Source organism: Bubalus bubalis, chromosome 6 (assembly GCF_019923935.1).
Source record: "Bubalus bubalis isolate 160015118507 breed Murrah chromosome 6, NDDB_SH_1, whole genome shotgun sequence".
Taxonomy (NCBI): domain Eukaryota; kingdom Metazoa; phylum Chordata; class Mammalia; order Artiodactyla; family Bovidae; genus Bubalus; species Bubalus bubalis.
In genome coordinates, this window is record NC_059162.1 from 22673107 (window position 1) to 22817285 (window position 144179).

Sequence of the window (144179 nt, forward strand, 5' to 3'; positions counted from 1 at the left end):
CCAGCGATTTTCGGCAACATTGTCGAGTTCAGTTTACAGTATTAATAAATTGGTTTGGGCCCTGAAATCCTTACTTGCTCCCTGTAGTCTGTAGGCAGAACCTCTGAATGGTAGTAAATTAAACATACAAAGAATGTCATGGCCACAATGGATTTCTCAAGTGAATTACAGAGAGCAAATTGAAGCTATGTGTTAGCGAGTCACCATGACTCACCATCAGCTTTGATTGAATACACTGGTTAAGGAAATGGCAACCCACTCCAGTATTCTTGCCTGGAGAATCCCAGGGACGGAGGAGCCTGGTGGGCTGCCCTCTATGGGGTCGCACAGAGTTGGACACGACTGATGCGACTTAGCAGCAGCAGCAGCAAGGTGTAGTAATTTGATTCACTTCAGTTCAGTTTAGTCGCTCAGTCGTGTCCGACTCTTTGCGACCGCATGAATCGCAGCACACCAGGCCTCCCTGTCCATCACCAACTCCTGGAGTTCACTCAGACTCACGTCCATTGAGTCAGTGATGCCATCCAGCCATCTCATCCTCTGTCGTCCCCTTCTCCTCCTGCCCCCAATCCCTGCCAGCATCAGAGTCTTTTCCAATCAGTCAACTCTTCGCATGAGGTGGCCAAAGTACTGGAGTTTCAGCTTTAGCATCATTCCTTCCAAAGAACATCCAGGACTGATCTCCTTTACAATGGACTGGTTGGATCTCCTTGCAGTCCAAGGGACTCTCAAGAGTCTTCTCCAACACCACAGTTCAAAAGCATCAATTCTTCGGCGCTCAGCCTTCTTCACAGTCTAACTCTTACATCCAAAAACTATAGCCTTGACTAGACCGACCTTTGTTGGCAAAGTAATGTCTCTGCTTTTGAATATGCTATCTAGGTTGGTCATAACTTTCCTTCCAAGGAGTAAGTGCCTTTTAATTTCATGGCTGCAGTCACCATCTGCAGTGATTTTGGAGCCCCCAAAAATAAAGTCTGACACTGTTTCCACTGTTTCCCCATCTATTTCCCATGAACTGATGATTAGTAGTGTACAAATTGCTGCATTTATTGATGCAGTTAGTTACTCCCCTAAGAGCTTTCTGTGATTTTCTCTTGTAACCCACCTAATAACCCTATAAATAGGTACCATAATTGTCCCTACATGACAGCTGAGGAAACTGAGTTGGAATGGTAATTGAACAAAGCTGAGCAGGACCCATAGGAGAAGGCAATGGCAATCCACTCCATTGTTCTTGCCTGGAGAATCCCAGGGATGGGGGAGCCTGGTGGGCTTCTGTCTGTGGGGTTGCACAGAGTCAGACACGACTGAAGTGACTTAGCAGCAACAGCAGAGCTGGACCCATATACTATTCTCTGGGTAATATAAAAATACTAAATTCCTGTTTAGGTTAATCTTGGTGCTTCCACCTTCAGTAAACACGGATTAAAGTTGCACTCCCCACATCTCCATCCCCTTTAAGGGTGAAAATTGCTACAAAAGACATGCCTTCCAGTTGATTTATTCATAAAAATACTCAAAGCATTGCAAAGTTAATGTTGAGTCTTGAGTCATTCTGTCTCAAAGATGTCTGACTGAACATCTTTGTGCCAAGAACTCTTTTGGCCCTGGAGACAAAGGCCACTAATTTTATCTATAGAACATTCAAGTAAATTATATTGTTTGTATTTTAAATTAGGGTTATGTTTTAAAAGGAGGAGATAGTGAAAGTGAAAGTGAATGGGCTTCCCTGGTGGCTCAGAGGTTAAAGCCTCTGCCTGCAATGAGGGAGACCTGGGTTCAATCCCTGGGTCAGGAAGATCCCCTGGAGAAGGAAATGGCATCCCACTCCAGTATTCTTGCCTGGAGAATCCCATGGACGGAGGAGCCTGGTGGGCTACAGTCCACGGGGTCACAAAGAGTCGGACATGACTGGGGGTTATGTTTTAAAAGGAGGAGATAAAAAATAAATAAATAAATAAAATAAAAGGAGGAGATAAGTGATAAGTAAATAAAATCAGGTAGAGATAACTGTTAAGTTGAAAGAGAAACAGAGTTGAAGGAGTCTTTGGGCCTAGAAAAGAAAACAATGGTCTCAAAGGCCCTTGCTGAATCATCTAACTTCGGAGAAAACAAAACCAAACTTTAAGTCCCATCCTGATGCTCCCGGCCTGTTGCATCTACCTGGGACTTATCACCCCCTGCCCAAAACCTCCCACCCCCTGTTCAATTACAAATGCCATCTCAACCAAAGATTACCCAAAATGTTTCGCGGACTAACATTTCCCTTATTGCTTCCACAAACCTCCCTTTAAATATGAAGCCTCCCTGATCCATCTCGTGCTCAGCCTGGTCGTTTGGCCGACTGTCACCCCTCCTTGCCTGAATAAAGGTAACCTGGCTCCGTCGAGGTCATCTCTTCTTTTCTGCCTTGTCCGAACTATACCTTACATTCTTGGTGCTGAAACCCGGAGAGGGCGAGGCACTCGTCTCTCCCACTCTCTCTCTCTCCCTCCTGTTGTAGCCACGCGTTCCGGGAAACAAACTCACTCAGAAGGACAATGCAGACAGTGGAGTGCAGTTTATTACACCAGTGGGCCCAAGGCAGAGTCTCCTCTTAGCCAAGGACCCTGACCAGCATTTGTGAACACATGTGGGTTCAGACACATGTGTTCGTGTCTGAACCCACCACTCCAAATTCCTTGAGACTTACATAAACCAAGGAAAATACAATCCCAATAACCCCATCATTCACATGCTATGTGCTCATGTGCTCAAACAGTCAAACAATTAGCCAATAATCAATAAACCCGAGGTTACACTCTGATAGATACAGAAAAATTTATGGCCTGTCTGGAGGAAGGGGTGACTAGTGTATGTTTTCTCTTAGGCAATGAGTAACCTAGATACGCTCTTCAAGGTTCCCCTGTCTGGAGGGGGTCTTATCCTTCCTTTGTTGTTTTCATAGGCACTAAACACAGAGTTCAGAGTCCATTGGAAAGGTGGCCAAGCATGATCAGCATGAACAGGCCTGAGATTGAGTCCAGGCCCTATGAATTCCTTCTTCACTCCCTCTCATTGTTTTCCCTTTTCTTGGAGTCTGGGAACAGGAACACCCATTGAGCTCACTTTCTGCCAGGGCTCATAAGTTCCCCTCAAGGATACCTAGTGCCTTCGTGAGCGGTGCAAGCCTTGTCCTAAGGTTTAACTGGTGCTTTGCATACCCCCAGGCCTCCGGCACTGTCCTCTCTCTCTCTCTCTCTCTCTCTCTGACAACCTCTGGAACAGGGAACTCTTGCCATTCGACCGCTCTACATGCAATACTCCACTCAAACCAGCCCCTAGATTAAGGTAAGATCCGGACGGTGTTCTAGAGGCGCTCTAGAACCCAGTCCTCTCCGGGTCCTGGGGACCCCCAGCCTAAGGCCACTCTGTAGGTGACGATGGGGGATGCTCCACCTCGACACAGAGCTCTCTTCTCATAACTCCTATTGCGACTACGGGTGACGACTCGAGCTCCAAATAGGAGCCTCTGCTTGCCTTTCAATTATGGGGTCTGGCCAATGTGTCCCAAAAGATTCCCCTCTGACTTGTGTTCTCGAAATTTTCAAATCGCTCTTACTCACTGAACTCAAAGGTAACCGCTTAAAACAGCTATGTATACAGATCTGGCCTCAATACCAATTAGACAATCAAGACCGCTGGCCTGAATTCAGCGCATTTGACTTTAACGTTCTTCAAAATCTCACCGACTTCCTTAAACGGAATGGCAAGTGGTGTCGGAGGTCCCCTATGCCCAAGCGTTTTGGGCCCTTCGGAACAGGCCCCCACTATGCAAAGCCTGCTCCATCCACGAGATCCTTCTATGCACCTTGCCTCCCAAGCAAAAGGGTTCTTCTTCAACTAACCGCCCATCTCGACCTTCCGCATCCCCAGAGTTCGACTCCCTACCCACCACCCTGCCAACCCTCTCCTCCCCCCTCATGCAACTCACCTACTGACTCCGAAACCTCTCCTGACTCCCCCTCGACCACTACCCCATCTCCCCGACTCCCCCTCCCCCCTTCCCCCGCCCGCCTCCGCCACACGGTCACATACTCAACACATATTTCCCCTGAGAGAGGTGGCAGGACCAGAGGGCCCCACCTGAGTCCATGTGCCATTTTCATTCTCAGACATGAGCCAGATAGGAGAAAAGTTAGGATCATTTTCTGAAAATCCTACCAGATACAGAAAAGAATTCCTGAGACTATCCCAGGCCTATAAGCTCACATGGAGTGACTTATATTATATCCTACATGCCATCTCTCACCCCAGATGAAAAAGACCATATCTGGCAAGCGGCGAAAGCCCATGCCCATCACTTGCATAACCAAGACTGGGATAACCCAGTTGTTGATAAGGCGGTGCCTCCATTAGGTCCCCACTGGATGTACCAGCCCGGTGACCCAAGTATCAGGAGACTCAATCACATGATTACCTGCCTTCTAGAAGGAATGCAGAAAAATACTCATATCCATGTCAATTATGATAAAGTCAGGGAAATCACCCAAGGGGCAGACAAAAATCCAGCCTTATTCTTGGCACTCCTCACGGAGGCAGTCCAAAAGTATATCAACCTAGATATCACCACCCCTGCTGGGTTACTCTACCTTTGTGTTCATCAGCCAGTCCGCCCCTGATATTAGATGCAAGCTTCAACAACTAGAGAAGGGCCCTGAGACCCCTCAAAGAGACCTTCTAGAAGTGGCCTTCAGGGTGTTCAATAATAGAGAGAAGGAGGCTAAGAGAGAAAAAGACTGTGACAGAAAAGTGAAATATGCCTTTTTGGCAGCAGCAACTAAGGGAAGAGATCAGCCCCCGCCCAAGTCCCAGATCAGGGCTTAAGACCCTTCCCCGCCAGACCCTGCTTCCGATGCAACCAGTCAGGACACGGCAAAACTTGCCCAAACCCACGGCCCCCCACAAAAGCATGCCCGACCTGTGGCCAGAGGGGACACTGGAAGATGGACTGTCTCCAGGGACGCCCTGGCACCCCTGGGGAGTTCCCCATCTCCCAGACCTGGAGAGTGGAGTGTCCACAGGGACACCCTGGCACACCGGGGGAGATCTCCACTTCTCCCCAGAACCCCAGTCCAGCCCTACAAGAGTTGTTCCAATGACGGGGCCCAGGTTCCAGCCGCCCGGCCCGTGTCCCAGACATGAGCTCAGAACTTAGGGTGGACAGGATAGTGGCCAGGAAAAAGACCTCCTTTATAGTAGACACTGGAGCCGCTTTCTGTCTCTTAACTTCCTACTCTGGCCCAACTCAAGACTCAGAACTCACAATCAAGGGGATCTCTGGAGTTCCCCAAAGGCCAAAAATCAGCCCTCCATTACTCTGTCAATTTGGAAAATCAACCCTCATACACTCATTCCTCATAATGCCTCAGTGCCCGATGGCACTCTTAGGGAGAGATTTGTTATCCAAACTGGGGGTCTTTATTACCATATTCCCCCTCAATATAGTCTCTATATTCTGCATGCAGATGGCACCTGGACTGTCCCTATCCCTCACCCCTGACCTTCCCTTGGATCTACCCACCTTAGACTTCCAAGTCTGGGACACTGATCACCCATCCATAGCCAAACATCATCCCCCAGTCCACATTACCTTAAAAGACCCCTAGACTATAATCACCCAACAACAGTACTCTCTCACCCCGGAGGCTCACAAGGGACTTAAGCCTATCATAGACTGTCTTCTTCAAGACTCTATCTTAATTCCTACCCATTCACCACACAACACCCCTATTCTGGCAGTAAGGAAGGCACCAAACTCTTGGAGACTGGTCCAGGATCTTTGAAAAAATCAATGAGGTCGTCACGCCGACCTTCCCAGTAGTCCCTAACCCTTACACCCTTCTGTCTGCCATACCCCTGACTGCAACCCACTTCATGGTATTAGATCTCAAAGATGCCTTTTTCAGCATCCCCCTCCACCCCCTCCCCCAACCCCTTTTCACTTTCACCTGGCAAGACTCCGGGACTCACGTTTCCCAACAACTAACATGGACAGTTGTCCCCCAGGGGTTCAGAGACAGCCCCCACTTTTTTGGAAAGGCTTTACAAAAGGACCTACAAACCCTCGACCTAGCCCTGAATCATCTCCTCCAATACGTAGATGACCTCCTCCTTTGGTGCCCAGCCTAAAAACTCTGCCTCCAACATACTGCCAAACTCCTTGGGGCCCTGGAATCCTGGGATTATCGGGTGTCCCGATCCAAGGCCCAAGAAGTATGGACAAACATCACCTACCGGGGGCTCTCCATATCCCACCAACAGAGAACTATTCCCCCAGATAGAATCCAGGCCTTGATTAACTGTCCACTTCCAAAAATGAAAAGGGAACTCCTGTCTATCCTCAGCCTCCTAAACTTTTCCCGTATCTGGATCCTTAACTTCTCCCTCGTTGCAAAGCCGCTCTATGAGGCAACTAAAGGATGTCTGGATGAACCCCTCTTTAACCCCTCCTCGTTGGCCAATCCTATTCACCAGCTCACCCAGAGCCTCCTCCGAGTGCCAACTCTCCACCTGCCAGATCACACCAGACCATTCTTTGTCTTTGCCCATTCCAACCAAGGACACGCCCTGGGATTTCTATGTCAGCAGGCCAGAGACACCTGGGCTCCCATAGCCTATCTGTCAAAACAGCTTGACATGGTGACCAAGGGGTGGCCTCCCTGCATGCAGGCCATGGCTGCTATCGCAGCCCTCGTACCCGAAGCAAATAAACTGTCTAGGCATGCCCCTTTAACAGTCTGTTCTCCACACACCTTCCAAGACTTACTATCACTTCGGGCTTTCCTCTCTCTTCCCCCTTCCAGGGTACAGGTTCTACATGCTTTTCTCCTTGACCCTCAGCTCTCATTCTCCCCCTGCTCTCCCCTTAACCTCTCCAGCTTATTACCCACGTCCCCTACAACAGACCCTCTCCTAAATAGCCACAGTCTAACAGTAGATCTTACCCAAAACCCCTTCCAACATTTAACACATCAGCCCATCCTAGGCCCAGACAACCCACACTGGTTCATTGACGGCAGCTCTCAAGAATCCCCACCCTTCGAGGCAGGATATGCCATCATCCAGGGGGACCTTTGTCACAATCACGGGACCCAGACAATAGAAGCTTGACCTCTGCCACCTCACACCACCTCCCAACAGGTGAACTGATAGCTCTCTCCAGAGCTTTGACTCTGGCTAAAAATCTAAGGGTTAACATCCACACAGACTCCAAGTATGCCTATAACATACTTCACTCAAACATCCTAATATGGAGAGAAAGAGGTTTCCTAACCCAAAAGGGATCCCCCATTATTAATTCAGACCTGATCCACAAACTTCTAGAGGCAGCACTCTTACCAAACAAAGCCACCATCCTCCACTGTAGGGGACATCAAAAGAGAAGTCTCATGTCAGCGTACAACAATGCTGCAGACCAGAAGGCAAAGGAGAGAGCCCTGACCCATCCCTCCCTCCAGTCCCCTGTCATCTTAGCTCTGACTCCACCCGACCCTCCCACCACCAGAGAAATCCACTCTTATCTACACTCACTCTTTCATCCCTCATCCAAGACACTCCAACAGTTCCTCGGCAACCACTTCCCCATATCCACTGCTGACCAACAATATTTAGATAACCTTACCCGCTCCTATCAGACACGTCAATGTACTAACCCCAATTCCAACCTTAAACCTACAACCTTTCCAACCCATCAAATGCGAGGCAGCCTCCCAGCACAGGATTGGCAGATAGACCAGGTCAGATACCTCCTGGTCCTTGTGGACACCTTTTCAGGATGGGTAGAAGCATTTCCCACTACAAACAAAACAGCCCACATCGTGGCCCACATCCTCCTCACAGAAATTATCTCCAGGTTTGGCCTACCTTCATACCTAAAGTCTGATAATGCCCTGGAATTTACTTCCAAGGTCACCCAACAACTTGTCCAATTCTTACAGATACCCTGGAAATTTCACATTCCATATCATCCCCAGTCCTCAGGAAAGGTAGAAAGGATGAATAGAACAATCAAACAAACTCTTACCAAACTATCCCTCGAGGTACATCTGGATTGGACTAAACTTTTGCTGATTGTTCTCCTCAGAGTACAGACTTTGCCCAGAAAGCCCATGGAGCTGAGACCCTTTGAGGTGTTGTACAGAAGGCCCGCACTCTCTCCTGGACTCCCCCCGAACCTCCTCCCATACCAAGCTTCCTACACTCCCCTCTGCTGGTGGAACTCCGCAATTTCCTCTGGAAACATGTCAACCACAACTAGCCTGCCTCTGACCCTCAAGTCCCCCTTGGCCCATTTACAAATTAGGGACATGCTCTATCTGTCTGATAATCCCCAGGCTGACCTAACCCAAAAGTGGCAGGGACCATTCAAAATCATCCTTCTTACCCCGACTACAGCTAAACCTGAGAAGGTCACCTCCTGGGTACACCTCTCTCGCCTAAAACGGGTCACCTCCGATCCTGCGCTGCCCTCCTTAACTGACACCTATCAGATCTCCCTCACAGGACCTACCTCCTTAAAAGTCACCCAGTGACAACCTCTGTCAACCATCCGAGAGGACACTGAATGACCTGGACTCTCTTCAACCTACAACTGCTCCTGACCCAACTACTATAAGACCTCTGGACCAGCGCCATGACAGGAACCTCCTTCGAAGAACTGACCACACTGGTGTCTCAACTATGGCTTCAGGGAACCTTCTACAACCTGACTCCAGATGAAATTGATTTCTTTATTTTCATTCTCTATGTCATTCTTCATCCTAATGAACACTGTTCCTCCTCATATTCAAGCAACCACCAACTTGGGGCCTTCTGCCCCTCGCCCTGATTGGGCTCTCCCCATCTCTCTAACTATAACTACACTCTTAATCTTAGTCCTTGCTATAGGCCTAGTAACTGTCTCCCCTCAGGACTGGTCACCTATCCTTCATCTCTTTGTTGGTATCACCTACATTGTTAGCTGTGTTCTACTCCTATGGTGCTATTTCCTCGGCACTGCCCAACTAACAGACCCATAACTCCCCTGTTCCTTATCCTTGTTGCACTCCCCTGCATTCTGGCTAGTCCCTGCCCCTGCCCTGACATTTATTCCTGTGTTCATTCCTCATTTTATAATACGGCTCCAAGACCATGCATCATGAACCTTGGGGCAGGCGGCGGGCAGGGGGAATCCAAATCCCTACTCACTGTTAAAGTGCAAAAGAGAGGGAGTTTCGTGAGCACCTGCCATAAGCCAAATGAAAGAAACATATGTTTCTATCCCATTACCCACTGAGGGTGCTCAGACTGGGGCGGGGTACTATAAAATCGGGAAAAGAAACAAGTCATAAAGAACATAATTTCCTGGTTACAGGTAAGCCCTGAGCCTTATAAATGCCTAGACCTCCTTTCCCAATTATGGCCTCTCCTAAAACCTCCCTTTGGCAACCAACACCTTATCCGCCTTCTCAACTCTTCTCTTCAATTCTTCTTTCCAATTCAGTACACACAACATACATCCCAGTGTTGGATATGCATATCAGTCTCCCTCACCACACATGGCAATTCCCTTACCCTCAACCTGGCTGTCCCAGGGCAACTATACCTCCCCTTCCCAACAAAAAACTACACAACTCATTGGGCCAGTCTCTGACAATGTCCTACTCTCAGCCTCCTCCAACCTAACCTGTATCAACTACTCTAATCCCAACTACACTGGTCTTACAAACTCTGCTCCTTCCTTCTGTTCCATTTGGGTTCTCTGGAACAACACAAATAATTGCACCAACTCGGGAATCTTCATTCTCTGCGGGACCTATGCATAATCATGTCTCCCCCTTGACCCCTCTGGACCTTGCATTTTGGTTTTCCTGACCCCGGGTCTAACATTCCTCAAAGAAGAAGAGACAGAACAAGTAGTCTACCCCTGAGAGAGTCATTTCCTAGGCAGGTTGATAAGGAGTCTAGGGATCCCCAAGGAGAGAGGGGTCTGGAATTCTCAAGAAGGAAGAAAGGACAAACTTTTTCCTTCTCTACATTCCTTGGGATTATATAAGAATAATGTGTCCTGCCTGAGGACAGTCTCTGGATTAAACCTTCTGGCTAATTCTGTTATCTTAAAATGTAAATTATGAGAGTAGACCTGGTCTTTGCAAGGATTATATAAGAATAATGTGTCCTGCCTGAGGACAGTCTCTGGATTAAACCTTCTGGCTAATTCTGTTATCTTAAAATGTAAATTATGGGAGTAGGTCTGGTGAGGTCTTTACAACCTCCAGACATTCTTTGGATTCACTGGAGAGTATATAACTTCATTGCTAACACTAGCAAGGGGGTACTCTTTCTGCCCTCTTCTGATGCCTATGTCAGAAGCTTTCTCTATCTCCTTTATATCTTAATAAAACTTTATTACACAAAAGCTCTGAGCGATCAAGCCTCATCTCTGGCCCCGGAATGAATTCTTCTCCTCTGGGGGCCAAGAATCCCGGTGTCCTCGTGTGATTCAACAACAACCTTTTACCCCCAAGGGGAACTTTCTCACAGAAGAAAGACAAGCTGTCATAGCCCCCCTCCTGATTGGGACCGGCATAGCAGCAGCCCTAGGCACCGGAATTGGGGGCATCTCGACCTTGGCTCATTTCTACTACAAGCTGTCCCAAGAACTTAATGAGGATATGGAGCAAGTAGTTGAGTCCTTCGTTTTGGTCCAAAGACAAATTAGCTCATTAGCTTCTGTGGCCCTACAAAATAGGCAAGCCCTAGACCTTCTCACCACGGAAAAGAGAGGGGCCTGCCTTTTCCCAAGAGAGGACTGCTGCTATTTCATTAATGAAACGGGCATAGTCCAGGGCAGAGTCAAAGAACTTACAGACAGATCGAATGCCACAGGAATGAGTTACAAAACCTTTACACTCCCCAAAACCTGTTCCAACAGGCCCTCCCTTGGTTGCTCCCTTTCTTGGGACCATTGGTACTTATCATTTTATTCCTCTTATTTGGACCCTGTCTCTTCAATCTCTTTAAAAGGTTTCTCCAAGAACGGATTCAGGCCATCTCTGGAGACCAGGTCAAGACCATTCTTCTTGAGAGCCTCACCCTCAACCTCAGGAAAAGGAGACCCTGGGCCCTAGGACGATCCTCCGTTCCAGACTCAAAACCATCGCCCCTATCCAGCAGGAAGTAGCCAGAGAGATACGGTGCCCTTTTCCCCATTATTTTGTGATTTCAGAATGAAGGAGTCTTTGGGCCCAGAAAAGAAAACAACGGTCTCAAAGGCCCTTGCTGAATCATCTAACTTTGGAGAAAACAAAACCGAACTTTAAGTCCCACCCTGATGCTCTGGACCTGTTGCATCTACCTGAGACTTATCACCCCCTGCCCAGAAACCTCCCACCCTCTACATCTGCCTGGGACCTATCACCCCCTATCCAGGGGACTTATCACCCCTTGCCCAAAACCTCCCACCCCCTGTTCAATTACAAATGCCATCTTACCCAAACCACCTAACATTTCCCTTATTGCTTCCACAAACCTCCCTTTAACTATGAAGCCTCCCTGATCGCCCTCATCCTCAGCCTGGTCGTTAGGCTGACTGTCAGCCCTCTTTCCCTGAATAAAGATAACCTGCCTCCGTTGAGGCCATCTCTCCTACTTTTCTGCCTTGGCCCAAACTATACCTTCCTTACAAGAGTCACTTGATGGGGTTACATTGATTTCCTACCTGGGTGTTTTCTCAAAACCTTAACACAGACATGTCTCCTTTGCCAGCTTCCCTGGAAGCTGGTCCTATGTGGTTACTCCTGAGTGGTTTTTGCAAACTGGTCTCTGTGTTTGACTTATTTTTTCCCCTTCAGGTTCTGTGGATAGACTTATCCACTAAAGCTGCAATAACAACCACCTGCAGCTCAAACAAAAGGGTGTTGTTATTTTTAACTTAAGGTACATTTGTTTTCTTATAATACCAGAGATAGGATACTAGCTATAAGTATATTGAGTCTGGCATCTAAAATACAGCTCAGTTCAGTTCAGTCTCTCAGTCGTGTCTGACTCTTTGTGACCTCATGAATCGCAGCACGCCAGGCCTCCCTGTCCATCACCAACTCCCGGAGTTCACTCAGACTCACGTCCCTCGAGTCAGTGATGCCATCCAGCCATCTCATCCTCTGTCGTCCCCTTCTCCTCCTGCCCCCAATCCCTCCCAGCATCAGAGTCTTTTCCAATCAGTCAACTCTTCGCATGAGGTGGCCAAAGTACTGGAGTTTCAGCTTTAGCATCATTCCTTCCAAAGAAATCCCAGGGCTGATCTCCTTCTCAATGGGCTGGTTGGATCTCCTTGCAGTCCAAGGGACTCTCAAGAGTCTTCTCCAACACCACAGTTCAAAAGCATCAATTCTTCGGCGCTCAGCCTTCTTCACAGTCCAACTCTCACATCCATACATGACCATTGGAAAAACCATAGCCTTGACTAGACAGACCTTTGTTGGGAAAGTAATGTCTCTGCTTTTCAATATGCTATCTAGGTTGGACATAACTGTCCTTCCAAGGAGTAAGCGTCTTCTAATTTCATGGCTGCAGTCACCATCTGCAGTGATTTTGGAGCCCAGAAAAATAAAGTCTGACACTGTTTCCGCTGTTTCCCCATCTATTTCCCATGAAGTGATGGGACCGGATGCCATGATCTTCGTTTTCTGAATGTTGAGCTTTAAGCCAACTTTTTCACTCTCCACTTTCACCTTCATCAAGAGGCTTTTGAGTTCCTCCTCACTTTCTGCCCTAAGGGTGGTGTCATCTGCATATCTGAGGTTATTGATATTTCTCCCGGCAATCTTGATTCCAGCTTGTGTTTCTTCCAGTCCAGCGTTTCTCATGATGTACTCTGCATAGAAGTTAAATAAGCAGGGTGACAATATACAGCCTTGACGAACTCCTTTTCCTATTTGGAGCCAGTCTGTTGTTCCATAAAGGTAGCTGAGAGACTCTAAGTCATTTAGTGATATGACACCTATAAAGTTCTAGTCTGAATGCTGTATGAAAAGTCTATAGAAGAGGGCAGAGTGGATGCAGAGAGACTAGTCAGGAAACTATTTCAGGAGACTGGGCAAGAGATGATAGTTGTTGGGTCATGGTGGTGATGGCAGTGGAGTAATGAGGAGTGGTGACATCCTAGATATATTGAAAAGGTAGAGCCTACAAAATATGTTGAGTATCTAAGAGAAGATGAATAAAGGGCGATTTCAGGGATTAGGTGAAAGAAAATGGTAGAATGGATTTTCCATTTATGGAGGAAAGAAGACTGCTAATGAGGAGATTTGAGGAACATGAAGAATTCGTTTTTGGACATAGTAGCATGAAATGGTTATTAGATATTCAAGTGTAGGGTTTGACTAGATGATTGGATTAGTCTGGAATTCAAGGGAGAGAGTGGAACTGAATATATAATATAAATATGGAAGTCCTCATTTAGGATAGACCTTAAGCCTTGATACTAGATAAGTCCGCCTAAGAGATGACCGAAGCTATAAAAGAGACTAAGCCTTGGACAACTAATGTTTAGAAGTTGAAAGATGAGGCAGAACCAGCAAAAGAGACTAAGAAGAACAGTCTGTGACATAGTATAGGAACTAAGAATGTGGTGTCCCTGAGCCAAATGCAGAGAAGTTTCAAGAAGAAGTAAGTGATTGTGTCACATGCAGCTAAGAGCTGGAGTAAAGATAGGAGAGAGAAATAAGCATTGGACTGGGCAATATAGTGGACATTGATGACCTTGACAAGAATGATTTCTGTACATTGAAGTGGACTTTTAAAAAGGGAGTAGGAGAAAAAGTGGAGACAAAATGTCTCACGCCTCTTTGGTTTGTTTTACTTCAGTGGTTCTTTTAAAGAATTCAAGATGTAGTCTACAGGTTGGTAGCTAATGCCAATTTATCAGGTACAGGGAGGCCTGGTGTGCTGCGATTCATGGGGTTGCAAAGAGTCGGACACGACTGAGCAACTGAACTGAACTAGCCTAGTACAAATCAAGGATCAAAGTTAAAGGAAAGAAGTGAATTTGCAATAGCACTTAGTAAATGAATCTCACCAGTCCCCGGGAAAGCACCTTCATCTGGCTCTCAGCAGCTGGGCAGTGCACCAGAGTCCCAGTGGGAGCACCATCCGCTACATGCATCCATGCGTGGAGGGGACCTCGCCATGAGTCTGGGGGCCCGCCATTTTATACCTTACAATGTTCTTTGTTCTCAAAGGAGTTCAAAGAGTTTATGCATGAGGGTAGTGGAAAATAACCTGGTCCCCGCTTTGATTAGCCAGATCAAAGAAGGAAAACGGTATTCCCCAAATGTCAATTTATCTACTTGACACCTTTTCCCCCTTTTTGGGCAGATGTTTCCATGATGTTCTCATTCTTTATTGTGTTTAAATACATAGTTGCTTAAGTATAAGTTATGTTTAAGTATATAAGTTGGGTACAAGCAATGAACACAATACATCAGGTCACCATCTGGTGCATGCTTCATCAAAATGGTGACCAAATGGTGCAGTAACATTAAGTTATTAACCATACCATTACACTCTTCCAAAGAGTTTTGCTATAAAGGGGAACAGAAAACAGGGAGCAATAACCGAAAGAGGACATTGTACAGAAGGCGGTGATCAAGACCATCCCCAAGAAAAAGAAATGCGAAAAGGCAAAATGGTTGTCTGAGGAGGCCTTAAAAATAGCTGGGAAAAGAAGAGAAGCAAAAGGCAAAGGAGAAAAGGAAAGATACACCCAACTGAATGGAAATTCTAAAGAATAGCGAGGAGAGATAGGAAAGCCTTCCCAAGTGAACAATGCAAAGAAATAGAGGAAAACAATAGAATGGGAAAGACTAGAGATCTTTTCAAGAAAATCAGAGATGCCAAGGGAATATTTTGTGCAAAGATGGGTACAATAAAGCACAAAAATTGTATGGGCATAACACAAGCAGACGATATTAAGAAGTGGCAAGAATACACAGAAGAATTATACAAAAAATATCTTAATGCCCAATAACCACGATGGTGTGATCACTCACCAAGAGCCAGACATCCTGGATTCAGAAGTCAAGTGGGCCTTAGGAAGCATCACTATGAACAAAACCAGTGGAGGTGATGTAATTCTAGCTAAGCTATTTCAAATCCTTAAAGATGATGCTGTGAAAGTGCTGCACTCAATATGCCAGCAAATTTGGAAAACTCAGTAACGGCCACAGGACTGGAAAAAGTCAGTTTACATTCCAATCCCAAACAAGGTCAATGCCAAAGAATGTTAACACTATGACAAAGTTGCACTCATTTCACATGCTAACAAGATATTGCTCAAAATTCTTCAAGTTATGCTTCAACAGTATGTGAACTGAGAAATTCCAGATGTACAAGCTACATTTAGAAGAGGGAGAGGAACCAGAGATCAAATTGCCAACATCCTTTGGATCATAGAAAAAGTAAGAGAATTCCAAGAAAACATCTACTTCTGCTTCATTGACTATGCTAAAGCCTTCGACTGTGTGGATCACAACAAACAATGGAAAATTTCTTCAAGAGATGGAAATACCAGAATACCTGACCTGCCTCCTGAGAAACCTGTATGCAGGTCAAGAAGCAGTTAGAACTGGACATGGAACAAAGGACGGTTCAAAATTGGGAAAGGAGTATGCCAAGGTGCATATTGTCACCCTGTTTATTTAACTTATATGCAGAGTACATCTTGCAAAATGCTAGAGCGGATGAAGCTCAGCTGGAATCAAGATTACTGGGCACTGGGACGACCCAGGGGGATGGTACGGGAGGGGGGAAGGAGGAGGGTTCAGGATGGGGAACATGTGTATATTTTTTTTAATTAAAAAAAAAAGATTACTGGGAAATAATCTTAATTACTGGGAAAATATTATTGAGAAATATCAATAACCACAGATATGCAGATAATACCACCTTTATGGCAGAAGGCGAAGAGGAAATAAAGAGCTTCTTGATGAAGGTGAAAGAGGAGAGTGAAAAAGCTGGCTTAAAACTCAACATTCAAAAAACTAAGCTCACAGCATCTTAGTTTTCTTGGGCTCCAAAATCACTGCAGATGGTGACTGCCGCCATGAAATTGAAAAACGCTTGCCCTTTGGAAAGAAAAGATATGAAAAAACTAGACAGCGTATTAAAAAGCAGAGACATTACTTTGCCAACAAAGATCCATATAGTCAAACCTATGATTTTTCCAGTAGTCATGTACGGATGTGCAAGTTGGACTGTAAAGATGGCTGAGCACCAAAGAATTCATGTTTTTGAACTCTGGTGTTGGAGAAGACTCTTGAGAGTTCCTTGGACAGCAAGGAGATCAAACTAGTTGATCCTAAACCGAATCAAACCTGAATATTCATTGGAATGACTTATACTGAAGCTGAAGCTTCAATACTTTGGCCCCATGATGGGAAGAGCCATCTCATTGGAAACGACCATGATGCTGGGAAAGACTGATGGCAGGAGTAGGGGATGAGAGGACAAGATGGTTGGATGGCATCATTGACTCAATGGACATGAGTTTGAGCAAATTCTGGGAAATTGTGAAGGATAGGGAATATTAACAGGCTGCAATCCATGGGGTCACAAAGAGTTGGACATGACTGAGCGACTGAACAACGACAACAGCAAAGGCAGAAAATGTACCTGCACTTAGAAAGCTTAGATTCTGCGATCAGATCGGATCAGATCAGTTGCTCATTCATGTCCCACTCTTTGCAACCCCATGAATCACAGCACGCCAGGCCTCCCTGTCTATCACCAACTCCCGGAGTTCACTCAGACTCACGTCCATCAAGTCAGTGATGCCATCCAGCCATCTCATCTTCTGTCGTCCCCTTCTCCTCCTGCCCCCAATCCCTCCCAGCATCAGAGTCTTTTCCAATCAGTCAACTCTTCGCATGAGGTGGCCAAAGTACTGGAGTTTCAGCTTTAGCATCATTCCTTCCAAAGAAATCCCAGGGCTGATCTCCTTCACAATGGACTGGTTGGATCTCCTTGCAGTCCAAGGGACTCTCAAGAGTCTTCTCCAACACCACAGTTCAAAAGCATCAATTCTTTGGCACTCAGCCTTCTTCACAGTCCAACTCTCTCATCCATACATGACCACTGGAAAAACCATAGCCTTGACTAGACGAACCTTTGTTGGCAAAGAAATGTCTCTGCTTTTGAATATGCTATCTAGGTTGGTCATAACTTTCCTTCCAAGGAGTAAGCGTCTTGTAATTTCATGGCTGCAGTCACCATCTGCAGTGATTTTGGAACCCAAAAAAATAAAGTCTGACACTGTTTCCACTGTTACCCCATCTATTTCCCATGAAGTGTTGGGACAGGATGCCATGATCTTCGTTTTCTGAATGTTGAGCTTTAAGCCAACTTTTTCACTCTCCACTTTCACTTTCATCAAGAGGCTTTGAGTTCCTCTTCACTTTCTGCCCTAAGGGTGGTGTCATCTGCATATCTGAGGTTATTGATATTTCTCCTGGCAATCTTGATTCCAGCTTGTGTTTCTTCCAGCCCAGTGTTTCTCATGATGTACTCTGCATATAAGTTAAATAAGCAGGGTGACAATATACAGCCTTGACGTACTCCTTTTCCTATTTGGGAATGTGGTCCACTGGAGAAGGGAATGGCAAACCACTTCAGTATTCTTGCCTTGAAAACCCCAGGAACAGTATGAAAAGGCAAAATGATAGGATACTGAAAGAGAAACTCCCCAGGTCAGTAGGTGCCCAATACGCTACTGGAGATCAGTGGAGAAATAACTTCAGAAAGAATGAAGGGATGGAGCCAAAGCAAAAAGAATACCCAGTTGTGGATGTGACTGGTGATAGAAGCAAGGTCCGATGCTCTAAAGAGCAATATTGCATAGGAACCTGGAATGTCAGGTCCATGAATCAAGGCAAATTGGAAGTGGTCAAACAAGAGATGGCAAGAGTGAATGTCGACATTCTAGGAATGAGCAAACTGAAATGGACTGGAATGGGTGAATTTAACTCAGATGACCATTATATCTACTACTGCGGGCAGGAATCCCTCAGAAGAAATGGAGTGGCCATCATGGTCAACAAAAGAGTCTGAAATGCAGTACTTGGATGCAATCTCAAAAACGACAGAATGATCTCTGTTTGTTTCCAAGGCAAACCATTCAATATCACAGTAATCCAAGTCTATGCCCCAACCAGTAATGCTGAAGAAGCTGAAGTTGAACGGTTCTATGAAGACCTACAAGACCTTTTAGAACTAACACCCAAAAAAGATGTCCTTTTCATGATAGGGGACTGGAATGCAAAAGTAGGAAGTCAAGAAACACCTGGAGTAACAGGCAAATTTGGCCTTGGAATACGGAATGAAGCAGGGCAAAGACTAATAGAGTTTTGCCAAGAAAATGCACTGGTCATAACAAACACCCTCTTCCAACAACACAAGAGAAGACTCTATACATGGACATCACCAGATGGTCAACACCGAAATCAGATTGATTATATTCTTTGCGGCCAAAGATGGAGAAGCTCTATACAGTCAGCAAAAACAAGACCAGGAGCTGACTGTGGCTCAGACCATGAACTCCTTATTGCCAAATTCAGACTGAAATTGAACAAAGTAGGGAAAACCACTAGACCATTCAGGTATGACCTAAATCAAATCCCTTATGATTATACAGTGGAAGTAAGAGATAGATTTAAGGGCCTAGATCTGATAGAGTGCCTGATGAGCTATGGAATGAGGTTCGTGACATTGTACAGGAGACAGGGATCAAGACCATCCCCATGGAAAAGAAATGCAAAAAAGCAAAATGGCTGTCTGGGGAGGGCTTACAAATAGCTGGGAAAAGAAGAGAAGCGAAAAGCAAAGGAGAAAGGGAAAGATATAAACATCTGAATGCAGAGTTCCAAAGAATAGCAAGAAGAGATAAGAAAGCCTTCTTCAGCGATCAATGCAAAGAAATAGAGGAAAACAACAGAATGGGAAAGACTAGGGATCTCGTCAAGAAAATCAGAGATACCAAAGGAACATTTCATGCAAAGATGGGCTTGATAAAGGACAGAAATAGTATGGACCTAACAGAAGCAGAAGATATTAAGAAGAGATGGCAAGAATACACAGAAGAACTGTACAAAAAAGATCTTCACGACCCAGATAATCACGATGGTGTGATCACTGACCTAGAGCCAGACATCCTGGAGTGTGAAGTCAAGTGGGCCTTAGTAAGCATCACTATGAACAAAGCTAGTGGAGGTGATGGAATTCCAGTTGAGCTATTCCAAATCCTGAAAGATTCTGTGATGGAGACATACAAAATGGGGGCTACAAATGAGTTAACAGGTGGTATTAGTGCTAATAAGATGGTTAAGAAAACAGGTAAAGAAATTAAGAGCAGGGCTGAGGAGCAGCTCTGTATAGAAAGGATTGAAGAACATGTCACTGACAAGATGACATTTAGGCTAAGATCTGAATGATGAGAAGCCAGCTCTGTGAAATCAGGAAGGGCCATGTTCATGGCAGAGAGACCACAAGGGCTAAGACATTGAGGTGGGGTTAGCAAGGGAGTAAAAGATTTTTTTTAATTGGTGAGGGTACACTTGAGAGGACTGTCATTGACTGGATAGAGGACAGAGGGAAAGAGAAACACTGAGACTGACTCCCAGGCATCTGTCTCAGGAAACTGGATGGCTGTCAGTGCCACCACTGAGATAGAAAATAGATGAGATAAAAGCTAGTTTGAGGAAGAGAAGATAATGATATCACTTTTGGATATGTTAAAAATGTGACTGTACCCAGAAGAGTGTCTAGCACATAAGAAGTATTATTGAATGTTTGAATGAGGTGCCTGTTCTAAAAGCCAGGACCTAGGATTGTCATCCCCTGGAAAAGAGCATGGCAACCCACTGAAGTATTCATGCCTGGAGAATCCCTGGCATGAGCCTGGTGGGCTACAGTCCATGGGATTGTTACAACTGTGAGGTATAGAAAGGATCTTTCACAATGAGCAAACTAAGGCACACAGAGTTTGGGCAACTTGTGCAATGTTTCCCAGTGAGTCAGTGTTGACTTCCAGAATAAATATAACCCCAGTTTCTGTTTCATTCAAGTTACGTAAGTTCAGGTTCTATAAACATGGTATTCTTATTAATGCTTTGTTTGTTTAAACCATGGAGGCACAACTTCTGGTAACAGCTAACCAATAAAGATGAATGATATTTAAACTATGCCAGTGATGGATTTTCGCATATGCCAACCCTACCAAAACACGTTTGATCAAATACAGGTTATGAAAAAGTTGTGTCTGCTGTCTGATATTTCCCTGCTCTGTTGGATCACAGTAGTACACCAGCTAGCAGCCTCTAATGAGTCAGATATGGAGCTTGAGCGCAAGTTGTGATCCTGGGTCAATATCTGGATAGATCTCTTCCTGAGCACATGGACTTAGACCTTTGGGTCCAGATTAGGATTAGGTCAGTGAGTAACTAAAAAATTAATAAAAATCACTGCACTAGGATGATAGAGACTGGGTTTCCTTTCTCCCTTGAAAGGAAATACCGTATTTTGCCTTTCAATGTAATTATACAACTTTGGGATCGAATGTGTGTGTGTTAGTGGCTCAGTCATGTCTGACTCTTTGCAGTTCTACAGACTGTGCCCACCAGGCTCCTCTGTCCATGAAATTCTCCAGGCAAGAATCCTGGAACAGGTTGCCAATTCCTTCTCCAGGGGATCTTCTCAACCCAGAGATTGAACCCAGGTCTCCCGCATTGTAGGCAGATTCTTTACCATCTGAGCTACTAGGGACGCAAATAACACACAGTAAACAAAAAAATCCAGAATATTACTCAGCCATTAAAAAGAATGAAGTAATGCCATTTGCAGCAACATGGATGGACCTAGAGAGTGTCATACTAAGTGAGGTAAGTCAGAAAAGGAGAAACATCCTATGACATCCCTTTTATGTGGAATCTAAAAAGAAATGATATCAATGAACTTACAAAACAGAAAGAGACTGACAGCCTTACAGAATGAAGGAGGGAGGAGGATGGAGGGAAGGGATAGTTAGAGAGTTTGTGATGGATATGTATGCACTGCTATATTTAAAATGGATAACCAACAAGGACCTACTGTATAGCACACAGAACTCTGCTCACTATTCTGTGGAAGCCTGGAGGGAGGGGAATTTGGGGGAGGGTGGGTATATGTAAAAGTATGAGTCCCTTCCCTGTTCACCTGAAACTATCACAACATTGTTAATTGGCTATACCCCAATACAAAATAAAAAGTTAGAAGAGTAAATAAATAAAATTTAAAAAATAAAATCCAGAATTCCAGGGGGAGAAATAAATTAAAGACACTTCACATTTTAGCATATCAACAAAGTAAGTCTACTTTACAAGACTCTTGCCCAGTCACTTCAGAAAATTGTTGGCAGCCTTTACAATCAAGGGTAAGGGCATAATAACACTGAAATATTATTAAGGAAATCTTTGAGGACAAAATCTAAAGGTCGTGAACTTGACCCATGCACTAAAATTTGCCCACAGATCTTTTGTTGACAGGACTGTGTTTATTTTCCTTTTTAGTTATTGATAAATCTCCTTTGGCTATCATACCTTGCCCTCAAATTAGTCACATGTGATTTCACTCTTCCTGTTCTTCACCCAGCAGTATAATGTTTATGCATAGCTAATCCCCAAAGTCTTTCAAGTTTTCCAACCCTGGAATTTAACTTTTGTCACATTTCCACAGAAGGATCAAGAAATCTCAGTAATAAAGTCATGATGTCAAATGTTTCTCATGACTCAGCCTACATTGAGTAACTTTAGACAAGGTGGACTTGGTACCTGAAGCTACAGTCCTAAGAACCATCTTCTGCTGTGGTTGACAAGAACCCAAAGCCATCTCATGCCCTCGCCCCACAAAGCTGGGTCTTGTGTTTGAAAAATAAGCACACCTGTTGCACATATATCTGTATTCTGAGACACTGTTATAACCCTGATGCAAGGGAGCTCTCCCACCCCTCAAAACTGCATGTGAACTCTTAGTTATGACAGGTAAAATCTCGTTCCTCAACCAGGGATCAAACTGGGCCCCCTGTATTGGGAATGCAGAGTCTTAGCCACTGGGCCACTAGGAAGTCCCTGAATTCCTTATTTAGCATGACTGAGCGACTGAACTGAATTGAACTGATATACTGAAGTTTTGAATTTGAAGGAAAAGTGTAAGACTTTTCCTTCACTGTTCTTAGATTTTTGTGTCTTATTTATGAATGCCTTTCTTTTCTCCCAGGTTATACAAATATTTTCCTATATTTTCTCCTATTTTTCTATAGTTTTGTATTTTATGTCTATCTCTGGAATTTGATACAGTGCAAAACCAGGACCTAACTTTAACTTTTTCCCCAAATAGATAATAAACATTATTTATTGATAATTTATTTTTTCTTACAATGATTAGAAATAGCATTTTTATTGAAACTAAATTCCTTTTTATACATGAGGCTATCTTTTTATACAACTAATACCACACTCCTTCAATCACTATAATGTTAGTTTGTTTTTAAATATTTTTTTTCAGTTTTTGTCTTTCTTTTAATTTTTTCAAATATTTTCTTTTCCAGTATTTAATATAAATTTGAGAATCAACTCATCATGGCCCATGAAAAATCCCACCGAAATTTTGACTGGGTTGCCTTGACATTACCAATTAATGCTGACAAGCAAACAATAATTTTTACAATACTAAGACTCCCTCTCTGGGAACATGATATTTATTCAAGTCATATTTTATGTCTTTTAGTCAGGTTTACTGTTTTCTTCAAATAGATCTTGCATATTACTTTTTGGTTTATTCTTAGGAGATGTTTAGTTTTTCTTGCTATTGTTAATGGGATCTTTTATTCTCTTACTTTTCCTAATTGATGTATAGGAAAAATACCAATTTGTATATGTTGATCTTATATTTTGCCCCTTTATTGAACTCTTTTTAGTACAAATAGTTATTCAGTTGGTTCTTCTAGATTTTTAAAATTACCACTTCCATCCATCAACAAATGAATGCATAAAGCAGCTGTGCTGTGGTATGAATCTACAATGGAATATTACTCAGCTATAAAGAGAATACATTTGAGTCAGTCCTAATGAGGTGGATGAACCTAGAGCCTGTTATACAGAGTGAAGTAAGTCAGAAAGAGGAAAACAAATATCATATATTAATGCATATATAAGGAACCTAGAAGATGGTGCTGATGAACCTATTTGCAGGACAGGACAGAGGAGCCGGGTAGGCTACAGTCCGTCGGATTGCAAAGAGTTTCACATGACTGAGCAACTTCACTTCTTGAATGGAGACACAGATGTGGAGAACAGACTTGTGGACACAGTAGAGGAAGAAGTTGGGACAAATTGAGAGTAGCATGGAAACATACACACTCCCATATGTGAAACAGATAGCCAATGGGAATTTTCTGTATGACCCAAGGAACTCACACCAGGGCTCTGTGACAACCTAAAGGGGTAGGATGGGGTAGGAGGTGTGAGGGAGGTTTGAGAGAGAGGGGACATATGTATACCTAGGCTGATTCATGTTGCTGTATGGCAAAAACCAACACAATATTGAAAAGCAATTATCCTTCAATTAAAAATGAATTTTTTAAAATTCCACTTATAAAAATATTATGACATGTTAGTGTGACCTTTAGTATATGGTTTAAAAGGTAAAATAAGTTTGTTTTCAGAGTGAGAATGCATCAGCTATGAATAACAGAACTATAGATAACAAATAAAAGATATGGGCACAATATCTGGATAAATAGCAACTATCCTATTTTATTGCACTACCACCCATTAAACTCTAGGTTATGTAGACTTTCAGTTTGACCCAAGATGAGTCCAACCTCTAGTATATTTCAACTTACTTATCTATTAATTGTTTTAAAGTTTACATGTAGCAAGTTCACTCTTTTTATTTGTATATGTTTGTATATGTTTATCTTATATTTTGCCCCTTTATTGAACTCATTTTAGTACAAATAGTTATTCAGTTGGTTCTTCTAGATTTTTAAATTACCGCTTATGTCCACCAACAGATGAATGGATAAAGATTTTTGTTTCGTTAACTGTTTTTTGAGTTTTAATAATACATAGATTCTTATAACTATCACCACCGCAAGCAGGATAAAGAACAATTCTAACACTCCTTAATCAGTTTCTTAACCCAACCCTAATCCCTAGAAACTATTGATCTGTTTGTTATTACTATAGATTTATCTTTTCCAAAATATCATGCAAATGGAAATATACATTAAGTTACTTTTAGAGACTGGCTTTTTTCACTTAGCATAATGCATTTCAGATTCATCCATGGTGTTTGTGTATTAATGGCTTATTTCTTTTTACTGATGAGTAGCACTCCATTGTATGACAATTCCACAGTTAATCTTTTCATCTGTTGAGGGACATTTTGAGTTGTCTTCAGTTTTTGGCAGTTATGAATAGTACTGCTATGAACCTGTGTACAAGTTTTTGTGCTGATATGTGTTTTCATTTCTCTAGAATAAATACTTATTAATAGAAGTAGGATTCCTGGGTAACATTGCAGGTATTTGTTTAATTTTTTAGAAACTATCAACCAGATTCTATTTTCCAGAACCATTATTCTATTTTGCATTCTCACAAGCTAGGTAGAAGAGTTCAAGTTGCTATAGATCCTCACCAGCACTGGATATTGTCTTTTAAAAAAATTTTAGCCATTATAATAGGTGTGCAAGAGTTTCCCATTTGGTTTCAATTTTCATTTATGTAATGACTAATAGGTTCATTATGTGTTTTTTGCCATCCGTGTATCTCCTCTGGTGAAAGTGAATGAGTTAAAGTCACTCAGTCATGTCCGACTCTTTGCGACCCCATGGGCTATACAGTCTATGGAATTCTCTGGGCCAGAATACTGGAGTGGGTAGCCTATCCCTTCTCCAGCGGATCTTCCCGACCCAGGAATTGAAACAGAGTCTCCTGCATTGCAGGCAGACTTAACCAACTGAGCTATCAGGTAAGCCCTCTCAGGAAGTGTCCGTTCAAATCTTTTGCCCTCTTTTTTTCAATTGTATTTTTTTCAAGTTTTAAGAGTTCTTTATATACTCCACGTAAAAGTTCTTTGTCAAATGGATGATCAGTACATTTTCTCCCAGTCCATGGCTTTTCATTCGCTTAATGTCAATGGCACCCCACTCCAGTACTCTTGCCTGAAAGATCCCATGGATGGAGGAGCCTGGAAGGCTGCAGTCCGTGGGGTCGCCGAGGGTCGGACATGTCTGAGCGACTTCACTTTCACTTTTCACTTTCACACATTGGAGAAGGAAATGGCAACCCACTCCAGTGTTATTGCCTGGAGAATCCTAGGGACGGGGGAGCCTGGTGGGCTACCGTCTATGGGCTCACACAGAGTCGGACACGACTGAAGCGACTTAGCAGCAGCAGCAGCAGCAGCAGCAATGTCTTTTAAGGAGAAAAAGTTTTAACAAAGTCAAATGTTTGCCCTATCCAAGGTCATGAAGAATTTCTTCGATATTTTCTCTAAGAGTTTTATATCTTATATCTGGTCTACTATCCATTTTGAATTCATTTTCTATATAAGTTATGAGACATAGGTCAAGGGTCACTTTTTTTTTTTTTGCATATGGATGTCTCATTTTTCCAGGATCATTTGTGCAAAAGACTGTCTTTTCTCCATTGAATTGCCCCATGCCTTCACTAAAAATCAATAGACTGAATTTACAAAGGTTGTTGCCCTAAAGGTCCAGGAGTGAGCAATGAGAATGAAAACAGAACACGAAATCTGGTGCATTGGGTGGCGGACTGGCAGCCTCTATTGGGCTGAGGTTCAGAGTCCACTCTGAGTCCAGCTTTTATTCCTAATGGCAGACTACAAAACTTTTTTTGATCCATCTTTCCCAAGACGCTACACTGACATAGTCCAGATCTCCTTGTTTTTACCCCAGGCTGTTTTCTTCTGGGATGGTCTCGGGAACAATCAGCAAGTGCGTAGGCAGTGTTCATACCTAACGCCAACATGTTGGCGTTAGGTATGAACAAAGCTCCACGCCTTCATGATCCCCGTCATACTCCCTCTGGGTCTGGCCTTGGGGTCTGTAACAAGGCTATTATTCTAAGAAAAACATGAAAAATAATAATAATCAATACAGTTGCTTGATATATGCTGTTTTTCCAGGTGCTATTTCTATGAAATTTCTCAAGGCTGTGAAAGTACATTATTAGAAATTCCCACTATAAAAGGTCAAATTCTGGAATCTATTCTGTTCCACTCATCTATGTGTCTATCCTTTTACCAATACCACTGTCTTCTCTATTTAGATTCATGATATGTCTTAATGTGAGTCTTCCAACTGTGTTCTTGCTTTTCAAAATTGTTTTGACTACTTTAGTTTCTTCACATTTCCATGAACTTTAGAATTATCTTTTGTAAAGATTTGCAAAGAATTCTGCTGGGATTTTAATCAGGATTGCATTAAATCATTATATCAACTTAGGGAAAATTGACATTTTAACTATACTGAATGTTTCAATCATTGAAAATGGTATGCCTCAATGTCTCACCATTCATTAAGGTCTTCTGATTTATTTCATCAATTTTTTTTTTATTTTCAAAATAAAGATCCTACATATTCTATTATAATTATACCTGTTTCACTTATGAAGAGCTATTGGTGCTGTTTTTGACTTTGGGATTCCAATCATTATAAACAAAAATCAACCTGCATTTCTATATATTCATATGTTGACCTTTTTAATATTGTGACCTTGCTAATCACTTGTAAATTCTAGTAGCTTTTTGTGTAGATTCCTTGGAATCCTCTACATGGACAAATGTATTCTGTGCAAGTAGGGACATTTCCTCCTTCCAGTTTAAATACTTCTCATTTCTTTTTCTTATTTTGTTGCACCATCTAGGATTTCTAATACATTTATGTCTATAAATTGGAATCAATATTTTGTAGAATATGAAATAAGAATCAAGTTTTGTGAGTATTTTCCACACAGCACCATTTATTGATAGCTACTTTTCCAATTGCTTTCTAGTGATAATTTCATCATAAATCAAATGTCTTTATGTGCATGAACCAGTTTCTGGATTCTCTTTGGTGTCCTATTCAACTATTTGACTATTCTTACACCAACACAACGTAATTGTAGTTTAGTACAGCATGTCTTGTTTTTTTAAAACAAAGAGAACTACTGAAAAAAAATTTTTAAGATTCCATTTTTTTCAGACTTTACTTTTTTAGAGAAGTTTTAGCTTCATAGCTAAATTGATAAGAGGTATAGAGATTTCCCTTATACTCCCAGCTCCCACACAAGCATAGACTACTTCATCATCACCATCCCCAGAGTGGTACGTTTGTTACAATCAAAGAATCTACATTGACACATCATTATCACCCAAAGTCCATAGTTTACATTAGGGCTCACTCTCGGTGTTGTATATTATATATGCTTGAAGAAATATATAATGACATGGACCATTATAGTATCACACAGATTATTTTCACTACCCTAAAACTCCTCTGTGCTTCACCCATTCATCCCTCTTTCCCTCAAACCCCTGACAACCACAGGTCATTTAAGTATCTTCATACTTATGCATTTCCCAGAATGTTATATAGTCAGAATCATATAGAATGTAGCTGTTTTAGCCAGGGTTCTCCAGAGAAACAGAACTAATCATATGTATATAATATACATATATATGTATGTATGTATGTGTGCATATATATATATATATATATATATATAGAGAGAGAGAGAGAGAGAGAGAGAGATAGTAAGAGACTTATAATGAGGGATTGGTTCACTGACTATGGAATCTGAGAAATCCCAATGTCTGCCATATGCAAGTTGGAGCATAGGAAAGCCAGTGGTGTAGTTCTAAATTTGAAAGCCTGAGAACCAGGGAAGCCCCAGTGATTTAAGTCATAGTGCAGTCCAAGAGCCCAAGAACAAGAAGCACCTATGTGTGAGGGCAAGAAAAGATGGATATTTCAGCTCAAGGAGAGAGCAAATTTGCCCTTCCTTCACCTTTATGTTTTATTCAGGACCTCAATGAATTGGATAATGCCCACCCACATGGGTAAGGGGTGATCTTCTTTACTCAATCTGCCAATTCAAATGCTAATCCCATCTAGAAACACCCTCACAGACACACTCAGAAATAATGTTTTACCAGCTATCTGGGTATACTTTATTTAGCCCAGTCAAGTTGACATAAAGTTAACCATCACAGTAGTGTTTTCACTTTAGTTTCACTTAGTAAGATGCATTTCAGTTTCCTCCATGTCTTTTTTTTGGCTTGGTATTTAATTTCCTCTTAATATTAAACAATATTCTGCTGTCCAGATGCACTACAATTTATCCGTTTGCCTACTGAAAGACATCCAAGTTGCTTCCAAGTTTCAGCAACTACAAATAAAGCTGCTATAAACACTTGTATTCACAAAAGACTCCAAATAGCCAAAACAACCTTGAGGAAAAAGAACAAAGCTGGAGGAATGACACATCCTGATTTCAAACTATATTAAAAAACCTACAGTAATCAAAACACAATGGTAGTGGCATAAAAACAGACACAGAGACCAGTGGAAGAGCATAGAAAGCTCAGAAATAAACTCACATATACACAGTTAACTAATCTTTGACACGGGTGCCCAGTACGTAAAATGGGAAATGGATACTCTCTTCAGTAAATGGTGCTGGGAAAGCTAGATATCCACATTGCAAAAGAATGAAATTGGACTCCTCTCTTTTATCACTCACAAAACTAACCTGAAATGGATTCAAGACTGAAACGTAAGACCTGAAATCATAAAACTCTTAGAAAAAAATATAGGGAGAATCTCCTTGACATTGGTCTTGGCAGTGATTTTTTAGATAATCCAAAAGTGCAAGCAACAAAAGCAAAAATAAACAACTGGGACTACATCACACCAAAAAGCTATACAGCAAGAAATAAACAAGAAATGAGAAGACAATCTACAGAATGGGTGAAAACATTTGCAAACCATGTATCTGATAAGGGGTTGATATCTAAAATATATAAGAAACTCATGCAACTCAATAGCAAGGAAACAAACAATCTGATTTTTAAAATAGGCAAAGAGCCTGAGTAGACATTTTTCCAAAGAAAATATACAAATGGTCAGCTCAGTTCAGTTCAGTTCAGTCACTTAGTCATGTCTGACTCTTTGTGACCCCATGAATCGCAGCACACCAGGCCTCCCTGTCCATCACCAACTCCCGGAGTTCACTCAGACTCACATCCATCAAGTCAGTGATGCCATCCAGCCATCTCATTCTCTGTCATCCCCTTCTCTTCCTGCCCCCAATCCCTCCCAGCATCAGAGTCTTTCCCAATGAGTCAACTCTTCACAAGAGGTGGCCAAAGTACTGGAGTTTCAGCTTTAGCATCATTCCTTCCAAAGAAATCCCAGGGCTGATCTCCTTCACAATGGACTGGTTGGATCTCCTTGCAGTCCAAGGGACTCTCAAGAGTCTTCTCCAATACCACACAGATACATAAAAAGGTGCTCATTACCAATAACCATCAGGGAAATGCAAATCAAAACCATAATGAGATATCACCTCATGCCTGTTATAATGGCTATTATCAAAAGAAATATATGTAAGAAATAACAAGTGTTGGCAAGGTTGTGGAAAAAGGGAATTCTTGCACATTGTTGGTGGGAATGTAAATTCATACTGCTATTATGGAAAACAGTATGGAAGCTCCTCAAGAAATTAAAAATAGAACTATGATAAGATCCAGAAATTCCACTTCTACATATGTATACAAAGGAAGTAAAACCAGTATCTGGAAGAGACATGCACGCTCATATTCATTATAGCATTATTCACCATAGGCCAGGTATGAAAACAACCTAAGTGTCCATCAACATATAAATGGAGAAACTATGTTATATACACATAACAATAGGGTATTATTTAACCATAAAAAGGGAATCCTGTCATTTGTGACAACACAGATGAACCTAGAAAGCATTATGCTAGGTGAAATACACCAGAAGGGAAAGATAAATATTGTATGGTATCACATACAATGTGATGTGGAATTATTATATATGGAATCTAAAAAAAAATGCTGAGCTCATACAAATAGAATAGAATGGTGGTTACCAGGGGCTAGAACATAGAGGAAATGAGAAGATGTTGGTCAAAGGGTATAAATGTTCAGTTATAAGATGAATACGTCCTGAGGATCTAACCTACAGTATGGTGTGTGTGTGTGTATATATATATATATGTATAATATGTAATCATTAATAATTCTGTATTGGATACTTGAAATTTTCTAAGGAAGTAAATGTAAAGCATTCTTCACCACACACACACACACACACACACACACACATAAAGTAACTATGTTAGGTGATGGAAGTGTTAATTAACTTGATTGTGGTAATCACCTCACAATGTATAAATACAGAAAATCATCATGGTATATACTTTAAATATATATAATTTTGGATTTGTCAATTATACCTCAATTGCTTGGTGATTCAGACAGTAAAGAACCCACCCACAATGCAGGAGACCTGGGTACAATTCCTGGGTTGGGAAGTTCCCAAGGTGGAGGGCATGGCAACCCACTCCAGTAGTCTTGCCTGGAGAATCCCCAGGGACAGAGGAGCCTGGTGGGCTACAGTCCATTGGGTGGCAAAGAGTCCAAAATGACTGAGCAACTAAGCACACACACAAACATCAATTATGCTGGGGGCACAGCATGGAAATCTGAGTGCAATTTTATGTATGGATGAAAGTTTTCACCTCCTTCAAGTAAATACTGAGACTCATAATTGCCAGACACATGGTAAGAATATGCATAGTTTGTAGGAAACCTGCAGTGTGGTTGTACCATATCACATTCCCATCAGCAATGAAAACTTATCTGTAGCACTGTAGCCTTGCCAGCATTTGGTGTCATCAATGTTCTTGGTTTTTGGCCATTCTTACAGATTCGTAGTATTATCTTATTGTGATTTTAATTTGCATTTGCTTGATGACCTATGGAATTCCAGTTGAGCTCTTTCAAATCTTGAAAGATGATGCTGTGCAGATGAATGGATAAGAAAGCTATGGTACATATACACAATGGAGTATTACTCAGCCATTAAAAAGAATACATTTGAATCAGTTCTAATGAGGTGGATGAAACTGGAGCCTATTATACCGAGTGAAGTAAGCCAGAAAGAAAAACACCAATACAGTATACTAATGCATATATATGGAATTTAAAAAGATGGTAACAATAACCCTGTATACGAGACAGCAAAAGAGACACTGATGTATAGAACAGTCTTATGGACTCTGTGGGAGAGGGAGAGGGTGGGAAGATTTGGGAGAATGGCATTGAAACATGTAAAATATCATATATGAAACAAGTTGCCAGTCCAGGTTCGATGCACGTTACTGGATGCTTGGGGCTGGTGCACTGGGATGACCCAGAGGGATGGTATGGGGAGGGAGGAGGGAGGAGGGTTCAGGGTGGGGAACACATGTATACCTGTGGCGGATTCATTTTGATATTTGGCAAAACTAATACAATTATGTAAAGTTTAAAAATAAAATAAAATTAAAAAAAAAAAAGAAGAAAGATGATGCTGTGAAAGTGCTGCACTCAATATGCCAGCACATTTGGAAAACTCAGCAGTGGCCACAGGACTGGAAAAGGTCAGTTTTCATTCCAATCCCAAAGAAAGGCAATGCCAAAGAATGTTCAAACTACCACACAATTGCACCGATCTCACATGCTAGTAAAGTAATGCTCAAAATTCTCCAAGCCAGGCTTCAGCGATACGTGAACCGTGAACTTCCAGATGTTCAAGATGGTTTTAGAAAAGGCAGAAGAACCAGAGATCAAATTGCCAACATCTGCTGGATCATGGAAAAAGCAGGAGAGTTCCAGAAAAACATCTATTTCTGCTTTATTGACTATGCCAAAGCCTTTGACTGTGTGGATCACAAGAAACTGTGGAAAATTCTGAAAGAGATGGGAATACCAGACCACCTGACCTGCCTCTTGAGAAACCTATATGCAGATCAGGAAGCAACAGTTAGAACTGGACATGGAACAACAGACTGGTTCCAAATAGGAAAAGGAGTACATCAAGGCTGTATACTGTCACCCTGCTTATTTAACCTATATGCAGACTACATTATGAGAAACGAGGGGCTGGAAGAAGCACAAGCTGGAATCAAGATTGCTGGGAGAAATATCAATAACCTCAGATATGTAGATGACACCACCCTTATGGCAGAAAGTGAAGAGGAACTCAAAAGCCTCTTGATGAAAGTGAAAGTGGAGAGTGAAAAAGTTGGCTTAAAGCTCAACATTCAGAAAACGAAGATCATGGCATCTGGTCCCATCACTTCGTGGGAAATAGATGGGGAAACAGCGGAAACAGTGTCAGACTTTATTTTTCTGGGCTCCAAAATCACTGCAGATGGTGACTGCAGCCATGAAATTAAAAGACGCTTACTCCTTGGAAGGAAAGCTATGACCGACCTAGATAGCATATTCAAAAGCAGAGACATTACTTTGCCAACAAAGGTTCGTCTAGTCAAGGCTATGGTTTTTCCAGTGGTCATGTATGGATGTGAGAGTTGGACTGTGAAGAAAGCTGAGTGCCGAAGAATTGATGCTTTTGAACTGTGGTGTTGGAGAAGACTCTTGAGAGTCCCTTGGACTGTAAGGAGATCCAACCAGTCCATTCTGAAGGGGATCAGCCCTGGGATTTCTTTGGAAGGAATGATGCTAAAGCTGAAACTCCAGTACTTTGGCCACCTCATGCGAAGAGTTGACTGATTGGAAAAGACTCTGATGCTGGGAGGAATTGGGGGCAGGAGGAGAAGGGGACGACAGAAGACGAGATACCTGGATGGCATCACTGACTCGATGGACGTGAGTCTGAGTGAACTCCGGGAGTTGGTGATGGCCAGGGAGGCCTGGCATGCTGCGATTCATGGGGTCGCAAAGAGTCGGACACGACTGAGCGACTGAACTGAACTGACCTGAACTGATGACATATGATGTGCAACATCTTTTCATATGCTTATTTGATATCTGAGTTTGATCCCTGGGTCACGAAGCTCCCCTGGAGAAGGAAATGGCAACTCACTTCAGTATTCTTGCCTGGGAAATCCCGTGAACAGAGGAGACTTGTGGGCTACAGTCCTTGGGTCACTAAGAGTTGGACACGACTAAGCAACTGAGCACTCAACTCACACCATGACTTCTTTGGTGAGCCTTGCTCTTTTTGAGGTGCCTAGGCTAAGTTTTTAAAATCAGCGACAGACACACACACACATTCCTACACCTTGAGATTCTGATTGGAACTGCATTAAATCTGAAGACTGAATTGCGGTAACCTGACATCCTTGCAATATTGACTCGTAACATGGTATCTCACGTCACTAATTTAGGTCTCTGTAATTTCTTCCAATATTTTTTCCACTTTCTGCATAGAGGATTTGCATGTCTTTTGTTAGGTTTATTCCCAGGAATTTGATATTTTCATATGGTATAAATGGTAACATTTCAAAATCTTCACTTCATACTCTTTTTAAAAGACTATTTGCTGTTTAAAACAATACTTTCAATATATTATGGGGTTCATAACATGTTGATATAACATATATGACATTGATAACACAATATTCAGGAAAGATCAATAAAATTATAATTATACTATTGTAAGACTTTAATACACTGTCAAATGATTAAGTACCATTTCAAGATAGAAAGTAATAAAGGATGCATGTTGTAATCATTAGAGTAATACTAAGTATATATTATATGTAAAAAGACAATAAAAGAGGGAAAATGGAGAACTAAAACACACTTGACTAACATGAAAGCAAGCTGAAAAGGAGAAACAACAACAACAACAAGTAACCGATGGAAAAAATTAAAAGGCAAATATGGTATACTTTAAGCTAACCATATCAGTAATTGTGAATTTAAATGGACTAATTGTTCTTTAGGATGGAGAAGGCAATGGCACCCCACTCAAGTACTCTTGCCTGGAAAATCCCATGGACGGAGGAGCCTGGTAGGCTGCAGTCCATGGGGTCGCTAAGAGTCGGACACGACTGAGCGACTTCACTTTCACTTTTCACTTTCATGCATTGGAGAATGCCGAGGTCCAGCCCTGGCTGATTCAGGGTATTCGAAGGAGAGACGGTGTAGGCGACCTATTCAAATGTCAATTAGAGATATAAAGAGTAATAGAATGAGGATAGCTCAGTAGGAAAATTCGGTGGAGAAAAGAAGCTGAGTAGCTTGGTTTACGCGGAAAATCAATATAACCCGTGACACCAGGTTAGCTCTGACCACGGAGGCCGCAGGCGCCCTCTCGAATAGCGGAAGGTGCCCCACCTTAGACACCTTCTCGAGTGGGTCTTAGAAGCCCAGGCAAATAAATGGTCGCAGAGGATATCCGTGCTCCAGATGGAGACTCAGCTGAAAATTGAGGGGGAGAATGACATGGGAAGACCAAACGTTGGTGAGCAAGGCCCATAGCTTTATTTTCAACAGGGGCTTATATACCCTAAGTTACACATAGAGGATAATAGGGGATGCAAAGTCAGCAGTCTTTGATCCTTATCAAAAACCAGGGTTTGTTTCCTGCAAATTTATCATATACAAATGGTTTAGGTGATTTACCTCATCTTCTGACCAGAAGACTTATTAACATTTTATGACTCTTGACAAAGACTTATCAGCAAAGCCTTATTTTCTCTAAGAGTAATTATTTTAAGGTTGGTGCCATCTTCTGAAGATAAAATTGCATTCCTATAGGGCGGATGTGTAATGGGTTTACAACAAAGGAAAAAATTTATTACCTTAAGGGTCTAAAGTTACTAACACCAAGGCCACTACTTATTTTTTCTACATACAAACTATATTAATTAATACACATTCAAGGATACAATTCAGGGGATGTGGAAACTTGGCAACAAACATTGGCTCATTAATGAAATCTTTTACTAGTTTTATTCTGACAGTTTCTAACTCTCTGAGAGGCTCTAAGCTATTTTAATATCTTAAGCTTCCCATGCCTCTCGAGGCTGGGAGACTGTAAACAATCGTATGCATAGCTGTAGGAGTCCGGGTAAACTTGTCAGGCGAGTTAGAGAGCCATCTGAGGGGTTTGGATTTAAACACTTCTAATTGCCCAGGAACTTTATTAATTGGAGCTGTAAGTTAACTCTTTGACAGAGAGAGCGAGATGGTGGTGGGGGACAGCCCCCAGTAAAGTCAGAGGTGAGAGCACAAAGCAATAAAGTAGGCAGACTCTGGTTTTTGGGGGTAGATGCTCGAGAATATCCAGGGGGACTCCCGAGGCTCGATCCCGCCTTTGCATATGCCAGGCTTCCTTCCTCATGACCTTTGTCATGAGTGGAATGTCTCTCGCCGGCTCCCGGCAGGAGAAGGCAATGGCAACCCACTCCAGTGTTCTTGCCTGGAGAATCCCAGGGATGGGGGAGCCTGGTGGGCTGCCGTCTGTGGGGTTGCACAGAGTTGGACACAACTGAAGCGACTTAGCAGCAGCAACTCTTTAGGACATCCCAAGTGGCTCAGTGGTAAAAGAATCTGCCTGCCAGTGCAGGAGACACGGGTTTCATCCCTGGGTCGGGAGACCCCCTGGAGAAGGAAATGCCAACCCACTCCAGTATTCTTGCCTAGGAAATCCTATGGACAGAGAAGTCTGGCGGAATACAGTCCATGGGGTCACAAAAGAAGCAGACACGACTTAGTGACTAAACAACAATAATAACTCTTTAAAAGAAAAAGATTGTCAGACTATTTTTTTAAAGGACCCAGAAATATCCTGAGTACAAGAGACTTTAAATATAATTGGTTTAAATATAAGTAATGGAAATAAAACATGGGTAAAGATACTCTGTGAAAAGAGCAACCATATGAAAACTAATGCAGTTATATTATTAATGGTCAAAGAAGATGTTAAGGAAGAAGTAACAGAGGGAAAAAAAGAAATTCATAATAATTAGAACATAAATCCATAGAAGAAATACATAATCCTAAATGTGTATGCACCTAATAATATAACTTCAAATTTTATTAAGCAAACAATTGACAGAATTGTATGGGAAAGACAAGCCTAGAATTAGAGTTGGAGATTTTAACATACCTCCCCAGTAATCAATAGAACAAACAGACAAAATATTAGTAAGGATATAGAACATTTGAGTAACAATACCAAGCAACTTAACTGATACTTGTAGGAAACTACACTCAACAGTTGTAGATTGCATCATCTTTCCAAGTGCATATGGAACAATGAACAAAATATATCATATACTGAGCCATAAAACTAGAAGTCAATTTCAAAGCATTAGAATTACATGAAATGTGTTCTTTAACCACAGAAAAGTTAAAATGGAAATCAACAACAATAAGATATCTGTTACGGAACCAAAATTTGGGTCCACTTGCCTACACACAGGAAAGTGTGTGTAGGAAAGCCGATCTACTGACAACAGGTTGTGATGAAGCAAAGTGCAGCATGTATTGTATGGTGCCATATAAGGAACCCTGGAGGAGGACATGGCAACCCACTCCAGTATTCTTGCCTGGAGAATCCCCATGGACAGAGGAGCCTGGCGGGCTACAGTCCATGGGCTCACAGAGTTGTACACGACTGAAGCAACCTAATTAGCATGCACGCATATAAGGAACCGAGGACTAGTGCTCAAAAAGCCTGACCTCCCTGATGGGTTTCAGCAATGTATTTTTAAAGACAAGGTGAGGGAGTGGCAACCCAGGGTAAATGACCAGCCCCTGCAGAATTCTCTGATTGGCTGATGGTGAGGTAACAGGGTGGTGTCACAGGGGTTAACATTATCAATCCTTAGGCCCCAGTAGGTCTGCAGGTTACAGGCTTATGGTCATCAAGTTAATTTCTTCCATTTGGTGGGAGTTTTAGCATCTGTAAAGCAACTTGGGAAATGTGTGTCAGATATAATTATCTAAATACTTCAGAGGAGCTAAAACAGAGGATATGGGGAAGGGGTTTGTCAGGAGAACAACCCATAGGGTCCTGCTTGGTTACATATTTAGAAAATCCCAAATCATCTGGAAATTAAGTAACTTACTTCTAAATAACTCATCCATCAAAGACGAAATTACAATAGAAATTACAGAATATTTTGAAAGTAACAGTAATGAAAATACAACATATCAAAATTTGTGAAATGCAGCTGCAGTTCTTCAGTGGAAACTTGATGAATTAATGATCTCAACAAGCAAAAAGGATAGAAAGAAAATCAGAAATTAATGAAACAGAAAACAGATATAAAATAGAGAAAATCAATGAAGGCAAAAGATGGTTCTTTAAAAAGATTAATAAAATTGACAGAATTAATAAGGAAAAGAGTGAGAGGGAAAACAGATATACCTAATATCAAAAATGACAAGGCCATGACCTACCTCCTAGAGTAATGGAAATAAAAACAAAAATAAACAATTGGCACCTAATTAAACTTAAAAGCTTTTGCACAATGAAGAAAACTATAAGCAAGGTGAAAAGGCAGCTGTCAGAATGGGAGAAAATAATAGCAAATGAAACAATTGACAAAGAATTAATCTCCAAAATATAAAGCAGCACATGCAGCTCAATACCAGAAAAATGAACAACCCAATCAAAGAGTGGGCCCAAGAACTAAACAGACATTTCTCCAAAGCAGACATATAGGTGGCTAATAAACACATGAAAAGATGCTCAACATCACTCATTATCAGAGAAATGCAAATCAAAACCACAATGAGGTACCATCTCACGCTGGTCCGGATGGCTGCCATTAAAAAGCCTACAAACAATAAATGCTGGAGAGGGTGTGGAGAAAAGGCAACCCTCTTACACTGTTAGTGGGAATGCAAACTAGTACAATCACTATGGAGAACAGTGTGGAGATTCCTTAAAAAACTGGAAATAGAACTGCCTTATGATCCAGCAATCCCACTGCTGGGCATATACCCCGAGGAAACCAGAATTGAAAGAGACACATGTACCCCAATGTTCATTGCAGCACTGTTTACAATAGCTAGGACATGGAAGCAATCTAGGTGTCCATCGGCAGAAGAACGGATGAGGAAGTTGTGGTACATATACACAATGAAATATTACTCAGCTATAAAAAAGAACTCATTGGAGTCAGTTCTGATGAGGTGTATGTATGAAATTGGAGCCTATTATATAGAGTGAAGTAAGTCAGAAAGAGAAACATCAGTACAGTATACTAATGCATATATATGGAATTTAGAAAGATGGTAATGACGACCCTATATGCAAGACAGCAAAAGAGACACAGATGTAAAGAAAAAACTTTTGGACTCTGTGGGAGAAGGCAAGGGTGGGATGACTTGAGAGAATAGCACTGAAACATGTATATTGCCATATGTAAAATAGATGACCAGTGCAAGTTCGATGCATGAAGTAGGGACCCAAAGCCAGTGCTTTGGGACAACCCAGAAGTATGGGGTGGGAAGAGAGGTGGGAGGGGGGTTAGGAAGGGGGGACATATGTACACCTGTGGTTGATTCATGTCAATGTATGGCAAAAACCACCACAATATTGTAAAGTAATTAGCCTCCAATTAAAGTAAATTAATTAATTTTTTAAAAAAAGGAATGACAGAGGCAACATCACTATAGATGCTGCATACATTAAAAAATTATATGAGGATTCATGAATAACTTTATGTTAATAAATTTGACAACTTAGATGAAATGGGAAACTTTCTAGAAAAATACAACTTACAAAAATTTTGAATAATCCTGTATCTTTTAATGAATTAAGTCCATAGTTTGTAACATTCCATTAACAAAAATATCAGATCCAAATGGTTACACTGGTAAATGCTACCAAACTTTAAGGAAAGTGATGAAAATTCTAGAAAAAATCTTTCAGAGAAGCCAACAAACCTTAATACCAAAGACCTACCAAAGACATTACAAGAAAAAAAATTACAGACTAATGTCCCTGGAGACTTCCTGGTGGTTTAATAGTTGAAAATCCACCTTACAATGCAGAAGATATCAGAGACATGGGTTGGATCCCTCAGTCAGGAAGATCCCCTGGAGAAAGGCACTGGCAACCCACTCCAGTGTTCTTGCCTGGAGAATCCCATGGACAGAGGAGCCTGGTGGGCTACAGTCCATAGCGTCGCACAGAGTCAGACATGACTGAAGTGACTTGGCACACACACAAGGGGAAATAAGATCCCATCTGTCTTGAGGCAAGTAAGCCAGTGAGCGGCAACTACTGAGTCATACGACCCAGCATGCACTCTGTAGCCCAAGCACCAAAACTAGAGAAGCCCTTGCGCCACAGTGAAGACCCAGCATGGCCAAACTAAAAAAGAAAGAAAGAAAGAATATAGATGGAAAAAAATTCCAAATGAAATACTACAAATCAAATACAGGGTTATGCAAGAATGATACATATCATGATTTTGTGAATTTATTCTAGAAAAACATAACTGGCTTAACACTTAAAAAAATTATTCAATATAATTTTAACAATGTGATCATCTTAAAAGATATGGAAAAGGACTTTCCTGGTGGTCCAGTGGTTAAGAATCTGCCTGCCAATGAAGGGGACATGGGTTTGACTCCTGGTCCAGAAAGATTTCACATGCTGCAGAACAACTAAGTCCATGTGCCATAACCACATTGCTCACATGCCACAACTTTTGAAGCCTCTGCACCCTAGAGCCTGTGCTCTGCAACAAGAGAAGCCACCAGAATGAGAAGCCCATGCACCACAATCAGATTAGCCCCTGCTCGATGAAACTAGAGAAAGCCCACACAGGTCAGCAGGTCAGCAGGACGTGTGTCTGAGGAATGAACGCAAAGACAAGAGCCCCAGAGACTCATCTGATATGACTGTTGTTCTTCTCTATGTGAATGAGCCATTACCACAAAATTTTCATTCCCTACTGATCCAGAATTTTAACTGATTTTCTTTTGTGCCTCAGTTGGTTTTCACAACATTTCCAGTCCCTTAACCACGGAAAAAGATATTGTTTCTATGGGGAAATGGATTCTGATTTTCAACGATTTATTAAAATTGCTTAACTTTATAGAACCCAGCCATTTCTTCATTGGAGACTTTCCACCTGTTTTTTTCTTTCTTTCTTTTTTTTTTTTTCATTATACATGCATTTAATAGACACAATCCTGGGAGGAAAGAGAGAGAGGCTTCACTCTCATCCAGCAGGCAGCTCATAAGCATCGTGAGACAGGTGGGCTGACACTGAGATGGCTTGAGAGATACAGACTGCATCTGGAGGAAGGGAGGAGGGAGGCAGAGCTGATGGGGAGTCTCTGAAAGACAATCTGACAGTGAATTTTGAAAGAGAGCGGGTTTGGCACAGAGTGGGTTCTAGGAACAGTCTGGGGACTGAGGGAGGGCAGAGGCTGGCTTAGGCTGGGGAATGGGATTTAGACAGGATGCCAGGCTTCCTGGCAGAACAGGTGGACCTCGAGGAGGGGAGACAAGGAAAAGCACCTAGGTGAGCAGGGACTAGTGCAGACAGGCCAGGTGAGCGGGTGGAGCTGGCTTCAGGGTAGGGGTGAGGGAGCAGGGTGACTGTGTTTAGTGCTTATAGCTCTTCTGGCTGGAGGACGTGGTGGAGACAAACTTGATGCTGGAGCCACTGCCCCCGAGGCCCCGGGGGCTGCTGTTGCTGAAGCTGGAGCCGCCCAGGCTGTGCCCACCGCTGGTTGTGAAGGAGCAGCCGCTGCCCCCACTGAGGCCCAGGCTTCCACTGCCAATACTGCTGCCACCTCCGTAGCCACTGGAGATGGTGGAGGTGACCATAGAGATATTAACTGGAGAAACGCCCTCTCCACTCAGCCTGCACTCCTCGCCCTCTAGCAGCTTCCTGTAGGTGGCAATCTCCACATCCAGGGCCAGTTTGATGTTCATGAGCTCTTGGTACTCACGCAGCAGCCGGGCCATGTCCTGCTTGGACTTTTGCAGGGCCTCCTCCAGGTCCACCAGCTTGGCCCGTGCATCCTTGAGGGCCAACTCCCCGCTCTGTTCTGCATCGGTGATGGCTGTTTGCAGGCTGGCACACTGCTTCTTGACATTGTCTATCTCGGCTCTCAGCCTCTGGATCATCCGATTCGTCTCGGAGATCTCTTGTTTGGTGTTGCGGAGATCATCACCGTGCCGGCCGGCTGTGACCTGCAGTTCCTCATACTTGGTCTGGTACCAGGACTCAGCCTCCGCCCGGCTGCGGTTGGCGATCTCCTCGTACTGAGCTTTGACCTCAGCAATGATGCTATCCAGGTCCAGGCTGCGGTTGTTGTCCATGGACAGGACCACGGACGTGTCGCTGACCCGCGTCTGCATCTGACACAATTCTGCCTCAAAGAGCATCTGGAGGAAGTTGATCTCATCGGTCAGAGAGTTGGCCTTGGCCTCCAGGTCCACCTTATTCAAGTAGGCAGCATCCACATCCTTCTTTAGAGCCACAAACTCATTCTCAGCAGCTGTGCGCTTGTTAATTTCATCCTCATACCTGACTTTGAAATCCTCCACGACATCCTGCATGGTTCTCAGTTCAGCATCCAGCCTGCCTCGCTCGGTGGTGATGCTGTCCAACTGCCGCCGGAGGTCGGTGATGTAGGCTTCGAAGAAGGGCTCCAGGCTCTGCCTCACAGTCCTGGTACCCTGCTCCTGCAGGAGGCTCCATTTGGTCTCCAGGACCTTGTTCTGCTGCTCCAAGAACCGCACCTTGTCAATGAAGGAGGCGAACTTGTTGTTGAGGGTCTTGATCTGCTCTCGCTCCTCTTTCTGCACCCGTTGGATGTTGGGGTCGATTTGCAGGTTGAGGGGAGTCAGGAGACTCTGGTTGACGGTGACCTCTTGGATGCCTCCAGGGGGACAGACGGAGAAGCCGCAGCCCCCGTGGCCCCCTCCAATTCCACCCCCATAGCCAAATCCACTGCTTACCCCAAACCCGCTGCTCGCCCTGCCACCAAAGCCACTTCGGAAGTTGCTGCCACACCCACTGATGGAGACCCACTTGGTTCCTCCCAGGTTGTAGAGGCTACGGCTGCCGAAGCCGCTGATCCTTCCCAGTCCTCCACTGCCCACCGGGGAGTGGGTCATGGACACGGAGCTGAAGCAAGAGCGGCCAGTGGCTGGGGTGGTGGCTGAGGCTGTGCTGAAACCCCTGCGGCTGCTGGTCTGGAAGGTGATAGTGGACTGTCTGGACATGGTGTCTGGGAGAGGCTGGTGAGGAGCGCTCCTGCTGTGGGTACGTGTGGAGGGGGATGGAGAAGACAGGGCGTCTGTCTTTATATATATGTCTTTTATATAACTTTATAGAACCCAGCCATTTCTTCATTGGAGACTTTCCACCTGTTTTTTTCTTAATGGTATTTTTAAGTATCTTTAAATCTTTTTGATGGGTTTATATTCTGTGTTTCCAATCGTCTTTGAAAATCACAAAGGGAAGGGTCTTCCATTGCTTGTTTTTGTGCACAAGAGCATGGCATGCTGCACTGGATGCATAGGAAGCACAACTGAAACAGGACACCCCCAGCATGTCCTCTGCCTGCCCTTCATCTGTAGAAAAACTTTAGTCAAAGTTGAGCATATATATGTGCTGTGCTTAGTCGCTTAGTTGTGTTGGACTCTTTGCAATGCCATGGACTGTAGCCTGCCAGGCTCCTCTGTCCATGGGGATTCTCCAGGCAAGAATACCGAAGTGGTTTACCATGACGTCCTCCAGGAGATCTTCCCAACCCAGGGATTAAACCAGGGTCTCCTGCTTTGCAGGCAGATTCTTTACCAGCCGAGCTACCAGGGAAACCTGAGTTTGTATATATTCACTTGCAAATTTGCAGTTAGCTTAAATAGAGAGAAAATTTGAGTTAAGGTTTAAAACATTTCACAAGAATTTAAAAACGACATCCATGCCAAGTTTGAAAGTAATTAATTACAAGACAGTGAAAGTAGTAGAGCGTTAAAATAAAATTACATTTTAAAATACTAACTTTTAAAGGTAATTCTTGTATTATTCTGAAATGGTAAAACTGATTCAGTAGGGAGAGACTACTATTCAGTTTATAAACATATTCATCAGTTTTCCTATAACTAGGAATCTCTAGTAAATTCAAAATTATCCAATTTATAAATAATTTCATTTTAGGTTACACTTCCAGTAAAACACTTTTTAGAATTTTATGTTTAAAAGTACCTATTGTAAGTTCACATTTATAACTAAAAACTTTTATGAAAGATATCAGTCTTTAAAAAGCTACAGGTCCAAAAAATATTGATGCTAAGATTAATTAGAGTTATAAAAAGTTGTAAAAGCAGTTGTAAAAAGCAAAATTGAAAATTCAATAGCACAAACAAAATAGCAATTTATTTATCTCTCATATAACTGACCAAGATTAATAGATCAGATTAGGAGATCCAGTCATTTAGAGCCTCAATCTGATGGTGGACCTACTTCAATACATAGTTTCCAAAGGTCTCTCTAGTTATCAATATTCTAGGCCACAGGTAAGAAAATAGATCAGAAGTTCAGGGCAAACCAGGGCAAACTATTGCCTTTTAAATAGGCTGGGCAGAACTTGTCTAGTCACCTCTTTTTACATTCCTAAGTGAGGACTTAGTCATATTTAGACAAATAGCTGAAAGGGAAACTGGGAAATACAGTTGTTATTTGGGTAGCCCCATCCCACCTACAGTCCTATAATGCTATATAATATGAGGAAAACAGATTTCAATGAAGAGTTAGCAGTCTGACACCCCTCTGCTGCTGCTGCTGCTGCTAAGTCGCTTCAGTCGTGTACAACTCTGTGTGACCCCATAGATGGCAGCCCACCAGGCTCCCCCATCCCTGGGATTTTCCAGGCAAGAACACTGGAGTGGGTTGCCATTTCCTTCTCCAACGCATGAAAGTGAAAAGTGAAAGTGAAGTCGCTCAGTCGTGACACCATGGACTGCAGCCCACCAGGCTCCTCCGTCCATGGGATTTTCCAGGCAAGAGTACTGGAGTAGGGTGCCATTGCCTTCTCCAGACACCCCTCTAGTAACTAAAATTCTGTGTTCTTCCTTCTGTTCTGCTCATCCCCACGCCAAGGGAGACAACTCCAAATTCCATCCAGGTGCCAAATCCATCTCAAATTCAGGGATCTCTGGGTAACTTGTAATCACCTCCCTCAGACATGGGTTGGTTTCTTGTGGTTGAGCACCTCATTAATGCAAAGGAAGTCACTTGCTTCTCCAATACCTGATAAATCATGGTCTAGTAGAAGAGACAGGATGATTGTATGAGAACTTCTTGTTCTTTAGTATTCAGTGGCCCTTCCACCACCATAAATCTTGGGCAGTGATAAAATGAGAGGTTAATATTTTGAAATCTCAACGAAGATGCGTTTAGGTGACTGAAAAAAGAAAAGACCCTGCTTTTTCTTTCTAGGAGAAAGTAACACTAGACAGAAGAAAAGATATTTGGTGACAAAGGCATTCTATTTTGTGGTATTTGATGGTGAGGACACTAGTTAAATAAGAGATTTCTGAAGCAAAGTGAGAAAAGAATCCAGAACAATAGTTAATAGTGGCTTTTTTAGAAAAATGAGAAATTTTTTATTAGCTCATCTTAATATCACTCTTGAGAGATAAATGGCATTTTGATAAATAAGAACCATATCAAAAAAGACAGAACCACACACAAAAAACCCATTTTTAAAATTACTGAGAATTTGAACTCTATCCTTAAGCTTCTTTCCCTTTATTCTCCCATTAGGCTATGTTGATGTCATGTGTTTCCCACTGTGCATGTATGTGTCTGTGTGTTCATATAATTCAGACCATATTGTGAGCACAAGTCTTTCTGATGGAGCCAAATGATTTCCCAAACCGAAGATCTATTTTTAAACATATTTTAAAGTAGTCAAAATAAGACAAGCTATGATCAGCTAAAAGCAGTTCATTGAAAGTACAAACTGTAAAGGCAGGATTTAGGCAAAGAAAAGAGAGATGAGAAATGGAAGGACTTGTGACTAAATTAGACGTAAAAAATATCCTCATAAAGGAGAATTATATATGGTGATTGACACCCAGGCCCAAAGCCAGACTGCCAGTGTACCCCCCTGCATTTTCACTTGCAAAACACACACATTATGAAGTTGCTCAGAGGATTACAGGTGTCAATTCCCAATTACATCTGTTGCACCATACAAAGTAAACCCTTGAAAAATAACCATTGGTCTGGGAAGGATACTTTTGGGGTGAGGTAAGTCAAAACCCAGTGTTGGCATTATTGGCATCAAATCATCTTCAGTAAAGTTGACTCAGGGAGTAGTACAAGGTGCACAAATATGCATGGTATCAGCCATTACCTACCTCTCCCAGAACCCCCTCAGATCAGATCAGATCAGATCAGTCGTTCAGTCGTGTCCGACTCTTTGCCACCCCATGAATCGCAGCACGCCAGGCCTCCCTGTCCATCACCAACTCCCAGAGTTCATTCAGCCTCACGTCCATCGAGTCAGTGATGCCATCCAGCCATCTCATCCTCTGTCGTCCCCTTCTCCTCCTGCCCCCAATCCCTCCCAGCATCAGAGTCTTTTCCAATCAGTCAACTCTTCGCATGAGGTGGCCAAAGTACTGGAGTTTCAGCTTTAGCGTCATTCCTTCCAAAGAAATCCCAGGGCTGATCTCCTTCACAATAGGCTGGTTGGATCTCCTTGCAGTCCAAGGGACTCTCAAGAGTCTTCTCCAACACCACAGTTCAAAAGCATCAATTCTTTGGCGCTCAGCCTTCTTCACAGTCCAACTCTCACATCCATACATGACCACAGGAAAAACCACAGCCTTGACTAGACGGACCTTTGTCGGCAATGTCTCTGCTTTTGAATATGCTATCTAGGTTGGTCATAACTTTCCTTCCAAGGAGTAAGCATCTTTTAATTTCATGGCTGCAGTCACCATCTGCAGTGATTTTGGAGCCCAGAAAAATAAAGTCTGACACTGTTTCCACTGTTACCCCATCTATTTCCCATGAAGTGATTGGACTGGATGCCATGATCTTCGTTTTCTGAATGTTGAGCTTTAAGCCAACTTTTTCACTCTCCACTTTCACTTTCATCAAGAGGCTTTTGAGTTCCTCTTCACTTTCTGCCCTAAGGGTGGTGTCATCTGCATATCTGAGATTATTGATATTTCTCCTGGCAATCTTGATTCCAGCTTGTGTTTCTTCCAGTCCAGCATTTCTCATGATGTACTCTGCATAGAAGTTAAATAAACAGGGTGATAATATACAGCCTTGACGTACTCCTTTTCCTATTTGGAACCAGTCTGTTGCTCCATGTCCAGTTTTAATTGTTGCTTCCTGACCTGCATACAAATTTCTCAAGAGGCAGATCAGGTGGTCTGGTATTCCCATCTCTTTCAGAATTTTCCACAGTTTCTTGTGATCCACACAGTCAAAGGCTTTGGCATAGTCAATAAAGCAGAAATAGATGCTTTTCTGGAACTCTCTTGCTTTTTCCACGATCCAGCAGATGTTGGCAATTTGATATGTGGTTCCTCTGCCTTTTCTAAAACCAGCTTGAACATCAGGAAGTTCATGGTTCACATATTGCTGAAGCCTGGCTTGGAGAATTTTTCTTTTTTTTTTTTTTAGTTTCTCTGTCTTTTTTTTTTTTTTTTTAATTTTATTTTACTTTTAAACTTTACAATATTGTATTAGTTTTGCCAAATATCAAAATGAATCTGCCACAGGTATACCTGTGTTCCCCATTCTGAACCCTCTTCCCTCCTCCCTCCCCATACCCTCCCTCTGGGTCGTCCCAGTGCACCAGGCCCAAGCATCCAGTATCATGCATCAAACCTTGACTGGTGACTCGTTTCATACGTGATATTATACATGTTTCAATGCCATTCTCCCAAATCTCCCCACCTTCTCCCTCTCCCACAGAGTCCATAAGACTGATCTATACATCAGTGTCTCTTTTGCTGTCTCATACACAGGGTTATTGTTACCATCTTTCTAAATTCCATATATATGCATTAGTATACTATATTGGTGTTTTTCTTTCTGGCTTACTTCACTCTGTATAATAGGTTCCAGTTTCATCCACCTCATTAGAACTGATTCAAATGTATTCTTTTTAATGGCTGAGTAATATTCCATTGTGTATATGTACCACAGCTTTCTTATCCATTCATCTGCTGATGGACATCTAGGTTGCTTCCATGTCCTGGCTATTATAAACAGTGCTGCGATGAACATTGGGGTACACGTGTCTCTTTCCCTTCTGGTTTCCTCAGTGTGTATGCCCAGCAGTGGGATTGCTGGATCATAAGGCAGGTCTATTTCCAGTTTTTTAAGGAATCTCCACACTGTTCTCCATAGTGGCTGTACTAGTTTGCATTCCCACCAACAGTGCAAGAGGGTTCCCTTTTCTCCACACCCTCTCCAGCATTTATTGCTTGTAGACTTTTGGATGGCAGCCATTCTGACTGGCATGAAATGGTACCTCATAGTGGTTTTGATTTGCATTTGTCTGATAATGAATGATGTTGAGCATCTTTTCATGTGTTTGTTTGGCTTGGAGAATTTTGAGCATTACTTTACTAGCGTGTGAGATGAGTGCAATTGTGCAATAGTTTGAGCATTCTTTGGCATTGCCTTTCTTTGGGATTGGAATGAAAACTGACCTTTTCCAGTCCTGTGGCCACTGCTGAGTTTTCCAAATTTGCTGGCATATTGAGTGCAGCACTTACACAGCATCATCAATGGACCCTGATTCTGACCCAATGTGTGAAGTCCTATATCATTACATTGGTCTTTTATGCATGATTTGAAAAAATCTGTTACTTTTTAAAAGTGGATATTTTGTGTTTTTAATTGCACAGGTAACTGTGTGAGAAATAGAGGCTTTTAAAAGTATTTTTAGTTTTCTGAAATTATGTTTGTGTATTGTCCTCCCTACTAAACTCTAAGCTCCTCTACGTAGAAAACAATCCACTCACTCCTCACTGTACCCCAGCACCCAGGTCAGTGCATGGATATTTTAAAGAAAATTTCTATCAGTGGCATAGAACCATTTGAAGTGAAGTGAAAGTTGCTCAGTTGTGTCAGGCTCTTTACAACTCGGTGGACTGTAGCCCGCCAAGCTCCTCTGCCCAAGAGATTCTCCAGGCAAGAATACTAGAGTGGGGGGGGAAAAAAAAAAAAAAAAAAAGGATACTGGAGTGGATACTGGAGTGGGTTGCCATTTCCTTCTCCAGGGGATCTTCCCAACCCAGGGATTGAAGCCAGGTCTCCTGCATTGCAGGCAGATTCTTTATCTGCTGAGCCACCAGGGAAGCCCAAATAGCAGAGGGGGCATCCCTGGGTGGGCACGAAGAATTGATGCTTTTGAACTGTGGTGCTGGAGAAGACTCTTGAGAGTCCCTTGTACTGCAAGGAGATCAAACCAGTTAGATCTAAAGGAAATCAACCCTGAATATTAATTTGGAAAAACCGATGCTGAAGCTCCAATACTTTGGTCACCTGATGCAAAGAGCCGACTCATCAGAAAAGACCCTGATGCTGGGAAAGATTGAAGGAAAGAGGAGAAGGAGATGACAGAGGGTGAGATGGTTGGATGGCATCACCGACTCAATGGACATGAGTTTGAGCAAGCTCTGGGAGATAGTGAAAGACAGGGAAACCTGGGGTACTGCAGTCCACGGGGTAGCAAAGAGTTAGATACGACTGAGTGACTGAATAACAAGCATAGAACCAAAGACCCAATTTGGGGGGTTGAGGCCAAAAGGTGGACAAGGGGGCCCCGAAGTGATTTATCAGATCTCCCGAAAGACAGATGTTCTCCACTTAAGCTTTTGGAGCCAAGACTTGCTTGGTGGTGTTGTTGACAGTTTCCCTTCGCCAGGAGGCGTCTATCACTTGAAGATAAACACCAGGAAGTTAAAAGTGAATGGGAGAGGCGAATGACGGAAATTCCGGCTGCTTGGATCTCCCCCTGAGAGTATTTGAGAGTTCGAGCATCTGCAGCTGCAAAACCGAGAGGTTGTAGGGTTAATCCTTTCTGCTTAAAGCTGGTTGGCCCATTTTTTATTCCCTCAGCTGGGGAAAAGTTTGCGGCTGAGTGGGCGGGGTGTTGGCTGAGAGGTGTGGAGCCGAAGAGCTCCGCCCCATTGGCTATTGCTGATGTTGGTATTTTGTTGCTTTATATATCTTCGAAAAGAGCCAACATTGCACTGTGCTCCAGATCGCAGCTGTAGGATCTGCTGGTGTTGAGGCAAAGGCATTGAGTTCGGGTACCACAGCCGACCTCTCAGCTCTGTGTCTCAGGTCTGGGTCTTGCAGCCGCAGGGCTCTCCCATCCAAGGTGTAGTAATTCCCTGTGGCTAGGAGGACAGTGGTATCTGGCTTCCTCAAAGCTATCTGCTCTTTCAGCCTTTATTTATTGATGCCACGGCCAAGTCTTACCGAAAGATGTTAATTGATGTGTGTTTTCTATCTTTTGTCATCCTTTCTTTCGGACAGGTTACACTGACCCAGCCCCCTGAAGATCTCTGGAGACCATGGCCAAGAAAAGAATTGCTGTGATTGGGGCAGGTGTGAGTGGGCTCACGTCTATCAAGTGCTGCCTGGAAGAAGGCTTGGAGCCCCTCTGCTTTGAAAGGTCTCATGACATCGGAGGGCTGTGGCGGTTCCAGGTAAATCTCCTGGTTCCTTAATACTTGGAACTCTGGCTGTAACTAGGTGCAAAAGATATTTTATCTTGTGTCAAGAAATATGATGGGCTTCATAGTGATTCAGCCTGCTAGACTTCAGTTTGCTGATCACTTCTCAGCAACCTCAGGTTCTATGCAGGTTCTATGCACTCTTTCCCAAGGCTGGCAGCAAAAATGGGACAGAGGTATCACTTTTTTTTTTCCTTTACTGATGACTATGAAAATGGCACAGAGATCATTTTCATTTACAGATCTTCCCTGATTGACAATGAAATTACATCTTGATAAGCCCATCATAAATTGAAAATATCCTAAGCTTAAAATACATTTAATACACTTAACTTGGTAAAGAACCTGCCTGCTATGCAGGAGACTGCCTACAATGCAAGAGCCCACCCGCAATGCAGGAGAGGCAGGATTGATCCTTGGGTTAGGAAGATCCCCTGGAGAAAGAAATGGCAATCCACTCCAGTACTCTTGCCTGGGAAATCCCATGGACAGAGGATACTGGTGGGCTACAGTCCATGGGGTTGCAAGAGTTGGACACGACTTAGTGACTAAACCACCCCCTAACACCATAGCTGCACCTAACCTGCCTTAAATGTGCTCAAAGCACTCACCTTAGCCTACACAGGCAAAACCATCTCACACAAAGCCTATTTCATAATAAAGTGTTGAATATTTTATAATTTATTGAATACTGTACTGAACATGAAAACCAGAATGGTTGTAAACTGATCAGTTGTTTACCCTCCTGATCTGTGACTGGGTGGAAGCTGCCACTGCCCAGCAGCACCAGAATATGGTACAAAATATTGCTAACCCAGGAAAAGATTAAAATTCAAAATTTGAAATATGGAGTCTATTGAATGAATATTGCTTTTAAACTATTGTAAAGTCAAAAAAAATCACAAGTTGAATCATGGTAAGTAAGTTGAGGAGTGTCTAATAAGTTTTGCTGCTATCTGGAAGAGGGCAACAATCTCCATGGTGGCAGGGCGTAACAAAATGACAATATGTGAAGTGGCTAGAAAATTTAGAGTGGTTACTCTTGGTCTGCATTAATCAGTAAGTGATCTAGAATATAGTTTACAGCTCCTTCTAGGAATTCCTCTTTTCAGTCTCTTCTAATCTTACTGTTTTTTGTTTGTTTGTTTGTTTATTCCTTCCTTCCTTCCTTTTAAAAAATTCTAGTAACTTTAAACAATTCTCTAATAATTCCAGTCACTGAATAGGATATAAAATCTGGCCTAAAAGAATCAAAAAATTCTTTGAACTTTTACTTTGCTTGAGAAATCAAATCAGTAGTCATATCTTCAGAGGAGGGCAGACAGCACATGCAACTAGATTTTCTTGTCCTTGCACAGATAAAGTTGTTGCTTTAATAAGCACACCCAGCCCTGCAACTAACATATTAAGGTATCATCTAACTTAAATGATAGTTAAGCTTATTATATGTTAAAGAATATTAACCTCCTTAACTTCCTCCAAAGCAACATCCATTGGGTTTACTTTTAAACTCACTTTTTAAAGCCAGTGTTTCATATTTCATAAAGACAAACAGTGTTTGCCAGTCACTTAAAAGTGGTTTCACAGCATTCCTTAGTTGAACAATAGTGCTGCTGTTTTGCTTCTTGCCTCTGTCTTGGCAACTAACTCTGAAAATAGTTCTTATTCAGATCTAGGGTGAATAGCTCTTAGCACACCACCCATGCCTTGGTGATAATCAGTCTTGCACGTGGACTGAAAAGACTGTTAATTAATATTTTGTAATCAATAGAAAATTTTACTTTAGAAACCCAGCCAAAACATAGTGTAGAGTTTAAGAGCACAGTCTGGGTTCAAATCCTGTGTCTGCACCTACTAGCATTACCATGATTTCGGAGAAAATCATTAAACCTCTCTGTACCTCTATGTTATCATCTTTAAGAAGGAGATACCCACTTCACAGAGTTATTGTGGAGGTTAAGTGAATAATTATGTCATCACTAATAACAGTGGCACAATAAGTGCTACACATCAGTTGTTATTCAGTAGGCTGAATGTGGGGCCCACACAACTGAGAGACTGAACTGAACTGAAGCCTCCTAGGCAACTACTGATCAGGTAAGAAATCGGTTGAAGGTTCACCATCCTACCCGATTATCAGGTTTCTAGCTTTTATCTCCAAAGTGGCTTAAACTTCTTCTCTGTTAAAAACTCAACTTGAAGTTTGTTCTAATGATACTCTTGGCAAAATTTCAACACCTTATAAACTGCTTACTTGAAAATAAATAAGCTATATTTCATTGTAATGCTCTGACTTCTGTTAAGACAGACCACATCTGGGTCTATTATATATAACACATATTTTTACATATATTATATGCACACACATACACACCACTATAATTCTAGAGCCAAAGGCCATGCCTGGCATGTATTAGGCACCAAACATATTTGCATTTTATAAATGAATCCTTGAGATGAAAAATTTCTTGGGTGGCTGCTTAGACTGCTTATGGAAATAGACCTTCATTCTCACATATCCCAGTTACACAGTTGTGAAGCCTGAGGCATTATAAACATTTGTTAATTGAAGATTAAGCATGTTTCACATGTTGATGCTGGTTTCCTCAAATATTCCTTTGAGATCTGCTTTTCTTTCACCTCCTTGCTTGTTATTTGGAGCCTTCTCCCCCACCCTACCCCTCTCTCATTTTTATAATTTCATTGGGGGTTTCATATATAAGATCATCCCAAAGTGAAGTCGCTCAGTCGTGTCCGACTCTTAGCAACCCCATGGACTGCAGCCTACTAGGCTCCTCCGCCCATGGGATTTTCCAGGCAAGAATACTGGAGTGGGTTGCCATTTCCTTCTCCTGATCATCCCAAGCACACTGGAATTCCACTGTTGCTACGAGGTGTCCAGTAAGTCACTGGGGACTCAGGGCTTCCATTTTCTTTCTTGTAATAGGTCTCAGGGATTCAGTATGTATGCCTTTCTTCTTGACCTCTTCATTAATGTTAGATCAGACTGAGGGTGAAACATAGGTAGTGATGTAAGACATATCGCTTTAATGTTCATTACTACAGTATTACTTTATAAACAAAGTGGCTTAAAATGATAAATCACTTGGGAAATGTTGAGGTTTTAATAAGTATGCAATGCTGTAGAATAATTTTTAATTTTAGTTAAATTTAGTTTAATTTTGGAGAAGGCAATGGCACCCCACTCCAGTACTCTTGCCTGGAAAATCCCATGGACGGAGGAGCCTGGTAGGCTGCAGTCCATGGGGTCGCTAAGAGTCGGGCATGACTGAGCGACTTCACTTTCACTTTTCACTTTCATGCATTGAAGAAGGAAATGGTAACCCACTCCAGTGTTCTTGCCTGGAGAATCCCAGGGACGGGGGAGCCTGGTGGGCTGCTGTCTCTGGGGTCGCACAGAGTCGGACACAACTAAAGTGGCTTAGCAGCAGCAGCAGTTTAATTTTAGTTAAATTTTTAAAATCTCAATGTATACCATAGCAGTGCTTCTCAAACTTGAAAATGAAAATGAATCACTGGAGATTTTGCTAAAATGTACATTCTGATTCATTAATCTGGGGGTAGTGCTAAGATGCTATATTCCAAATAAGCCTCCAAGTGATGTTGATCCTGCTGATAATTACATTTTGAGTAGTAAAGTTCTAAAGTGTATATGTTATATAAAGGTACCATATTGATACAATATAATGTAAAATGAGGCATATTTAATACATTTTGATTTAAAATATAAAATTAAGTGATAACCACTCTTAGATGGATAGATCTTTTAAATTCTTAAATATATCTCCCTCCAAAAAAGACAACTGAATGGATACAAAAGTACTGAGAAGGTTAACTATAGAGCAGTGGCTGTTAACTTTGGCTGCACACTGAACAATCACCTGGGAACTTTAATAAACTTTAGCAAATACTGCTATCAGCCCATCCAGATTCTGGCTTTATTGGCCTGGAGTGCCAATAAAACTCTCCACTAGTTATTTCTAACACACAACCAACAGGGAAACCTTTGGCCTTCAGCCTTTACCCCTGCTTTCCCACGTGATAAATGAGGATGACACTGCATCTTTAAAATCAATAATGGTTTATTAAATAAACATTTCTGGACCTCAGACTATATTAGATGATAGGGAAACAGAATTATATAACCTCCTGCCTCTGCCCTTAGATATTTTGCAATTTAGTTAAGAATGTGAGGAGAAAGGACTTCTGAGGTGGATGGGATAAACTCTGGTTCCCTGAGCTTTCTAGGGCCAGCACATGACCTCTTATCAGTAGATTTCAACCTTATCTACATATTAGACAGGCAGTAATTAAAACAGGGTCTCTGGGAGAAGGGACCAGGCATTAGTATTTTAGAGTTCCCCATGTGATCCCTGTGTGAAGACAACATTGAGAACAGTCCTAAGACAGCTGGGGTCCAATGGGATTCTGAGAGTCTGTCAAAGGAACAGAAGGTCCACACTGTTCTCATTCCTCCCACTGAAGGTGAGTCATTTTTCTCTGTTCTTCTGCCCTTACTAATGCCTCCAATCCCTTCAGTTTAAATTACACTACCCTATGTCCCCATTATTTTTTTTCACATGAATTTCCTATTCAATGCAAGTCATGTGCTTAGGCAGGAAATATGATCAAGGTATGTCTGTATAGGGAAGATTATTCACTGATAGTAGAAAATACTAAAATGCAGGAGTGGAAGCTCCTTTTTCTACTCACTGACCTGATACTGCTCTGCCCTCACTTATCAAGTAGTGAGCTGACAGTAATAAGCACTACCAAGGATCTAAATGGGTGTTTAGAAGGGCTTGAAGGTTTTTGTGGACATACAGTATTTCATTGTCTTAATTATTTGAAAATTAATACAAATATATGATTATTGTCACATATAAAGGGTAAGATCTGTGATTCATTTAGCTCAGTGACCCCCAACAGACCTGCTGTGGAAAGCATCGGTCTACTCCTTCTATTTGGAAACTTCGAATCTTTGGAAAACAAGGACAGACGTGTATTTTTTAGCATTAAGATCGTGAGGTTTTTTGTTTTGTTTTGTTTTTATTTTGGCAGCTCTGGATCTTGGTTGCAGCATGCAGAATCTTTAGTTGCAGCATGAGAACTATTAGATGTGGCATGTGGGATCTAGTTTCCTAACCAGGGATCGAACCCACGCCCTCTGCTTTGGTACAGTGTGGAGTTTTAGCAACTGGACCACCAGGGAAGTCCCTGCGGCGGCGGCGGCGGCTGCGGCGGCTGCTGCTGCTGCTGCTGCTGCTGCTACTACTACTACGTCACTTCAGTCGTGTCCGACTCTGTGCGACCCCATAGACGGCAGCCCACCAGGCTCCCCCGTCCCTGGGATTCTCCAGGCAAGAACACTGGAGTGGGTTGCCATTTCCTTCTCCAATGCAGCAAAGTGAAAAGTGAAAGTGAAGTCGCTCAGTCGGGCTCAGTCGTGTCTGACTCTTAGCGACCCCATGGACTGCAGCCTACCAGGCTCCTCCGTCCCTGGGATTCTCCAGACAAGAACTCTGGAGTGGGCTGCCATTTCCTTCTCCAATGCATGAAAGTGAAAAGTGAAAGTGAAGTCGCTCAGTCGTGTCCGACTCTTAGCGACCCCATGGACTGCAGCCTACCAGGCTCCTCCGTCCATGGGATTTTCCAGGCAAGAGTACTGGAGTGGGGTGCCATAGCCTTCTCTGAGGGAAGTCCTTAATATAGTGTTTTTATTACTTTAGAAATATCTGCTGAATGAATGAAGTCAAATTTAATAGTTAGGAATATTTCTACCCCTGTCTTCACAAACACCTTGTTTTCAAAAGGACCTAACCACTAATTAATTTTTTAATGTGCTATTAAAAACAATATGTTTAAATAAACTTTAATTTTAGAACTGTGTTAAGTTTACAGAATTATTAGGAAAATAGTACAGAGTTCCCATATACCTCATGCCCAGATATTGTTAACATCTTACATTAGTGTGATAACATTTGTCATAATTAATGAACCAATATTGATACATTATTATTAACTGAGGTCCATGCTTTATTCAGATTTATTTAGGTTTATTTTTCCTAATGACCTTTTCCTGTTCCAGCTGTCCTGTCTCCTTAGGCTCCTCATGGCTGTGTCAGTTTCTTAGCCTTTCCTTGTTTTTGATAACCTTGACAGTTTTGAGAATCACTGGCTAGATATTTTATAGAAAATCCCTCAGTTGGGATTTGTCTGATGTTTCATCATGGTTAGACTGGGGTTATGAATTTTGGGGAGGAAGACTTTAGAGGTAGAGTGCCATTCTCATCACACCATATCAGTGTTACACTCTATCACACTTGTCACACTGATTGATGTTAATCTTGATGACCTGGCTGGAAATGGTATTTATCAGGGTTTGTCACTGTGAAGTTTCTCTTTTTTTCTCCCATGTCATACTGTACTCTTTGGAAGAAAGTCACTATGCACAGTCCACACTTAAGGGCAAAGTTGGCTATTCTAGGCTTTTTGTCTTTCCACATAAATTTTAGAATCAGTTTGCCAACATCTACAAAATAGCTAGCTGGGAGGTTGACTGGGACTGCATTGAATCTATAGATCAAGTTGGGAAAACTGACATCTTAAAACAATATTGAGTCTTCCAATCTATGAGTATAGAATATGTTTTCATTTATTTATATCTTTGATTTTCTTCTTCTGTGTCTTATATTACCTAGATATAAGTCTCATACATATTTTGTTAGATTTTTACCTAAGCATTTAATTCAGGGAGTATTATTATAAATGGTATGGTTTTTAATTTCAAAGTCCAATTTTTCATTTCTGGTATATAGGAAAGCAGTTGGCTTTTGTATATTACCTCTGTAGCCTGCAGCCCTGCTATGATTGCTTATTGGTTCCAGGAATTTAAAAAAATTCTTTGGAATTTTCTACATAGATAGTCATATCATCTTCAAATAAATATCATTTTACTTATTCCTTCCCAATATTTCATTTATTGCCATTTCTTCCCTTATTACATTAGTTAGGATTTCTAATACAGTGTTTAATAGAAGTGTTAAGAGAGGCTGTCCTTGCCTTGTTCTCAATTTTATGGGTAAATTGTTCATTTTCTCAGTATTAAGTATAATGTTGTTGTGTTAGTTGCTCAGTCGTGTCCAACTCTTTGCAACCCCATGGATGGTAGCCCACCAGGCTCCTCAGTTCATGGGATTCTCCAGGCAAGAATACTGGAGTGGGTTGCCATTCCCTTCTTCAAAGTATCATGTTACCTGTAAGTATTTTGTAGATGTTCTTTATCAAATTGAAGGTGTTTCCCCCTATTCCTAGTTTGCTGAAGGTTTTTATCATGAAGGTGTGGTATAAATATTTCTACAAAAATAAAAGAAAAATCCTACCTCCTTAATAAATCAATTTGTTTTTCCTACCTTCAAGTTTTATTGATTTATAATAAATAAAATATACTCATATAACAGGGGAGAGATTATACAATGTGTAATTATGTAAACTTGGGTAAACTACAGTTGCCCCAGGCATACATAATATTATATTTGGTGATTATAATGTAAATTTAATTTTGTATATTGCTTTTTCCGCTTAAAGTTATAGCATAGGCTATTTTCAGTGTTCCTTTACAGATTTTAAAATCACATTTTTAAGTGTCTCCAAATTCAATCTCTATAATTCACTCATTAATTCATTTCAAATCATTTATTAAGCATCCATTATATATCAGGTTGGGAAGATATATACTTTCTGGAGTAGGAAAGGGCAACCTACTTCAGTATTCTGGAAAATTCCATTGTCAGAGGAGCCTGGCGAGCTACAGTCCACGGGGTTGCAAAGAGTCAGACACGACTGAGTGCGAGCGCACACACACACACACACACATCATAAATACAAAAAATAAGGCACAAACTCTACTTTTGGGTACCTCACAGTCATAGTAACAAATGTAGACTACTGTGTATTCTAAGTCACCTTGATGGCAATATGAGCAGAGAGTTTTGGCAGTTTGGAGGTTGAATGGGGGCATTTAACTCAGTGGAGAGAACAAGAAATACTTCTTTAGAGAAGTCATATTTGATGGGACTCTTGAATGACTGATAAAAATTTTCCAAATGAAGAAGCAGTAGTATTACAAAAGTTTAAAGTTGTAAAAGAGTCTAGAATGTTTCAAAAACAACTTAATGACTCAGAACCTTGAAGTTAATTGAGGGAACAATAAATGAAGATAATAAAGTAGATTAGGATTGTGCAACATGCTGAGTTTTAGAATAAGAAATCTGGTTTCCCACATGGAATCAGTGGGAGCCAGTAAGCAGTGGGCTGACAGGTCTGCTTTGAATTTAGCAGGATACTTAAGAAGTGGTGTGGAAGATAATTTCTACATCATACTGAGATCATAATTTATTAAACCATTTGTCTATTGGGGGAGGGGCCATTTTAAGTGATTTCTAATTAATAGCTATTTTAAACTATAAATTGAATATCTTCATGCATTTGATTTTATATTATTTTGCAATTTTCCTTACAACAAATTTTTATAAGATAAAAATATCTTATTCAACTCTTTTTGAAATGAATTTGATGTATTTCATTTGTTTGTTATGCATTATGTGAAATTTACTTCTTTTTTCTATATGTACCTTTCTCAAGGTAATTCAGCATACATCTATTAAATATCTACTAAGTGCTATTTATAATTCTATATACTGTAGGAAAGATCATAAATATAAGTCAAGGGGTTTACAATCGAATTGGGGAGATAAAGAATGTATAAACTATAAGACATTATGGAGGTCCCTGAATCCTAAACTGAAAAACAAACTATAGAAAATGGAGCCGCATCCAAAAGTTTAATTAGAGAAGAGATACAGCCATACCCTAGAAAGAACACTTTGGTTGAAATTTGTAGGATAGGTTAGAAGAGACTTGAAAAGAGACTTGTGAAAACATTATTAGCAGCCAACAAGAATGAGATCCTGAAGTACAGGGGAAAGAAATGGGAATGATCAATTCGGGATTCTGAAATTCAAAAATTCTTCTCTAAAAACCAGGGGAAAATCATCTCTAATGTGGGCAAAGTCAATGAACACTCTCCTTTATGGCCCTTGAATGCTCAGTAACACCCAACATCCAAATATCTGTTTGTTTATGGAAAAAAGGGAGGACTCTCTCTGCATGATAAACAACCTTTTGTTGTTTAGTCTCTTAAGTCATGTGGACTCTTTTGCAATCCCGTGAACTGGCAGGCTCCTCTGTCCGTGTGATTTCCCAAGCAAGACTGCTAGGGCAGATTGCCATTTCCTTCTCCAGGGGATCTTCCAACCCAGGATTCGAACCTGTGTTTTCTGCATTGGTAGGCAGATTCTTTACCACTGAGCCACCAGAAAAGCCCCAAAAAGGAAGTGCATGGGTGTGTGCTCAGTCGTGTTGGAATCTTTGTGATTCCATGGACTTTAGCCCACCAGGATCCTCTGTCCATGGGATTTTCCAGGCAAGAATGCTGGAGTGGGTTGCCATCTCCTACTCCAAGAGATCTTTCCCACCCAGGGATCGAACCCACATCTCTTGCACTGGCAGGCAGATTCTTACCACTGGGCCACCTGCAAAGCCCAGAAAGGGAAAAGGGGGTCTAAGTTGGTTAAGGTAATTGACCATAATCAAAACAATTTTAAAAAGAGTTGAAAAATCATCATTTGTGATGTTTCAGTGAAGGCTAATATAGCTGTCTGGATAGATACTGTGCTATTTTATGTGGTCAGTACAACACCCCTGTTTGTGTATGCTAAGTCACTTCAGTCATGTTCAATTCTTTGCAACCCTATGGACTGTAGCCCACCATGCTCCTCTGTCCATGGGATTATCCAGGCAAGAATACAGGTGTGGGTTTCCATGCCCTCCTCCAGGGCATCTTCCTAACCCAGGGGTTGAACCTGTGTCTCTTGCGTCTCCTGCATTAGCAGGCAGATTCTTTATCCCTGAGCTACCTGGGAAAATCTTGAGGATTTTGCTAAAAAGGCAGGTTCCAATTCAGTAGGTCAGGGTGGGGCCTGAGATTCTGCATTTCTAACAGTCTCCCAAGAGATATCTCTGCCTGCTAGTTCACAGATCATACTTCAGGTAGCAAGGATCTAGAGTAGTGATTCTCAAATACAGTGTATTTGTTGGGCATTAAATGGTTCTGAGACCAATGCCAGTGTGTGTGGGTGTGTATGTGCATGGGTGGGGGATGGTCCCCAGACACCAACAAACAACGTTCAGATACTAGCAAGATGTCCAAGAATTAAACTCTATTCTATTTACCCAGAGATAGTTTCCGATTCCACAAATTGAGAGCTCAGTCCTACAAGACTGCCCCCTCAGCCCTTCTGTAGACACCAAGTCATAAACTCAGGTTATTACCAGTGCTTCTGACGAACTGGCTGCAGTTTGGAGATTCCAGTGACCCCTCCTTGGACTTTGGACTTCAGATGCCAGTCGTTATCAGGTTGTTACCTATACTTCTGACCAACTGGCTATAAATCAGAAATTCCCATGACCCTTTCCTTGGGTTTGCTTAATTTGCTAGAGCAGCTCACAGAACACAGAAAACCCATATACTCACTAGACTACCAGTTTCTTATAAAGGTATGTAGCTTGGGAACAGCCAAAGGGAGAGATGCACAGGGAAAGGACACTGAGCTTCCATGCCCTCTCTAGGCATGCTGCTCTCCTGATCTTTTCAGGTTCATCAATCTGGAAGCTCCCTAAATCCTACTCTTTTGGGTTTTTATGGCGGCTTCATGACATAGGAATGATTAATTAAATCACTGGGCATTGGCTACTGATTCAACTTCCAGTCTCTCTCCCCTCCCCAGAAGTCAGAAGGGGGCAACTGCAAGTTACAACCCACAGGGTTTGCTCCATTGGTAACCAGGCCCACCATTATTTGCTTTCTAAGAGTCACCATACTAACACAACAAAAGACTTTAATCACTCTCAACACTTGGGAAATTACAAGAGTTTTGGGAGCTCTGAGCTAGGAACTGTGGTAGAAAGACCAAATATATATGAGAAATATATTTTGACCATCTGGATGACCAAATATATATTTCTTATAAATCACAATATCACAGACATTTAATTTATTTCATTTTTATATTACAAATAATGTGATCAACATACATTAACATAAATTTTTGTCTGAATAATGAATCTTTTTTTAAATGGCTAAGTGTCAAGGGTTTTCATATTCTTGCCACATTACTCTCCAGAAAACATTGTACTGAGATTTCATTTTTGCTAACACTGAATAATTGTCTTTTAAATGAGTGAAAATAAGGTAAAACAGGAACACATAGTGGACAGAATTATAAATTAGTACAGTGTTTCCTGGAGAACAGGGTTGCAAGTACATGAAAAACCTTGAAACTAGTACTCAGATGGGAGTCTCTTGTCATTTTAATCAGGTGACAACTAAGACTGGACATATACTATGACCTCTTTGCTTCCATGTTTAGAACATCAGCTGGGATAACTAGGACTTCTGGGGGCTGGCTGCACATCTCTGTATCACAAACATGCTCTTCATGTGGATAGCTTGGGCTTCCTCACAGGATGATGGTCTCAGGGTAGCTGGACTTGTTACACGGCTGCTGACTTCTACGAGAGGAAGCTTTCTAAGGAACCCAGGTGGAAGCGGCAAGACTACTTAGCACTTAGTCTTGGAAGCCATTCAGTATCATTCCAACTGCATGCTGTTGGTCAAAAGCAAGTCATAAAGACAACTCCGATTCAAGGGGAAGAGACAGCTCGAGGGTGCAAATCCTGGGAGATATAAAGGGATGTGTGTGTATAACTTTTTTTTTCTAATTGGCGTTGCAGATAACTTTTCAAATGTTAATTGGCTGTTTATAAACCATGACCTTAATTCTCAAGCTGCTATGAATGCTTTTTATTTACTGCAGGAAGAACCTGAAGAAGGAAGGGCAAGTATTTACAAGTCAGTGATCATCAACACTTCTAAGGAGATGATGTGCTTCAGTGACTATCCCATCCCAGATCATTATCCTAACTTCATGCACAACTCCCAGGTCCTGGAGTATTTCAGGATGTATGCCAAAGAATTTGACCTTCTAAAGTACATTCGATTTAAGGTAGGGAATTTTGTGGGTATCTCTGTGTTTGAAGTTGTTTGCAAAGTAAATGAATAATGTGGTTTCATTTAGCAGTGCTTATGTGTAGCTTGGTTTGATATGCTCATGTATCTATGCAATAGACTCCACACGGTGTCTTCTCTCTGACTGAAAAGTATCAGTGGGAAAGTCCCTTTTCTATGTATTTTGACTACAGATCCAGGAAGCAACCTTCATTTCATTGCCTTCATTCTGTATCATTTGATTACAATAAACAAATGAGAACTGACAGGTATGGACACTTTGAAACCTTCTGGTGCCACAGTTTGTTCCACAACTTGCCACTTAGCCTTTTATGCTTTCTGAAGTGCTTTCCAATGCATTTTTTATGTGACAATAACAACCTCATGAATTAGTTATTGAACAGTTATGAGAAAGCAAATAAGTCAACTCTGGTGTAGAGGAAAGAACACTGAATTGGGAAAAAAGTCTTAAGTTTTATTCTGCTGCTAATCTGCTTGTGACTTCGGGCAAGTAAGTTCCTCAACTTTGATGTGTCTTAGTTTTATTTGTAAAACAAGATGATTGTAGTATATCACCTCCTTGGTTCCTTCCTGCTGTAAAATCTTCCATGATATTTCTATCATTTTAAGCCATGACCATAAAAGAACCAGTATTTCTGACAGCTGGCAAAAAGCCCAAATCTTCTACTTTCTGATCATTCTACTAAATCATGCCTTTTTCTATTTAACAACAAAATTAAAATGGCAATATCCAGTGACGACTTCCAAAGTCAGTCATTTACAGCCTAGTGGTGCTTCTCTTCACTTGTTAAAAACACTTAGGTTTGTTATCACACTAAGCAGTGAAGAAACAAATACCAAAAAAACAAAACAAACAAAAAAACAGTGATTTAACAGTCTTAAATACAGAGTTACAGGGTGATAAATGCCCTGAGATCTATACACTGCAGCTCAGAGGTGGGACACTTAACCCATCAGAGCTTGAGTTATCAGGTACCAAGGACGTTTTCTTAGAGGAGATAATACCAAACTAAATGTTGAAGGGTGAGTATCTCCAAATGAAGAAAGCATAAAAGGATGGTTCAGGCAGAAGCACCAGCCTGTGTAAAAGTAAGAACATGCTGCTGCTGCTGCTGCTAAGTCTCCTCAGTCGTGTCCGACTCTGTGCGACCCCATAGAGGGCAGCCCACTAGGCTCCTCTGTCCCTGGGATTCTCCAGGCAAGAATACTGGAGTGGGTTGCCATTTCCTTCTCCAATGCATGAAGGTGAAAAGTGAAAGTGAAGTTGCTCAGTCGTACCCGACTCTTAGCGACCCCATGGACTGCAGCCTACCAGGCTCCTCCATCCATGGGATTTTCCAGGCAAGAGTACTGGAGTGGGGTGCCATTGCCTTCTCCGAAGAACATGCTAGAGAGGAACTATAAATAATATAGGATCACTTGGGTATATAAGAGTGGTATCTCTATCAGTCCACCAAGACATTATGGTCATAAATCCTAGAAGCATATAGGACATACTCTTAATGTTTCCTTAGACTAAGTAGAGTAACCCGTATTTGTTTTTAAAGCTAAAAACTATACCACTGACTATCCCATCTTGTATCTTCTTTCTTTCTAGTTATTTGTAAAATGGGCATTTATGGGAGTCAAAGAAGTTCATTTACACAAAACATGAGCCACTGAGATGTTTTTCTACTCTATTAGGAAAGGGAGCCTTATTAGCTCAGTCACACATTTAAGACTAGACAGTGAGAACAGAACTTGAGATAAGAAGGCATCAGAAGATCTCAGGATGTCTGGGAGTATGGGGAGGAATAGGCATTTAGTGCATCAAGTGTCTTAGAAACACAAGAGAAGCCCAAATTTTATTTAAGTATCATATTGCCTTAGGGTATGGTCCAGGGCATATGGTCCAAGAAGGGCTTCCCAGGTGGCACAGTGGTGAAGAATCCACCTGCCAATGCAGGAGACACAGCAGACTTCGATCCCTGTGTCAGGAATATCCCCTGGAGGAGGAAATGGCAACCCACTCCAGTATTCTTACCTGGAAAATCCCGTGGACAAAGGAGCCTGGTGGGCTACAGTCCAGGGGATCGCAAAGAGTCAGACATGATTGAGTGACTGAGCATACACACGTGCATGGCCTAATAAAACTAGTAATTTGCACTTTTCTCAGAGAAGGCAATGGCACCCCACTCCAGTACTCTTGCCTGGAAAATCCCATGGATGGAGGAGCCTGGTAGGCTGCAGTCCATGGGGTCGCTAAGAGTCAGACATGACTGAGCGACTTCACTTTCACTTTTCACTTTCATGCATTGAAGAAGGAAATGGCAACCCACTCCAGTGTTCTTGCCTGGAGAATCCCAGGGACAGGGGAGCCTGGTGGGCTGCTATCTATGGGTCGCACAGAGTCGGACACGACTGAAGTGACTTAGCAGCAGCAGGAGAGGACAGTGCAACATTAATTTGCCAACTCGTTTGAATTAGGTTGCCTCATGAAAGTTTTCTCACTCTGACCAAGGCGGTGGTGGTTGTGATGGTTTAGTTGCTAAGTTGTGTCCTACTCTTGTGATCCCATGGACTGTAGCCCGCCAGACTCCTTTGTCCATGGGATTTTCCCAGGAAAGAATACTGGAGTTGGTTGCCATTTCCTTCTCCAGGGGATTCTTTCCAACCCAGGGATCAAACTCTGGTCTCCTGCATTGCAGGCAGAATCTTTACCAACTGAGGCATGGCCCAAGAAAAGTAGTCATTTGTACTTTTCTAGAAGGAGAAGATAGTGCACCGTTAGTCTGCCAACTCTGTTTTATTTAGCTTGCCTCGTGAAAGTTTTCTCACTCTGACCATAGCCCCAAACAAAAATAGTTCTTATTTGTAGAGTATGAAAATCAAATATCCCTGCCTTAGCCCTCTTATGTGGTATCAGCCCTTTCGTGTAACCCCCTGCAAAGACACACCTGTCAGGGAAGATGACCACTGCGTATCTGTGGCTACAGTCCCCCGTGGTGATCCCTTTTCTTCTTAGACCATTGTTTGCAGTGTGAAGAAGCAACCTGATTTCCCCACTTCGGGTCAATGGGAGGTGGTCACGGAATCTGAAGGGAAAAAGGAGGTGTATGTCTTCGATGGAGTTATGGTTTGCACTGGCCATCACACCTATGCTCACTTACCCTTGGAAAGCTTCCCTGGTAAGTACCTACTAAGCAGGAAGACCCTTGAACCATGCCTGTGACCTGGTCCCTAAAGAATGGTCTGAGTGATTCCTACCTTGGGATGAAATAAGGCTTATCCTAATTCTGCATATTCTCCTGAAAAATGTTGTGGTAACTTGTATTAATAATATTTGGGAGGTAGAAATAACAGTAACATGGGGGTCTAGAGGAAAATTAGAAGGCTTTATATTTAGTTTCACAATGATTATAGTTTTTCTAAGGATAAAAAGAGTTGATCTGCATTAGACTGAACGAGGGTTTTAAAAAAATTTTATTGGAGTATAGATGATTTAAATATTGTGTTTTGAAAAGTTTCTGCTATATAGCAAAGTGAATCATATATCCACTCTTTTTAAGATTCTTTTGCCACATAGGTCATTACAGAGTATTGAAAAGAGTTCCCTGTGCTATACAACAGGTCCTTATTATTGCTGTTAGTTGTCAAGTTATGCCAGACTCTTTTGCGACCCCGTAGACTGTGGCCCACCAGGATCCTTTATCCATGGGATTTCCCAGGCAAGAATACTCAAGTCAGTTGCCATTTCCTTCTCCAGGGCATCTTCTCAACCAAGGAATTGAACCCATGTTTCCTGCATTGGCAGGTGAATTCTTTACCACTGAGCCACCAGAGGCCCCTTATTAGCTGTCTATTTACAGTGCTGTGTATATGCCAATCCCCATGTCCCAGTTTATCACTCCCCCACTTTTCCTCCCTATAGAAAAGTTTGTTTTCTATAACTCTTTCTGTTTTGTAAACAAGTTCATCTGTGCAATTTTTTTAGACTCCACATATAAGAGATACCATATGATATTTGTCTTTCTCGGACTTACTTCACTCAGTTTGACAACCTTTAGGGGCATCCCTGTTGCTGCAAATGACGTTATTTTGTTCTTTTTCATAACTGAGTAATATCTCATTGTATAAATGTACCACATCTCTTTATCCTGAATGAAGGCTTTTTTTTTTTTTTTTTTTAGCAATGGAGGAAACAAACAGAAATATTGAGTTTCTAAGCAAGAAAATAAAGCTTAAAGAAAGAGTTAAATTACAGTCTTTGGCCTGGATTTTCATTTTGAGGGGAAAAAAATACCATATATGTGCTCAGTTGCTCAGTTTTCAACTCTTTGTGTTACCACTGGAGTGGGTTGCCATTTCCTCCTCCAGGGGATATTCCCAGCCTAGGGATTGAACCCATGTCTTCCTGCATTGCACATGGATTCTATGTATACTCTAGAGTATATAAAAACATATATACTACAATTGAAATGGAAGTAGGTATTTACAGAAGATGAAGAGAGGGTGGGGTGGGCAAAATAGGTAAAGGGGATTAAGAAATACAAACTACTAATTATAAAATAAGTCACAAGTAATATAATATACAGCACAAAGAATGTAGTCAAAATACTATAACATTGTTAGAGAAGAAAATGGTAACCCACTCCAGGGTTGTTGCCCAGAGAATCCAATGGACAGAGGAGCCTGGTAGGCTGCAGTCCGGAGGGTCACAAGGAGTCTGACACAACTGAGCATCTAAACCACTATAATATTGTAATAAGTTTGAATGTTGCATAATCTATAAAATATCAAGTTACTATGTTATACATCTGGAACTGATATAAGTCAACTACAAAAAAAAAAAAAAGAAGAAGAAGAAGAAGATGAAAAGACAAGAGAATGTTTTCTGAAGTAGTTTGGATTTGTGAGTCCACAAGTCCAAAATACAAACAGATCCTGAGGTAAGCAGACTACTTATGGTAAGGAAATCACAAGGTTTGACTCTGGGGCTATGGGAAAAGAAAACAGGCAAAAATATTTAAAAAGGTGACAGTGTGCTTGAATAAAAGGAGAACACATGGAGAATGTATGCATAAACTCTACACACTGCAAAAAAATTGAATGACCATTACCCATTAATTATTTTTCCTTCTCTTGTAGGAATTGAGAAGTTCAAAGGACAATACTTCCATAGTCGAGATTATAAGAATCCAGACAGTTTCACTGGAAAGAGAGTCATTATAATTGGCATTGGGAATTCTGGAGGGGACCTGGCAGTGGAAATTAGCCACAGGGCCAAACAGGTTTGAATTAGTAAAATTATTTACTTTGCTTCACCAAGGAAGCTGCAGGACCCAACGGAGTGTATATACCTGCACAAGCCCATCAGTGCCAATGGCAAATGTAGGGATTGGTTTTGTAGCCTCAATTGGCAACATCATGATTGATGATGTGACTGAGCCAGGTTACAAGTTAAGATTTCCATCATTTATCTGGCCTCACTCTAAGGAATTCAGTTATGACCAAGGACTGTGCCCATAATCGCTCTCAGCTGTCTCTTCGGAGGGTGCTTCTGGCTTTGAAGAAGACCAAGTGATTGCTGGGAGAGCTTGTTAGAATGCAGCATCCAGTGTGGACCACCTGTTGGCCAGCAGAAGTGCTATGCTCTTATTTTGAAGGAAAGTGTACTGGGTCATTGAAAGCTTTTCACTCATAGGCTGGTAGGGGAATTTTCCCCTTCACTCTTCTTCACTCCCCAAATGAAAAAAAAAAAAAAGGCAGTCTAATCCTCTAAAGACAACAGACATCAGTATGAAAAGCATCCACATTGTAGCACGTGCAAGCAGCTCTCCCCAGCTTCCGTGTACAATTAGTTAACATAGAATTACATCCACAGTAAAGCCATTTCTATGTCCTTGAGGGTTTTTTGATTGTTCTTTATTTTATTTTTTTTTTTGTATCATAGATTTTGAACTGGGAAGAAAGTATCTTCATTATAAATTCCTAGAAAAAGACATCATTGTCTTTCTGGAATCATAAAGATTCATGTCTTTATGGAATCATAACTTTTTTGGCATAGTTAAATGCCTGGTTGTTCTTCAGTAACTTTAATTAAACATACATTTTAAATTACTTTTGAAAAAAATTACTTTAAAAATAGAAGTTTAATGCCACAACTTTGTTAAATAACCTTTACCCAGAAATTCCATTCAATAACACTTTTTCTCAGGTTTATCCCCATCTATTGCCACAAAACTGATTTTATATGTTACTCCATGAATTAATTCAATAAGCATTTAATAGGAAACAGTTATGTAAATAATAAAGGGTAAAAATGTATGTGGGTGATGTGATAAAAGAATTTTCAAAGTATGTGGTAGGGACCCAAGGCATGAGCTTTCTTTAATACCATTGGCTTGTTAAATTGTCAGCTATAGAGAAGCTTGGCCTTACAAGCACTCAGTTCAGTTCACTCAGTTGTGTCTGACTCTTTGCAACCCTATGAATCACAGCACGCCAGGCCTCCCTATCCATCACCAACTCCCAGAGTTCACTCAGACTCACGTCCATCAAGTCAGTGATGCCATCCAGCCATCTCATCCTCTGCCCTTCTCCTCCTGCCCCCAATCCCTCCCAGCATCAGAGTCTTTTCCAATCAGTCAACTCTTCGCATGAGGTGGCCAAAGTACTGGAGTTTCAGCTTTAGCATAAGTCCTTCCAATGAATATTCAGGACTGATGTTCTTTAGGATGGACTGGTTGGTTCTCCTTGCAGTCCAAGGGACTCTCAAGAGTCTTCTCCAACACCACAGTTCAAAAGCATCAATTCTTTGGTGCTCAGCTTTCTTCACAGTCCAACTCTCACATCCGTACATGACCACTGGAAAAACCATAGCCTTCACTAGATGGACCTTTGTTGGGAAAGTAACATCTCTGCTTTTGAATATACTATGTAGGTTGGTCATAACTTTCCTTCCAAGGAGTAAGCGTATTTTAATTTCATGGCTGCAGTCACCATCTGCAGTGATTTTGGAACCCCAAAAATAAAGTCTGACATGGTTTCCACTGTTTCCCCATCTATTTCCCATGAAGTGATGGGACCGGATGCCATGATCTTCGTTTTCTGAATGTTGAGCTTTAAGCAACTTTTCACTCTCCACTTTCACTTTCATCAAGAGGCTTTTGAGTTCCTCTTCACTTTCTGCCCTAAGGGTGGTGTCATCTGCATATCTGAGGTTATTGATATTTCTCCCGGCAATCTTGATTCCAGCTTGTGCTTCTTCCAGGTCAGCGTTTCTCCTAATGTACTCTGCATATAAGTTAAATAAACAGGGTGACAATATACAGCCTTAATGTACTCTTTTTCCTATTTGGAACCAGTCTGTTGTTCCATGTCCAGTTCTAACTGTTGCTTCCTGACCTGCATATAGGTTTCTCAAGAGGCAGGTCAGGTGGTCTGGTATTCCCATCTCTTTCAGAATTTTCCACAGTTTCTTGTGATCCACACAGTCAAAGGCTTTGGCATAGTCAATAAAGCAGAAATAGATGTTTTTCTGGAACTCTCTTGCTTTTTTGATGATCCAGCAGATGTTGGCAATTTGATCTCTGGTTCCTTTGTCTTTTCTAAAACCAGCTTGAACATCAGGAAGTTCATGGTTCACATATTGCTGAAGCCTGGCTTGGAGAATTTTGAGCATTACTTTACTAGTGTGTGAGATGAGTGCAATTGTGTGGTAGTTTGAGCATTCTTTGGCATTGCCTTTCTTTGGGATTGGAATGAAAACTGACCTTGTCCAGTCCTGTGGCCACTGCTGAGTTTTCCAAATGTGCTGGCATATTGAGTGTAGCACTTTCACAGCATCATCTTTCAGGATTTGAAATAGCTCCACTGGAATTCCATCACCTCCACTAGCTTTGTTCGTAGTGATGCTTTGTAAGGCCCACTTGACTTCACATTCCAGGATGTCTGGCTCTAGGTGAGTGATCGCACCATTGTGATTATCTTGGTCATGAAGATCTTTTTTTTTTTTTGTACAGTTCTTCTGTGTATTCTTGCCACCTCTTCTTAATATCTTCTGCTTCTGTTAGGTCCATACCATTTCTGTTCTTTACTGAGCCCATCTTTGCATGAAATGTTCCCTTGGTATATCTAATTTTCTTGAAGAGATCTCTAGTCTTTCCCATTCTGTTGTTTTCCTCTATTTCTTTACAAGCACTGAGGAACCATAAATTGCCATAGAACAAGGCAGCAAGAGTGGGTTGAGGTAAGGTGGATATGTTTCTGATAAAGGTTTGTGACATATGTATTATTGTCACTATTTTATACATAGAGAAGTTTTTACTATTTTTTAAATAGAGGATAATTGCTTTATAATGTATTGGTTGAGAACTTTTTAACAGGAGGACTTAAACAAAAAAACATAAAACAAGGACTTCCCTGGCAGTACAGTGGTTAAGACTCCACTGCAGAGGGTGCGTGTTCAATCCCTGGTTGGGGAACTAAGATCCCACTTGCTGCATGGCATGGACAAAAAAAAAAAAAAAAGAAAACCCACAAAACATTGTACTTGCTGCTGCAGCTAAGTCATTTCAGTCATGTCTGACTCTGTGCAACCCCATAGATGGCAGCCCACCAGGCTCCCCCGTCTCTGGGATTCTCCAGGCAAGAACACTGGAGTGGGTTGCCATTTCCTTCTCCAATGCAGGAAAGTGAAAAGTGAAAGTGAAGTCGCTCAGTCGTGTCTGTCTCTTAGCGACCCCATGGACTGCAGCCCACCAGCCTCCTCCATTCATGGGATTTTCCAGGCAAGAGTACTGGAGTGGGGTGCTATTTCCTTCTCCACTTAAATAGCTTACAACTCTGGAAACTATCTCTAGAGAGTGTTATAATGTAGACAAAGTGATGCTTTTGCCAAGTAGCTGAATACCAAACTTTTATTAGCTCTGAATGTGGACTTGAGCCAGCAGATGACACAGAAAGAGTGACCAGCTCCCATGTTGTTCTACTTGCAATTTTCAGTTTTTCCCTTAAATAACTGAAACATTTCTTAAGCATAAGCTTTGGCGTAGGTAAGACTTAGGTTAGAAATTCAGCTCTACCACTTAGTAGCTATATGAGTTCAGGCAAATTATTCATCTTCTCCATGTTTCTCATCCATCAAATGGACATAACATTACCTACCTCAAGAGGTATTTATTTATTGATCAAATAAAAATACAGATAAAGGACCTAGTACAGTGACTTATGGGTTATAATTCTCAATAAATGGAAATGGTGATGATGGTATGTTGGGAACTAGAAGATATATCTGCTATACCTTCCACCTTGGAGAAAATTCATTTGGAAAGACAAAAATCAGAATACACAATGTTAAATATCAGTATAATTGATGTTTTTTTGTAATAATGCAAACAGTGTCAAAGGCCAAGAAAAGATTGAAGGTTTTAGATTAAATGATGTCCACTTGCTATCAGCTTTACTGTCCCCTGATTTTAAATGAGTTGGACAGGTGATAAGTGCTAGAGAAGTTCAGAAAATGGAGAGAAAATTATCAGCCAGAATGATCAGTGGTATCTTATGGAGGAGGGAGACTTGATTCTGGATCTTAGAAAGGAATAAGCTTTGTAGAATTTAGGGAATAGGGGGACTTTCAGGGAGGCATAATGACATTAAACAGAAATGCAGTGGTAGCTTACAGCAAGATATATTCTTGTTCAGTGAATATACCAATTTAATTGTAAGCTTAGTGTTTGAGAAGAAAATGGCAGGAAATTTAAATAAATAAAGAGATAGGCAGGGACTAAAAAGCCAGATTAATGAGTTTGAACTTCATCTTGAAAAAAATGGGCTCCCATTTCTTCAGAGAATGGCAAAAGCAAAAATTATTTTTTCCCCATCCCTCAGGTTTTCCTCAGCACCAGAAGAGGGGCTTGGATCATCAATCGTGTAGGAGACTATGGATATCCTTTTGATATACTTTTGTCATCTCGATTTAATCATTTGCTGAAGAAGATTACTGGTGAATCAGCAACAAATAGATATTTGGAAAAAAAGATTAACCAAAGGTTTAATCATGAAATGTTTGGCCTGAAGCCTAAACACAGGTACGTTCCAAGGCTTGGAGTTGGCAGGGATGGCCAAAACAAAGTATAAAGGCTGTGCCCACAGGCTAACAGTAGAGCTTATCTCTACCTGTACATGAAACAGATGCACAGAATCAGAAATCAGATTTCTACCTTGCCCCCACGGAAGTCCAAGATCTACTGGTCTGTAATTTTTGGTCTAGAATTCTCCTTGGCATTAATCATTTTATCATTCTCCAAGGTACGAGTTCTTTTTACATGATGCCCAACAGCAACAATAAAATGGTAGTAGAGGGCAGTGCATCCTTCACTCATCTAACAACCGAGCATCTAAGCCAAGCAGTAAACTGGCTTGAGAATACTGAGACTCAAGACCTAATAGTAATACTAACATCTTACCTTTTTGAAGACTTAATATAAGAGAAACATGGTGCTAAATGTGTTACATGCATGATATCATTTAGTCCTCACAGTAGCCCTATAGGTTGGTACTATTTTGATCTCCATTTTGCAAATATAAAAATTGACAATTAGAGAAACTAACTTGCCCGAGATCACATAAGCAATATATGAGAAATGGCTAGTTCTTTAAATACTCTAACAAGAAGACAGGTGGTAGAATATGATGTTATAAGAGAAATGCATGGAGATTATGAAGGACAGAAGTCTTCACACAGAAGTGGACTGTGATAGCATTTCCAGAGGGTGATTTTAAATGCTTTTTACTCCCTCCAACTTTTAATTTTTTTAATGTTTAGATTTACTTGCTATAAAATAGTAAGTACAATGAACACCCATATACCCTTCATTTAGGTTGACCTATTATTAACATTTCACTATATTTCCTTTCTCTCACTTTCTGGAGGTATATAGATCCATACATATATAGTATCTATATATCCATGCATGCATTCATACATTTTTTCCCTGACCTATTTGAGAGTAACTGCTGCTGCTGCTGCTGCTAAGTCGCTTCAGTCATATCCGACTCTGTGCGACCCCATAGACGGCAGCCCACCAGGCTCCCCCGTCCCTGGGATTCTCCAGGCAAGAACACTGGAGTGGGTTGCCATTTCCTTCTCCAATGCATGAAAGTGAAAAGTGAAAGTGAAGTTGCTTAGCCGTGTCTGACTCTGAGCAACTACTTGTAGTCAATAAGACACTTTACCCTACACTCTTTAGCATACATTACCTAAGAAAAAGGGCATTTTTCTACATAAACATAATATAATTACCACACTTAGCAAACTGAACATTGATAAAGTACCATTATCTATTGATAATATATTGCATATTCAAATTTCCCAAATTGTTTCAATAATATTTGTAGCTTTTTATTTTGGGGCCACACTGCGTGGCTTAAAGTGCAGAGTCCTAACCACTGGATCGCCAGGGAATTCTTTGTAGCTTTTTTATTTTTAAAATCTAGGATCCTGTCAGGTATTACACCATTGCATTCAGTTGTCATCTCTCTTTTGTCTCTCTTAATCTGAAATAATTCCCTATTTTTTACATGGATTTTTGTTTTTTTAAAGAATTGAAGCCATTTGTTTTGCAGGAAGTCTCTAAATTTGGACTTTCATAGTTGTTCTTCCTCTATTACATTTAGATTAAATGGTTCTGGTGCAAATACTCATAGGTTATCTTGTGCCTTCTTGGTGGATCACATCAGGAACCAAATGACAGCAGTTTATTACATATTAATGATGTTAAATTTGATCACATGGATTTGGTAGTAGCTACCAGGTTTCTCTTCTGTAAAGATATTTTTTTCCTTTGAAATTAATCAGTGGGATGATACTTAGAGAGTGTGTTTCCCAACAAACTTTCAGCCATTTATTTGACCCAATTATGGAAACTGTAGCATCCAAAACTTTGGGAATCACAAAAATAAACTGAGTCTTTATGAAATAATAGGAGATAGTCAAACAAATAGGGTAAGGAAGTAGCATTGTAATTATAAATACAAGGTCTTAGAATAGCAAAAAATATATTATGCTGTAAGACCTACACATAGTTTCGTTGGGCTGGACTATTAGGCAGAGACAGAAGAGTGCCTGAGTACATCTCCAGGTTCGCTGGAGATAAATAAAATAAAAAGTTTTGAATGAAGAAAGTCCAGAGCCATCATCGAAAGGTTTTAAGCAAGTGAGTGACATAATAATAATAAATACATTTTTTAACAATCTAGAACATAGATTGAAGGGGGATGGAGCAGGAGACCCTGAAGCCAACTATAACAGTCCAGGTGAAACAGAGAATGAGTAAAATGATTCTGAAGATGTTTAAAGGAGAAAGGGTGGCCTCAGTAACCAGATGTAAGACTCACAGTTCTGTGATTTGGGCAACAGTGTGGAATTGTGGTACTGTTAGTGAAAAGGAGTAAGTGTGGAGAGAAAGATGAAATGATGAGGTTGGAATGAGAACAGAATCACAAACCTAAAGGTTTGAGTCAAAGAATTACTAATGCAGCAAGTCGGTAATACTGTTTAAACAGACCAGTTCCTGGGAAGAGGCCAGCTCTGTCCGAACATGACAGGCTGAGGATTCTCAGAGCTTGTTAACACAGTCCAAATTCTGCAAACCTGTCATTTTTTTGTCACCTTATCCTATGCTATTTCTAGGAAACACTACTTACCATGCCCAGAGGATCTCAAGGGAGTTCATAAAAAACCATTTTGATATACATCCTAAAGTCCTAGGCTGCAGGACCTTAGGCAAGTCACTTAACTTCTTTAGTCCTCAGTTTCCTCATCTATAAAACCTGGATAATGGTAACTGTCCTGCCTCCTTCATTAGGTTTATGTTAATGTATGTAAAATCAATTTATAAATGTAAATTACTATACACATGTAGTTCATTATACAGTTTGGAAAATAGTGGTTCAAGACTACCTCCTGGGCCTTTGAAACCAAAATGAGGCTCAATAGGATGCTGATAATACAGTTCTGCAGACTTTCTGACATATGGATAGAAACCACAAGACTGTGGCCTTATTATGTCACCAAGAGCATTATTATTCTGTGAGAAACCATACATGTACTTTTCAAATAAGACCATTCTTCCCTTACTTCTCCAACATTTTCCCTTTCAATGCCTTCCACAGTCCAACATCTACTCTGAGATCATCCTTATCTTTATCAAGCTGGTATATATTAGACCCTTCCCAAATTTCATGAATAAAGGGAGACTATTGGCATATTGATTAACCGCCTCAATCAAAGCAGAATTTTACTTACATGGTAATGATTTCTCTCTCTCTCTCTCATGATCTCTCTCATTTCTCCTTCTTTATCATCATTCACAGAGCTCTCAGTCAGCATCCAACAGTAAATGATGACCTGCCAAACCGTATAATTTCTGGCTTTGTGAAGGTAAAAACAAATGTGAAGGAGTTCACAGAGACAGCAGCCATATTTGAGGACGGCTCCAGGGAGGATGACATTGATGCTGTTATCTTTGCTACAGGCTATAGCTTTGCATTTCCTTTTCTTGAAGATTCTGTCCAAGTAGTCAAAAACAAGGTATCCCTGTATAAAAAGGTCTTCCCTCCTAACCTTGAAAAGCCAACTCTTGCAATCATAGGCTTGATCCAGCCCTTGGGTGCCATTATGCCCATTTCAGAGCTCCAAGGACGCTGGGCCACTCAAGTATTTAAAGGTAAGTGACCATGTAAGATGATTACCTGATTACTTAGCAGTATGTTTAATTATATTTATGTTCTTGCTTATAAATAGCCAGATAGTATGTATGATTAAAACAGTGCCTGGCACAAAGTTAGTGCTCAAAAATTAATTGTTGAGGGAATATAAAGTAGTAATTTATAACCATGGACCTATAGCAAAATCTCCTGGGAAATTTTCCCAAAATAGGCATGTTTTGCTGGTGGTATTTTAGTTAATAAGTCTGAGATGGAGCTGATATAAAATCATTGAGAAAATGTTGCCCAGGTGATTATAATGTGTACTCCAGATTAAAATCCACTCTTCTAGATTTTAGAAAATGGATACATATTTGTGAAGCAGTCTTCTTTTATTATAGTTAGAGAAAGTCAAATATAGAAGTGCTGTGACTTGATTTCAGCAAAAAAATTAAGACCTGGTAAAGACTAGTCCAGAATATAGAAGATTCAGGCACTCAAATTCTCAATTTCCCCCTTTATATTCCCTTTTTCAGAAAGTTTTGGCTATGAGAACATGAGAAAAAACTGTAGGGTTTGGGATAGTAGGTTCAGTATGAATTAGCAGAATAATGTGGCTTCTAAAAGACTTAATTATACCTGATATCATTAAAAAACTATAATATCCTGGAATTTACAACATTCTTCTCTAAGTCAGACCACACTGTGGTCAGACCACACCTAAAGATATTTTAAAAGTGAAACTTGAGTACATTAAAAGGAGAGAGATAAGAATGGTTAAGGGATTTGAAAATGTGCCATTTGAAGTACTAAAAAGGAGCTGACATATAGATTCAGGGATCAGATCTGATAGACAGAGTACCTGAAGAACTATGGATGAAGGTTCATAACATTGTATAGGAAGCAGTGATCAAAACCATCCCTAAGAAAAAGAAATGCAAAAAGGCAAAATGGTTGTCTCAGGAGACTCTAAAAATAGCTGAGAAAAGAAGAGAAGTGAAAGGCAAAGGAAAAAAGGAAAGATATACCCATCTGTATGCAGAATCCCAAAGAATAGCAAGGAGAGATAAGAAAACCATCCTAAGTGAACAATACAAAGAAATAGAGGAAAATAATAGAATGGGAAAGACTAGAGATCACTTCAAGAAGATTAGAGATACCAAAAGCATATTTCATGCAAAGATGGGCATAATAAAGGACAGAAACATTATGGACCTAACAGAAGCAGAAGATATTAAGAAGAGGTGGCAAGAATACACAGGAAAACTATACAAAAAAGATCTTAATGATCTGGACAACCACAATGGTGTTATCACTCACCTAGAGCCAGACATCCTGGAATGTGAAGTCAAGTGGGCCTTAAGAAGCATCACTACAAATAAGGGTAGTGGAGGTGATGGAATTCCAGCTGAGCTATTTCAAATCCTAAAAGATGATGCTGTGAAAGTGCTGCACTCAAAATGCCAGCAAATTTGGAAAACTCAGCAGTGGCCACAGGACTGGAAAAGTTCAGTTTTCATTCCAATTCCAAAGAAGAGAAATGTCAAAGAATGTTCAAACTACCACACAATTGTACTCATTTCACATGCTAGCTAGGTAATGCTCAAAATCCTTCAAGCTAGGCTTCAACAGTGTGTGAACCAAGAAATTCCAGATGTACGAGCTGGATTTAGCAAAGGCAGAGAAACCAGAGTCAAACTGCCAACATCTGTTGGATCACAGAAAGAGCAAAAGAATTCCAGAAAAACATATACTTCTGCTTTATTGACTATGCAAAAGCCTTTGACTGTGTGAAAAGTGAAAGTTGCTCAGTTGTGTCCGACTCTTTGTGACCCTATGAAATTCTCCAGGCCAGAATACTGGAGTGGGTAGCCTTTTCCTTCTCCAGGGGATCTTCCTAACCCAGGGATCGAAGCTAGCTCTCCCGAATTGCAGGCAGATTCTTTACCAGCTGAGCCACCAGGGAAGCCCCTTTGACTGTGTGGATCACAACTATCTGTGAAAAATTCTTAAAGAGATGGGAATACCAGACCACCTCACCTGCCTCCTGAGAAATCTGTAGGCAGGTCAAGAAACAATTGTGAGAACCAGACATGGAACAACAGACTGGTTCCAAATTGGGAAAGGAGTATTTCAAGGCTGTATATTGTCATCCTGCTTATTTAACGTATATGCAGAGTACATCATGCAAAATGCTGGGCTGGATGAAGCACAAGCTGGAATCAAGATTGCTGGGAGAAATATCAGTAACCTCAGATATGCAGATGACACTGCCCCAATGGCAGAAAATGAAGAACTAAAGAGCCTCTTGATGAAAGTGAAAGAGGAGAGTGAAAAAGTTGGCTTAAAACTCAACATTCAAAAAACTAAGATCATGGCATCCGGTCCCATCACTTCATGGCAAATAGATGGGGAAACAATGGAAACAGTGACAAACTTTATTTTCTTGGGCTCTAAAATCACTGCAGATGGTGACTGCAGTGATGAAATTAAAAGACCCTTGCTCCGTGGGAGAAAAGGTATGACAAACCTAGACAGCGTAATAAAAAGCAGAGACATTACTTTGCTGACAAAGGTCCATCTAGTCAAAGCTATTGTTTTTCCAGTAGTCATGTGTGGCTGTGAGAAACCATAAAGAAGGCTGAGTGCCGAAGAATTGTTACTTTTTAACTGTGGTGTTGGAGAAGACTGTTGAGAGTCCCTTGGCCTGTAAGGAGATCCAACCAATCCATCCTAGGGGAAATTAGTCCTGAATATTCGTTGGAAGGACTGATGCTGAAGCTGAAGTTCCAATACTTTGGCCACCTGATGTGAAGAAGTGACTCACTGGAAAAGAGCTTGATACTGGGGAAAGATTGAAGACAGGAGGAGAAGGAGATAACAGAGGATGAGATGGTTCGATGGCATTGCTGACTCAGTGGACATGAGTTTGAGTAAGCTCCAGGAGTTGGTGATGGACAGGGGAGCCTGGCATGCTGCAGTTCATGGGGTCACAAAGATCGGACATGACTGAGTGACTAAACTGAATGGATTCAGAGTTCTTATAAAAATTAAAGCTTCTTTCCTAGTGAACACTTCATGGTAGTAGAGAAAAAGAAACAATGGCGATAGATGGGAGTGAAAACTAGTACAGCCACTATGGAGAACAGTGTAGAGATTCCTTAAAAAACCGGAAATAGAACTGCCATACAACCTAGCAATCCCACTGCTGGGCATACACACCGAGGAAGCCAGAATTGAAAGAGACACATGTACCCCAATGTTCATTGCAGCACTGTTTACAATAGCTAGGACGTGGAAGCAACCTGTATATCCATTGGTAGAAGAATGGATAAGGAGGTTTTGGTACATATACACAATGAAATATTACTCAGCCATAAAAAAGAATGCATTTGAGTCAGTTCTGATGAGGTGGATGAAACTGGAGCCTATTACACATAGTGAAGTAAGCCAGAAAGAGAAACACCAATACAGTATATTAACGCATATATATGGAATTTAGAAAGACAGTAAAGATGACCCTATATGCAAGACAGTAAATGAGACATAGATGTAAAGATCGACTTTTGGACTATGTGGGAGAAGGAAAGGGTGGGACGATATGAGAGAATAGCATTGAAAATGTATATTACCATATGTAAAATAGATGACCAGTGCAAGTTCGATGCATGAAGCAGGGCACTCAAAGTTGGTGCTCTGGGAAACCCAGAGGAATGGGTGGGAGGGAGGTGGGAGCGGGGTTCAGGATGGTGGGACACGTGTACACCCATGGCTGATTCATGACAATATATGGCAAAAACCACCACAATATTGTGAAGTAATTAGCCTCCAATTAAAATAAATAATTTTTTAAAAAAAGATTAGCAAAAAAAAAAAAAGCTTTTCCAGATTTCCCCAAAGTTCTTTCTTTTCTTTTTCTTTTAATTTTTTGGCCACACCACAGGGCACATAGGATCATAGTTCCCCAACCAGGGATCAAACCCATGCCCCCTGCATTGGAAGCATGGAGTCCTAACCACAGGGACTACCTGGGATGTCCCAGAGTTCTTTCATTTCTTAATTCTTTAATTCTATCTAGTAGATTGTGTACTCCTTGAGCACTGGACCAGCAATCCAATGCAAGTAACCCATTAAGTTGGCTAATTCCAGTCATGTTAAGTGGATCTTTTAAGTGGTCAATTAAGTAAGAGGAAAAAGTTGCATTAAAATAGGCCACAGCACCTTAATATATTTTGAACAAACAACTGAGACTCTTCCAGAACAAGTGAACTATTGAGAGGATTAGGGAAAAAGCATTTGGAAGATTCTGCATTATGGCTGTGGGATTAGGGGATTTTAGGGGAATTGTATAAAAAGCCCAGTTTTCTATGCTAGCAGACCTTAGTGCTAATTCCTCCAGCTTTCTTTTAACACTCGGAAGGAAGGAATCATCAGAGAATCCCTATAAATTTATCAAACTTCCAAAAGGAACCCTGAGTTTTTTTCTAATACTCATACCCCAACATTCTACCTACCAAATTTCTTGCCTTTCTCATCCCTGAATTCTACCCTCACTATGCTGATTTTAAGCCTTTAGAATCAGCTAATTTCACACATGCCCAGCTCAGCCTGTCTTCTTGCCTGATGTGTTCTTTCCTACCAAGTCCCATTTCCTTTCTTCCTTTGTTCTCTAGAATTACTATTCTCTTGTTAAGGAAATATTACAGCCTTTTGTAGAACACTGTCTACTTGCTTGCCTTGACCAAAATCTAGTTTTCTTTTATCTTTGTCTCTTTTGTAACCTCTCAAGAGCCCTTGCAAGGATCCCACTTTCATTTAGTAACTTTCTTCCCTTGCAAACCATATGAAATGATACAATTCTCTGGATCACAAGGAGGCATTATGTCATAGCATGGCATTCAAGTTCCTTCACAAATTGGATAAAGGCTGCTTTTTCAGGTCTATCTTTCACTTCTTTTACCATATATCCTATCATCTTCTAGATCCTATCTAGATCCTATCATCTTCTAAATCTTCTAGCTGACTTACCCACTAAGCAGCAAACACAGCAGGTAATATGTTGAAAGCTCTTTGAGGCTTCTCTGCTCTGCTGCATGTGGGTTCTGAGTTCCCTAACCAGGGATTGAACCCACATCCCCTGCACTGGAAGACAGATTCTGAACCACTAGACCACCAGGGAAGTCCCTGAAAGTTCTTTAAATACAAGAGTCAAGTTTATTTGCCTTTGTCTTCCAAGACTAGACCAATGCCTAGCACATGGGAGGCAGCTAATAAATCTCTATTCAATGAATGCAAGTCCAGCTTTGGTGGTTTTCTAAACTCTACAGTTGTTGTTCAGTCCCTAAGTCATGTCTGACTCTTTGCAACCCCATGGACTGTAGCATGCTGGGCTCCACTTTAGAGTTGGGTTTAGAGTTGGATACAACCAATGGAGGAAATGAACAGGCTTTTTCTACACAAATAAGGAGTAAAGGGAAAGGCATACAAGACAGTGAAAACAGCAGAAGCAAAGGCATAAGGTATGAGTACCTTTAAAGTTGGCTCAAATTTTCTCTATGGCATAGTGCCTATAAATTCCTGGCATAAAGCTAATCATTGAAATTGAGAGTTTCCATGTTAGGTACTATCCTACCTTTGTTTAGCCATGTCCTTGATGTTGGTGTTAAATTCCTGCTACTGGAACTCTTTGTGCATTGGTGCATAAATTTATTTGTTAAGACTGGGTATTGAGTTGCCTTTGACCTTACCCCTCACTCTCACCAAATAAAAAAGGTGTATATATACATAATATACATAATAAAACCTTGTAAGGTAAGGTTTATTTCCCAAGGGACTTAAGGCATAAAACAGATTGACAGTTTATTTTTACTTCCTTCTCTCTGTGGTATAAAGCCCCTTTGTGATTGAGTACAAGAACAGATGTGTTTCCCATCATCCTCCCACCCTTTTACTTTGAACCTAACTTTTCATATAATTTTTATCATTTTCTCATGTCCATATCTCATTTCCCAGTTGAAAGACTATTTTAGGGAGGAGGCAGATATTGGTTGGAAAGCAGATTAGGAGAAATTTCTTCCAAAGACAAAGTGGGAAAGAGTAAGCTACCAAAGTTAATATGGTTATATTCTGGTGGTGGAAGGGTAAGGTGATCAACTGAATGTGTAACTTCCTTGGTACAGAAAACTAGCCTGTTTTCCTTTGAATTCTCCATAGCATGGTAATTGTTAATAGGATTATTATTCATACTGAGGTAATTTTACACTTAAATTTTTGATTTTTTTTTCTCTTTAGGGTTAAAGACATTGCCCCCACAAAGTGAAATGATGACAGAAGTAACTAAAGTTCAAGAGGATATGGCAAAACAGTAAGAATTCTCCCAATTTTTCCCATTCAATTCTTAATAAGAGCAATGTTGTACTCTATTTATTTTTCTTGTGTTCATTTAAGGATTTAGATATTTTGAAGGAAAGGAAATAATAGTTTGTCACAACAGAATAGAGAAATACCACCAAGTGATTAGAGTATGGATGGGAAAGGAGAGAAGAGCTTAAGAAAATCCTATGTGTAGGGCCTAAAAGAAAAGTCAAGTAGGAAAAAGCACATGGAGGGAAAACCAGGTATGTTATTTTGGCAAGAATTACTTGAAGGGCTGTTAGAGCTGCCAGAGAAAGGAGGGGCAGCAATGAATTAATGAGGGGTAGATATGGTCAAATTACAAATCTGTAGGTAGACTTGCAGATCTGCAGAGGACATTTGCTGGCTGGCCTGTGACAGCATACTCAGGCCCCAGTAGCTCTTGGTATGAGCAGTCTATATGATCTGGGAAGGTGGTACCATCAGCTAGCTGCTTAGTGCTTATTTAGCAATCTGAATTTCAGAACTTAAACTTATTCACTGGGGGATTTTTATTTGAATGAAGTTGATGTTGATCAAGTCCTGAAAGTCAGAGGCACAATCACCCCATGCCCAAAGATGTGGTTTTCTTCAGTTATGGGATTATACCAGTGTAACTCTCCCTTCTGGGAGGAAGAGAAAGTTTTTATTTAACCCTGATACCCTTTCTAGATGCCCTCCTGTTTTCCTCCTTCCTTTCACTGCCAAACTTCAACAATATAAACATTCTGTATTACATGTTCTAAATTGGCACCCTTTTCTCCATTGTAAATTGTAATTGGCACCCTTTTCTCCATTGTAACTTCCATCCTTATTCCTGAAATTGCTCTCTTAAGAGTCATCCATGAACAACTTAATTTTTCTTTCACTACTGAGTTTGGTGCTTTTTAACACCTCTTCCTTCTTGGAGTGCTTTCTTTCCCTGGCACTATTTATTATTTTTATTATTAATTATATTTATTATTGGGCTTCCTAGGTGGCTCAGATGGTGAAGAATATGCCTGCAATGCAGGAGACTTGAGTTCCATCCCTGGGTTGGAAAGATCCCCTGGAGAAGGGAATGGCCACCCACTCCAGTATTTTTGCCTGGAGAATTCCATGGACAGAGGAGCCTGGTGGGCTACAGTCCATGGGGTCACAATATTATATTATTTAAATAATTTATTATATTTATTATTTAATATGTATTTATTATCAATTATTATATTTATATCATGTATTATATTTATTATATTATTTAAATATATTTATTATTACCCCATTTCAATTTTCCTCCTTTCTTTCCTTTGACTTACCTTCCGACTGTGAGCAGTTCCTAAGGATAATATTTAACTTTTATTGAGGGTCAACTTTGTGCAAATACTAAGTGTTTTACATGTATGAGTTTATTTAATTCTCGAAACAATCCTACAAAGCAGGTACTAGTGTATCTCTGTGACATCTTCCTGAATACCACAGCTGTTGACCCACTACATGCCTGTAAACCCATGAGCTAACATAATACCTGTTAAGGGAAAGCTCTCAAATTCTTTCCTGTCTTACCTTCTTCTCCTCTAAACTTTAGTCCCATTTCATAAATTCCTTTGCCTATCTATCATTTCCTCAGGAATTCTATCTTACCAGTTCTATTTTAAATTTATTTTGTATCATTTTTCCTGCCCTGTTTTTAATAGTTTCTTTTGGTGTTTCTATTTTTATTTTATTTTTTTCCCCCCCTTCCTCCTCCAGCTTTATTGGATAGTTTAAAATTACATTTCTATTTTCTAGGACTTCAGTTGCTTTTTCCATCTGACTTTTAAAAACTGATTACAGCAAATGAAACACAGTTGTCTAAGTGATATAGTATACAAAAATAACATCTTGATTTCTGTGAAAATGCATTTCTCTGCAATTCCTGAATAGCTCCAAATTATGCTAACTCTGAGCATAGATGTTTACTCTGGGTTTTAGGGTTAGACTTTGAACACGTGTTCTACACCGTTGCCATCACCATCTATTTGCCCAGCATCGACGCTGCGGTGAGGCTGTTCCTGCTCAGGCTTTCATCCCGAGTGCTCGCGCACAGCCGTTAACACGCGTGTTTGTCTTTTTGTTTACTCCCACTCAGCTGTATGTTCTATGTAGGGCCTGGTACAGATGTCACTTGATGTTATTTAATAGCTACTGAGGTCAGACAATCCAAGGCAGTCATTATGCTAAAATTAAAGTTATTTATGGAAGCTCACAGACACTTCCAGGATCGGTTTTACCTCCTACATGGGAACATATTCGAGAAACCCAGAACGGGCTTCCTGGTCTGACTCAACTCTTCCCATTCATCAATCCCTATTCACCAGTGGCGCGGAAAGGGGGTTCTTTAACAAAGCATTATACATTAACACCTCTACCAAACTAAACATAAACTTTTTTTTTGTAGTTAAATGCAGAAAGTCGATTTTTTTTTTCCCACCCCTTTCCTCCTTTTACACGGCAAGTAAAGCTCACTGGCCTGGGAGTAGCCTCTGTCTGCCAACCTTTGGCCAGTGAAGAGGATTCAGAGAAAATAATACAACCATTAATCAGAAAAGGAGGGGCGACAAAGGAAAGCGATTAAGCTGTGGCCTCGATCGTGCATTCCCGTGCAAGGTGCCCTGACTCGCCACAGCGGTAACAGTTGACTTCACTCGTCTTGCTGCAGTTGATGGCGACGTGACCAGTTTTGCCACACCTGTAGCACTTCACTTTGGTGCAGTCTTTCTGGATGTGCCCGAACTCGCCGCAGGAGTAGCACTTCTGCTCGTCGGCGTGGTCGCAGTCGCGGGCCAGGTGGCCGGGCTTGCCGCAGTTGTAGCAGCACTGCTCCCGCTCCCGCTTGGGCTCCTTGCAGTCCTTGGCGATGTGGCCGCCTCGGCCGCAGTTATAGCAGGCATCCTCCTGAAGGTCACAGTCCTTGGCAAGGTGACCAGACTCTCCACAGCGATAACAGATGTCTGGAAGAGACGAGGAGACAAACTGGAAACCTCTATCCGAGGTAAAACCACCTCTGCCACGGCTTCTCATTCCACGACCCTGGCCTCCACCAGTGGGGCACTCCCGGGCCCAGTGGCCAGACCGTCCGCACTTGAAGCACTCGTTGCTGCTCATGGCTGCAGTCAGGTCTTCCGCGTTGCAGGAGCCCGCAGCGGCCGAGACTCAAGCGCAGACCGGGAGGGCAGCTCGTGAAGCGGCGGCTGTTTATTTTCAGGGACCCTCTATTTTTATTTTTTAAAAAAATTTGTTGGCTGTACAGCATGTGGGATCTTAGTTCCCTGACTAGGAATTGAACCCATACTCTCCTTCCCCCATCCCTCCTCCCCCTGAATTGGAAGTGCAGAGTTTTAAACACTGGGCTGCCAGGGAAGTCCCTTTTCCTGTCCTTTTTGGATTTCTAGTAAGCCCATCTAATCTCAGTTAACCTGACTTGACTTTTCTCTTATTTCTTTTCTGTCCCACTGTTCTTTTTTTTTTAAATAGAAAGTAAAAAGAGAAAGTCATCAGTTAACTCTTTAAATCCCACTGGCTTCCCCGATCCCACTAGTGGTAAAGAACCCACCTGCCAATGCAGGAGATATAAGAGATGTGGGTTCAATCCCTGGGTTGAGAATATCCCCTGGAGGAGGGCATGACAACCCACTCCAGTGTTCTTGCCTGGAGAACCCCATGGACAGACAAGCCTGGTGGGCTATAGTCCCTAGGGTCGCAAAGAGTAGGACATGACTGAAGAGACTTAGCATGCACTTTTCACATAGGTATTGTACTGTTACCACATTTTCTCTCCCAAAAGCCCATTTTGCTCTTCAAATCTGCACTTGGTGTAATCATTCCATCTGGTTCCATTTGGAGGAACCTTGTTAGGATAAGTCATCCTCCCCCTCCTTTCAGGATTGCAAATTAATGTTGGTCCTGGGAAGTCCTGCCCTTTGGACTCTACCACCACCTCCCTCATGAAACAATTGAGGATCCCAAACTTGAGAATTTTTGTGGTGGGTTCTTTCTGACAACATCAGAGTCCTCTGTAATTCGATCTGCTATGTTTGCTTCCATATATCCACCCTTATTTTCTACAGCATTCTTCCTCTACTGTAGGTAGTGCCCACGAATACTCTGTGCTTACATTCTATACTCATTGTTGCCTTCTTCCTTCACTGTGCCACTCCCTTGACTTGTAATGCTCTCCTCTTTGTGCTCACTTTATCTATTTCTTCCACATCCTTCAAGAACTTATCATAGCTCTGTTTCAACTACCCTCCTCTACATTTCTATATTTATCAGCCTAAAACCACATGATTTAACAAAGTCTTGAATTCTTCTCTGTTTCATGTGTACCTATCTACTCCAGTAGATTATAAAGGTCCTTAAGGATAGAGACAGTGTCTTTTCTTTCTTCTCTGTTTTCTATAGTTCCTATCCCAATATTGAGCCAAAAGCAGATACTCAGAAAGCACCGATTGATTGAATTGTTAATAGGCCATGGTTTCTGTCTTCTCTGCTTCAGGTTTGTGGAAAGCCAACGCCATACCATTCAGGGAGACTATATAGGTACCATGGATGAACTTGCTGATCTGGTGGGCGTCAAGCCCAATCTTCTGTCCCTGGCCTTCACTGACCCCAAACTGGCATTCCAATTATTTTGGGGACCCTGTACTCCAGTCCAGTATCGTCTACAGGGTCCTGGAAAGTGGGATGGAGCTCGAAAAGTGATCCTCACCACACAAGATCGTATCAAGAAGCCACTAATGACAAGAATACCTGAAACCGATAATTCTAACACTTCCACAATAACAATGGCCAAGTTTGTGTTGGCTGTTGTTTTCTTTGCCGTGGTTGTGACCTATCTGTAGCTGTTCCATTGTCATGGTCCCAGTTTTCTTTGAAAGCTGAATCTACAGATGCCTTTGGAGCCTGACAAGATTGAACAACATTCAATGCCCAAAAAGAGATATTTCTTATTGCCCAGAAGTCTACTTTTCTTTCTCTTTCCAAAGCTTTCATTCTTTTTCCTCTTTTCCCTACAGTGAGATCTCAGCATTTCATTTCTATTGACTTACTTCCCTTACTCTTATGACTCATTACTTTTTCCTTCCAGTAATTCCTGGACCATGAGCTTAGATACTCTTTTAGTCATCTTTGTTTCTCCTTAGCAGAATTCCTGGCATGTGGCAGGTGCTTAATAAATGTGTGCTGTCATTTATCAAATATTATGGTGGGGAACATAAGCCAATATCTACATAAGAAATGGGTGACTCCATGTAACTGTGCTTCTGACAGTATTTTCTACTAGAAGCTGAATCTTTTGTTGTTTTTAATATATAACTAAATGTATTTTTCCTGAAAGATAAGAGAAAAAAATTGTCTTATAACTGTTGTACACACCTAAGATAAGATATATAGATACTTAAACATTTTGTTTCACTATGTATTCACTAGTATATCTGATACCTGGTCATTTTTATTCTTTTCCGCTAAGTAACACATCTCTATTTTTTCAATGAGAACTACCTTCAACTATCTAGGCTCATGGATCATTCTAACAATCTAGCAGCTGCCAACAGGCTCAACCTGACTGGAAAAACTGGGATTTTAAATTAGCGGTCCAGTCCTTTTTGATCTCTCAGCTGTCATGTTAGGATACAAGACTTTATCTTAGGAACTGTGATAAGTAGCCATCAACTGCTATAGTATGATGCACAAATGTGACTGGATTTCCTCCCCCACCCCCAACTCCCACTGTCTCGCCTCCATACCCTCCCACACACAGAAAGTCAAGGTAATGCAAAGAGGTCAGTTATGTAATAAATTAAAATTGATGATAACTAAATATAGGGGGTGTTCTACTTTTAACAGTTATGTCAGTAATTGCAAGTTGTGAAAAACAAAGCAAATGAAATGAAAACCAGGGACTCCAGTTTATGTCCAAGAGCTGCTATTGATTCTGTTTTCTCATCTGTAGAAGTGTTGCTCTGTTTTTGTGCCTTAGAGAAGTTAGCTAAGTGTTAATTGTTGGGCACACTGAATTTCATGAAGAAAGGTACTGGATGTACCAATCAGATGTGTTCATAAAGATGCTGTTGTATAATACATTTTGGGATTACTGTCTATTACTTAACAAAAGAATAAGTTTGAACAACTGAAGAAACAACACTAGAAATTATTTTCTTTCCCAATATAAATAAGAGAACCAGAAATGTGAGAACTACAACTTCTTCTTAATCATATAACTATTAATATTTGTACAATTCCCTGCTATTTTGCCTGTGGAAAAACTTTTTGAGAATGATAAGGTCTTTTGCCTTCCATAATTCTTGTGATACTTGGGATTTATCCTCTATTAAAATGGACCTAGTATCTTTTTTTTTAATTGGAGTACTTGCTTTACAATGTTTTGTTAGTTTCTACTATACGGCAAAGTGAATCAGCTATATGTATACATATATCCCCTCTGTTTTTGGATTTTCTTCCCCATTTCCTCACCACAGAGCACTGAATAGAATTCCTTTTGCTATACAGTAACTTCTCTAAAATGGACCTAACGTTTTCTAATCTGCAGACTATTCTAGTGCAAGAGTAAATGAAAAGCCACTTCTTTTTCATTTCCTTCTTTTAACATATACATTTTCCTCTTTTAGCATGTAAGTTTGTTGAATTAATAGTCCTTTGACAGCATAATTCCTAGTTATCAGTAATAAATACTCCACTTTTCTCTTTAAATAAAAAGCATGTAATTCTAAGCTCATTGACTCTCTCACTTTATGTATAATATGAAAGTTTACCAAAAAAAAACCCATCATCATAAACCAAGGTAAAAGTCAGATGTGAATAGGAAAATGAACTCAAAACAAACTCAAGATACAAAGCCCTAGTTACTGATTTTGTTGTCGTTGTTGTTTAGTCGCTAAGTCATGTCTGACTCTTTTGACCTGATGGACTGTAACCCACCAGGCTTCTCTGTCCATGGGATTTCCCAGGCAAGAATACTGGAGTGGGTTGCCATTTCCCTCTCCAGGGGATCTTCCCAACCAGGGATCAAATCCACATCTCCAGTGTTTCCTGGATTGCAGGTGAATTCTTTACTGCTGAGTTATCTGGGAAGCCCCAGTTACTGATTAATACTCATCAATTTACCACATCTTTCTTTTGTAATTATATTAAAAAGTAATATCATTTTCCTAATTATATTATACAAAAAAAAAAAAAAGGAGAGAGAGAGAGAGAAAGCTTTTTTGTAGTACCAGAAAGTAAGGAAGTGCTCAAAAAGCAAACTGGTGGGAGTATGTCATAGGGACACAGGAACCAACTGAAAATGGCCCCAGTGGCCAAAGCTGAATAACAGTACAAATAATCTAGTGATCTCGAGTGGCTTAGGCCTGCAGCAGCTTGAAGGGGGGTTTTGGTTCTCAGCCAGAGATTGAAGCTGGATCATGATGGTGAAAGCACCAAATCCTAACCACTAGGCCAGTCGTCAGTGACAAGGCCCTGGCTCTTCAGCTTTGCAGAAAAGAATTCCCACAAAGAGAGAAAGTAGTGAAACCTGTATTTATTAGGAAGAAAAAGGGTACCATATGTGTGGTTAAATACATGGACACACTCCCTTTGTGGCAATTTGAATTATTTTTATGGGGCATTTCTTCCAGTTTCTTTTGGCCAATCATTTTGATTTGCCTGGTTCGGTGTTCATATTTGGTATATCTCAGGATCCTCCCGTATGTACCAAGATGGATTCTATGGAAAAGGCCTATGGGTAAAGCATCCCTTAGCACTCCCCTTCAAGGGGACTTTCTGTGAATGTGTGGTCAGGGAGGTCTCCTGACTTCAAGAATGAAAAATACATGGCATGGGCGGGGCTCAGCCTCCTCCCTTGACAAGATATTTTTGTTTTGGACTTTCAGTCCACAGGGAATAAATCTCCAATCACTTCACTGGGTGGGGTGGGGGTGTGGTAATCTACTCCTGCCTCACTAGTACTGGATTATAATATAAAGTATAAAAAAAAATGCCCATGAGTCCATACTGATATAAATAAGTGATTGAGTAATAAATAGGGCAGAACAGACAAAACTCCCATAGGAAGAATTTTGAACCTTTACATAACTACACTACCCTCGAGGAGTTGAATCACAATTCCCCACTCCTTAAGTATAGGCTGCAGAGAGTGACTTCCTTCCAAAGAGAACAATATGAAAAGGAGGAGAATTAACTTTGCAGTGGAGAAATCAGACAAACACTACTTCAACTGGGTGATCAAGATTAACATCAACAGTGAAGTCATGTTGACAGTATGTACTCTTGATATGATGTGATGAGAAAGGTACTTTACATCTATGGTCTTTCTCCCTAAAACCATAACCCAGTCAACCCATGAGAAAAACATCAGACAAACCCAAGTTCAAGAATATCTTACAAAATACCTGACCATCTCAAAACTGTCAAGCTCATCAAAGAAAAAGGAAGGTCTGAAACTGTTGTAGTATAGAGGAGCCTAAGGAGACCTGATGTCTAAATGTAATGTATCTTGGATGGGTCTTGGAAAATAAAAAGGACAACAAGTAAAAGAAAACGGAATTAGTGTTAATAAACTACGGATTTTGGTTAATAACAGTGTACTGATTGGTTTATTGGTTGTGACAAATGTACCACAGTAATATAAAATGTTAACAATAAAATAAATTGGATGTGGGATATTCAGGGACCCTATACTATCTTCCCAAGTTTTTCTTAAAACTATTCTAAAATTTTTAAATTATTAAATAAAAAAGAAACATATTCCTTTGGTTCAGGATTTGACCCAGAGCCATAATCTAGTGGAATTTTCTCAGAGGAGAAGTTATATTGGACAGTACCATTCATTTAAATTACTTTCTTTTCCCTTGATTAGTCTACAAATTAAGCTGTTTTAATAAGGCACACTATAACTTACTATAGCAATTATTTTCCTTTGCTGAGTAAGTATAGGCTACAGTTGTAGAGGAAAAAATGGTAATATAAGGTCAAAAGACACATTTTCTTAAAATACTCAGTTAATTTTTTTCTTGTAGCTGAGTATATTAAGACAGTCATCTCCACTAGCAAATTGTATGACATATTAATGACAAGTACATTCATGAATGAGATAATTCTACTCAATATTGGATCTCTGCATTGTTAATTTTATCAATAGTAATATAAAACATACTGAAAGGTTGTTGTTGAATCATGCAAAGACGCCGGGAATTCAATCCGGGGCCAGAGGCGAGGCTTGATCGCTCAGAGCTTTTGTGTAATAAAGTTTTATTAAAGTATAAAGGAGATAGAGAAAGCTTCTAGACATAGGCATCAGAAGGGGACAGAAAGAGTACCCCCCTGCTAATCTTCAGCTGGATGTTATATAGTCACTAGCAGTCTGTTAACGAAAGAAAGGAATGTCTTAAAACTCAGAACGGCACCAGGCCCCTCACCCATAAGATGCATTTTGGGATAATATTGGCACCAAATGGTTCATCCTGGGCCATAAAATGATTAACTTGAATCTTGAAGAAGGGCAGATCACCATACAAATAGTTTCATTTACAAAAATTAGGGGAACAATATCTGAGTATAACATACTGATGTGTCAAGTAGGTTCTGAGCCAAGAGGCGGAACCGACTTGAAGACAGAGTTTGGGGGTAAGTGCATAGTACATTAGCATAGCTTAAGACAAACATTTCCATAAGAAAAAGGCATTGCTTAACTTCAGGTGAAACCAGGTGTCATTATGGCAACACCGTATTAAGAGAAACCTCTTTTTAAATTTGTATAGAGAAGGAAAAAATATCACTAGTTTGTTTCCTCCTGCCGCTTGAGATAAAAATGTCTGACACTTGCAGGCTATTTCCTCTGTTTGGGGACCCCTGGCCTTCCTGCCTGTTACCCTCTCAATACTATATAAATATCCTCCAGACTGCCTATTGGAATTTACCAAAGTGTTGTGTTTTTACCATGCTTCTATATACATTTTCATGCTGTACCCTCCTCTTATTACATGTTCCAGCCTATTTCATATTTCACCTTCAAGATTCACTTTATCTGTTATCTCTTCCAGAAATCTCCTCTGGATTTCCAGGATGAAACAGGTGACTGCACTACACTTGGTATATTGCTCCATTACACACGATGAATATCACAGTCACGCTACATAATATCAGTTGTTTCTCTCACCTAGTTCTTCCTTAAACTGGTAAATTCCTTTGAGGAAGATACTTTATAATTAATTTGTATGTTCCTATGGCAACCCACTCCAGTACTCTTGACTGAAAAATCCCATGGATGGAGGGGCCTGGTGGGCTACAGTCCACGGGGTCGTGAAGAGTTGGACATGACTGAGCAACTTCACTTTCTCTTTTCACTTTCACGCTTTGGAGAAGGAAATGGCAACCTACTCCAGTGTTCTTGCCTGGAGAATCCCAGGGACGGGGGAGCCTGGTGGGCTGCCGTCTATGGGGTCGCACAGAGTCGGACACGACTGAAGTAACATAGCTTAGCAGTGCCCAATATAGTGTCTGAAACATGGTAAGACCTCAGTAAATTAGTGATTAGTTAATTAAATAAATTCAACATGGGAGATAACAGTATGAATGAGTTTTTTAAAAAGTAAATAAAATAGTGAATAATACTTTACCATTTTATTAAAAAGTGAACAGGAGATTAAGGGTTTCTTAACACTTTGAAATGTTTGTGGGCCAAGCACGTTCTTCCAGAAAATATTCTTGGATAAATCTTTGATCTGAGTCAGTAGGTCATCTCTAATATTCTGTTTGGTTTGAAACACAAGTGATATGTCCTATCTATAACGTATTTCCTTGATCAAACGCAGGGTTTAAAAAGTCAGTCTCAGCACAGGAAAGAATATGGGGGACATGTCTTCATTGGTCCTGCTTGCTGTCCTGGTCCTCACTACTGTTTTTTTATGTTTTGTCACATTCCCCAGCTTCTTTAGAGTACCCACTATCTCTTCTGTTTGAAGTTCTTTAGAGACCTCCTGTTTACTCTTCATTCAGGGAAGATTTGAGCACCAAGCTTTTCACCTTTCTCTATATATAATTACTCCTGTAGTTGATTTTTTCAGCAGTTTTTTTTAACCTCAATTTTTTATTGATATATAACTGACATGCATTGTTAGTTTCAAATGTACAATATAATGATTTATGCATATATTATTAAGTGATCACCATGGTAAGTATAGTTAAGATCTATCACCACAAATAGTTAATAATTTTTTTTATTAACTATTAATTAGTGATGAGAACTTTAAAGATCTACTCTGTTAGCAACTTTCAAACGTACAACAGAATATTGTTAATTATAGTCACCATGGTGTACATTATATCTCCAGGACTTATTTTACAACTGGAAGTATTTACCTTTAGGGGCTTCCCTGATGGCTCAGGTGGTAAAGTATCCACCATGATTCCCATGCCTGGAGAATCCCCATGGACAGAGGAGCCTGGCAGGCTATACAGTCCATGAGGTTGCAAAGAGTCAGACATGACTGAGCCACTAGGCATGGCACACTTACCTTTAGACCTCCTTCACCCATTTTGCCCATGTCCTGCCTCTGCCAACCACCAATCTTCTCTGTGCATCTGTGAGTTTAAGTGTTTTATTTTCTAGATTCCACATATAACTGAGATCATATGCTATTTCTCTCTTTGTCTTACTTATTTCATTTAGCATAACGCCTTCAAGGTCCATCCATGTTGTTGCAGAGGCAGGATTTCCTTTATTTTTATTGCTAAATAATATACCATTGTGTATATATATACCACATATTCTTTATTTCTCCATGAATGGACAGTTTGGTTGTTTCCATGTTTTGGCTATTATAAATAATGCTGCTATGAACATGGATGTATAACCTTATTCTGTAGTTGATTTCCACAATTATGTAAGTAACACTTTCACCCATCCAATGTATTAGTTAGGATTAGTAACAGTAACCCAAAGTAACAGTGGGTTAAACAAGGTTAAAGTTGATTTCCTTCTCATATTAAAAAGTCTGGAGGAAGATAGTCCTGAAATGGTATAGCAGCTCCATAGCATCTCTTTCTGCTCCACTATCAGCATATGGCTCTGTCTTATGGTCCAAGATGGCTACTGGAGCTCCAGCCATTATATGAACATTCTACACAAAAGGAAAGAAAAATATAGTTTCCTTTTCTCTTAAGGCAACTTCCTAGGAGAACATTGCCTTCCACAGAACATTGCCACTTGGATCTCATTGGGAGTATTTAGTCACATATATCTAGCTACCAGAGAGGCTAGGAAATATGTCCTTATACAGAGAGGCAATGTGCCCAGGTAAAAATCAAGATTCTGATATTAAGGAGGAAGGGAGAATGAGTATAAGTGTTGAGGTAGATCTTTACCACCTGGCCTCTCAGTTCAATGACCTTCTCACCCCAATGATTTTATAATCTACCTATGTCATTATCATCAAGACCTTGATTTAAAGCATCTTACTCTCTGAAAACATCTCTTATCTTTCCAGCACACTCACTCCAGTACTCTGACTCCAACAGTTTTTTGACTCCCCTGTGTGCCCTCCATCAACCTCCTCTTTTTTGGGGGGCGGGGGCGGGGGGCGTTGTGCTGGATCTTTGTTGCTTTGTGTGGGGTTTTTTTGTCTCTAGTTGCTTCAGGGCAGGGGGTGGGCTACTCTTGGTTTCAGTGTGCAAGCCTCTCACTGTAATGGCTTCTTTTGTTGCAGAGCACAGGCTCTAGGCACGCAGGCTTCAGCAGGTGTGGCACATGGGCTCAGCTGCTCTGCGGCATGTGGGATATTCCCATACCAGGGGCTGAACCCATGTCCCCCGCATTAGCAGGCAGATTCTTAACCATTGGACCACCAGGGAAGCTCCATCAACCTGCTCTGTCTTCACTTCTTAACCCACCTGGTCTAAAACCCATGGTCCAACATTATATCTATACCCTACCATGCACTCTCGATTCCTTTGCCCTTTCCCCCATACTTGCTTGGGTATTACCTTTGTTATGTGTCTTCACTAAAACACTCAAATATGGCGAGAGAAAAATACCACCTGACATCTTAAATTCATGACTACTAAACCTTGCTTCTTTTTTCTCTAAGATAGAAGCAATCAGAAGATTTTCACATCTTTCCACTCAGTGCCTGAGGTTTGTAATGAGGGCTAGTTATATAGGCACCCTCTGCCTAGCATATATCAAAATTCCAGGCTCCCAAAAGGAAAGCAGGTGTTCAATATAAAACACATGGTTAGACTTCAGTGGTTAAGAATCCACTTGATAATGAAGGGGACATAGGTTCAATTCCTGGTCTGGGAAGATTCCACATGCCACGGGGCAACTAAACCCATGCACCATGACTACTGAGCCTGCACTCAAGAGCCCATGCTCTGCAACAAGAGAAGCCACCATAATGAGAAGCCCGTGCCCTGCAACTTGAGACTAGTCCCCGCCCACCATAACTAAAGAAAGCCTGGACATAGCAGTGAAGACCCAGCACAGTCAAAAATAAAAATAAATAAATATAAGATAATAGATTCCATAATTTACAGGAAATGGATAAATTCCTTTACAAGCATAATTAAAAAAAAAATAAACCACATGGTTATACAGTTTAGTCTCAGGGAGCTACTCTTATCAGGGTGGTAAGAACCCTCCCAAAATCCAAATTCTCAGGCACCAGACATGGGTTAAGGATGCAAGCTGGCCTTCCTGAGGATAAACAGTCTCAGGCCTGGAGTCATGCCCTCCTTGAGAGGGCAATACATACATAAGTTATTTGGAATTTTTCTGTACAGAAGATTTGTTCCCCATATTCTGGTTGGTTTTAATTCTTTATTTTGGGGGATATGGGAAGCACTATCATGGTTACAAGAGTCAGCTAACCCTTTCCTGCACATTGCCTTTTATTAGGAGCCTCCAATACTGGTCTCCAGACTCTTGCCTGGCCAGTGTTTCTCAAAATTTGGCTCTTGAGCCAGAAATATCAGCATCATCTGGAATGTGACAGAAATTCTCAAATCCCACCCCAGACTTACTGAATCAGAAATTTTAGTAAGTCCTCCTGATGAATGGTAAAGTTTAAGAACCACTGGTTTAGCCAGATAATGAGGAAGACCTGTACCTGCTCTTTCTGTCGGGCTTCAAACTGATCCTGAGGTCTCCACTATCTGCCAGAACCAATAGATGAAAGTGGGTTAGGATGGGAGTGGTGTGCAGTCAGGGTATATTCAAACTAGTATCTTCCCTTCCTTGTTGATTGTAAATAAACTTATTTTAAAGCTCTCTTCAGAGCATTCTTTTTCTCTATTTCCTTGGGGGCAAATTCTCTCATTTGAAGAGTCTTCTTACAAAAGATCATGGTAGTGGATGTCTGTGTTTTACTATTTGGATTGCTTTAGTAATTTTTTATGTTTTTTTGCGGGGGGGATTTCATTCTTTCATAAAAGTTGAAAAACTAAAACAAAGATTTCTTACATAACTTTTGCCCAAATTCCCTAAAGGCAAGACTTTACATACCAACAAAGGAACAAGAAAATTAACATTCATCTAACATTGTTAACTAAACCACTTATTCAACGGTCACCACTTTTCCCACCAATTTCCCTTTTTTGTTCCAGGATCCTATATTACATTTAGTAGTTATGTATCCTTAATCTCCTCTAATCTTTGTCAATTCTTCAATGTTTTGTTGTCTTTCAGGACCTTGACAATTTGAAAGACCTAAGTTCCATACTTTATTTCTGATTTATTTACTTTATACTTAATGTTGTTTTTCTATTGCAGGATCCCACTTTCTAAGTGGGATCATATGCCCTTTATTATTAGTCTGCTTTAGACTGTGACAGTCTCTTACATCCTCCTTGTTTTCGATGACTTGACAGTTTTGAGGGGTACTAGTTAAGTATTTTGTAGACTATCCCTTAATTTGTGATTGTCTGATATTTTCCCCTCATGATTAGGCTAGGGTTTTGCATTGTCAGGAGGAAAACTACAGAGGTGAAGTGCTATTCTCATCACATCATACCAAGGGTACTATTAATCATTTACCACTAATGATGTTAACCTGCTGAGCTTGTGTTTGTTAAGTTTCTCCACTGTAAAGTTATTCTTTTTTCCTTTTTTCCAAATTGTATTCTTTGGAAGGAAGTTACTAGGCTCTGCCCATACTTAAGGGTTGAAGAGTTATGATCCATGTCCTTGAGGGCAGAGTATCTACATAAATTTTTTATAATTCTTCTGTATGGGAAGAATCCTCTCCCATGTATTTGTTTATTTAATTATTTATATCAGTATGGATTCATGGATATTTATTTCACAACATGGGTTATAATCCAATACTACATTATTTATTCCATTGCTCAAATTATTCCAGTTTTAGCCATTTGGAGCTGTTGCACTGGTGCCTCTGACATACCGTCATTAGTTTTTTTAAAGCACATCTTCACTTTCTGGCACTACAAGATGCTCCAAACTCATCTTGTACATTCCCTGTCCCAGTTTTAGGAGCAGCCGTTTCGCTCAGGAGTCCTGGTTACTCTCACTAGAGAATGGTATTAGAAAGACAAAATTTGGTGCTAAGTGTGCTCATTGCTACTGGGGTATCATGGCTTCCAGGCCCTTCAGAGGACAGAGCTTGGAAATATGTGTATACTAACTCACGAATACACAATTATTTCTATACTTATCCATCTATTTCTACACTAAGCTAAATATGACTTCATACTAATGAGAGAGTTAAAGCTTATGCAGATTGACAGGGAGTCCAAGGCCCCTTGAGGAGGAGGCAAGCATTCTTTCAGATATTCTTTTGCCTTCGTCTCGTAGGACATTTCCCTTAGTTCAGTTCAGTTCAGTCACTCAGTCGTGTCCGACTCTTTGCAACCCCATGAATCGCAGCACGCCAGGCCTCCCTATCCATCACCATCTCCCGGAGTTCACTCAAACTCACGTCCATCGAGTCGGTGATGCCATCCAGCCATCTCATCCTCTGTCGTTCCCTTCTCCTCCTGCCCCCAATCCCTCCCAGCATCAGAGTCCTTTCCAATGAGTCAACTCTTTGCATGAGGTGGCCAAAGTATTGGAGTTTAAGCTTTAGCATCATTCCTTCCAAAGAAATCCCAGGGCTGATCTCCTTCAGAATGGACCGGTTGGATCTCCTTGCAGTCCAAGGGACTCTCAAGAGTCTTCTCCAACACCACAGTTCAAAGCATCAATTCTTCGGCGCTCAGCTTTCTTCACAGTCCAACTCTCGCATCCATTCATGACCACAGGAAAAACCATAGCCTTGACTAGATGGACCTTTGTTGGCAAAGTAATGTCTCTGCTTTTCAATATGCTATCTAGGTTGGTCATAACTTTTCTTCCAAGGCATAAGCGTCTTTTAATTTCATGGCTGCAGTCACCATCTGCAGTGATTTTGGAGCCCCCACAATAAAGTCTGACACTGTTTCCACTGTTTCCCCATCTATTTCCCATTAAGTAATGGGACCGGATGCCATGATCTTTGTTTTCTGAATGTTGAGCTTTAAGCCAACTTTTTCACTCTCCACTTTCACTTTCACAAGAGGCTTTTTAGTTCCTCTTCACTTTCTGCCACAAGGGTGGTATCATCTACATATTTGAGGTTATTGATATTTCTCCCAGCAATCTTGATTCCAGCTTGTGCTTCTTCCAGCCCCACGTTTCTCATAATGTACTCTGCATAGAAGTTAAATAAGCAGGGTGAAAATATACAGCCTTGACATACTCCTTTTCCTATTTGGAACCAGTCTATTGTTCCATGCCCAGTTCTAACTGTTGCTTCCTGCCGTGCATATAGGTTTCTGAAGAGGCAGGTCAGGTGGTCTGGTATTCCCATCTCTTTCAGAATTTTCCACAGTTTCTTGTGATCCACACAGTCAAAGGCTTTGGCATAGTCAATAAAGCAGAAATAGATGCTTTTCTGGAACTCTCTTGCTTTTTCCATGATCCAGCGGATGTTGACAATTTGATCTCTGGTTCCTCTGCCTTTTCTAAAACCAGCTTGAACATCAGGAAGTTCACGGTTCACATATTGCTGAAGCCTGGCTTGGAGAATTTTGAGCATTACTTTAATAGCGTGTGAGATGAGTACAATTGTGCGATAGTTTGAGCATTCTTTGGCATTGCCTTTCTTTGGGATTGGAATGCAAACTGACCTTGTCCAGTCCTGTGGCCACTGCTGAGTTTTCCAAATGTGCTGGCATATTGAGTGCAGCACTTTCACAGCATCATCTTTCAGGATTTGAAATAGCTCCACTGGAATTCTATCACCTCCACTAGCTTTGTTGGTAGTGATGCTTTCTAAGGCCCACTTGACTTCACATTCCAGATGTCTGGCTCTAGGTGAGTGATCACACCATCGTGATTATCTGGGTCGTGAAGATCTTTTCTGTACAGTTCTTCTGTGTATTCTTGACACCTCTTCTTAATATCTTCTGCTTCTGTTAGGTCCATACCATTTCTGTCCTTTATCGAGCCCATCTTTGCATGAAATGTTCCCTTGGTATCTCTAATTTTCTTGAAGAGATCTCTAGTCTTTCCCATTTTGTTGTTTTCCTCTATTTCTTTGCATATTACAATGATATATCTTAATCATGGGAATGCTTTTCTCAGGCTCTGAGTTAATTATAACATAATTATAATATAATTATAACTGTAATTATAACAATATATCTTGACTGGGATTTTGTTCTTTCTCAAGACTGGCACTACTGAAGCCCAGAGACATGTTGCCTGGAACATGTTACTCCTGGCTAATCTTTTGCTGATGTTGTCTCAAGAAGTATGTTGTGGGAGAAGGGTCCGGTAAAACTTTTACAGACTTGAAGTATTCTTTTTATCTATTCTCAGCAGCCAATTGAAAAGTATATAATGCTCAGCTCATACTAGCAAAGTGGATACTCTTCTACCTTCCTTCCAGTTCCTTATGCTGGAAGCTTTCCTTATCCTTTCACTTTAACAAAATCTCTGCTGCACAAAGCTGAGACTGTGTCTTTGGTCCCAGAGTGAAATCTTCTTCAAAGGCCATGAACCCGACACCAACCACCATAAGTGAAAGTGGAGTCACTCAGTGGTGTCTGACTCTTTGTGACCCCATGGACTGTAGCCTACCATGCTCCTCCGTCCATGGGATTTTCCAGGTAAGAGTACTGGATTGGGTTGCCATTTCCTTCTCCAACCACCTAAGCTATCACTAATGTCTTCAAGTCTAATCTAGGATTTAGTGATCCCATGCCTAATCCTCTTACTTTATATAGGAGAAAATTTACAACTAGAAAGATAAAGATACTTCCCCTAGTCAAACAACTTACAGTTAGCAGTCTACTTGCACCAAATCAATACTTACATGGTGATGCTGTATATGGTGATGCTGTATATATGCTGCTGTTGCTAAGTCACTTCAGTCGTGTACAACTCTGTGCGACCCCATAGATGGCAGCCCACCAGGCTCCCCTGTCCCTGGGATTCTCCAGGCAAGAACACTGGAGTGGATTGCCATTTCCTTCTCCAATGCATGAAAGTGAAAAGTGAAAGTGAAGTCACTCAGTCGTGTCTGACTCTTCACGACCCCATGGACTGCAGCCTACCAGGCTCCTCCGTCCATGGGATTTTCCAGGCAACAGTACTGGAGTAGGGTGCCATTGCCTTCTCCGGATGCTGTGTAAATGCTAGGTGCTAAATCAATGCATTTTAATTAAGATGCTAATTAAGATACTAATTCTTCCAATAATATAAGTCTATATTATATTTGGAGGACATTTTCAGTGAACATTTAAGTCATATGTGTCATTAGAGACATTTATGGGTTTATAAGGGTCAGATTACGAATCATATCTATTTGGGGTCATAGTGGTTTCTATGGAGATTTCAAGATTGTGAGTAGGTCCAGAGTAAGGTCCTTTAGCCAAGACCAGCAAGTACTAAGCTCCTTATAAAGGTTTGTTAAAATAACAGACTATACGTATCATTTCAGGAAATAACTGGCCAAGTAGTTAACCTGAACCTCTTTTGTACAATGATCATCTAGATGTTCCACCTACCCTCACAAGTGGTTTCGAGGATCACACGACACAATTCATATGGAAATCCTTTGAAGCCTGAAAGAATTATGATAATATGTGGGGAAAATTCTGGAGCCTTGAATTTGGTCCTTCTTCCTGCTGGTAGACAGAATATATGAACTTCACTACTGCTTCTCAGCCTGTATAAAATTATTACAAATAAAATAAAAAAGGACTGAATCCCCTGGCGGTCCAGTGGTTGGACTCAGTGCTCTCACTGCCATGGGCCCAGGTTCAATCGCTGGCCGGGGAACTAAGATCCAACAAAATGTGCAGTGTGGCCGAAATGAATAAAATAGAAATAAGAAGCCACAAAGACTCATTAGCCAAAGAAATCTTGAGAAAGAGGAACAAAACTGGAGGTATTACACTTTCTGATTTCAAATAATAATAGCCAAAACGGTATGGTACTGGCATAAAAAAAAGACACATGGACTAATGGAAGAGGATAGATAGCACAGAAATAAACACACATCTATACAGTCAACAAATCTTTGAGGAAGGCACCAAGAATGCAAAATGGGGAGAGTCTCTTTGGTAAGAGATTGGGAAAACTGAATATCCACGTGCAAAAGAATGAAACCGAATACCTATCTTATCTATCTGAAGATGGTGTCAGATCTCACAAGTTAAGGGCTCAGTCCTACAAGACTGTCCTACCCCCACTATAAAAACATGCACTTCAGACACCAACCACAAGTCCAGCCTGTCATCTGAGCTCCTGAGAGATGGGCTATAATAGATCAGTTTCCCAGACTTCCTACTCAGGTTTTATTAAATTTGCTAGAGTACCTCACAGAACTCTGGAAACCCATTTACTGTCTAGATTATTGGTTTATTATAAAAGTATATTACTCAGGAACCAGAAGGAAGAGATGCATAAGGCAAGGTATGGTGAAAGGACTCAGTTTCCAGGCCCTCTCCAAGTAAGCCACTCTTTGTGAATGTCCATGTATTCACCAGTCTGGAAGCTCTCCAAATCCCTGTCCTTTTGAGGTTTTTATGAAAGCCTCAGTACATAATTATGACTGACTAAAGCACTGGCCACTGTCTCAACCTCCAGCTCCCCACCCTTCCCCAGAGGTCAGGGGTATGGGACTCAAAGTTCAACCCTCTAAATAGTGTTTGGTTTTCCTGGCAACCAGCCCCATCCTTAGGTTCAATCCAAAAGTCACATCATTAACCTAACAAGAGACACCTTTAATGTTCTCATCACTTAGAAAATGCCAAGGATTTTGAGAGCTCTGTGCCAGAAATAGAGACAAATATCAAATACATGTTTCCTATTATAAATCATGACATCACCTGAATAGACCTGAATAGGCATTTCTCCAAAGAAAGTATACAAAGGCCAACAGATACATGAAAAGGCACTCAACACTGATAATCATCAGGGAAATGTAAATCAAAACTACAATGAAATATCATCACCTCATCTGTTAGAATGGCTATTATCAAAAAGAGACTAAGTGTTGGCAAGGACACAGAGGAAAGGGAATATTTGTATGCTGTTGGTGGGAATGTAAATTGCTACAGCCGCTATGGAAAACAGTATGGCGATTCCTCAAAAATTTAAAAACAGAACTACCATATGATCCAATAATCCTTCTTACATGTATATATCCAAAGGAAATGAAATCAGGATCTTGAAAATGTATTTGCACTCCCATGTTCACTGCAGTATTATTCCCAATAGCCAAGGCATGGAGACAACCTAAGTGTCTGTCTAAAGATGAATGGATAAAGAAGATGTAGCATACACACACACAATGGAATACTACTTAGCTATGAGAAAGAAGAAAATCCTGCCATGTCCAACATCATAGACAGAACTTGAGGGTATTATACTAAGTGAAATAAATCAGTCAGAGAACCACAAATACTGTATTGAATCACTTATACCTGGAATCTAAAAAAAAAAAAGTTAAACTCAGAGATATAGAGGGCAGAATGATGGTTGCCAGGGGTTGGGAGGTAGAGGAAATGGGAAGATGTTGGTCAAAAGGTATAAGCTTTCAGTTATAAGATGAATAAGAACAGCATGATGACTAAAGTTAATAATACTGTGTTGTATACTTGAAATTTGTTAAGAGAGTAAATCTTAAGCATTTTCCCACACAAACACACAAAAGTGTGAAGTGATAGGTATGAATTACCTTTATTGTGAGAATCATTTCACAGTACATACATAGATCAAATCATTACACTGCATACTTTAAGTATATATAATATAGTTATACCTCAATAAAATTGGAAAACATTAATATTGATGTTATTTATTTCTAAAAATAGTTTCCACAGTGGTTGAGTAGTCTCTTTTATGTATAAATTTGTATCTTTCCTCTTCCTAAAGCTGATTTTAAATAGACTTAAATTGTTTTTATTTTTATTGTGGCATAATGCTCATACAATAAATCACCCTTTATAGTATAGTTCTGTAAATTTCGGCAGATACATTACATTCAAGATACAGTAGTATTCTATAATATAAACTTATTCTATAACTCAAAGTTCCTCAGTCACATTTTTAAACCCCTCTTCCCACCTTCAGCTCCTAGAAAGTACTGATCTGTTTTCCGACCCTAAGTCTTGCTTTTTCCAGAATGTCATGTAAATAGACTCTGGCTTCTTTCACTTCCCATAATGCATTTGAAGTTTATCCATGATGTGTGTATCAAGAATTTAATCTCTTTCACTGCCGAGTTTGATCCCTAGGTCAGGAAGATCCCCTGGAGAAGAAAATGGCAACCCAATCCAGTATTCTTGCCTGGAAAATTCCATGGACAGAGGAGCCTGATGGGCTACAGTCCATGGAGTTGCAAAGAGTCAGACATGACTGAGCACATTCCATTTATGGCTATACCACATTTTGCTTATGGATTTACCAAGTGAAAGACACTTGTGTTGTTTCCATTTTGGGGTGAGTGTGAATAAAGCCACATATTGTACAAATAAATATTTATATACAGGGTTTTGTGTGAACCTGTCTTTATTTCATTTGAATAAATACCTAGGAGTGGTATTACTAAATTGCATGTTAGGTGTATGTTTAACTTTATAGAAAAAGATCAAATTGTTTTGGAAATGGAAATGACCAAGATGAGATGTCATACTCATTCCTGATCATAAATGGGGATGCAACCTGGGGAGCGGAGACAGTAAAGCTCCAGATGCAGAATCTAACCTGTCATCCAGTTCCATAAGATCAACAGATTTTCTCCCCAACCTCACTTCTCAGAGGAAGCAGGATACCTTTAGCAGCACACATAAAAGCATACTGTGCTATGAAGTCTCCCAAGCTCTCCTTTATTCTCCTCAGTTTATTAGGCAGAATGGCTTATCTGAGGAGAACAGTGGCAATGACATCTGAGATACAGCAATATCAAGAGAACCTCCATTAATTATTTTGCCTATTACCACCTTCTTTTCCTTCCCTCTAGAAGGAAAGATAGGACACTGGGGCAACAGTATTAAGTCTAAAGAGATAAAATTATACTAGTATTAGTTGAGAGGTCATGTTTCTTTATCTAGTCATTCCTGAGTAGAAGGAAAAAACAAATAGACATGAGACTGGGGATAAGAAGTTAATCCTTCCTACAGTGTGAAATTACTTTTGCCCTATGTCTAAAATATGCAATATGCAAAGTTGACTTTTATTATTAACTACTGACTGATTCATAAATGCTATTAGAGCAGAACGGTGACATGGATAATCCTCCAAACCAGATTTGTCTCACCTATGGTGATCTGATGCTTATAAAGAAATACAGACAAAGGACAAATTATTTGGCATGCAGAAACCACCCTGGGTTAGAAAGCTGAATAGTAAATAAATTAAGATTTAATATATTTGTCCTTCAAGGCCCTTACTTCAGAGTCCTATAGAAAGATTAAAAGGAACTCAGAATAAAAGGGAGGTGGGGAGCGGGAAGTGGGGGTGGTATAAGGTTATCCAAGTAGCAGGTAACTAGACTGTAAAGATTTTGGAGGGGTAAGCAAAAGGTTGAAGTAAAATATGTAACTTTTTCTTCCTGCAAACTGTCTTTGGTGAGGAGCCACAGAATAACTGAATTTCTTAGGGGCAGAGTAAAAACATAAGTGGAAGCAGTGGATTTGTTGGACTTAAGTGGATGGGTATTCAACTTAATATAAAAATGAACTTTTCAATTAAAAGGTTATGGGTATTCAACTTAATATAAAAATTGAACTTTTCAACCTTTCTGCTTATTCAGAAAGGGTGGCCTTGTGTGACTTGGGGTCCCCCATGACTGTCTGTATTTAAGACTAAGTGGAATTTCTGCATGGTTGCTGAGTTATATATATCTGACTCTTTGCAACCCTATGAACTATAGCCCACCAGGCTCCTCTATCCATGAGATTTTCCAGACAAGAATATTGGAGTAGGTTGCCATTTCCTCCTCCAGGGGGATCTTCCCAGCCCAGGGGTCTAACCTGAGTCTCCTGCTTTTCCTGCACTGGCAGGTGGATTCTTTACCACTGAGCCACCAGGTGGAATTATCCTGTTATAAATGTAGTAAGCAGAATTCATGTACCCTTCATTCTGCAAATTTTTATTAAAAGTTTACTCTGTACAGGTGCATGCAAGAATATGAAAAAGAATCAAACCTAGTTTTTCTCTCTGCCTATTGTCAGTGCAGTGGTTCTTATCCTTTAGGTGTATTCACATTCCCTTGGGGGATCTTGTTAAAATGCAGAATCTGCTTTTGAGACGGCAGAGGTGGGTTCAATTCCTGGGTCAGGAAGATCCCCTGGAGAAGGAAATGGCCACCCATTCCAGTATTCTTGCCTGGAAAATCCCATGGACAGAGGAGCCTGGTGGACTACAGTCCATGGGGTTGCAAAGAGTTGGACAGGGCTAAACATCCATGCACAGAGAGAGAACAGATGGGGCCTCTGATTCAGCATTTCTAACAAGCTCCCAGATGATGGCAATGCTGCTGGTCACTGTAACACACGCTGAGCGACAGGGGTTTCTAGTAGGTCATTAGACATGCATATAATCATAATACAGAGTAAGAATTAGTAAATAGCACAGATATCCCATTAATTATCAGTAGAAAGCTGAATTTATCCCAACCTAAGGGCTGTCATTGCCCTTTTCTGCCTTAAGTGTTCCTTCTGATGTTTCTGTTGCTTTCTTACTTGTATTTTCTTTCTTCTGAGGTTGCTCACGGCAAATACTGTTTCTTAGCCTAGAATAGCTTTCTCCTTCTAATTTTTACAATCTGTCAAGATTTGTCTAAATATTCCCTCTTCCCTGGGGCCCCACTCTGACTGCTAAGTACTCCCCATAACATCTAGTTTTAACCCCCAGCAATTACCATTATTTCCTTAGCTTTCAATTGCAAGTCCGTGTTCTTATTCCTTACAGGAACTCACCTCTCTGGCAAGCTTGACGAAAAGATGCTACAAAATGAAAACATTTGGCAAACCTGAGGCCAGGTGAGGAGGCCGAGAAGAAATCAACACAGTTCCTCCTGGTACAGCGCACCAGAGCCCAGGAAGGGACCCCAAGTATATTTTGGGAACCATCCCTTCCGCATGGCAGGTCTTTGGGCTCAACCAACCTCTTGATGAAAGTGAAAGAGGAGAGTGAAAAAGTTGGCTTAAAGCTCAACATTCAGAAAACAAAGATCAGGGCATCCGGTCCTATCAGTTCATGGCAAATAGATGGAGAAACAGTGGAAACAGTGGCAGACTTTATTTTGGGGGGTGCCCAAATCACTGCATGGTGACTGCAGCCATGAAATTAAAAGACGCTTACTCCTTGGAAGAAAAGTTATGACCAACCTAGACAGCACATTACAAAGCAGAGACATTACTTTGCCAACAAAGGTCCGTCTAGTCAAGGCTATGGTTTTTCCAGTAGTCATATATGGATGTGAGAGTTGGACTATAAAGAGAAGAAGAATTGATGCTTTTGAACTGTGGTGTTGGAGAAGACTCTTGAGAGTCCCCTGGACTGCAAGGAGATCCAACCAGTCCATTCTAAGGGAGATCAGTCCTGGGTGTTCATTAGAAGGACTGATGTTGAAGCTGAAACTTCAATACTTTGGCCACCTGATGGGAAGGGAAGAGCTGACTCATTTGAAAAGACCCTGATGCTGGGAAAGATTGAAGGTGAGAGGAGAAGGGGACGACAGAGGATGAGACGGTTGGATGGCATCACCGGCTCAATGGACATGAGTTTGAGTAAACTCCGGGAGTTGGTGATGGACAGGGAGGCCTGGCGTGCTGAAGTCCATGGGGTCGCAAAGAGTCGGACACGACCGAGCGACTGAACTGAACTGAACTAAACCTAAGATTCGGGCGCTGGCTTGCCAGGGAAGCGGTCCTTGGCCCCGCACTTCGCTGACTGTGGCACTGGCGCCCCCTCCTGGCGCTGGAGGCTGCGCGTGGCGGCCCACCACCGAGCAGGCGGTGGCTAGAGAGGCCGGCTGGCCCCGGGCGCCGTAGCGGCACGGCCGCAGGGAACGCTCGCGGGGCGGGCCCCACGCCACTGATCTTGTAGCCATTTTAGGAGGAAACCAGGCTCGCTAGCCCCGGGCGAGGCTTCAATTTCGATAACTTTATTGGTGACTTTATCCGCGGAACAACCATCGCACCATTGGTCCCGGGAGGAGGGAGAGCATCGCGGGAGGTGATTGGGGTGGGGGCGCCCCTGGACCGTGAGCGCGGGGGATGCGGGGGAGTTCCCGAAAGGAGGTTTCTTGAGTAGCCGGCCTCTGGAGGGTTTGGGGGTTCCGGGTGTTCTTGGAGGCCAGAGAGGAAGAGGTCCCCCAGGCACGGCTTCCCTGGGGTGGGGATTCCCTAGCCCGGGTCCCCAGACGCAGGGGCGGGGCCGGGGGCTCCCCTGACAAGACTGCCGGGGTGTCCCTTGCCCCATGCTGTTCCCTACGGCAGGTGGCCCCCGACTCGAGCTGCACAGCCATGGGAAACACAACCAGCGATCGAGTGGCCGGGGAGCGCCACGGCGCCAAGGCTGCGCGCGCCGAGGGCGCCGGCGGCCATGCTCCGGGTAAGGAACATAAGATCATGGTGGGGAGCACCGACGACCCCAGCGTCTTCAGCCTGCCGGACTCCAAGGTGAGCGTCCCCACGCCCCCAGTTGGTGGCGGTCCTGCAGCAGGCTGGGTGTCAGGGCTCCTCCTCCCTCTTTTGTTTTTTTCTTACCACGCTGACCCGAATTAAGGCTTTTAGAATTAAAGGTTTTTTTCTGGGGACGGAGATACTGAGTGGTAATTCTTTTTGCGGTGCTGCCTCAAAATAGGATAGAGGCGGAGTTCTTGTTACTGGACTCCTCTGTTTGCCACATTTTTAGGATGAGGCCAACCGCCACCCCCACCCCCCCGCCCCCAACCTCCACCCTTGGTTCTCCTGACCGGCACGGGTTCCTCTTCTAGAGTATTGATGAATTTGTAGGTTGTGAAAAACTTCAGACTGTAGGTTACCTGAGTTGCTGACCATAGGCGGCAGTTTCTCACATTTGCCCTAAGGTAGGTAAGTGACTTACTTTTCCCTGAACACTTAAGCTACTTCTTTGTAAAGTCTCATTTTTGCCCTTCTAAGAGATCAGCACTTCAGATCCTCTTTCCCTTCGGCATGACTGTGAGCAACAACCCCTTGCTTATATGAATACTTTTTCCTAGTCTTGGGGATCAATAAAGGACATTATTTGGTTGACTGCTTAGTTTTCATCTCAAACTTCATAGTTGTGGCTGAGGTGCTTTTTTTCATGTCCAGCTACTTCTTAAGTGGGAGAGCAAATAAGTTTAGGATTTCTTCACTTCCCGGTAGTACTTCATATTACCAAGCTGAAAAGGGACAACCCGCAGTTTCCCTGAAGACCTGGCTGTCAGTCTAGGACTTTCAGGAAAGTGGCAACTCGTGTTCACCCTACAGAAAGATAGATGGAGCTGACAGCAATAAAATTACATCCGAATGTTTCTAATCACTTTTAGAGCTGTCTGCATTAAATACAGTAATTCCACCTGGTAGTCTGACTGGGATGAAGTAGAAAAACGGAGGGATTGAGGAGACTGGGGTGTGTTTGATGTTATCACTCATCCCTTGCCACACATCTGAGGTTTTATTTTATTTACTCTTGTAAATGTGTGTGTGTGTTAGTCATTCAGTCGTCTCAGACTCTTTGCAACCCCATGTCCATGGGATTCTCCAGGCAAGAATACTGAAGTGGGTTGCCATTCCCTTTCTAGGGGATTTTCCTGATTCAGGGATTGAGCCTGGGTCTCCTGAATTGCAGGCAGATGCTTTACCGTCTGAGCCACCAGGGTAAATAGAGAGTAATTTTGCTGGGTTGGTAATACATGAAATGTGGATTCTGTTTATTTTCTTGGATCCCAGTTGAAAACATAATCACAAAGAGAAGTGAAGGTGATTTCTTGGGGTTTCTTCTCTGTTCCTTTCTTGCTTCTTCCACTTTAGGACTTCTTCCTCAACACTTGGGCTGTCTCCCCAGCCATCTGAATTTACTTCTTCAAAGCTTTCTCAAGGTGATTGTATTTTTATCCATTTCCTACACTGATGACTCAGGATTTAAGTACTGTGTACTTGTCAAACTGTGACTGCAGTAATCGGTGTCCTGAATAAAAGCCAGGTTGCTCTGTCTGAAATGGAGCCTATTTTGGATCATTCTTTCCCTTACCTCAGTCTTGCCATTTGTGAAATAAGATTGGTTCAAATAATTCCCAAGGTCATTTCCAAATCTAAGATTTTACAGTTGCTCAGTCTATTCTGTTTCTTTCCTCAGTGTTTCACTTAAACAGTTTTCAATTGTAATTCTAGTTGTTTTGCCTCTTTTCCTGATGATTTTGCTATTTAACTTGGAGTAAACAATCTTCCTGCTTGTCAGCTGCACTGATGCCTACCACAGAAATATCATATCATATGTGGAAGGGCTTTCTTCCAAAGCTAGGCATATTAATAGTTTGTAGCTTTCAAATTCTAAAATAATAAAGCATACAAGTAAATGATAGAAACAGTGGCAGAAGGGCCTATATTGCTTCAAATGCCACCATTCTTCAGTGGACCAGTTCAATGGTTTTTAGTCCTATTTGCACATTAGACTTACCTGGGATTTATTTAAACATTTCATGGAAAACCTGAAACATTTTCCATATTTCAAAGTCAGGAGAGCAGTGTAATGAATCCTATATAACTGTCATCCAGTTTAAACAATGATCAAATCATGAATGAATTCATATCATCTATACCCCAATCCCCTCTACCCCCACCAATTATTTTTAAGCAAATCCAAGCCCATCATATCAAATATTACTTTATCTATAAGTATTTTAGGATGTATCTCTAATGATGAGATTTCTTTATTTATTTTCAACATTAAATTTTAGTATTATTGTCTGGGAAGCTTCTTAAAAATAGATTCCCAGGTCCTATATCTGAATCAGAATCTGAGGCATATGTAATTGTTAGGAATGTAAAAATTTCTATAATTCTAATCCAGACTGTCAAACGAGTTCATTGCTTTGAGAAAATGGAGATCAAGTTTTTCTCTTATGTCATTTCCTTATATAATGTGAAAGTTCCTTCAGTTCTCTTTGTTTACTAAGGATTATGTTGCCACTAACGTCTCATACTGTAGTTTTGAGGAATATTCAGAGACAGTATGGAAGGTATACTGCCTCAGCCATTTTGAAAGTAAAGCGCAAGTGAATAAACTAGTCTTTTTTTTAATCCCATATTATTTTATTTGGTATTAATAATATTTTGGCTTGATGCCATGAAGACTTATTACCAAAGTCATTTAAGCCACTCTAAAGTGTGGGTCAACAAACTTTTTCTGTAAAGGGCCATATAGTAAATATTTTAGACTTTGTGGCAGACCATACAGTCTCTGTCACTGATATTCAGTTCTGCCATTGCAGCATGAAAGCAGCTGTAGAAAACGAGTAAGTGAATGAGTGTGGCTATTTTCCAGTAAAACTTTATTTATAAAAGCATCTGGCTCACTGGCCATAGTTTGCCAGTTTCTGTTCTAAAAGATGGTAATGAAAAGAAACTTGACTTAAGGAGTCAGTTTTCTTCTGCAACCCTACATACCTCATTTGATATTGGAACCACTTTTTTAAAGGAAACTGTGTTTTTGATCTGATGCTTCTTGTAGCTCCACAATTTTCATCCCTACTCCTGAAAGTTACTCGTATAAGCCTGGCATAGATGAATAAGTAAGATTTCATAACTATTTCTCAAAATTTAGGAAACCAGTGATCTGATTTTTATATATTTAATGTCCTTTTATAACCTGTTAACTAAAGAGGAAATTATGAATTATTTAAGAATTTTAGTATCTCTAATTTCTGTTACAACTGATAATTGAGATGCTTATATTTACATATGAAAAATACATGGCTTAGGACTTCCTTGGTGGTCCAGTGATTAAAACTCTGTGCTTCCGCTGCAGGGGTGAGGGTTTGAATCCTTGGTTGGGGAACTAAGATCCTGCATGCTGCATGGCACAGCAAAAGAAAAAAAATAGATGACTAACTTAATTATTTTTTGTAGAACCGTGCTTTATTATCATATTTTTTCTCTTAAGAGATAAGCATATCATGATTGTCTGCCTATGAGTTAATCTGGTAACAGGAAGTAAGATTTTTTGTTTGTTTGTATTTTAAGGGAAATCCTAAGGCTCTGAAAGGATAAGTGATTCATGCAGACTCAGAAATTAAGCTATGATTTGGGCAGACTTTGAGCATAAGCCATTTGACCATTTGGGTCCTAGATGAGTTTCTTTTCTATAGTTTTGTTCAAAATTTGATGTAGTTGCTCATTTCAAGACTTATTAATCCTTATCAGAAATGTAGCACCCCTCTCTGCCCTAAGGAGGAGAGTGACCTTTTCAGAATTCCAGGGTCACAATTTAGGGATGACCTAATCCTTCTTACAGCTCCCTGGGGACAAAGAGTTTGTATCATGGCAGCAGGATTTGGAGGACTCCGTAAAGCCCACACAGCAGGCCCGGCCCACTGTTATCCGCTGGTCTGAAGGAGGCAAGGAGGTCTTCATCTCTGGGTCCTTCAACAATTGGAGCACCAAGATTCCACTGATTAAGAGGTGAAGACAAGTGTCTTGGTTGAGTCTGCTGAGTCCAGAAGTAGAGACCCAATTTCCTTTCTCAGGAGAGAGACTTGGCTGGACTACTCCTCTCCACCTGCTAGGGACTTTCTCTAGAACATTTTTTGTGACCAGTAACTGTATCTGTGACATTTTTTTTAACCTTATAGTGAGTCAGAGATGTTTTACCACTTAGAATGTCATTGCCTCAGAGGGACTTATAACAGTTTTGTAGGTATGTTCTTTAGCATTGTGTTAATAGAAGTCCTTTCTATGCTTGTGGGAAGTCTCCCGTAACTGCCTGAGTCCAGTTGCCCTGACTTCTGCACGAAAACAAAACACGTTGTAAAGTTCTAGGTAGTAGTGTTATTTGTTGCTTGCAGAGCAACAATGAGTTATGTAACTGACTACGGCCCTTTGTATGTAGGTAATTTTCTAGAAAATGCTCACCAAAATGTGGCAAGAGTACCTTGAGGCACTTCTTATCCTGAACCTACTCGCTATCTTTTTTACACTCCTGAGGGATCTGTTCTGCTGAAGCAAAATAGTTGTACTAAGGTGAAACATTCTGGGGGATTAATATCTTTATTGTTCTTTTCCAGATATTAGTTAAAAATTAAAGTTATTAGGAGGGATAGCAAATACATGCTCAAGGGGATATAGAAAAGGAGAATGGGTTTATAAATTATTTTTTACTCCAGGGGGTGCAATCACTTAGGAATATGGGAGATCACTGGTATGATACTGTGATTGCCTCATGGCTTTTACATTTATCTTCTGTCTTCTAATAAGAATTTAGCCTGTTTAACTTTCTGTTTTCTTCTGTAGCCATAATGACTTTGTTGCCATCCTGGACCTCCCTGAGGGAGAGCACCAGTACAAGTTTTTTGTGGATGGACAGTGGGTTCATGATCCATCAGAGGTAAGACCTTGACCTCCAAGGGTAACCACTGGCTTAATAGTCTCCTTTTAGCTATTATTCCACTGGGTGTCAAATATCATTGCTGTTGGATTTCCCTGTTGATAAAAGATGGTGGTGCTAAGTATAATCCCTTCTAAAAAGAGGAGAGTTGAACGGATGAGATGTATTTGAAATGGGGATTCATGAATTTTCTTTTTTCCATTCACTGTTTCAGCCTGTGGTTACCAGTCAGCTTGGCACAATTAACAATTTGATCCATGTCAAGAAATCTGATTTTGAGGTGTTTGATGCTTTAAAGCTAGATTCAATGGAAAGCTCAGAGACATCTTGTCGAGGTAATTTTGTAGTATTTGCTCTTTCTTGATCTTTCCTTTCTTATAATGCATGTTTCTTCCCAAGAGTGGTTTTTGATTTTTTCATTTTCGATTTAGGAATCTTCCAAATTGTATGTATGTTTCTCCTATAAACATTTAGGTCATATTCTCTGAGAATGAAATCTGTGTAATGTATTTGATTTCACAGTAAGTGAAAGTAAATATATTTGATCTACATTAAATTTACATTGTAACCCAACACACACATCACACAAACCAGTAACATGTCTTGCACTATAATGTTTGCCTTTATTACATGTAAAGCACTTTATTTTCTACTTTATTCTTCTTTTTATAAATGACTAATGTGCTGTGATCTATAGTTTAAAAAGCTATTTCTAATAATTTTTCAGTTTTTTCATTGACCTTTGATAGTATCAACTAGCAGGAGCTACTTATGTCTCCTTTGCCTTGTTTAGCTGCCTCAACTTAATCCTGCCAGATTGATAGCTTAGTTGGCAGTTGTATATTTAATAGGCCCTACACATATGGCAGTCTTTGGGGAAAAAAGAGTTATAAAAACCTCAAATTTCTTTTGTGTGTATGTTAACTGAGATTTTTAAGTTTTGGGTTAAAGAAAAAATCCTCGATAGAGGAATAGACCTATATCCTTCTGTTTCTCCCAGTATTTTTTCCAAGGCCTTCATCTCTACTTACATTGGCTATAACACCAGAAAAGTGATTTGCCGTCCACATTCACAGTTACCAGTTTTGTTACTTTACAGTAAAGACTGTGAGTGTCTAAAGAACTGTGTTCCCAGTAAGCAAACTTCTCCCTTTTGAGTTCAAAACCTGCCTCTGCTACTAACTAGCTTTCCCATTATGTGTAAGTCCTTCAGCATTTTTAGTTTTCAAAGTTTCTTATCAGTAAAATCAAAGGTTTAAGCTCTCAGTGATTCTCAGCTGAGGAGACACAGTGCCTAAGTGAGACATATTAGAATCTCAGGACACAAGGGTAGCTTATACAGAATAATTTCTAAGAGAATAATCAATAGTATAATATTGTCTGCTTAGAAAAATTACAGATATTGTTTTCATTATAAAAGGTCAGAAAGTAAGGCTGGACATTGTTCTTAACTGGTGGGGTAGAGATTAAAGAGAGATTAAAAAATACCAAATTAAATGTCAAGGCCACTATGACTAAATTTTTGCATTATATGATTCTAACAAAGCAACCAGTGAATAATAGACATATAATCATAATTATATAGAGAGAAGACTAGCGTACTGTTGATATTCTTCCTTTCCTTCTTTCACCCAATTTCCTGATCCTCTGAGGTAAGGTTTAGAATACATTTTATTAGGAATCTTGAGCTTTAATCTGCACTCAGTGACCATCTTGCCATGTATGTGACTTTAGCTAAATGACTTTACCATTTTTTTTTTTTTAATGAAAAGGGAAAAAATACTGTTCTGTGTACTTGCCAAGAGTAATTTTGTAGTTCACATGACAAAATAACAGAGTACTTTGAAAAGTGTCAAGTTCTATATGTTTTTAAGATACTGTTTAATATAACAGTATTTTTGCTACTCTTCTTTTGCCCCACATATAATTGAATTCTGTGTCCTTATGTTGAATTGGTTTAAAAATCTTTCTTACTAGGAACTGTAAAAAATATTAGGCAAAAACTTATAGTTCTCCTCATTTTTGTGTATTTCTGTTCTTATCTGTATATACTTTTCCCATTTTTTAAAGATTTAATTTCACATGCCATAAAATTCACTCTTTTAAGGTGTATAATTAGATAATTTTTAGTGTATTCACTGAGTTGTGCAACCATTATCACTATCTCATTCCAGACCATTTTAATCACCCCCAAAAGAAACTCCATTCCCATTAGCAGTTACTTACCATTCCTTGCTTCTCTCCACCTCTGGCATCCCTAAATTATTTTGTGTCTCTATGGATTTTCCTATTTTGGACATTTCGTATAAATGGGATTATACACTTTGTGGTCTTTTGCCTGTGGCTTCTTTAACTTAGCATAATGTTTTGAGAGCTCATCCATGTTTTAATATGTTAAGTACTTCATTCCTTACGACTGAATTAAATTCCATTGTATGGGTATACCATTTTGTTGATCCATTCATTTAGCTGATGACACTTGGACTGTTTCCACTTTTTGTATGTTACAAATGATGATGTTATAAACATTTATGTTCAAGTTCTTTTGTGGACATCTGTTTTCATTTCTCTTGGGTATGTATATGCCCAGGAGTATAATTGCGGGTCCACTGGTAACTTTGTGCTTAACTTCTGGAGGAACTGCTGGACTGTTTTCCAGAGTGGCTGCACCATTTTGCATTCCAACCAGCAATGGGAATAGTACAAAGGTTCTCATTTCTCCACATCATCGCCAATAATTATTATTGTCTGTCTTTTTTTATTATAGCCAAATTAATGAGTGTGATGTGGTATCTTATGGTTTTAACTTGTATTTCCCTAATGACTACTACATTGTTAGTCGTTTTTCCTCGTTGTTACAGTCATTGTAGTATCAATAGTCCTAGAGTTTATAACCTTTATTGTTGCTTGGGTGGGAAAAAGAAAAATCTAATATTTTCATGTTGTTTAATAGTTTTTAAGGCATTGTCACATCTGTTGTCTCATTTGATTCCTATAAAAACACTGTGAAATAGGGCAGAAATTGTTTTCATTTTATGAATGAAGAAACTGACTATAGTAGAGAGATTTGTCCCAAGTCATACAGTTGATAAATGGAGTAGCTCTCCCCTGAACCTACATCCTTATCTCTTCCCCTATCCTCCACATCATGTTGCCATGAAGAACCTCATGGTTTATGTTCAGGATGACCCAGACTTTTTCTTTGCCTTATAGTTATAGACCCAACAAATCACAAGTTAATGATCCTTGACTTCTACCATATTTAATATTACCTGCCATGTATTGACAGTTTTTTCATGCATCTTTACTAGCTGTCCAACTTTCCTTTATATTTGAATAAATATCTTCCAGACCTTTCCAGCTCACCCCCAGGGCCTTATGGTCAAGAAATGTATGTGTTTCGATCAGAGGAGAGATTTAAATCCCCACCCATCCTGCCTCCTCACCTTCTCCAAGTTATTCTTAACAAGGACACTAACATATCTGTGAGTATTCTAAAAATATTGCTGGGGCATCTGAGGGTTACTAGGATCATTTGAGCCAAAGTGTAGTAATCTTAGAGGTTGGGATTATTACAAAGGTCTGTTGAATATGAATCATGTATGTATCAATAGCATTACAGGTTCCTTTTTCCAGGGCTGTGTTGTGACTTTTCCAAGTACTGATATCAAAATTTGTAGTTTTCTTCTGGTCCTAATGTATCAGCTCAGAGCTGTGGATTGCTAGAAACAGTTTCTAAGACTTTTATTCCAACATAAAATAAGAAGTATGTATCATTTGGCAATATCCAAAAGAAGCATATTTTTCATATAATTTATATTTCTAATTTATATTTCAATTCACTTGATTCCCACTAAGATTATTTTTGCATCTTAACACAAACCTTCCATATGTGTTGTGGGTAAGGTCTATTAAAAAGAGGATGAATAGATACTGAAGCTTAGAGTTTCTGCCCTGGACTCAGAATTTTTGTGATTTTCTGTGATGAGAATATATTATTGATGTATACTAGAATAAGTGAATTATTTAAAAAAAAATAATACCTTCTAGTTTTGAGTTTCTCAACAGTTCCAAAGATCTTTGAGGAAGAATAAACTGTTTGGTTTAAGATTGTACATTTAACCCCATGTAGTCTTTTTTTTTTTTTTAAACAGTGTGACCCAGCCTTGCTCCCCGAGCCCAATCATGTTATGCTGAACCATCTCTATGCATTGTCCATTAAGGTAAATGGTGGGCCTGCTTCTTCACATAGCTCCCAAAAACAGGAGGGCAGGAGTTGAACACATGTTCTCTAGTGGTTTGCTGAAGCTGGCAGTAATGGTCCAGTTATAGGAGAAGAACTTTCTTTTTTTTAACCAAAGGGTGAGTTTGTTTATTCTAAATCTTAGTCTTGATATCTGAGTTCTGGCTAGCTGAATTGCCCTGTGATTAAATGGACTTTTTGTTTCTTGGTTTCTTTTTGGGTAGCTATAACCTTTGCACCACCTACTTAATTAAGTGTGAGTTCATAGCAAGTACTAGGATTTCATTTGCAGAAAAAACAAGTTTACTTTCCAGTTCAAAGAATGCTTAAATCTGATATTAAGGCCTCCAGTGTTTAAAGGTGGACATGAACTGCTTTAAGGTGCCTGAGTCGTATATACGCCAGTGCTTGCATCTTTCCTATACACTACTCAAAGGAGAAACGTGACCAGACTTGCCCTGTGCACCGCCAACCCCACCCCCACCCCGGCGCTCCCCCGCTGTTAGAATGCTTCTTGGTTTCTTAGAATGTTTCTTGATTTCTCTGCTGCTTTAGATTCTGGATTGAAAATATCTGTTCAGTCCTGTAATGTCTTTGTGGTCTGGCTATTGGGATATTTTATATAGTTCTGTAGTTACCAAACTAAACTGAGCATCAACAGAATTATTTGGGGGAAGTTTGTGAAAATACAGATTCAGAAGCTCTATCCCCATGGATTCTGAATAAGTGCATCTAGGATGGGCCTCAGTAATTTTTTTGAGTTGCTTATGTTTCTTAGATATGTAGCCAGATTAGGGAAATCACTGATACAGCTGTCTGTAACAGATTACAAGGTACTTATATACTATTGAATTTAATTTTCCTAATAAGCTTGTGAGATAAGTATTATTTTTAACTCCTGTTTTAGAGATAAAGAAACTAAGGCTAAGAGAAGGTCATATTGCCAGTAAGGACCAGAGAGAGGACTGAGGTCCTGTCCTATCCTCATTCCATGTTCTTTCCTTGAGATTATGGTGCTGGTTTTTCCAAGTAGGTCTTTTTGTCACCTGCTCCTCATTTCTACCAAACTCTTTCTGGAGTTAAATTTTTTACCTGCCTTGCTGCTGTCATGTTTAGGCTGTGATCTGTATACTGTGGTCACAGAATGTCAATCTGGTAAGTATTCATTGTGGATGATACCTATCCCTGGTTCTCTCAAAATAGTTTAAGCTGTTTGGAATTGCTTCATTGGATGGAGTGTCTTTCCAAGGAGAATTTTAGGGTCTACTTTGTTCAAGGATAGAAGATGATTCCTGAGTCCCCTCTTGATCAGAGAGGATGTTTTTTAAGTCCAGCCCTAGATACTCAATGGAAATTAGACCTGTTTTGGGGCTTGGAAATGGTTTTTCAAAAGGATCACTGCTGTGATCCTTCTCATTGCTTTTAAGACTTCCTTCTAGAAACAGATGTCACAATATTTCTTTTTTTTCCATGATAGTTTTAAGCCCAATATTTGAATTTGAGGTGGAAAAGGAAGTGAGGTAGAACACTAATATTTCTTTAGCACCTATTTTCTGTCAGTTTCTGTGTCAGATATTTTCAGGTAATCATTAGAGCCATCTTAATGGTGGGTATTAACCTTTGTAATGATGAGGAAAAAAGACTTGGAGATAGGAGTCGGACACAGCTTAGCACCTGAACAGCACTCAGGGTCACAGAGTGTAACAGTAGGTGTCAGGATCAAAACAAATTGATTTGACTCCCAAACCACCTTTTTTTAAATAATATCAAAGTAACTCTGTTTAAAGTGAGCAACTGTGAGGTATTAATGGCTGGGAACTAGTGAATTAACTGCATGTGTTTATTTCCCTTGCAGGACAGTGTGATGGTCCTTAGTGCAACCCATCGCTACAAGAAGAAGTATGTCACTACTCTTCTGTACAAGCCCATCTGAGGGATCCCTTCCTGCCTCCCAGGATTCAGGAGAAGCATCTCCCTTGCCTTTCTGGACTGGACCAGTCTTAGCTGGGACTGGAAGGCTGATTTGCTTTGAGGCTAATATGTGTTTCAGTGCCTGAGTAGGATGCTCTGCTTTTGCATTTGATTGCAGATGAGAGCTTTATGAGTTTATGGAATTTATTTTAACACTATATATATATATACATATGAAGGGAAAGTTAATGGAAGCCTCCTAGCTAGATGTATTCTCCCTGCCTATGGGAACTCACCAAGACCTGTTTGGGAGAGCTTCAGGAAGAGCCATTACAGGAATATTTTTTCCTAAAGTGAATGAAGAACAAACTCTCAGGATCCTTGTTGGGTGGAGATTCTATCACTGCTACTACCTTGGCTCTCCAAGGAATGGACTTGTGCCAGACTGCTGCCCTACTTACAGCTGCCTCTTTGCAGGAACAGCTTTTCTTGCATGGGTTCTCTGTATTCCCAGAGAATGTGGCACAATCTGTGCTTTTTTAAATGATACCAGATGCCCCATAAGAACCCTTTTCCCTTTCATTTCACATTCTTGCTTTGTTAGCCTCCTTCAAATCCTATACCTGACCCTTCCTAGCACAGAATTTAGTAGGTAAGTGACCCCTTTCAAAGGCTTTGTGAGACCTGACCCACCTCACAGACTAGGGCTGCCAGAATGTCTCCTTTTTTAAGCCAGCACAGGCCCATGACACTTTGTTACCACTTACCTTAACTTCTACTGAAGAAACTGGCTTAGTATGATATGAAAGGCAGAATGCAGAAGGTCCGTTTTCTTGTTTTGGTTTGGTGCCACAGTTAAGGCTGTATTGGCACATTCCCATACTTTTTCCCACCTGGTTTGGCCCTGCTTCCATGTTTTGTTTCACAGACAGCTTTGAAGGTAAGAGTAAAACTAGTAAAAACTTTCATGTCTTTTGTCCTTGGAAGATTTTTATGTGCCTACATTTTTCTTTTCTCCAAAAAATGCCTTTTCATTGGTGTAAAGAGACTGCTTTTGGAGAACTTAAGCTTTTGATAAATAGCTCACTATTTTCTTTAGCCCTCTACAATCGTACATTAATGAGGCTGACTCTGTGTACATCATTACAGTAAACACTGTTGTAGATACAGGCCCGTTCAGGCTCATCTTGTGCACCTAAAAGTTTCCTTAAACTTAAAGATTCATTACGCCAAGAAGCAAGACATTACCCTTGGTAGTCTCAGCAATGAAAAGTATTGCTTTCATGTGCTAAATGCTAACAGTCATCTTGCTCTTCTGTATCTTTTCCCAAAAAGTGTTTGATGATGAAGAGGGGTCAGTGATTTCCGTTTGTGGAGTAAAAAGTTTCTATTCAATCCACTCTTGAGATTCAGAGATAAGATATTTTTCCCTAAGTTTCTGTGGCTCTTGCATTACAAATAAATGCAAGCCAAACATTCAGTACCGAAGGAGGCCAGATTTGATGCTTGAGAGGCTCCTTGAGATGAGCCCAGTCCCACTGAAAGGGCACCCACATGTCAATTAGCTACCTCCTCTCTTTACCATGTAAAGCTGATGACATAGTTGTCTTTGGGTATGTAGAACTCTTAGATCATCTGTGTGAGCAGTATGGTATGGGATTGCTGTCTTGCTGAGAATGCAAATTGCTAAGTGCTTTGGTGGTTAATTGCTGAGAGTAAATACTACTCTAGCCATTCGAGGCCACTATCTACAGCAAAATGCTTTTGTGGAGAACGTTTTATAGTTCTAGTCACATTTAGAATGGTGTGCCATTCTAAAATTCTGTTAGAACCAACTGTCAGGATCTACACTGTCTCCAGTTATACTAAAATTTTGTATTTTTCTAATACCCAGTAAACAAGTGAGTCACTTAGGATTTAAAGTCTTGCTTGCTACATGGAAGGTTTTGTTGAACTTATATGTCTTGTCAGCGGTATTATCATGTAATCATCCATGTGTTCATGTATTAAAATTTCTGTTCTGCACAGATATATCATTAGCGTGGGATAGGAAAAAAGATGCCTCCCATTTTTCTCAGGCCAGAGGCTTCTATGAAATGAATGGGTCTGTCTTCAGCAACAGCAGGCTTTGGTGTTGGTGACCTTCCAATCTTTCTAATCTGGAAATGTGCAGAAGGTGTCAGTTTTCCAAATTCTGAGGTAATCAATCTTTCAGCCAGATATGAAATTGGAGCCTACCAGCAGTTTTGGAAAGGGACAAATAAGAGGAATTGGATGATGACTTATGCAGCCCTGTCCCTTCTCTGTGCTGCTGATAACATCGCATGGCCTTGATAATTCCTATCATACTCTCCTCAGTCTGCCTCCAAGAAACTGTTCTAGGCTGAAAGGGAAGGAGGAAAGTACCCCAAAGTACAGCTCACTCATTCTTTTATATTGGTTAAAGGGATAGTTTATTTTCTGCAGAAGAATATGACAGAGTTTGAAAATGAATAAAGAGTAAAAAATTGGGTTTTTTTGTTTGTTTGCTTGGTTGGTTGGTTAGCTTTTGCCTATAAGAGTTTCAGAGAGTCAATAAGTAAGAATGTAACTCTTTGAGGGGGCTGACTATTAAAGAACTGTATCATGGTATAGGAGTTGTGGGAAGCAGAGTAACTGAGCTGAGGACTGATACTAGGAAAATTAAGGCTTAAGTAACCCAGAACTAGAAATACCCTTTTTAAAATTAATTCAGACACATCCTGGTGTCTTTGGATCCCATTGTATAGAATTTGTCATATAAAAAAATCTTCCCTTTGTCTCTTGTTTCTGTTTTCTACACTTTGTTCTATATTGTGCTTTAACTTCATGTGTCAGGCAAACTTTACAAGGGTCTAAAGTCAAAGGTTACCTAAAGCAAATATTAGTCATCTTGCTGTTAAGGAAGATGTGTCATGGAAGGAAGAGCATCTGTGTCAGGATTATTAGCTTGCTTTAAGATTAGAGTTGAATGGGATTTAATCACTAGGCAAAACCCCTGAAGGGTATCTGGCCTCAAGAGTGTTGGCTTAAAAAAAAAAAGCTTATATATGGTAGAGAAACCCTATAAAAGAATTCAAGAGAAGTGTCTGACAGGATCCTATAAACCCAGGCCCAGTTACTTCACTCTGATTATTTCTAGTCTCTCTTACCTAATGGATCTGAGATAAAAAAATTTTTTGAAAAGTGTTGGTACTCTATGTATGCTGCTAAAATGAAGTTAAGAAAGAAGTTTTACTTCTAGACTGGGCTTATATTAATCTGGGTATAAATGAAGGAGACATATTAACGATAGACTCCCCTGCTTTTAATTGGGGAAATAGGGCTTTTAAATTTTTGACCTCAACTAAAAATTATATGCAGTAGTCTTTGTTTGAGTATGTTTGCAGTATGTTCTATTCTCAGAGATCTCTAAATCTTCACGTTCTAGTGATTTGGGGCATAGACTTAAGAGCAGATACACCATTGGTTCCTGCATTATTATGACTCATTGTTAAAGCTGAGCCCTTGCTGTCTTTTACTAGGAACTGCTGACTCTAGTTACCCATGGGATGGAGGACCTGGGAGGGATAGGAGTTAGGGTCTTTTAAAACTCTGGATTTAGCATTCATCTCTCCTTAAGCACCAGTCACAATTGGAGGTTGAAGGGCTGTCATTTCTGCAATGAACTGGAACTTTCAGAATAAAAAGGCCAAATCTTTAAAAATTATAAGAAAAGCAGAGGAAAAGGCTCTAAGAGTCTGTTACTTAAGAAATCCAGTTCTTGGCAATGGAATCCCTCCAGGATTCAAATTTGGGCTTTGTCTTGATTTGCTTTACTCAGTTGTGCTTTGAATTGAATAAATTATTTAAAAGTTAAATTTTGTATTAGTTCTAACGTGAGTGGAGTTGAATTTTATGTAGCACAGTGCTTTTGCAGTATGATTGGTGTGAAATACTGAATATTTTGTGGATTTTGTAGTCAGGTTAAATGATTGAGGAGTACCTACCCTAAGTATTACGTACTGGTCATCTTAACTTCTTTTCTGTTCCCATCTACAGAACACCTACCCAGGTTGTGGTTTTAGAGCAGCCAAAGCTCACTAATGTTGATTAGTTCTAATCTCCACACTGGCCTCATATGTGAAACTTGCTTAAATTTTGGTAAATTTTAGAATGTTGGTTGTTACTTCACCAAAGCATTTTGAATGAATACAGCTCTGTTATAAAGGGGGAATAAGACTATAATTTGAAGGGAATTAAATATGGATTAAAGGATATCAGTCCTCCTTTAAATGGTGCTTTTTGTAATCTTTAGTGCTGAGGGACAAAGCTGCTTTTCAATATTTCACAAAGGAGTGGCTTACAAGAATGGATTTTAAAGCTTTTCTCCAAATGTAATTTGTCACTGGATTCTGACATGTGTCTGAAAATTCTGTGATGTAACACATACTGAAATGTGAGTTTTTTCCCCATAAAACTGTTGAATAAAAGTATTATACAGCAATAATATTTGAGTTCTTCATCAGTTACTGATTGTACCATCAAGATGTATCCGTCCAGGTAGCCTCAGGACCTAAAGAATGTAAATTGCCACATGGATATTTTTAAATAGAAATGTAATAGGTATATGGGACACATGATATCATTCCTCTTCTTTTTGATGGAAGGAATGATGCTAAAGCTGAAACTCCAGTACTTTGGCCACCTCATGCGAAGAGTTGATTCATTGGAAAAAAACCCTGATGCTGGGAGGGATTGGGGGCAGGAGGAGAAGGGGACGACAGAGGATGAGATGGCTGGATGGCATCACTGACTCGATGGACGTGAGGCTGAGTGAACTCCGGGAGTTGGTGATGGACAGGGAGGCCTGGCGTGCTGCAATTCATGGGGTCACAAAGAGTCGGACACGACTGAGGGACTGATCTGATCTGATCTGATCTGCCAACATTAACTGCTGCTGCTGCTGCTAAGTCGCTTCAGTCGTGTCCGACTCTGTGCGACCCCATAGACGGCAGCCCCGCCATCCCTGGGATTCTCCAGGCAAGAACACTGGAGTGGGTTGCCATTTCCTCCTCCAATGCATGAAAGTGAAAAGTGAAAGTGAAGTTGCTCAGTTGTGTCCGACTCTTCGCAACCCCATGGACTGCAGCCTACCAGGCTCCTCCGTCCATGGGATTTTCCAGGCAAGAGTACTGGAGTGGGTTGCCATTGCCATCTCCAACCAACATTAACTAGAGGAATGCAAACTCTGATTTGAGTTTTAGCACTTTCTGTAAACTGCACACTTAGCTATCATCCTGTCCTGGATTAGCCTAATGGTTTTCATCCCTGGCCACACATTAATATTACCTGTTCAGATGCTATAAAAATACTGATGCTCAGCCTACTACTTTGTTGTTTAGTTGCTATGTCGGGTCTGACTCTTTTGTGGTCCCATGGACTGCAGCCCACTAGGCTCCTCTGTTCATGGAATTTCCTAGGCAAGAAAAATGGAGTGGGTTCCCATTTCCTTCTCCAGGGGGATCTTCCCGACTCAGGGACCAAACTTGTGTCTCCTGCATTGGCAGGCAGGTTCTTTACCACTGAGGCACCGGAAAAAAGTGAAAATGTTAGTTGCTCAGTCGTGTCCGACTCTTTGTGACCCCATGGACATAGACTGCCAGGTTCATCTATTCATGGAATTCTCCAGCCAAGAATACTGGAGTGGGTAGCCAGTCCCTTCTCCAGGGGATCTTCCCAACCCAGGGATCGAACCCAGGTCCCCTGCATTGCAGGCAGATTCTTTACTGTCTGAGCCATGAGGGAAGCCCCTAAACACCAATTAAATGAAAATCTCTTCCATGGGGTCCAAGTATCTATATTTTTTAAGCTCTCCAGATGATTCTAACATATATTCAGAAATGAGAACCATTATCCTGGAACTTCCCTACTTATTCTTTCTCTATCAGATATGTACTTGTATGTGAAAGCAGGTTATATACTGACAGCAATCACTTCCCTCAGATGGCTTTGCCCAGGGCCATGATTATAATATCCTTATTATTTTCCATCCCTTTATTTCATGGCATTTTTATGTAGCTAGCATCTGGACTTTTCTTCAAAGAACACAATCAGGCTACTCTGTATTTGCTGCTCTGAAGTCATCTGAGTTAAATTTCCTCAAAGAGGGGAATGACTTGGTGGGAGTGACTAGAGGGTGAGAACAGAGAGGGTTGGAGAAGTGGAGATGTACAAGGACAGGTAATGAAGAACCGCGATAGTAGAAATGGACCAAAACAGTTACCCCCAAACCTCAACAATAAGTCAGGAGACTGCATGCAGACTAGAGGTAGAGAGTGGTGGGTGTAATGGGGACTCAGCCTCTAGCAGAATAGTCTCCTAAACATGTACCTTGGTCACTGAAACAACAAAATGGCACCAGAATTCTATCAAGGCTCAAACTTTCATTGACATGTGTTTTCTAAAGTACTTCCTTCTGGCCCACTTGATCTGGAGTCTTGTTGTATCCCTTCCAAACTCCTCTCCTCTCCCACATCAACAATCACCCATGACACAGGTGGTTTGGAGACCTTGTGAGTCTCTCTGTGGCCCTATTTGGTCACCATTCAGCAGCACATATGGAGATCTCGAGTACTACCTCCCTTTCTCTAATCCATCCCCCAGCTCCAGGGCACTTACATTGGAGATGAACTTCTCTGTTAGAATTCTTCAGGCACTCAGTTGTACTCTGAAGAAGACTCCTGTCTTGAGAGTATTCTCTTCATTGACTTTCTAGGGAGGAGGGCAAGGTTCTCTGTCAGAAGGTCTACATGCAATAAGATATTTTAAAACAAAAATGGGTTTTCTCCAAATTCTCAGCTACTCTAAATTAATTTCCCTTGACTACAACTTCCAAAGCCCTCCTGCTAGTGCTAGCTTGTGATGAGAACATCAGGTGAGAATTCTGAACACCTGAAAGAGCCACAAAGATTACTGCAGACCGGTATACCTGGATCTTAGGGGTAAAAATCTTAATTCCCAGCTGACTGATCCTCAAAACTCTGACTACAGACCTAACTTAGTTCTTGTTTTCAGGGATATTTGTCATTGATTACAAGTTCTGGGTCACGATTACATGTTAGGTGTTGGGATTAGGTAGTGGAATGGCTGTTGCATTCAACAGGATCTCAAACTATTTCTGGGGGGTCAGGGAACAGACTGGGGATATTTTGAATGTTTGGTCTTTTGTTGTATCCACAAATGGAAACATGAAGATGGTGTTTCTCTTTCTCCACCAGTTGGCAGAGCTGGCTCCTGGAGGTAGTCTGGGAGAGTGACCTAGAGTTAGGAAATCTGGGGAGAGTAAAGGAATCCAGGGATCTACCTGATCAACAGCCAGTCCGAGCACAGAATGGATTCTGAGAGTGGCGTCTTGTTTTTAGATTAACAGGGAACTGTGGCTGCAACCAGGACTGAATGAACTAACATCCAAGAGGGAACATAGAACTGTCCAAGGCAAACTGAGATCACTAGCCATCTTACTCCCTGTAGCTGTTTGCTGATTCTGAGCATGGGCTGAAGACTGAGCTTTGCCTAGGCAGAAGGTATCTGATGGGGGTAAAGTGAAACCAACAAAGCCATTAGTGGTATGTGGTGATGGAGGGAGGAGTTGAAAACTTGAAGGGCATTCAATGCACAGCTATTTTTCTCTAAAGGACACTTATTGAAGTCTGGACTGCATAGGAGGCTTAAGAGCTACCATAAGAGCTCATAAAAAGCAGAGCAAAATCTCCCAAAACCCCTGGTTCTGTGGTAATAAAACCAGCTAGAGAAAAGGAACTTGTTTGAAGCACATGGTCCCAAGACATTTGTAAAGTATTGGACTAATGTGGGATAGGACACAAAAGAACTATCCTAAAAATTCTTAAAAGGCCAAGTGGTTTCCAAATAATTGCATTCCAAAACAAAACTCAAGAATACCTATAGGAGGGCTTCCCTAGTGTTCTGGAGGTTAAGCATCTGCCTTCCAATTTAGGGGACACAGGTGTCCAGGAAGATTCCACATGCCATGGAACAACTAAGCCTCTGAGCCACAACTACTCAGCCCATGTGCCACAACTACTGAAGCCCACACACCTAGAGCCTGTGCTCTGCAACAAGAGAAGTCACTGCAATCAGAAGCCTGTGTGCCACAACAAAGAGTAGCCCCTCTCATCGCAACTAGAGAAAGCCTGTGTGCAGCAATGAAGACCCAGAGATACACAAATACATCTTAAAAAAAAAAAAACAAAAAAAAAAACACCTATCAATACAAAAATATCCAGCACATAAATAGTCACAATTTTGACACCCAATCAAAAATTACCAGACTTTTATTTCTGGTGAAAATAGAATAATAGGGACTAGATTTATCCTCCCATTGAAAACAACCAAAGACCCAGACAAAATATATTAAATAATGACTTTTAGATATTAAAAACCAAGCAATAAAGGACTTTAATCCCTGAAATACAGGAAATTAATTTAGGCTGAATACTTTAAGAATTTCCCAGGTTGGATACTTTGAGAATTTCCAATTTGGTAACTACAAAGACCAACAACGCAGAATGCGCGGGGTAGAATACCACAGGGGAGAAAGCGGCACAGAGATAGAGTTTAATAGATCACAGGCTAATTGCTTCCAGAAACACTCTCATAGACACATAGAAATAATGTTTTGCTATTTATTTGAGCATCCTATTTGGCAAGTCAACTTGACACATAAACCTTCACAACAGAATAATGTGGTTAAATCTCAAAAACACTAAGCTTAGCAAGAGAACCCAACAGAAAAGAGTATACACCATATTTTCCAGAAATCAGATCAGTGATTATCTAAGGATGGAGTTCTCAATGGTAGGGATAGGAGAGAGGAAGAGATTACGAAAGAGCAGGAGGAAACCATGGGGGATGCTGATTATGTTCATTAGTGAGGCTTCACAGGTATATATCCCTGGGTCAGGAAGATCCACTGGAGGAGGAAATGGGAACCCACTCCAGTACTCTTGTCAGAAGAACCCCATGGACAGAGAAGTCTGGTGAGGCACAGTCCATAGAGTCGCAAATAGTCAAAAGAGATTGAACAACAGGCCACCATACATATACACACAAACATATGTGTGTATATATATGAAAAGATCAAGTGTGCACTTTAAATATGTTTAGTTATTATATGCTAATTATACCCCAGTAAATAAAAAAAAATGTTAAGTAAAAAATGGTGAAATACATATGTTTTTAGAAAACAAAAGCTGAGGAAACTCAACATCAGCAAAGGATATTATAAATATACTAAAAGTACTTTTTATGAAAGAATGAAAGTAATCCTAGTTAGAAACACAGCAATTTAGAATGGAATAAAGAATAATGAAAATGGTAGATGTGTGGGCAAAAAATATTTAATGACTTCAGGAATTTACAATAGTTTGTCAAGAGTAAAGCAAAAGTAAAATTTGGTAAAGGGAGTTATAGTTTTCCAAGAATCCTAGAAGTATTGTGAAAGTAATTATTTGTATAAAAATATACTAAATCATAAATGTTGCATGTTGAAATTTCTAAGGTAAAATCTCAAAGAATGGTACAGCAAGTTAATAGAAGAAAATGTAATAACATAAAATATTTGTCTAATCAAAAAGAAAGCAAAGAAGAAGGGTAAAGTGGAACATAAAACATATGGTTTGGTGGTTCCTTTTTAAAACTTGATTGAGTTACAGCAATTTGTGTGCAAATCATGGCTTCAGGCCATTAAAAAATTATGGTAAATGTAAAAACCAAGTAATAAAGTGGGAGAAATATACCCAGCTATAATAGTAATTATATTAAATTTCAATGAACTAGAAGATTCAAAGAACTAAAAGATTGCCAGACTTGGTAAGAAGAAAGTCCTGTCCTTGAGAATGTAAAGATTTTTTAATTTGAAGGTAAGAAAGTAACTTCATATACATGCTCAGGAAGACAGAGGGGATATTATAGAGTACATGATTTTCCCGGAAACACTCTCAACCTTGGTATTAGAAATTGTTTTGTTTTCTTGTTTGGAGATTTTCTAATTGTTATATTAATAACAGACATCCTAATGACTGTGAAGTGAAACCTGAGCTTTTAATTTGCACTGCACTAACACCACCCTTATGGCAGAAAGTGAAGAGGAACTAAAAAGCCTCTTGATGAAAGTGAAGGTGGAGAGTGAAAAAGTTGGCTTAAAGCTCAACATTCAGAAAACGAAGATCACGGCATCTGGTCCCATCACTTCATGGGAAATAGATGGGGAAACAGTGGAAACAGTGTCAGACTTTATTTTTCTGGGCTCCAAAATCACTGCAGATGGTGACTGCAGCCACGAAATTAAAAGACGCTTATGCCTTGGAAGGAAAGTTATGACCAACCTAGATAGCATGTTCAAAAGCAGAGACATTACTTTGCCACCAAAGGTTCGTCTAGTCAAGGCTATGGTTTTTCCTGTGGTCATGTGGATGTGAGAGTTGGACTGTGAAGAAGGCTGAGTGCCGAAGAATGTATGCTTTTGAACTGTGGTGCTGGAGAAGACTCTTGAGAGTCCCTTGGACTGCAAGGAGATCCAACCAGTCCATTCTGAAGGAAATCAGCCCTGGGATTTCTTTGGAAGGACTGATGCTGAAGCTGAAACTCCAGTACTTTGGCCACCTTATGCGAAGAGTTGACTCATTGGAAAAGACTTTGATGCTGGGAGGGATTGGGGGCAAGAGGAGAAGGGGACGACAGAGGATGAGATGGCTGGATGGCATCACCGACTCGATGGACGTGAGTCTGAGTGAACTCTGGGAGTTGGTGATGGACAGGGAGGCCTGGCGTGCTGTGATTCATGGGGTCGCAAAGATTCGGACACGACTGAGCGACTGATCTGATCTGATCTGAATAATCATTCACATTGACATCTTTTCATATGCTTATTGGCCATTTGTGTATCTTCTTTGAAGAAATGTTCATTTAAGTCCTTTGCCCATTTCTAAATTGTTTCCTTTTTGTTATTGAAAGTGTTTTTTGTTTTTTGGATATCAATCCAAATACTGGATTATCCAATCCAAGTATTGGATATCAATCCAGATACTTGATTTGCAAATATTTTCTCCTTTTCTGTGGGCTCTTTTTTACTCTGATGATAGAAGCCCTTTGATGTACAAAATTTTTTCATTTTGATAAAGCCCAACTTATCTATTTGTTTCTTTTGTTGCCTGTGCCTTTGATGTTATATACAAGAAAGCATTGCCAAATTCAATATCATAAAGCTTTCCCCCTATGTTTTGTTCTAAGAGTTTTATAGTTTTAGCTCTTACATTTAGGTCTTTGATCAATTTTCCAGTAGTCACATATGGATGTGACAGTGGAACCATAAAGAACACTGAGTGCCAAAGAATTGATGCTTTTGAACTGTGGTGTTGGAGAAGACTCTTGAGAGGCCCTTGGACTGCAAGGAGATCAAACCAGTCAATCCTAAAGGAAATCAACACTGAATATTCACTGGAAGGACTGATGCTGAAGCGGAAGCCCCAATACTTCGGCCACCTGATGGGAAAAGCCGACTCATTAGAAAAGACCCTGATCCTGGGAAAGATAGAAGGCAGGTGGAGAAGGGGATGACAGAGGATGAGATGGTTGGATGGTATCACTGACTCAATGGACATGAGTTTGAGCATGCTCCGGGAGATAGTGAAGGACAGGGAAGCCTGGCATGCTACAGTCCATAGGGTTGCAAAGAGTCAGACATGACTGAACGACTGAACAACAACAACAAATGTGTATGGTGTTAAATAAGAGTTCAACTTTATTCTAGTGCAGGTAAATATCCATTTCCCTCAGAACTTTTTGTTGAAAAAGCTGTCCTTTCATTTACTGAATGGTCTTGGCACCTCTTGTTGAAAATCAATTGACCATATAAGTAAGAGTTCATTTCTGGACTCTATACTATTCCACTGGTCTTTGTCTGTCATTATGCCAGTACCACATTGTTTTGATTACTGTCTCTTTGCTGCTGCTGCTGCTGCTAAGTCACTTCAGTTGTGTCCGACTCTGTGTGACCCCATAGACGGCAGCCCACCAGGCTCCCCCATCCCTGGGATTCTCCAGGCAAGAACACTGGAGTGGGGTGCCACTGCCTTCTCCAATGCATGAAAGTGAAAAGTGAAAGTGAAAGTGAAGTCGTGTCCGACCCTCAGTGACCCCATGGACTGCAGCCTACCAGGCTCCTTCGTCCATGGGATTTTCCAGGCAAGAGTACTGGAGTGGGGTGCCACCGCCTTCTCCGCTGTCTCTTTGCAGTAGGTTTTAAAATCAGGAAATGTGTTTTCCAACTTTGTTCTTAATTTTCAAAATTGTTTTGGCTATTCCGGAGTCCTTGAAATTCCATTTAAGAATTTTAAGGTGGATTTTTCTATTTTTGCAAAAAAAAAAAAGTTAGAATTTTGATATGGAATGCATTGGATCTGTAGATCATTTGGGGCAGTATGGGTATCTTAGCAATATTGTTTTCTAATTCATTAACATTGGCCATTTTTCCATTTATTTTTGTCTTCTTTAATTTCTTTCAGCAGTGTTTTGTAGTTTCATTGTGTAAGCCTTTCATCCCCTTCATTGATTCCCAAATATGCGATTCTTTTTGAGACAAATAGAACTGTTTTATTAATTTCCTTTTCCAGTTGTTCATTGTTAGGATACAGAATCACAACTGATTTTTGTGTGTTGATTTTGTATCCTGCTATTTTGCTGAATTCATTTATTATTTCTAACTTGTGTGTGTAGAATCTTTACAGTTTCTTATATGACATCATGTCATATGTGAACAGAGATAATTTACTTCTTTTCCAAATTAGATGGCTTTAAGCTCCTTACCTTCTTATCCCAAGAATCTTCTGAGAGATTCTCTACATTCTCCAAAGACGTAGGAAAGACCCTTCTTAGGAAGACTCAGCCTTATACCATCCATTCCCAGCAACATTCTCCTGTGGTGAGCTCTAATGAGTATGGGATTATTCTCGAAAATTCTCACTGTTTCACCTTCCCAGTGGCAAGACATGTTTTTGTCCTGTAGTCTATGCTCCTCCTCTATGCTGTTAGACAATCCAAAGGTTAGTACAGTTGCCACATTCTGATAAAAGCACCTGTTTTGAGCATTTATGTCTTACAAATTTGAGGTTCTCAAGGAGAACTTGACTGACTCTGTGACTCCAGTGCCTAGCATGGTGTCAGGAAAATGAATTACTCAATGAATATTCATGAAATAATGGGTATAAAATCCTTTGTAAACTGAAAGTACAGAAGACAATAATTATTAAAATTTCTTTACACACAATGATCCTTTTTTCCTTAGCCCCTCCTGATCCTAGGAAGAAGAACCATTAAGGTAAAATTTGTTACACTTATTCAAGCATCTTTCATTCCTGCTAATCAAAAAGTTATTTGGTAGGCATCTACTATGAGGACAGCCCCAAGGTTGAATTCTGGAGTGTGCAGCAGAGTCTCATGATGATATACTCCTCCCCTTGGAGGTGATGCTTCCTAGCAGTATAGATAAGCCTTGGGTCCATCCTGTGGATCTCCTTGGCCAGGTGCACAATTCACCATGGGATAAGTACTCTCTTAGACCTCACTGCTCAGCATGGGCTGCCGCTTAAGGAGTTGGATATTGTTGTAGGCAATTTTTGTTTTCCCCTCAAGCTTTCCTAACCTAGCCTGAAGACTGTCCTTATTCTCATCCTCTATGGCTACCAAGAGACTGCCATCAGCTCATCCTTCTATAACACATGCTTTGATAATTCTCTAGCTCTGCAAACACTTTCTTCCAACTAGTTCCTCAGTTATATGTCATCAGGGCATAGGCTAAGTATAATGTTTATTCAACAAATACATACACTGAGGACTATGCCCTGGCTTTGGCTGAAGTGCCTAGTGGCTGTTTAACACACACAAATTTCATCACAGTTCAAAGAGAACACTAGAGCAAAAAGAAACTGTCAAGCACACAAGATAAGACCAAGGCCTGACTGACTTAGCTGGCAAAAATACAATGAACCACTTTTACATGCAGTTTATTACTTACATAAGCAGTGAAAAAGAGTAGTCAAATGGACCAGCTCCCTGGGCCATTGTCCTGCACACAAAAAGTCATCACCAAAACAAAAGGGGACTATGACTGCCATGTGAGTTGTAGGATACCCACTGCTGAGGAGCCAATTCTAGACTGGAACTAAATGGTTTTACCATCTCAGCTATATCCTGAGAAAAGCAGGCAGAAAGCATCATTTCTCATCAAAACTTGGTAGGCACGGATAACCTATCTCATGAGAGACTATCAGGGGAAACACAGAGGCAAGTGGGATGTTCAAGGTAACTGCAGGATCTTCAAGCCAAGTGGGATCTTCAAGCCCCCTGTCCTCTCGTGTTCCAGAGGATAAAAAGGGATTCTGCCAAAGCTCAGATTAGCTGCAATTTAAGCCTGCGTGACCTATGTGAATACAAAGACAGTCTCCAGGGCAGGGGTGTTCCTCTGCAGGAAACTTGGAAAACTGGAAAAATTAAAGATAACAACCTAATTTTATAGATGAAGAAACTGAGGCTTACAAAGATTAAGAAACATGCTAGAGCTCCCACAGCTTGTTGGTGGCATTGCTATCTTTATAAATCTGGGAGCCTTAAGACTTCCAGGCCAGTGCTCTTTGCACTCTAGCCACACAGCCACATATTGGAATATCAGAGTGGAATAAACCATGATCTTCATGACAGAGGATGAGATGGTTGGATGGCATCACTGACGCAATGGACATGAGTTTGGGTAAACTCCGGGAGTTGGTGATGGACAGGGAGGCCTGGCGTGCTGCAGTCCATGGGGTTGCAAAGAGTCAGACACGACTGAGAGACTGAACTGAACCGAACCGAACTGAACTTCTCACGTTTAAGATGAAAAAATCAGAAGATTCCTGTCCAGGAAAAATATATCCTCATGGATTTCACGGTGTATTTTTCATGCTCAGTCACCTTTCAATCTCTAGCTGACAAAATTAGACAAAGGAACACATAAATAATAATCAACATTCATCACAATTGCAATATATTTAGTAATTATCTATATAATATTTGACTATTGGACGATAATCTTTGTGAGAGTAAGACCTGCCTTGTTTTTGCCTCCTTACTATACAGGTCCTTGCCACATAGAATAGTCAATAAATACTTGTTGAGTGGATGAATAAAAACCATTATAAACAGATAATTTTTACATTATATTACAAACAACCAATATTCCTTAGTTCCAAGTGTGTATGCTAAGTTGCTTCAGTTGTGTTCAACTTGTTGCAACCCTATGGACTGTAGCCCACCAGGCTCCTCTGTCCACAGGATTCTCCAGGCAAAAGTGCTGGAGTGGATTGCCATTTCCTCCTCCAGGGGATCTTACAGACCCAGGGATCAAACCCGGGTCTCTTATGTCTCCTGCATTGGCAGGCTGGTTCTTTATGACTAGCACAACCTAGGAAGCCCAAGTGTATTCCTCACAAAATCCTTTACTGGGCCTAGATTGAAGAAATAAAACCATGGATTTGAAACAGATTTTATTGGATTTGAATACCAGATCCACCACTTTAAATATGCAATCTTTTTGAGCCTCATTATCCCATTTTACAAAATAGAGAATATAACATTACATATAGATCTTTTAGATGATTTTTTGATATATATGTGTGTGTGTGTATGGATGTGTGTGTTACTGAATCCAAGCTCACTCTGTTCACCGCATGACAGAGCAATAAATCCAAGAGACATGGTGTTCAGGCAAGAAATATAACTTCATTTGGAAAGCTGGCAGACTAAGAAGATAGCAGATTGTCTTAAAACAACCATCTTATTGGGGTCTGGATGCCAGGTTCTTTTATAGAGCACAGAGTTGGGAGAGGTGAGGAAATAAAGTAAAAACGGTACTAATCTTGCAAATATCTTCTAGGATGGCAAGACTCAGGGAGGGGATGTGTTAACTTCTTCCATCCTGTAGCCACCCCAAAGTGGGAAGGGTCCTGATCAAAGGCACATTGGCTTAATATTCATGCAGCTGAGGCGGCATTCGCGAGGCAGTCCATTATGGATAAACAGTATCCTTTAAGTGAAAAAAAAGCGGTGGGAAGCAAAAGTTAAAGAAACACATCCAACATGGAGTCATAATTGGCTCTGACGCTGAAAGCTCAGCTTCTCTGTACATCAGTACCAAATCAAATCTTGGAGACAGAGTTTTGGGCGAAGTAGATGCAAAAAGGCAAAATGGTTGTCTGAGAAGGACTTATAAATACCTGAGAAAAGAGAAGCAAAAGGCAAAGAAAAACAGGAAAGATATACCCACCTGTATGCAGAATTCCAAAGAATAGCAAGGAAAGATAAGAAAGCCTTAAGTTAAGAAATAGAGGAAAACAATAGAATGGGAAAGACTAGCAATCTCTTCAAGAAAATTCGAGATATCAAAGGAACATTTCATGCAAAGATGGGCACAATAAAGGACAGAAATGGTATGGACCTAACAGAAGCAGAAGATATTAAGAAGAGGGGGCAAGAATACACAGAAGAACTGTACAAAAAAGGTCTTAATGACCCAGATAACCATGATGGTGTGGTCATTCTCCTAGAGCCAGACATCCCAGAGTGTGAAGTCAAGTGGGCCTTAGGAAGCACTATTAAGAACAAAGTTAATGGAGGTGATAGAATCCCAGCTGAGCTATTTCAAATCCTAAAAGATGATGCTGTGAAAGTGCTGCACTCAATATGCCAGCAAATTTGGAAAACTCACCAGTGGCCACAGGACTGGACATTTCAGTTTTCATTCCAATCCCAAAGAAGGGCGATACTAAAGAATGTTCAAACTGCCACACAATTGCATTCATTTCACATGCTAATAAGGTGCTCAAAATCCTTCAAGCTAGGCTTCAACAGTACATGAATTGAGAACTTCCAGGTGTACAAGTGGATTTAGAAAAGGCAGAGGAACCAGAGATCAAATTGCCAATATCTGTTGGATCATAAAAAAAGCAAGAGAATTCCAAAAAAACATTGACTTCTGCTTCATTGACTACACCAAAGCCTTTAACTGTGTGGATCACAACAGACTGTGGGAAATTCTTAAAGAGATGGGAATACCAGACCACCTTACCTGCCTCCTGAGAAATCTATATGCAGGTCAAGAAGCAACAGTTAAAACTGGACATGGAACAGACTGGTTCCAAATTGGGAAAGGAGTATATCAAAGCTGTATATTTTTATCCTGCTTGTTTAACTTATATGCAGAAATATAAACATTCGAAATGCCAGACTGGATGAAGCACAAGCTGGAATCAATATTGCCAGGAGAAATATCAATAACCTCAGATACACAGATGACACCACCCTTATGGCAGCAAGTGAAGAAGAACTAAAGAGCCTCTTGATGAAAGTGAAAGAGGAAAGTGAAAAAGTTGGCTTAAAACTCAACATTCAGAAAACTAAGATCATGGTATCCGGTCCCATCACTTCATGGCAAATAGATGAGGAAACAATGGAAACAGTGAGAGACTTTATTTTGGGGGGGCTCCAAAATCACTGCAGATGGTGACTGCAGCCATGAAATTAAAAAATGCTTACTGCTTGGAAGAAAAGCTATGACAAACCTAGACAGCATATTACAAAGCAGAGACATTACTTTGCCAACAAAGGTCCATCTAATCAAAGCTATGGTTTTTCCCATAGTCAGGTATGGATGTGAGAGTTGGATCATAAAAAAAGCTGAGCACTGAAGAACTGATGCTTTTGAACTGTGGTGTTGGAGAAGACTCTTGAGAGTCCCTTGGACTGCAAGGAGATCCAACCAGTCCATTCTAAAGGAGATCAGTCCTGGGTGTTCATTGGAAGAACTGATGCTGAAGCTGAAACTCCAATACTTTGGCCACCTGATGTGAAGTACTGACTCATTAGAAAAGATCCCGATGCTGGGAAAGATTGAAGGCAGGAGGAGAAGGGGACGACAGAGGATGAGATGTTGGAGGGCATCACCAACTCAATGGACATGAGTCTGAGCAAGTTCAAGGAGTTGGTGGTGGACAGGGAAGCTTGGCGTGCTGCAATCCATGGGGTCACAAAGAGTCGAACATGACTGAGCAACTGATCTGAACTGACTTGTGGAGCATGCAGTAGCAGAGCTTGGACTGGTTAGCAATTTCTTGATATGACTATCTCCAATTTCAATTCAAAACCATAAGGTTCTTCCTCAACTCTTCCCATTTCATATTTTTGTCCTCCTTCTTCCAAGTTGATAACCTTGATTCCTGACAATATCAACATTTTTACTAATTTCTCTATCTCACAACACAAGACACCTTCAGAATTATTATATCAGTTCTGCAACCAACCTCTTAAGAGTCCCTTGGACAGTAAGGAGATCAAAGCAGTCAATCCTGAAGGAAGTCAACTCTGAATAGTCATGGGAAGGACTGATGCTGAAGCTCCAATACTTTGGACACATGATGTAAAGAGCTGACTCCTTGGAAAAGACCCTGATGCTGGGAAAGATTGAGGGCAGGAGAAGGGGGTGACAGAGGATGAGATGGTTGGATGGCATTAGACTCAATGGACATGAGCTGCAGCAATCTCCGGGAGATAGTGAAGGACAGGGAAGTGTGTTGAGCTTCACTTCATGGGGTCGCAAAGAGCTGGACGTAACTTAGCAACTGAACAACCACAACGATGACCAACCTTAAACGTATCAAGTAAAGTTCACGATGTCCTTAGGATATACCCACTATGAGTTTATAGTCAAGCATGCTTTCAAATTTTACTTGAATTAATTATATTTTATGTGGTTATATTATCATTTAATGCATAATTAAATTCATTTATTCTGCTTTTATTTTTTAGTTTTAAGATTAGCTTTTTTATCCTCTTTCAGAATATGTAAAACAGTGACATGGTTAAAAGAAAAAAAAAAAAGAAAACTGTATTAAGATTACACTTAGAAAAAAGCCTCACCCATATCCATATCTCAGACTCCATTTCCATGTAACCCTAGATAAAAACATTTCCCCTATTTTCTGACCTATATATGTGCTGCTGAAGTGAGCACAAAGAATACTGGAGTGGGTTGCCATGCCCTCCTCCAGAGGATCTTCCCAACCTGGGATCAAACCGAGGTCTTCCACATTGTAGGCAGATTCTTTACCATCTGAGCCACCAAGAAAGCCCAAGAATACTGGAGTGGGTAGCCTATCCTATCCCTTCTCCAGGGGAACTTCCTGACCCAGAAATTGAATTGGAGTCTCCTGCATTGCAGGTGGATTCTTTACCAGCCGAGCTACCTGGGAACCCATTCCGTTTCCCCTTCTCCTTACACAAAAAATAGCATCCTGTTTCGATAGGCTGGGACCTGGGATACTTTACTGGAGTGCTTTCACCTGGACAAATATCTCCTAGAGCAATAGAATACAAAGAAACTATAACATACTAAACATAACTGCACACCTTCACAGTTGGGGCAATTATGAACAATAATATACAAAAAGGCCACAAACCAACTGCCATTTCTGAGGTGCCTGGAACAAAAGCAGGGTACTGTACCTGTCCCCTGCACACAACACCACCAAAGGGGTGGAAAGACCACCTCTAAGCTAGACCAACTCATGGCCACCCACATTGTTAATCCTTTTAACAACCCAAGCAGTTTCTCTCTGGGAGCAAGCCAGGGCACCTGTTTCTCGCTTTCACTCCCTTGTACTGTAGCACCAGCACCCATAAAACTTTATCTGAAATTCTCATCTGACCTCTTATCAATTTCTATTGACTTAAGAGTCCAAGGACTGGGATCGGTAACACTGTGTACCTGCTCTTTTGTACCTTGCCTTTTTTCCCTCATAAAAACACATTCTGGAAATAACTCTGTACTGATTCATAGAGATATTCTTCACATTTATGGCTTCAAAGTACTCCAGGTGTGTATGCATTAATTGGTCATTCTTAAATATGGGGAGTGGGGACCAATCATTATGAAATTATCAACCTTTATGATCACACTCATTTCACAAGCACAGATAGTGTTAGTAGGGGGAAGGCAGTTTTGAGAGCCGTTTAGAGGATAGTATGAGGATGAGGACAGATTCCAGAAGAACCCATCTGTAGGAGATTGCTGCTCAGCTCACTAACCAAACCTTTCTCTGCCCCACGTGGTCCTAGTGAAGCTCCAGCTTCATCCCCAGGGATCCTCCCAGAATTCTGGCACCTTCTCCAAGTTCTCTCCCCAAAGAGGCTCTCCTTTCCTCCCCAATTAAATTGTTTCTGCACTGGCATCTGAAGCATCTTTCTTTCATTTTTTAATTTTCCTTTCTTTTTTAGACAAAAGCAACACGTGTATATATTCTCTTTTTAAGTTACATAATAGAATGTATAAGGAAAAAAGTCATTTCTTCTCAACACTAACTTTCCTAAGAATAACCACTGTTAACAGGACATAAACCACAGCTCTGGCTTATTTATAACTCCCCGTTGAATCTGACTAATATACTTTGGCCTAAGGGGCTCCAATAGTTTGGCTACCTGATGCGAAGAACTGACTTATTGGAAATGACCCTGATGCTGGGAAAGATTGAAGGCTGGAGGAGAAGGGGACAACAGAGGATGAGATGGTTGGACGGCATCACCGACTCCATGGACATAAGTTTGAGCAAGCCCTGGGAGTCGGTGTGATGGACAGGGAAGCCTGGCAGGCTGCAGTCCATGGAGTCACAAAGAGTGGGACAGGACTGAGCAACTGAACTGAAGGGGCAAAACCTCTTTTCTCTTCCCTCCCTTCCCACACAAAGTGTAAGATCCCAGCTTCTAGTCAAGACTTATGAGTGTCTAGATGCTCAGATGCTGGGTTGTGCAAAGATGGTGGCAGGAGACCTTTGACAGAGTCTCTGGGCCACTGGAAATTTTAAAATGAGAAGGTTGGCTGAGGAAGGTTGGAAGTTCTATGATCTATTCATCCTTCTTCTGCCTGAATTCTAAAGCTAGAAAGTTGCTTTTTCAACCCCCGCTTGTAGTCAAAAGGGAGGAGCATACTTTTTCCCCCTCCATGCATCTATTTTAGTTGGTAGTTTGTTGGACTTTCAATTTCAAGGTCCTGAAAAATCACCCAGTTCTTTGCATTTTCCGGCATCTACAGCACTCCATCACTGTGCGCTGTACCTGACATAGCCACGAGGGGGAGAAACGAGGAGCCCCTGCTTTTTCTCAGTGTAAGCCGTAAATGAATGACAAGAGTGCTGGCGGTTCACTTTCGTGGAATTTGACACATCAGTCAGGAGCTGCGCCGAACCCAAGGTTCTTAATTTTGAAGCCACTCTAGTTTCAGGATGGTCCCAGGCGGGCTAAAGGCCAGCGCTGCCCAGGCCTCGAGCACTGGCTAAGGACGCTCAGCCACTCTCTCCAGCAAAGACCCCCAAAGGATCCTGACCGAGAAGCAATCGGGCTTCTCCTATGAGGAAACTGTTCCTCACCTTCCTGTCAGACTGTAGCCGCTCTTCCCCATGTTCTGACAGCCTGCGCTTTGTACTGGGCCGGGAGCAAGAAAACTGAGGACGAGTGGTAGGCAACAAAGCAGACGAAGGAAGCGGGCGGAATGAGGGGGAAGACTGAAAGGAACGCGGAGAGGAGAGAGAGGGGGTGTAGAGAACAGAATGGTAGGTGGTGGCGGAGGATGAGGCAATCCCACAGAGTCCCAAGAACTGTTCTGGGGGAGTCAGAGCTCCCCGGGCAGCGGGAAGAGGACAACTTCAAAGGGGAAAGGGACTTTTTTTTCCCCTCACGGGAATTTTACCTCGGGGCAGAAAACTCTAGAAATGCCGATAGAGCAGGTGCATTTGGAGGAGGCCTAGAAGCCCTTCCCTGTCACTCACCCAGAATGGATTTCGTCTCCATTCGACGACGTCCCAACCTTGAAAAGACGGCCGCGGGCGCCCCCGGGCGTCGCGGAGGAAGCGGCTCGTGATGGAGCCCCGGCAGGGAGGCGGGTCTTGGGCCCGCACGGTTGCGTGTGGCCTGGCTCAGCCTCGGGAGAACGAGGCGGCCATGGGTAACGGTGAGCACTCTGGACTCTGAATCCAGTGATCCGAGTTCGAGTTTCAGTGGGCCTTTTACCTTTAGGCCGCGCCCAGTGTCTTTTACTCGTGCAGCCCGAAGCTTTGAGGGCCGAGTCCTGGACCCTGTTAGGCTCCCACTTCAACCTGCTGGACTCTGCTCCAATAAGACACCATTGACAAAGAAGGCCATGACCCTTTCCTTCTATTCATAGAAGATTTTACTTTGAGACTTTCGAAGGACCCTCTCACTGAGTTAAACTGTCTTCTACCACCAAGAACATTGATCTACTCAAGAATGGTTTCTGCCCAGAAAGCCTGAAAGTTGCTCCATGTTTATTTTTGCTATATTTCCTTTTGCTTTTTGTGGGGATACTGTAGATTAGGTAAATCCTTTGTAATGCATGTGGCTGCTAATTTAGGCATCCTATTGTCTTCCTTAAAGTTGACTGGCAGGTACCCTCTCCTCCCCACTTTCCCTTCTCTTATCTTGCAGGACCTGAGGAGGTTCAGGACACCTGAGACCACAAGTAAAGGACTACAGGCTGGAGATTCCATGGCCGGTGATGTGCACATCCAGGGATTCGAGGTCTATTCAGTAGACTGTGTAAAGGAAAATTTCATGGAGGTGATCAGCAGGTTTCTCCTCAGCAATATACACATTTCTACCTAACTCTTCATTCAGGCCCTCCCTCCTCTACTTGAGGAACATTTAATCTTTATTTTGTACATGAAATGTCAAGTTCTAAATAGGCCCTGTTCTCCCATCTATATCTGTCAACCATTTTCAGCTGTCAATACAGTAGACATCCTGCATCTCTCTGTACCTGATCAGTCCAGTTCAGTTCAGTTCAGTCACTTAGTCCTATCTGAGCCTTTGTGACCCCATGGACTGCAGCACAACAGTATTCCCTGTCTATCACCAACTCCCAGAGCTTTCTCAAACTCATGTCCATTGAGTCAGTGATGCCACACAACTATCTCATCCTCTCTTGTCCCCTTCTTCTCCTGCCTCCAATCTTTCCCAACATCAGGGTCTTTTCCAAGGAGTCAGTTCTTCCCATTAGGTGGCCAAGTATTGGAGATTCAGCTTCAGCATCAGTCTTTCCAATGAACACCCAGGACTGATCTCCTTTAGGATTGACTGGTTTGATCTCCTTGCAGTCCAAGGGACTCTCAAGAGTCTTCTCCAAAACCACAGTTCAAAAGCATCAATTCTTTGGCACTGAACTTTGACATATTCCTTTCCCGATTTGGAACCAGTCTGTCGTTCTGTGTCCAGTTCTAACTGTTGCTTCTTGACCTGCATATAGATTTCTCAGGAGGGCAGGTAACGTGGTCTGGTATTCCCATCTCTTTAAGAATTTTCCACAGTCTGTTGTGATCCATACAGTCAAAGGCTTTGGCATAGTCAATAAAGGAGAAGTAGATGTTTCTCTGGAACTCTCTTGCTTTTTCAGTGATCCAATGGATGTTGGCAATTTGATCTCTGGTTTGATCTCTGCCTTTTCTAAGTCCAGCTTGAACATCCATACATGATTACTGGAAAAACCATAGCTTTGACTAGATGGATCTTTGTTGGCAAAGTAATGTCTCTGCTTTGTAATATGCTGTCTAGGTTGGACATAGCTTTTCTTCCAAGGAGTAAGCGTTTTTTAATTTCATGGCTGAAGTCACCATCTGCAGTGATTTTCAAGCCCAAGAAAATAAAGTCTGCCACTGTTTCCATTGTTTCCCCTTCTATTTGACATGAAGTGGTGGGACCAGATACCATGATCTTAGTTTTTTGCATGTTGAGTTTTAAGCCAGCATTTTCATTCTCTTTCACTTCATCAAGAGGGTCTTTAGTTCTTCGTCACTTTTTGCCGTAAGGGTGGTGTCATCTGCATATCTGAGGTTATTGATATTTCTCCTGGCAATCTTGATTCCAGCTTGTGTTCATCCAGCCTGGCATTTCACATGATGTTTATTAAGTTAAGTTTATTAAGTTAAATAAGTAGGATGACAATATACAGCCTTGACATACTCTTTTCCCAATTAGGAACCAGTCTGTTGTTCCATGTCCAGTTCTAACTGTTGCTTCTTGACCTGCATATAGATTTCTCAGGAGGCAGGTAAGGTGGTCTGGTATTCCCATCTCTTTAAGAATTTTCCACAATTTCTTGTGATCCACACAGTCAAAGGCTTTGGCATAGTCAATAAAGCAGAAATAGATGTTTCTCTGGAACTCTCTTGCTTTTTCAATGATCCAGCAGATATTGGCAATTTGATCTCTCGTTCCTCTGCCTTTTCTAAAACCAGCTTGAACATCAGGAAGTTCTCAATTCACATATTGCTGAAGCCTGGCTTGGATAATTTTGAGCATTACTTTGCTAGCATGTGAGATAGTGCAATTGTGCGGTAGTTTGAGCATTCTTTGGCATTGCCTTTCTTTGGGATTGGAATGAAAACTGACCTTTTCCAGTCCTGTGGCCATTACTGCATTTTCCAAATGTGCTGGCGTATTGAGTGCAGCACTTTAACAGCATTATCTTTTAGGATTTGAAATAGCTCAACTGGAATTCCATCACCTCCACTAGCTTTGTTCATAGTGATACTTCCTAAGGCCCACTTGACTTTGCGTTCCAGGATGTCTGGCTCTGGTGAATGATCACACCATT

The 144179-nt window shown here is 40.9% G+C and overlaps 4 protein-coding genes and 1 long non-coding RNA gene across 8 annotated transcripts; 3 read left to right on the forward strand and 2 right to left on the reverse strand.

Moving 5' to 3' along the window:
* Positions 1–40392: 40392 nt before the first annotated feature.
* Positions 40393–42411, reverse strand: LOC102410263 (keratin, type II cytoskeletal 75). The gene has a single exon (XM_044945478.2). The coding sequence runs from the start codon at positions 42374–42376 to the stop codon at positions 40745–40747; it is 1632 nt and encodes a 543-aa protein (XP_044801413.1). The 5' UTR covers positions 42377–42411; the 3' UTR covers positions 40393–40744.
* A 6763-nt stretch (positions 42412–49174) lies between these two features.
* On the forward strand, positions 49175–88873 carry FMO5 (flavin containing dimethylaniline monoxygenase 5). Of its 4 annotated transcripts, none has more exons than XM_044944460.1 (9): positions 49175–49196; positions 49677–49849; positions 61834–62022; positions 65050–65212; positions 67173–67315; positions 71916–72115; positions 75402–75754; positions 82026–82098; positions 86641–88873. In XM_044944460.1, the coding sequence occupies exons 2-9, from the start codon at positions 49715–49717 to the stop codon at positions 86984–86986; spliced, it is 1602 nt and encodes a 533-aa protein (XP_044800395.1). In that variant the 5' UTR covers positions 49175–49196; positions 49677–49714; the 3' UTR covers positions 86987–88873. The 4 variants fall into 4 exon arrangements, with proteins under 4 accessions (XP_044800395.1, XP_006075896.1, XP_006075895.1 ...); XM_006075834.3 differs by lacking the exon at positions 49175–49196 and adding an exon at positions 49327–49481; XM_006075833.2 differs by lacking the exon at positions 49175–49196 and adding an exon at positions 49358–49518.
* On the reverse strand, positions 83844–85323 carry LOC102410590 (cellular nucleic acid-binding protein-like). The gene is made up of 2 exons (XM_044944461.1): positions 85127–85323; positions 83844–85096 (listed from the first exon to the last, which is right to left on the reverse strand). The coding sequence occupies exons 1-2, from the start codon at positions 85248–85250 to the stop codon at positions 84717–84719; spliced, it is 504 nt and encodes a 167-aa protein (XP_044800396.1). The 5' UTR covers positions 85251–85323; the 3' UTR covers positions 83844–84716.
* Positions 88874–99626: 10753 nt separating the features above from the next.
* Positions 99627–101410, forward strand: LOC123334000. Its single transcript, XR_006551699.1, has 2 exons — positions 99627–100304; positions 101138–101410. It is a non-coding gene; the product is annotated as an uncharacterized LOC123334000 (long non-coding RNA).
* A 6315-nt stretch (positions 101411–107725) lies between these two features.
* PRKAB2 (protein kinase AMP-activated non-catalytic subunit beta 2) lies at positions 107726–123923 on the forward strand. Its single transcript, XM_006075838.4, has 8 exons — positions 107726–107886; positions 108150–108332; positions 112174–112340; positions 113169–113262; positions 113477–113597; positions 116614–116747; positions 117417–117485; positions 119361–123923. The coding sequence occupies exons 2-8, from the start codon at positions 108177–108179 to the stop codon at positions 119436–119438; spliced, it is 819 nt and encodes a 272-aa protein (XP_006075900.2). The 5' UTR covers positions 107726–107886; positions 108150–108176; the 3' UTR covers positions 119439–123923.
* The last annotated feature ends 20256 nt before the right edge of the window (positions 123924–144179 follow it).

Excerpts from the sequence above, each read along its gene's own strand:
- LOC102410263 (XM_044945478.2), bottom strand. The coding sequence starts at position 42,376 with ATGTCCAGACAGTCCACTATCACCTTCCAGACCAGCAGCCGCAGGGGT.
- FMO5 (XM_044944460.1), top strand. The coding sequence starts at position 49,715 with ATGGCCAAGAAAAGAATTGCTGTGATTGGGGCAGGTGTGAGTGGGCTC. Across the intron at positions 62,023-65,049 it reads TAAAGTACATTCGATTTAAG|ACCATTGTTTGCAGTGTGAA; the intron begins GTAGGGAATTTT and ends TTTTCTTCTTAG. Across the intron at positions 65,213-67,172 it reads ACCCTTGGAAAGCTTCCCTG|GAATTGAGAAGTTCAAAGGA; the intron begins GTAAGTACCTAC and ends CTTCTCTTGTAG.
- LOC102410590 (XM_044944461.1), bottom strand. The coding sequence starts at position 85,250 with ATGAGCAGCAACGAGTGCTTCAAGTGCGGACGGTCTGGCCACTGGGCC. Across the intron at positions 85,097-85,126 it reads TGGTTTTACCTCGGATAGAG|ACATCTGTTATCGCTGTGGA; the intron begins GTTTCCAGTTTG and ends CGTCTCTTCCAG.
- PRKAB2 (XM_006075838.4), top strand. The coding sequence starts at position 108,177 with ATGGGAAACACAACCAGCGATCGAGTGGCCGGGGAGCGCCACGGCGCC. Across the intron at positions 116,748-117,416 it reads ACAAGGACACTAACATATCT|TGTGACCCAGCCTTGCTCCC; the intron begins GTGAGTATTCTA and ends TTTTTTAAACAG. Across the intron at positions 117,486-119,360 it reads TCTATGCATTGTCCATTAAG|GACAGTGTGATGGTCCTTAG; the intron begins GTAAATGGTGGG and ends TTTCCCTTGCAG.